This window comes from Pelophylax lessonae, assembly GCF_965119305.1.
Source record: "Pelophylax lessonae genome assembly, chromosome: 3".
Classification (NCBI taxonomy): domain Eukaryota; kingdom Metazoa; phylum Chordata; class Amphibia; order Anura; family Ranidae; genus Pelophylax; species Pelophylax lessonae.
In genome coordinates this window covers 186,781,459-186,925,637 of record NC_138770.1, presented here as the reverse complement: position 1 = coordinate 186,925,637, position 144,179 = coordinate 186,781,459, and the positions used below count along the sequence as shown (strand labels likewise).

The window sequence follows — 144,179 nt, the reverse complement described above, 5'->3', positions numbered from 1 at the left end:
TATCTGGAGTTCTGCGTGGAGAGGTAATGAAGTATGCTTTGCAGGCAGTGAGAACGCCTTGGTGGAGGGCGAAATGCGTCAACGCAATTTCCGGCTTATGCTTGAAGCACACACCACTTCCGGTCACGGTGGAACGCAAACCGGGACCAGCACAGCCCATGGGAACACCGCTAGCCCGGAAGCTTCTCTCTATCTAGGAGATCGTTGTTTACAAGGCATTTTTATTACATCTAAAATGTGAGTGTTATTTTATCTTGATTTAATAAATATTTAAAAACGGGATTACACTATTCAGAGTCCTTCCTTCCTATGGTCTTACGCATACTGGCCCACCAAGGAAAGACTGACCACTGAAGTTTGAAAAACCAGCACCACAAGAGAGATCCCATTCCACACCGGACTAAAGCCTCGTACACACGCACCGATTGTTGGCCGACCGATCGGCCGTCTTTTGTCCAGTGTTGTTGTGTTGGTTGAAATGTGCTCTAGACTGCACACAAATTTTATCGGCCAACAAAAACCCACTTCAGAAGTGATGCCATGTGCTGGTTTACTTTCCGTGTGTTTTTTCTTCTCTGAGCATGCCCAGTCTTGCTCATCTGATTTTTGTCTGCTGAAATCTGTACTGACTGACGAACAATCGGCCGTTCTGTTGACGGCCAACAAAAATTTTATAGCATGCACACCAGATTTTGTTCGGCCGAAAAGTCGCAGTCGGTTGTCGGAAGCATCATACTAACAAGCCAATAATCGGCCGATCGGACGGTGGCCGAAAATTCACGGCCAACAATCGTTGCGTGTGTACGAGGCTTTAGTGTGTTTGACCCACATGCAGTATTGCTAAGGGGTCCAATCAGTCTGGTAAGTGGAAGCACTTCTGGGGAGTGAATCCTTGCACTATTGCACCTTATTTTTTGGCACGGACTGTCACTTTAATGGAATATAGAGCACCCAAGCACAGTGCACTTTTCACTGTCCACTTGCTTAAAGGACTATATATTTTGCTTGGGACTTATAAATATATTTATTAATTGCATTTTTTCACTAGCAACTTGCTTGAAATATATGGAATAAGGAGCACCTAAGCACATTGCACCTTTCACTGGCAACTTGTTTTACGGATTATATTTTGTTTGTGAATGTTTATATATATTTATTATTTATTTATTTCACTGGCAACTTGCTTGTTGCATTGAATCATTTGGGATGTATTTATTTATTTAAGGAAATACATATATGCACTACTTGGAGGTTCATTAATTGCAATCATGCACTATTACATTTGTTTTTGAAGCATCTTATGTTCATCACATATTTATGGTGGCAACTTATTGCAATTTTGCACTATTGCACTTATTTATTTATCCATTTATTTATATACACAATTTCCAGCACTAATTATTACAATATCGCTTTGAGATATTTTCTGATACACCCCTACTTGCGCTGTGCACTCTCTCTTTTACCCTAAAAAATACTAGTATTTTTTTGAACAGCAGCATTTAGGATTGATTATTTACATCCATAGCGCAGTACCGTATTTTTTGCCGTATAAGACGCACTTTTTCTTCCCCAAAACTGGGGGGGAAAAGTTGGTGCGTCTTATACGGCAAATACACATTTTGCCTGCTGCCTGTGCTGAGTCCTGACGTCCAATGGGGGCGGTGCCGGTGCGTGCGTCAGTCACGCACCGTCACCGCCCGATCTCCTTCCCGCCGGACCGAGAGAGCCGCCGTCAAAGAAGACAGAAGTGGACGCAGCGCCGGGGACGGTTCCCGGAATCCCGCCGCCGTCAGAAGAAGAGGACGAGAGGAGCAGCGTCGTGGACGTCTCGCAGGCAGCCCAGGAGAGCAGGTAAGTGAGCCGACCTGTGCCATGCCTAAAGCACCACCTGTGCCATGATTAAAGCACCACCTGTGCCATGCCTAAAGCACCCCCTGTGCTATGCCTAAAGCACCAACTGTGCCATGCCTAAAGCACCACCTGTGCCATGATTAAAGCACCACCTGTGCCATGCCTAAAGCACCACCTGTGCCATGCCTAAAGCACCAACTGTGCCATGCCTAAAGCACCCCCTGTGCCATGCCTAAAGCACCCCCTGTGCTATGCCTAAAGCACCAACTGTGCCATGCCTAAAGCACCACCTGTGCCATGCCTGTACCCTCACCTGTGCCATGCCTGTACCCTCACCTGTGCCATGCCTGTACCCTCACCTGTGCCATGCCTATACCCTCACCTGTGCCATGCCTATACCCTCACCTGTTGATATAAAATATTTTACTGCAGTATTTGGTTCAGAATCTTTTTTTTCTAGATTTTCCTCCTTTAAAATTGGGTGCGTCTTATATGCCGGTGCGTCTTATACGGCGAAAAATACGGTATATATTACCATTTAGATTTAGCAATTACCATTGCAATTTAGTCCATAAACTCCTGGACAACTGCAATGACATTTCTCCTAGGCTAAAACTGAGGAGAGGATAGAGCCTAGGGGGACTACATGGACTCAGGCAAGAGACATCTTTCCAGGCTGTGTCAAGTCCTTGAGAGGAAAAATTGCAGGCCACCCCAGAACTGTTAGTAGATTGAAAGATGGAGAGAACCAGTTCTGCTCAACTTATGTTTGTCATCTGACATGTTGCACCAAAAACTGTAATAAATATAGTAGCTCCCAATGTTCCGCCTACAGAGCCTACTCATAAATGAATCTTCAGAGACTGGGTCACACCAAAGGCTTTGCTATGAACCTGAAAAGCACCACAAGTGGAATGCACTGCCCAAAGGTCACATTCCAGGCAGGCCCTGCAATTGTCCAGTCCAGGGGGGTCCCAGTTCAGCCTCCAAAACTGTTGCTGAGGATAAGATGATTCAGATAACTGCAGAAGGACCAGACCAGGCAGTGTGTAGATCAAACCTTGAATGTAGAACAAAGAATGTTCAAGAAAAAAATCACCGGTGAAACAGTGGGAGGGGTTATATCAGGCTGGTCACTGATTTTTTTTTTTTTTTTCTCCAGTATTCAAATACTCTTGGTATCAGTATAACCCCAATGTCTCTGAATCCTGTATTCTTCAATGAACGAAAAAGAAACGGATATCATTACATTGACCCACATTCAGGTCCAAGTAAATCTTTAAGAGATAAAAAAATTCCAGGAGAACATCTCCACATCCCTCAGATGTTCCTGGAACAAAGAAACAAGTAATGTCAGTGTACTGTAAGTGTGCATATACAGTATGGGCTGTGTAAAAGGAATACAACTGGGCAAGCACATAGACCAGCCTATCTCAACCTTTTCAACACAGAGGAACCCTTGAAATAACTTTTCAGTCTCAGGAAACCCTTGCTAAAAACTACTATATCTACAACTCATGGTACATTGGTGTGATGGTCAGTGGGAAGAATGCTCCTTACACGCGTGGTCATTGGGAAGAATTACCCCCTTACAGATAGCTAAAAAAATCAGTGGTGTCAATGGGAACTTATCTGAGAGGCAGAAATTGCTCATTGCTCAAGGAACACCTAGCAATCTCTGGAGGAACCCCTAGGGTTCCGTGGAAACCCTGACATAGACCAATATCGCACTGAAGATGTGTAGCGGGTACAGATATGCACTCCTTAGCATTTTTGTTGCTAGAAAATAATTAATTGTTTTTAACCACTTGCCGACCGCCGCACGACTATTTACTGCGGCGGTCAGCCCCGTACAGGAAAAGTGACGTAGGATTATGTCACTAGCCTGTGAGCCTCTAGGGGGCGAGCGGGCGCCTCCGGAGGCGCACTCCCGCCCCCACTCTTTCCCTAACAAGCCCACGTGTGTGACCGGCGAACCCGATGTCCGCCGACCACTCGCAAACTCCCTGTGGAGAGGGAGAAAGGCAGACGGCTGATGTCATTCTCCCTGGTGTAAGAACAGAGATCATACGGTCCTGCTATATAGGATCATATGTCTCTGTGCTTACATCACTAGCCACACCCCTTTACAGTTAGAAGCACGCCCCTAGGGACACACTTAACCCCTGCATCACCAATAAAGTTAACCCCTTCCCTGCCAGTGTCATTTTTACAGTAACAGTGCATATGTATAGCACTGATTACTGTAGTAATGTCACTGGTACCCCAAAAGTGTCAAAAAATGTGAGTCAAGGGTCCGATCTGTCCGCCGCAATGTCGCAGTACCGCAAAAAAAAAATCGCAGATCGCCGCCATTACTCGTTAAAAAAAAAACAACAAAAATGACAAAAATCTTTCCCTTAGTTAGTAAACTAAATAACTTTTGTGCAGACCAATCAAAATACACTTTTTGCGATTTTTTTTTACCAAACATATGTAGCAGAAAACAAATTGGCCTGAAATGTTAAAAAATTTTGATTTTTACATTTTTTTTTGGGAATTTCATATAAAAAAATGTGAAAAATATTGTTACTTTTGCAAAATTGTCGCTCTTTTTTTGTTTATAGCACATGATCAAATACCACCAAAAGAAAGCTTGTGGGAATAAAAGGACGTCAATTTCATTTGGGTACAGCGTCGCACAACCGGGCAATTGTACGTTAAAGTCACGCAGTGCCGAATCGCGAAATAGGGCCTGGTCAGGAAGGGGGTAAAATCTTCCGGGGCTTAAGTGGTTAAAGTCTCTGGGCACGGGTCGGATAGAAATTGCCCTGATGTAGTAAAGGAACTTTTTCTAAAGTCAGAGCGACTTCAGTAGGGATAGGACAGCTTGAGACAACTCTCATTGACTAACATGGGATTTTACATGTCTTGCGACTTGGGTTCTTACAAGTCAGATCCCAAGTCGCAGCAGTGTGAACCAAGCCTTGAAGTAAAAGGAAAAAACAATTTGTAGTTGCTACAGAGTTTTGCTAGTGTAAAGATAATGATGTGAGAGATATGCTCAATCTTGCAACATGGCAAAAGTGAGTATAATGGCAAGATGGTTATTAACCACTTGCCGACCGCCGCACGACTATCTACGTCGGCGGTCAGCCCCTCACAGGCAAACTAACGTAGGGCTACGTTGCTTGCTTGTGAGGGTCTAGGGAGCGAGCGCGCGCCCCCCGGGGCGCGCTCCCGCTCCCGCGTGGTCACGGACCCCCCCGCGCGTGTGACCAGCGGACCCGATGTCCGCCGGTCACTCGGCGATCGGCGGGGGAGAGGGAGAATGTCAGGCAGCTTGTGTAAACAAACTGCCTGTCATTCTCCTCGCTGCAAAGACACTGATCTGGTATGTAGATCCGTTGATCAGTGTCCTTACAGCTAGAGCCACAGCCAATCACAGTAGAAACCACGCCCCTAGGGACACACACAGCCCCTCCCTTCCAAATAAAGTTAACCCCTTCACTACCAGTGTATTTTTACAGTAACAGTGCATATGTATAGCACTGATTACTGTAGAAATGTCACTGGTAACCCCAAAAGTGTCAAAAATGTCAGTCAAGGGTCCGATCTGTCCGCCGCAATGTCGCAGTACCGCAAAAAAAATCGCAGATCGCCGCCATTACGCGTTAAAAAAAAAAACAACAAAAATGACAAAAATCTTTCCCTTTGTTAGTAAACGCGATAACTTTTGCGCAAACCAATCAAAATACGCTTTTTGCGATTTTTTTTACCAAACATAGGTAGCATAAAATAAATTGGCCGAAAATTTTTAAAAATTTTGATTTTTACATTTTTTTTTGGGGGAATTTCATATAAAAAAATGTGAAAAATATTGCTATTTTTGCAAAATTGACGCTCTTTTTTTGTTTATAGCGCGTGATCAAAAAATCGCACAGGTGATCAAATACCACCAAAAGAAAGCTCTGTTTGTGGGAAAAAAAGGACGTCAAATTTGTTTAGGTACAGCGTCGCACGACCGCGCAATTGTGCGTTAAATTCACGCAGTGCCGAATCGCAAAATACCCCCTGGTCGGAATGGGGGTAAAATCTTCCGGGGCTTAAGTGGTTAAAGCTATCTCCCATGCAGAAATTCAGACATTTTCAGAGGCGATATCCAAGCTCTTCTAGGTCATCCTCTTTGATTTTTGGAGAGATGCAATGCCGATTATCATGGCTGGCAAACATGTTAACAGGGAGGTTTTTCTGCTTTGCAAAGTTGACAGGGTTGCTTTACCCACTTGCCGACCAGCCGCCGTAGTTTTACTGCGACAGGTCGGCTCTGTCCTGCGAAACGACGTACCTGTACCTTGCTTCACGGGACATCTAGCAGCCACAGGGGCACCCGCGGTCACTACCCTTGGAGAGAGAACGGCGGTCTGCTGTTGTAAACACGGCAGACCACTGTTATCTCAATAATGAATACAGGGATCCTGTGTTCCTCTTATTTTGGAACACAGGTCTCTGTGTTCATGCAGCAAGCCCACCTCCCCCCTCCACAGTTACAAAACACCCCCTAGGCATACATTTAACCCTTTGATCGCCCCTGGTCCCTGCCAGTGTCATTAGTACAGTAACAGTGCATCTTTTTTTAGCACTGATTACTGTAGTAATGTCACTGGTCCCCCCAAAAGTGTCAAAAATGTCAGTTAGGTGTCTGATCTGCCTGCCGCAATGTCACCTGTATAAATAGCTGATCTCCGCCAATAATCATAAAAAAACAACAAATAAAAATGACATAAATCTTTCCCCTAGTTTGTAGACACCATAACTTTTGCGCAAACCAATCAATATACACTCTTTGGGATTTTTATTACCAAAAATATGTAGCAGAATACATATTGGCCTAAAATGATGAAAAAAAAATCAGATTTTTAATTTTTTTTTTTTATTGGGAATGTTATATAGCAGAAAGTAAAAAATATTTTTTTTTTCAGAATTGTCGCTCTTTTTTTGTTTATAGCGCAAAAAAATAAAATCGCAGAGGTGATCAAATACCACCAAATGAAAGCTCTATTTATGGGGGGAAAAAAAGACATCAATTTTATTTAGGTACAGCGTCGCACGACCGCGCAATTGTCAGTTAAAGTAATGCAGTGCCGTATTGCAAAAAATGGCCTGGTCATTAAGGTGGTAAATCCTTCCGGTCCAGGATTGGTTAAAGTATATCCAATCTTTGTCTTTGACAGAGTGTGAAAAGACTAAAACTCCGGTCAATTTTTTTATTGTACATTTCTGCACTGGAAAACATCATGCTGTTTGTGCTGGTGGGCACTGTCAATGGAGCAGAAAGTAATGGAAAATCAGAAATTTTAGTTGTCACCTGACTAAGAATAATGGGGAAATCATCCAATGGGGACACCTGACCTGTCTCCAGGACCTTCATCAACAAAACCAGAAAATGTCAGGTTTTCACTAACTTAACTGTAAGGCCCCTTTCACACATGCCGCTCCGTCGGCGGACTCAGTTTTTCTCAGCAGGGGATCGATCCGCTGATCCCCCACTGAGCAGGCGGATGGCAGCTCCGTCTCCGCTCTGTGTGTGGAGACGGAGGTGTCAGATCCCCTCTGTCCACTATGGGGGAATCGGATGAGAACGGACCGCCTGTCCGTTCTCATCCGATCCGCCAGACAGATGGAAAATAGGGTTTCCATCCGTCCGGATTTGACGGATCGGATTGGATGTCAGCGGACATGTCTCCGCTGACATCCGATGCCCCATAGAGATGCATGGGGCATCCGTTCAGATCCGCCTGAAAAACTGACAGGTGGATCTGAACAGTCCGCAAGTGTGAAAGGGGCCTAAAATGTTACCATGAGATATTAAAGGCAGGTTTACCATAATGAAATAGAGACTTTTTTAAATGTTTTACGTCTGTCATAGGTTTATTTTTTTGTGTCTCTTCACTTTTTTTAACCACTTGCCGACTGCCACACGACTATTTACGTCGGCAGTCAGCCCCTCACAGGCAGAGTGACGTAGATCTACGTCGCTAGCCTGTGAGGGTCTAGGGAGCGAGTGCGCGCCCCCGGAGGTGTGGTCACGGACCCCCCCGCGCGTGTGACCGGCGGACCCGATGTCCGCCGGTCACTCAGCGATCGTCGCTGCAGAGGGAGAAAGGCAGGTGGCTGATGTAAACAAAGCCGCCTGTCATTCTCCCCTGTGTAGAAACAGTGATCATACGGTTCTACTATGTAGGACTGTTGATCACTGTTCCTACAGCTCAAGGCACAGCCAATCACAGTTAGAATCACGCCCCTAGGGACACATACCACCCCTCCCTCTCAAAAAAAGTTAACCCCTTCACTGCCAGTGTAATTTTACAGTAACAGTGCATATGTATAGCACTGATTACTGTAGAAATGTCACTGGTAACCCCAAAAGTGTCAAAAATGTCAGTCAAGGGTCCGATCTGTCCGCCGCAATGTCGCAGTCCCGCAAAAAAAAAAATCACAGATCGCCGCCATTGCGCGTTAAATAAAAACAAACAAAAGTGACAAAAATCTTTCCCTTTGTTAGTAAACGCGATAACTTTTGCGCAAACCAATCAAATACGCTTTTTGCGAATTTTTTTTTACCAAACATATGTAGCATAAAACAAATTGGCCGAAAATGTTAAAAATTTTGATTTTTACATTTTTTTTTAGGAATTTCATTTAAAAAAATGTGAAAAATATTGCTATTTTTGCAAAATTGACGCTCTTTTTTTGTTTATAGCACATGATCAAAAAATGGCACAGGTGATCAAATACCACCAAAAGAAAGCTCTGTTTGTGGGAAAAAAGCACGTCAAATTTGTTTAGGTACAGCGTCGCACAACCGCGCAATTGTCCGTTAAAGTCACGCAGTGCCGAATCGCAAAATAGGCCCTGGTCAAGAAGGGGGTAAAATCTTCCGGGGCTTAAGTGGTTAAAGAACTATTGTATTCCATAATAAACAGATGGGTTACTGAACCAGCTCATTACCAGCTTGGCTTTTCCAACTTTAGGGGTTAAAAAGAACTGTATAAAAGAACAGGAAAGAAAGAATAGACCGCAAAACAAAGAACAATTTCCTTCATCTGTATTCACTGACCTTGATGCCAGATTGCCATTGTCTGAGACAGTAAATACACTTCCCTGTTGGAAGAAACCTGACATTCCCCATATTCAGTACTGCTGACAGGGTTAATTGTAACTTTGTTTATATAGTGATATATACTGTACATATATACAGTGTACACACACATATTTATTATATCTCTATCTCATCACAATAGGTAATGAGATAGAGAGCACTTGGTGTAAAGTCTTCTGATGCTTGTCAATTCAGGAGCAGTGCAATGGTCTGATATCTACTAAATCCACAACGAGGATTGCGACACTACTGTGAAACTTATTTAAGATTTGTGATCCAGAAGCTGAACAAACAAGAATTCTGGAGATGATAGATTTTACTTATTTGCAGTAAATGCGCCCTTAATCCTTAAAGGGTAACTCCACTTTTGAGGAGGAAAAAAATAGCAAATAAAGAAAAACAATATAGCGTATACAATTGCTACACAAATCAGCTTGTAATTGAATGTTATTAAAAATTACCTTTCCTTTCAATCTGCAGCTGCTGTAATTTTCTGAAAATGCAATGCAATATGGCTACCCAGAGTTGTTCTGTACACAGAATGTGTACTGACCACACCCCAGAAACATCATTTCCTGCTTCTGTGATTGGCTCACCAATTTTCCCAGAAGTCTGCCTAAGATACAAGTCAGATTTCTGGCATCCCCTGCAACAAAAATGTCATCTTTGGTGAGATACTCCTAATAGGAACACATCTAAAGGGATCCAGGCCCAGCAGCTTCCCTCATTAGTGCTCTGCAGCTGCTACAGCTGATAGATAATTATGAAACCACTCCCATTTAACTCACTAAGCACAGAGGCACAGATGAACAAACAATAATTTCTTCAGAATAACAAAAGATAGGAATCTAAAACAAAGTTTGTTAAAATCCTTGCAATGTACATAGATCATCCAGGGGGGAATGTTTTTGTCTCAACAAAAGTGGAGTTACGCTTTAATGTAATTTGCATTGTATTATGGCAGCCTATTCAAAGTGAATGGGCTGGCAACGCATTCTAATGTGTTTAAATTTGTATGACCTTTTCCTATGCACTAGCATACGTTGTTGTGTGCTACACACCAGGTGTGTCATCTGGTGTGTTGAGGTGTCAATCAAAACATTGAATATTGCAGAGATTTAAACCGTTATTGCAACACAGAGGTGTTACATAGTTAGTGAGGTTGAAAAAAGACATCAGTCCATCCAGTTCAACCTATGATGTGTGTGTGTGTTTGCTGTTAACCATACATTGTATACCCCTGTATGTTGTGGTCTCTAAGGTGCCCATCTAATAGTTTTTTTAAACTATCAATGCTCCCTGCTGATACCACTGTTTGCAGAAGAGAATTCCACATCCTTACTGCTCTTACAGTGAAGAACCCCCTGCGTATTTTAAGGTTAAACCGCCTTTCCTCTAGTTTTAGTGAGTGGCCACGTGTCTTGTTGTATCTCCTTTCTCTGAATAGTTTGTTCCTTATGCTAGGGTCGCCAGTACAGTATTTGTACTTTGATATCATATCCCCCCTCAATCGTCTCTTCTCCAGAGAGAATAAGTTCAGTGCTTGTAGTCTTTCCTCATAGCTGATGTCCTCCATTCCCCTAATTATTTTTGTTGCCCTTCTCTGGAATCTTTCCAGTTCCAGCACATCCTTCCTGAGGACCGGTGCCCAGAACTGGACAGCATACTCCAGATGTGGCCGGACCAGAGTCTTGTAAAGTGGGAGAATAATCTCTTTATTTCTGGAGTGAATCCCCTTTTTTATACATCCCAGTATTCTGTTGGCCTTGCTTGGAGGATCGATACTGCAGCTGGGGTGATCAGTGAGTATTTCTAATTACTCACTGATCACAGGGGGGGTCTGTGCTGGTAATCAGATGATTGATTACCAGTGCAGCCCTGGGGGGAGGGGGTGCCACTAGAGCCACCAGGGATGCCCACCCATGACCACCAGGGATGCCCACCATGGCCACCAGGGATGGCAAACAGGGCTCAGAGAGCTTGCCAGTGGTGCCCCCCTGTTAGTGCTGCCCACCAATGCCATCTATCAGTGCTGCCCACCAGTGCCCGTTATTGCCATCTATCAGTGCCGCCCACCAGTGCCCATTATTGCCCACCAGTGCTGCCCATCAGTGCCCCCCATCAGTGCCGATCAGTGCCGCCCATCAGTGCCACCTATAAGTGCCCATCAGTGCCGCCTATCAGTGCCCATTAGTGCCCATCAGTGCCGCCGATCAGTGCCCATCAGTGCTGCCTATCAGTGCCCATCAGCACTGCCTATCAGTGCCCACCAATGCTGCATATCAGTGCTATCTATCAGTGCCACATATCAGTGCCCATCAGTGCTGCATATCAGTGCTACCTATCAGTGCCCATCAGTGCTGCATATCAGTGCCACCCCATCAGTGCCACTCCATCAGTGTCTCCTCATCAGTGCCTGTCAGTGCGGCGTCATCAGTGCTCATCAGTGCAGGAAAAAACATATCTATTTACAAAATTTTATAACCTAAACAAAAAAACTTTTTTTTTTTTTTTCAAACTTTTCGGTCTTTTTTTATTTGTGCACCAAAAAAGAAAAAACCTGGTGGTGATCAAATACCACCAAAAGAAAGCTCTATTTGTGGGGGTAAAAATGACACAAATTTGGCTTAGGTACAGTGTTGCATGACCGCGCAATTGTCATTCAAAATGCAACAGCGCTAAAAGCTGAAAATTGGTCTGGGAAGGAAGGGGGTTTAAGTGCCCAGTATTGAGGTGGTTAAAGATCAAGAATAATGGTCTGGCAATCACCTGGCTAAGCTCTTTAAGAACCCTCGGGTGCAAACCATCCGGTCCCGGTGATTTATTTGTTAAGTTTCTCTAGTTTAGTTCTAAGTCTATCTTCTGTTAGCCATGGCGGTATTTCCTGAGGTGTGTTGTTTAGTTCTGCCTTACAAGCTGGGTTAGTGTAGCACCCCCAATTCTTTTGTGAAGACTGAAGAGAAGAAATTATTTAACACTACCGCCTTTTCCCTGTCCTCTGTGGCCATATTTCCTTTGTCGTCTTTTATGGGGCCAATGTGTCCTGGCCTCGCTTTCTTACTGTTTATATACTTAAAGAATTTCTTGGGGTTCTTTTTACTCTCTTCCGCTATATGTCTCTCGTGTTCTATTTTAGCCGCCTTGATTTCGTCTTTACATTTCTTATTACACTCTTTGTAATGCTTGAATGCTGCCAATGACCCCTCAGCCTTGTATTTTTTGAAGGCCCTTTCTTTAGCATTAATATGCATTTTTATGTTGGAGTTTAGCCACCCAGGATTTAGTTTTGCTCTTTTAAATTTATTTCCCTTTGGAATGCACTGGTAAATCCCTTTGTTAAGTATGCTTTTGAAGCACTCCCATTTTTCCTCTGTGTTCTTTGTTCCCAGGGTTCTATTCCATTTGATAATTTCTAGCAGAGAGCGCAGTTTTGGGAAATTGGCTGTTTTGAAATTCAGTGTTCTTATATTACCCTTATGTTTCCTATTACTATGATTAATACTGAAACTAATTGACCTATGGTCACTGTTTCCAAAGTTGCCCCGTATTTCTATATCCGTGAGCAGGTCTGTATTGTTGGTAATCAGTAGGTCAAGTACCGCATTGTTTCTTGACTGTGCCTTCACCATCTGACCCATGAAATTGTCCTGAAAAACATTTAGAAACTGCCGAGCCTTGGCTGAAAGCCCGGTTCCTTCTTCCCAGTCTATATTTGGATAATTAAAGTCTCCCATTATAATGACATTTCCCATTGTTGCTGTCAATCCTATCTGTAAAAGGAGGTCCGCCTCCCTCTCCTCCCTCTGGTTGGGGGGCCTATAGCATATGCCCAATATTACCTTCCCCACAGTGCCTCCCCTTTGAAGTTCTACCCATAGGGATTCTACCTCGTCCATAGCTCCATTATTAATGAATAATCTGTGAATCTGGCTAGAAAGTTACCTGGGTGATATGATCAATAAAGACAAAAACAGACAAAAAATGAGATAACAGGATAGACAAGACAAAGTGAAGATGAGAAAATGGGATTTTTGACTTACCTATAAAATCTATTTATTGGAGCACAGTACAGGACACAGGCAAAGGATTGGACACTGGCAAGAAAAACCTGTGATGACCTCATATAACATCCTCCATTCCCAGCAAGCCTCCGTTGTTTAGAAAGCAATATGAGGACCACAAAGGGGAGGGAGGGCCTGTGTCCTACTTCATAAAAATGGATTTTACAGGTGAGTCAAAAATCTCACATTTCATGTTCATACAGTACAGGACACAGGTAGATTCAGAGACTATGGCAGCGTTACTTTAACAGACAATTGCGCGGTCATGCAACGCTGTACCCAAATAAAATTGATGTCCTTTTTTTCCCACAAATAGAGCTTTCTTTTGGTGGTATTTGATCACCTGTGCAATTTTTACTTTTTGCACTATAAACAAAAAAATAGCGACAATTTTGAAAAAAAACCCCAATATTTTTCACATTCTTCTATATGACATTCCCCCCAAAAATTTATAAAATCAAAGTTTTTTAACATTTTAGGCCAATTTGTTTTCTGCTACATATTTTTGGTATAAAAAAAAAAAAATTGCAATAAGCGTATTTTGATTGGTTTGCGCAAAAGTTATTGTGTCTACTAACTACGGGAAAGATTTGTCATATTTGTTTTTTTTTTTTATAATAGTAATGGCGGCGATCTGCAATTTTTTGTGGGACTGCGACATTGCGGCAGACAGATCGAACCCCTAACTGACATTTTTGACACTTTTGGGGGTACCAGTGATATTACTACAGTAATCAGTGCTAAAAATATGCACTGTTACTGTAATAATGCCATTAGCAGGGAAGGTGTTAACCCTGTGGGTGATCAAGGGGTTTAATGTAAGCCTAGGGGAGTGATTCTAACTGTGGGGGGGTTGGGCTTGTGAAATGATTAGAGACATGCGATCCTACATAGAAGGATCACATGGTCTCTGTGATCATTGCAGGCAGAAGGACGGTCAGCTGTGTTTAAATCAGCTGCCCGTCCTTCTCTCTCAGCGGGGAGAGATCGCTGGTGTCAGACGGCAATCGTAGCTGCCTGACACACACACCGGCTTCCCCGCTGACGTTCGGGGGTGGGAGCGCACTTGCCCCCTAGCTCCTCCCAGGCAAATTACGTACCGATACGTGGTTTTGCCTGGGAGAGCCACTCTGCTGACATATATATATAGTGTATACGGTTGGCAAGTGGTTAATTGTTAACGGCATCCGAAAAGCACAAGCAAACACAAACATTTTACCACTTGAAAAAAACGAGTGACAAATGCAACAAAACGCATATTAAACGTGCAAACCACAACACGCCAAAATGTCCCATGAGCTACTTTGCCACAGGTAGGGCCGCACATTAAAACCAATGAGCTGTGCTAAGCGTGTCAGCGGAAAAATGAGTAAAAAAAATATTCAACAATAAAATAGGTGGGAATTGGGCCTGAAAGTGGTGTTTTCACAAGAACAATGAGGCTCCATTGACATCTGTGCGTTTCCAAATGCATAGCAAACCGCAGAGAAAATGTGTGCTTTGCTATGCATTACAGAAACGCTGCAAATGTGCATCATACTTGTGTGCATCGAGCTTGTGTTGTCATTACAAGTCTGGCAAGCGCAGCAAAAACTACGGTCAAACTACACCATGCTCCACTTCAAGAAAAAGTTCTAGAGCTTCTCTGTGAACGGGCTTGGCCAATGCGTGAGGAGTGAAAACGCCCCCCCCCCCCCCAAGAAAAAAAAAAACACATGCAGGAATGCGAGTTTGTGTTACGTAGAGATATGAACTGGGCCTGACAACTGAGCGTCTCTGTCCACTCCCTCCTATGTACTTGTATAATGATGGCCATGCACTATGCAATCTAATTGTACAATCTCTGTAAAATTTCAGTTAGATTTACCAGAACTATGGAACAATCCATTCAATTTGTATCAAAACAGACAAGGCCCTTGCACTACATAGCTGATGGTAGATGTAAAGGAAATTGTACAATCAGATTGCACAGAAAGTAGGTGGAAGGTGGTATTGTAATATGGGAGGTGTGGTCCAGAGTGGTAAACACACCCTATCACGCCCTCTTCTGTGACGCAACAAGGAAGTGAAGGCTGCTGGGAGATGATCTAAAGGAAACGATTTAAAAATTCCAAAGTAGACAAGATTTCAAAACTCTCTATAAACGAGGTAAGTGAAAGGAAAGCACATTGGGACAGCTGGGTAAGAGACGTCATTGGAAAACACTGTTATTACGGAAAGTGAAATTCTGCCTGCAAAGGTGAACTTATCCTTTAAGTGATGACAATGCACATATTGTTATACAGTGGGGATGTGTTAATTGTCCATGTTTTTGAACTAACCAGATGGGGAGATTGTGAGTGAAAACTCAAAAAGAAGTAGAATGGATTAATCATTATCATTCAGCCTAAAGGTCTTTAAGTGATAAAGGTTCAAAACTATTTTTTTAATAACAAACATGTCATACTTTCCTGCTCTTGTAATGGTTTTACACAGAGCAGCCCCAATCTGACTCTTCTTGGGTCCCCCGCCAGCACTCTGGGCTCCTCCTCCCTGATGCGTGCGCCCAAAGCAAGCCAGTTGCTATGGGCGGCACTTGTGTGTGCTCGCTCCCGAGCCCTGCTCCATGTGTCCATACACACAGAGCAGGGCTCGGCTCCGACCACCGCTCCTTCCTCACTGGCTGCTGTCTCTGAGCCAATGAGGAGGCAGAGAGCTGAAACAGCAGCTCCTGTCATGCCCATCACTGGATCGAGATCAGGCTAAGGTAAATATAAGGGGTCGGCTGGGGGAATTTATGAGTGCATGAGGAAAGTTGCATCGTATTAGAGATGTCTTTACTAGCTTGAGAAAGAACAAGACGTTCGAGACTGTTGTCATTAAAGTTTCACATTGCTGCAATCCAATCCAAGAGTCTCCCAATTTAGAGAGAAGGATTTATTAAGTAATGAACACATCACCACTTTTCAAGGTAAATATATTTCTAAATGTGCTATTGACATTCATTCATTGATATCCACCCTAAAATTATACTTACCTCCATCTTCTTGCTCCGGGTCACCTGAAAAACAAATGGATAATCGCAATTTTTTTTTTTTAAACTTACTTTGTTTAGAAGAAAATATACTTACCTTACTTCCTCTTCCTCCCCTCGGCAGCCACGGCGATTCGTCACTTCCTGGCTTGCAATGATTCCTGGGAGCTGAACGACATCGCTCCCAGGAATCACTGAGCCTGCACCGGTGCAGGCGCCTTCATACCTTGCAAAACAGCTTCTGGGCATGCCCAGAAGCTGTGCAGGGATGATGCTGCGGCACCGGAAGTGACGGCGGGGCCGGTGCAGTGCATCGTGGGACCGAAGAAGACGGAAGAGGACACAGAAGAGGATCGCGCTGGCTTCAAGCTGCCCACACCCGAGATGGCAACGCTGGACAATACATTTTCAAGGTAAGTATTTCTTCTAAAAGGTAAGTGCAACCCGGGACAGATCAGAGGCTAGCCATTGTGGAATGCACTACTAGCCCTGACTGTCCCGGGGGTATTTTTATTAAAAAAAACTTTCCCAGGGTGGAACTCCGCTTTAACTTTTCACCACAACGATAACAACCCATACAATCCATACATACAAAGAAACCAAAACAAATAAGTTCAGAAATGAAGTCACAGTGCATTGAAAAAGTATTCATACTCATTGAAATTTTCCATACTTTGTCATGTTAAATCCAAAACTGTAAATGTGTTTTATTGGGTTTTTGTGTGATAGACCAACACAAAGTGGCACATAATTGTGAAGTGGAAAAGAAATGATAAATGGTTTTCAAAATTTTTTACAAATAAATATCTGAAAAGTGTGACGTACATTTGTATTCAGCCCCCTTTACTCTGATACCCCTAACTCAAATCTAGTGGAACCAATTGCCCTCAGAAGTCACCTAATTAGTAAATAAAGTCCACCTGTGTGTAGTTTTATTTCAGTATGAATACAGCTTTTCTGTAAAGCCTTCAGAGGTTTGTTAGAGAATCTTAGGGAACAAACAGCATCATAAAGGCCAAGGAACACACCAGACAGGTCAGGAATAAATGTGTGGAGAAGTTTAAAGCAGGGTTAGGTTATAAAAAAAATATCCCAAGCTTTGAACATCTCACGGAGCGCTGTTCAATCCATCATCCAAAAATGTAAAGAGTATGGCACAACTGCAAACCTACCAAGACATGGCCGTCCACCTAATCTGACAGGCCGGGCAAGGAGAACATTAATCAGAGAAGCAGCCAAGAGGCCCATAGTATTTCTGAAGGAGCTGTAGAGATCCACAGCTCAGATGAGAGAATCTGTCCACAGGACAACTATTGGCTTATGTAAGAGTGGCAAGAAGAAAGCCATATGAAGTCCCATTTGCAGGTTGCGAGAAGCCATGTAGGAGACCAAGTAAACATGTAGAAGAAGGTGCTTTGGTCAGATGAGACCAAACTTGAACTTTTTGGCCTAAAAGCAAAATGCTATGTGTGGCGGAAAACTAACAATGCACATCACCCTCCATGAAACATGGTGGTGGCAGTATCATATTGTGTCATCAAAGTACTAGTGGTTACACTCTGCCTGTGCCACATCCCTCATGAACTATACAAAATTGTTTCCCCTGAATACTGGGACTTTAAGGCACTTTTATGTTTGATCATACAAATGAAAAAATGTTTATAAAAAATTATATATTTTCTTAATACATGTTTATAAATTGGTTATTACATATTCAAAAAATACATGACATGGTTCACATGATACAATATATACATATTACAATTAGGGTTGAGCGAACCCGAACTGTAAAGTTCGGGTTCGTACCGGACTTTAGGGTTTTTGGTACCCGGACCCGAACATCTTACTGTATGTTTGTTATCATGTTCGGTGTTCGGCAATTTAATGGCGAGTTAAAAAAAGATGCAGGGCAGCCAATCCACAAGCGTTTTAACTGGTGTGCCCTTAGAAGCCATCACAGCAATGCCTACTAATGGCATGGCTTTGATTGGCCAGTGCAGCATGTGACCCAGCCTCTATATAAGCTGGAGTCACATAGCACCGCACGTCACTCTCCTCTATCTAGTGTAGGGCAAAGGCTGCGGGTGCTGCTTTGAGGGAGAGAATAGGAGGAGGACAGAATCTTTCATCAGAACTCACAGCGATCTACATAGATTTTGTTGTGTGGGTGCAGTACACACAATCTTTTTACCCTGCCCTGATCCCAGTGACAGAGAAAAAATGCTTTTATCCATCTGTTAGTTAGGTGGGCGGCGGGGCATTTTATGCAAGCTCAGTGCACCAGCATATTCAGTGTGCATTTTAGGATATATATAACTATAATTTTCTGGGTTTTTAAAAACACTCTTTTTGGGCTAAAATCCACAATTTTATAGCCCTTGCTTGCTGCATCTGTACGAGCCCTTGCTTGCTTCATGTGTGAAAAAACAAGCTTGAAATACTGCAATAATTTTCAGAGTTTGAAAAAAACACCCATTTCTGGCAATACCCTCCATCTTGGGGCTCTGACACATTATTCAGTGCACATTTTAAGCTATATATAGCTATAATTTTCTGGATTTTAAAAACACCCTTTTTGGGCTAAAATACACAATTTTATAGCCCTTGCTTGCTGCATCTGTACGTGTAGAATTCAAGCTGCTGTCATATTGTGTTAGTAAAAAAACACCCTTTTTGAGCAAAATACAAAACATATTGTTGTTCTATTCTGCTATTCAAAAAAACACCCATTTAGGGCAAAAAAAATAATTTTGCAGTGTTTGCTGCATATGTTACTGTGAGATACACCCTTTAGATAATGTTGTTCTATTTTGCTACTCAAAAAAACACCCATTTAGGGCAAGATCCTAAATTTGAGAAATATGAGGAGAACGTCAAATAAGGGACATGGCCCCGGTCGTGGTGCTGCTGGTGGAGCTCCTGTTGCAAGGAGAGGACGTGGTCAATCTGTGCCAGCTACACACACAAGTGAAACACCTTCAGGTGCGAGCAGGTGACAGAACTAGCAGCAGTTTTTGGTCGGGCCTAATGCGGCTCTACGAATGTTGAGGCCAGAACAAGTGCAGGCGATAGTAGATTGGGTTGCTGACAGTGCCTCCAGTGCCCTCACATTGTCTCCCTCCCAGTCTCCTGCTGAAAGATCAGAGTTGGCACCTGCAGCTGATGTCCATCAGTCTTTCACCTCAGCCCCTTGCAAAACAGCCAAGCAGTCTGAGCCCCAAGTCATGCAGCAGTCTAAACTGCTTTTTGATGACTCTGTTAGCATGGTTTTCCAGGGCCATCCACCTAGCCCTGCCCCAGAAGTGGAAGAGATTGAGTGCACCGATGCCCCACCACTTATGTTTGAAGATGAGTACATGGGAGGACCATCGCAGCACGTCTCGGATGATGACAAAACACAGGTGCTAACTGCTGCGGCTTTCAGAATTGTGCAGACCGACAAGGGTTGCAGGGGTGAAGACTGGGTGGAAGATGATGTGGAGGACGATGAGGTCCTCGACCCCACATGGAATCAACATCATGCAGGTGACCTGTGTAGTTCGGAGGAAGAGGCGGTGGTCGCACAGAGCCACCAGCACAGCAGAAGAGGGAGCACGTTGCAAAAGCGGAGCGTCTGTCCCCTAGACAGTACGCCTGCTACTGTCCAACGTAGCAAGGGAACCGAGCACACCAAAGCCAGCTCCAAGGAGTTCCCCAGCGTGGCAGTTCTTTAAACAATGTGCTGTTGAAGACACGAGTGGTTTGCACGCTGTGCAATCAGAGCCTGAAGCAAGGCGTAAACATTCTCAACCTGAGCACAACCTGCATGACCAGGCATCTAAGTGCAAAGCACGAGCTGCAGTTGAGTAGACACCTCAAAAACCAAGAAAGATCTCTGGCTCCTCCTGCTTCCTCTTCTGCTGTAGTCTCTGCTCTTCATCCACCTCTGTAGTGATAGTGGCACCTGCCACCCCGCAAACAGAGGGTCAGCCAGCAACACCACCACCTGGGTCACCAATCATCTCCACAATGTCCCATGGAAGCGTTCAGCTCTCTATCTCCCAAACACTGGAGCGGAAGAGGAAGTACCCCCCTACCCACCCGCGATCCCTGGCCCTGAATGCAAGCATTTCAAAATTCCTGGCCTTTGAAATGCTGTCATTCCGTCTGGTGAAGACGCAGAGTTTCAAAAGCCTTATGGTGGTGGCTGCCCCACAGTACTTCGTGCCCAGCCGCCACTACTTTTCCAGGCGAGCCATCCCTTCCCTGCACAACCAAGTGGGGGACAAAATCAGGTGTGCACTGTGCAACGCCATTTGTGGCAAGGTCCACCTAACTAAGGATACGTGGACCAGTAAGCAGAGTCAGGGGTATATCTGCCTAACAGCACACTGGGTAAATGCAGTGGCGGCTGGGCCTGAGGCGGATAGCAGTTTGGCGCATGTCCTTCCACCACCGAGGATTGCAGGGCGCTTCAGTTTGCCTCCTGTTGCTAACTCCTACTCCGCTTCCTCATCCTCTACCGCCTCCTCATCCGGTCAGCGTAACACCTTCACCACCAACTTCAGTACTGCCAGGGGTAAACGACAGCAGGCAGTTTTAAAACTTGCCTGTTTGGGAGGAAAAATCCCACACCATGCAGGAGTTGTGGAGGGGCATTGAACAACAGACCGATGAGTGGTTGGTTCCAGTGAGCCTCATGCCCGGCCTGATGGTGTGCGATAATGGGCGAAATCTCGTAGCAGCTCTGGGCATAGCCGGTTTGACACACATCTCTTGCCTGGCGCATGTGCTGAATTTGGTGGTGCAGCGGTTCCTTAAAAACTACCCCGATATGTCAGAGCTGCTGCAGAAAATGCGGGCCGTCTGTGCGCCCTTTTTCTGCGTTCTCACCCTGCTTCTCACCTGTCAGCGCTGCAGCGTAACTTCAGCCTTCCCGCTCACCGCCTCATATGTGATGTGCCCACAAGGTGGAACTCCACCTTGCACATGCTGGCCAGACTGTGCAAGCAGCAGCAGGCGATAGTGGAGTTTCAGCTGCAGCACGCACGTGTGAGCCACTCTGCGGAACAGCACCACTTCACCACCAATAACTGGGCCTCCATGCGAGACCTGTGTGCCTTGTTGCGCTGTTTTGAGTACTCCACCAACCTGGCCAGTGCTGATGACGCCGTTCTCAGTGTTACTATCCCACTTCTGTGCCTCCTTGAAAAAACGATTTGGGCGATGATGGAAGAGGATGTGGCACAGGAGGAGGAAGAGGGATAATTTCCAAGGCTTTCAGGGCAGTCATTCACAAGTGGCTCCGAGGTTCGGTTCCTGCACCCACAAATGCCAGGTACACAATTGTCCAGCAAGGGCACAGTTATGGAGGATGCCGAGGTGGAGGATGAGGTGGAGGAGATGGAGGAGGAGGAACCATGTTCACAGCAGGGTGGCACCCAGACCAGCTCATGGCCATCACTGGTGCGTGGCTGGGGGGATACAGAGGACACAGACGATACACCTCCCACAGAGGATAGCTTTTTGTTGCCTCTGGGCAGCCTGGCACACATGAGCGTTTACATGCTGCAGTGTCTCCGCAACAACCGCCGAGTTTCCCACATTATAACTTGTGCTAATTACTGGGTGGCCACGCTGCTGGATCCCCGTTACAAGGAGAAAGTACCGTCCTTAATTCCCTCACTGGAGCGCGATCGTAAGATGCGTGAGTACAAGCGCACGCTGGTAGATACGCTGCTGGTGGCATTCCCACCTGACAGCGGGGGTACAGTGGAAGCACAAGGCGAAGGCAGAGGAGGGGGAAGAGGTAGCCAATGCAGCAACAGGACCTCAGAAGGCAGGGTTAGCATGGCCGAAATGTGGAAAAGCTTTGTCAACACGCCGCAACAACCAGCACCATCAGCTGATATGGAACGTCTTAGCAGGAGGCAGCATTTCACCAACATGGTGGAGCAGTATGTGTGCACACGCCTAGACGTACTGAATGACGGGTCTGCCCCCTTCAACTTCTGGGTCTCCAAATTGGGCATATGGCCTGAGCTTGCCCTTTACGCCTTGGAGGTGCTGGCCTACCCTGCAGCCAGTGTATTATCTGAACGTGTATTTATCACGGATGGGGGCGTTATCACAGACAAGCGCAGCCGCCTGTCCAGAGCCAATGTGGACAAGCTCATGTTCATTAAAATGAACCAGGCATGGATCCCACAGGACTTGTCCATACCTTGTGCAGAATAGACATGTATACTGGCCTTACCCAGCCATTGTTTTATTTTTGATCCTTCTCACGCTTCCACCTACACCGCCACATCGACCTCCTATTCCATATGGACCTACATCAAGTTTATTATTTTTATTTTATGTATTTTATGTTATTTTAAGTTATTTCCCAATCCACATTTGTTTGCAGAGCACTTGCCATGCTCTTAACAACATTTTGCTGCCATTTGCAGCCCTCTAGCCCTTTCCATTACTTTTTTAGAGCCATTTTTAGTGCTCAAAAGTTTGGGTCCCCATTGACTTCAATGGGGTTCAGGGTCAAGTTCGGGTTAAGTTTGGATGCCGAACTCAAACTTTTTTTGTGAAGTTCGGCTGAACCCGTACATCCAGGTGTCCACTCAACTCTAATTACAATAGACTGTGAATACACCAACTGTGAAGGATGCGATGATGAAGTTGTAACTTCCTCTGTGTGCATCCAACCGATGACCTTACTACACACCATTTTATTTCCAGGGAATTCAATACTTGAATCCAACCTGAGCACATTCATTATAGTCTTGGAGTCTGTGGCTGTTTTACCACAAAAAAATCAAAAATTACAACTCCCGCCATTGTTTTCCTATGAACAAGTCTCATATAGGGTGTCAAAATATGGGTGGACAAGCAGAAGCTCCAGATTCTGTTTTTAAGAAGATACATGTAACATCTACGTGCTTGACAAACATCCATGTGATTGACTTTAACCACTTGCCAACCCGGCCATAGCCGAATGACGGCTACAGCGCGGTCAGGTAATTCTGGGAGGGCGTACAATGAAGTCCTCCCAGAATCGCGCTTCCCGCGCACTCCCGGGGGCACGCACACGGAATTGTCCGTGCTCATCACCAATCGTGGTAAAGGGCCAATGACAGCAGCCCTTTACCATGCGATTGCTCCGTCCAATGACAGAGCGATCACTTGTCAACAAACTGGCGCATGTCCGGTTCATTTCTCTCCTCTCCTCGCAAACTGTACACAACGATCGGTAGTGTGCGAGGAGAGAAACTGCAGCTGCACCCATCCTCTGCCTCCTCTATATACCTCAACTATGCCCATCCATGCCAACTCAGTGCTCATCCGTGGCTCATCCATGCCACATCAGTGCCCTACAGTGCCTCACAAAATTGTAATGGGAAGTCAGGAAATGACGGAGCTCCTTGCATGCTGGACCTCTGTATGTGATTAGGCTGTGTAAAAGTCTCACATGTGGTATCGCCATACTCAGGAGTAGCAGAATGTATTTTGGGGTGTCATTTTTGCTATGTACATGCTAGGTTTTAGAAATATCCTATAAATGGACAACTTTGTGTAAAAACAAAAAATGCGTTTTCATTTTCTAAATATGTTCAAAAGACACATTATGCATCCTAGAATATGGGTTTGGGTGTTTGCTTTCCAAAATGGGGCCATTTTGTGGGGGTTTCCATTATCCTGGTGCTTCAGGGCCTTCAGAAGTGTGATAGGTTGTCAGGAAATTATATGTGTAATTTTTGCTCCTAGAACACCTAGAGGTGCTACTTGGATGTTGGGCCTCTGTATGTGGCCAGGCTGTGGAAAAGCCTCACACATTTGGTATCGCCATACTCAGGAGGAGTAGCAGAATGTATTTTGGGGTGTAGTTGCAAGTTTGCCTATACAGTGTGTGAGAAACAACTTTGTAATATGAACATTTTATGAACAAAAAAATAAAAATCTTCATTTTGCAAAGAATTGTGGCAAAAAATTAGAACTTCAAAAAACTCTCCATGCCTCTTACTAAATACTTTGGAATGTCTACTTTCCAAAAAAGGGGCATTTGTACTTTACTGGCTTGTTAGGGTCTCAAGAAATGAGATAGGCCGTCAGTACATCAGGAGTGATCAATTTTCAATGATGGGCACCATAGCTTTTAGACTCTATAACCTTCACAAAAACCAAAAAATGTATACTTATTTGAGTTATTTTTACTAAAGATATGTAGCAGTAAAAATTTTATGCAAAATTTATGAAGAAAAACTACTACATTTTAAAACCGAAACGAATAATTTTTTTTTTCATTTATAGAGCAAAAAATAAAAAACCCAATGATGATTAAATACTACCAGAAGAAGGCTCTGTTTGTGTGAAAAAAAGGACGAAAATTTAATGTGGGTACAGTGTTGCATGACTGAGTAATTGTCCTTCAAAAGGTGAGAGTACTGAAAGCTGAAAATTGGTCTGGTTAGAAAGGGGGTTTAAGTGCCCATTGGGTAAGTGGTTAAGTGACACCTCCCATACCCCTGATGGAGAGTTTTTGCTCTCTGAAACGCGTCAGATGGAGGAAGTTACAACTTCATTGCATCCTTCACAGTTGGTGTATTCGCAGTCCATCGTAATATGTATTATAACTAGAAGAGAAATTTCCACGCTAGATGTGACAGAAAACCAAATGATTGAGAACAATAGTGAGCAGCTGGCACAAAATCAACTAACAGTGATTCAAAAAATACAATAAAAACCAAAAAGTGCAGCGCTGAAATCAGTATACAATTATATAGCTGAAAAGCTCATATAAAGAAAACAAAAAAGGAGAGGGGATAATGTCCAAATGAATAGTCCCAATATTAAGTGCAGAGATGTGAATCCACGTGCAAAATAACTTTCTTCCAGTGACACCAGGGAAAAGTGTAGGAAGGGGACACCCTTGTGCTCAGGTATAACAAGCAGCTTACCAAAATTCCGTGGCTGCTCAATTTAATGAGACAGTCTCTCCCAGCTAGTAGTAAACCAGTAGGTCAACCGATATCAAGCTCAGGTGCTTCGAAAGACTCCAAAAGCCGAAAGCCGTTTCCGGTGTGTTGTTAAACCGATCACATTAATATGTGGCACACTTGGAACTTCTCATATACTCCATTGAACGTAAAGCCATATGTAGAAAGAAACAGAGGCCCATAGCGTAATCCCGTAAACCAATAGGTAAATTAATTAAAAAAACTACTTACAATTTAAAAGACAAAAACAGGCATGTAGTATGTGCCGGTCATGGATCTAACCGCGGCGTCCCGCAAGTCTCCAGATCAGCATATGAATAAACAGCCGGCTTCGTTGGGGGGCGTGTGGACGTTTATGTCTGGGATCGCCAACGTTTCGTCATAAGAAAGACTTCTTCTGGGCGTCTTTCGAAGCACCTGAGCTTGATATCGGTTGACCTACTGGTTTACTACTAGCTGGGAGAGGCTGTCTCATTAAATTGAGCAGCCACGGAATTTTGGTAAGCTGCTTGTTATACCTGAGCACAAGGGTGTCCCCTTCCTACACTTTTCCCTGGTGTCACTGGAAGAAAGTTATTTTGCACGTGGATTCACATCTCTGCACTTAATATTGGGACTATTCATTTGGACATTATCCCCTCTCCTTCATCGTAATATGTATACATTGTGTTGTGTGAACATTGTCATGTATTTTTTTGTATATGTAATAACCGATTTTTAAACATGTATTAAGAAGATATACAATTTTTAAAAACATTTTTTCATTTGTACAGTCAAACATTATAATGCTTAAAAAGTCCCAATATTCAGGGGAAACAATTTTGTACAGTATCTTATTGTGGGGATGCTTTTCTTCAGTAGGGACAGGGAAGCTGGTCAGAGTTGATTGGAAGATGGATGACGTCAAATACATGGAAATCTTAGAAGAAAACCTGTTAAAGAGTCTGCAAAAGACTTGAGACTGGGGCGGAGGTTCCAGCAGGACAATGATCCTAAACATACAGCCAGAGCTACAATGGAATGGCTTCGATCAAAGAATATTCATGTGGCTTAGATCAAAGAATATTCATGTGTTAGAATGGCCCAGTTAAAGTCCAGACTAGGGCTGCAACGACGCGTCGACGTAATCGATTACGTCGACTACGGAAATTCGTTGACATGCGTGAAAGGCGTTGACGCATCAACACGTGACGTCACACCCATCTCGCGTGCGTTGCATGTAAATTGCGGTAATGGCGACTACTGCTCCTGGGGGAGAAAGTTCCAGCAGCAGTCTACCACAAAAAGCGAGAGCACGATCATCAAGGGTATGGGAATTCTTTCAACAGAGGCCAGATAAAATGGTCCTTTGTTCCCTTTGCAAAACTGAAATGGCGTACCACGGCAGCACAACTGCTATGCAGAAGCACCTCCGAAGAAAACATCCTGAGGAACTCCGACCTCAAAAGGACGAGCCATCTTTGTAAGTAGTACTAATTTATTACAACAATATAATTACAATTAATATATATGCTAGCTGCTAGGTAATTACGGATATATGCTGATTGCTCAGGCCGGGCCAGGGCTTTAGGCTTTGTAGTGGCCAGCTCACGTTTTTTTAATGTACAAGGCACTTTGCAGCCCTCAGTGTCTGTCTTGCTGATCTGGGGATCCCTCAGGGCATGATTGACAAGTGCAATGATCTGACCAGCACACCTGAGATGCCATGCTTTTCTTCCAAAATATGCAGAGAGCAACAACATTTGCACTGACTGCAGCATTATGCAATTACAACATTGGCCACATGGATATCTCAAACTTCTGCTTTTTCTACTAGAAAAAATACAATATTGTAATCAAAGTAATCATTAAACATAATTTATCACATTCCTTCAGTTAATTTAAAATATGCAGATTTACTACCCTCTTTGAAATACAGTACAACATTATTGTTAGCATTGAGGCTGAGCATTCATAGATGTGTAAATTGGTAATGTTATTAATTATTATTATTTATTATTGTGTTTGTTGTTTTTCTCAGGAAGAGGCAAAGATGTGTACAAGATTTTTTCTTTCATAAAAAGGATGTCACTGTTTGCACACCCCAAGTGGCCATTACACTTACCAATAGCATACTCAACATGATTGTAAAAGATATGAGACCTCTTTCTATTGTAGACGGTCAAGGATTTCGTGAGATGATCAGCACATTTTACCCAGGATACACACTTCCCTCCAGGTCCCATTTCACTAAGCTGATGGAGAAGAAATATGAGGAGAATTTTTAAAGATTGAAAGCGTCAATCAAAGATGTGAAATCCAAAATAGCTCTCACCACAGAAGCATGGACCAGTATTGCCACAGAGGCATACTTGGGTGTCACATGCCACTTCATTAATGAAGACTGGAAGCTTACATCCTACAATCTGACCACTATGCCACTTGAAGATTGCCACACAGCTGAAAACATTGCTAACTGGGTGGAAAAAGCAGCTGAGAAGTTTGAGATATCCATGGCCAATGTAATTGCAGTTGTTCATGATAATGCTGCAAATGTTGTCGCTGCTCTGCGTATTTTGGAAGAAAAGCATCCTGGCATCTCTTCTCTCAGGTGTGCTGGTCATACATTGCAGTTAGTTGTCAACCATGCCCTGAGGGATCCCCAGATCAGCAAGACACCGAGGGCTGCGAAGTGCCTTGTGGAACATTTTAAAAGAAGTGAGCTGGCCACTACAAAGCTTAAAGCAAAGCAACAACAAATGGGTACCCCTGATCATGCACTAATAAATGATGTATCCGTAAGATGGAACAGTACTTTACACATGATCAGTCGCCTGCTTGAACAGAGGTGGCCTGTCACTGCAACACTTTCCGATCCTGATGTCACACCACGAGGGAAGCGCTTCCTAGATTTAAAACATGATCAGTGGAGCTTACTTGAGGAAGTGGAACAAGTCTTGAAGCCTTTTGAGTGTGCTACTGTTTTCTTGAGTAGAGAGTCCTATGTGACTGGTTCCGCTCTACCTCCTCTGGTAAAAGGCCTCCAGAAATCCATACAGAGCACAATTTGCGAGACAGTGGCAGTCAAGGCTTTCCAAAATGTTGCTGCACAGGAGATGACCTCAAGATGGGTGCGGGAAACTAAATTCAGAGATGATGGTGGAGAAAATATATGTCTTATTGCAGCAGCCCTGGACCCCAGATTCCGCAAACTAAAATTCCTGGCAGCAGAGGATAGTTTAAAAGTTCACCTCAAGGTCCAAGCTCTTGCTCTTGAAGAGAAAAGAAGATATGAGGAAGAGCAAACACATCAATGTGAGGAACAGTCAGCCAGCGCAGACATGAAACTTTCAGAAAAGAGGCAAGTGTCTATGTTGGGACTCTGCTTGGTTCAGTCAGATTCAGATGAACACCACAGTAATGGTGAGGATGACACTGGTCACATCCAAGATCAAGAAATTCACAGTGAAGTTGTGAGGAATGAGATACACATGTACTTTAGTGAGCAGGCCATTCCAAAGGAAGAAAATCCACTGAAACGGTGGAAGGAAAATGAAGGGAGGTTTCCCATCTTGGCCATGCTGGCAAAAGAGTTACTTGTCTGTGCCTGCAACATCAACCCCATCTGAAAGGCTTTTCTCAGTTGCTGGCAACATTGTGACTAAGAAAAAAGAGCAAGCCTAACTTCAGAGCATGTCGATATGCTAACCTTCCTCCATTGCAATGCTAGATTATAGATACAGGCCCCAACCTGTACCTGTTGCACTCTTGGGTTGCATAATGTTGGACTTCTTTAAACTACAAGATGGCTGCCTTCAGGTAATCATTCCTCACTATTGGCCATTATAATTTGCAGTGTTGAGCGGTGCTTTTTGTTGGACTTGGCTCCTTTAAAACTATGTTAGTTTTTAGGTATGTTTTACATTTACATCATAGTGCACTGTTTTTGTTGACCATTATTATGTGGTTTAAAGTAGTAAGGTTTATTCCTTTAAAGACCACATAATGCAAATGCATTGCCTTCAGAATGCATCTTTTGCAAAGTGTTAAGCAGAATTTATTTTGATGGCATAATTATTCATGCCTGATGATGCCATAAAGTGTTTTGTACAAGTAACACACCAAAAAAAACTGGTCAACAATAACACAGTATATGTAAATGTAAAACATACCTAAAAAGTAACCTAGTTTTAAAGGAGCCAAGTCCAACAAAAGCACTGCTCAACACTGTGCAAAAGTAATGGCCAAAAATAATGGTCAATACAGCAAAAGATTACCTGAAGGAAGAGAGCTGACTTGTAGTTTAAAGAAGTTAAAGTGTTAGGCAGATATGGCATTTTCATGCCTGATGCCCTAAAGGGTTTGGCACTTTATGTGTCTCTCTTGTATTTTTGCACACACAGTGTTGAGCAGTGCTTTATTTATATGGCATTTTGAATGCTTTTCAGAATTAATGGCATTATTCGTGCCTGATGCTAAAGTGTTGTTTACGTTTAATTTTTTCCACTTCATTTTTGTACACTGTAAAAACTTCAAAACCACACTGAAGTATTTTTTGGAAAAAATTTAATAAAAGTTTAAATATTATATTAGAAGTTGTACGTATCATTTTTTGTAAAGTTATTCAAAGGATTATTTAACTAATCAAAGAAAGAACACTAGATTAAGCAAAAAAATAATCGTTAGATTAGTCGACAGACAAATTAATCGTTAGTTGCAGCCCTAGTCCAGACCTAAATCCAATTTAGAATCTGTGGCAAGACTTGGAAAAGTTCATAGACGCTCTCCATCCAATCTGACAGACTTGAGCTATTTTGCAAAGAATGTGCAAAAATGTCACTCTGTAGATGTGCAAAGCTGGTAGAGACATATCCAAAAATACATGAAGCTGTAATTGCAGCAAAAGTTGGCTCTACAAAGTATTGACTCGGGGGGTGAATACAAATGCACACCACACTTTTAGGATATTTATTTGTAAAAAAAATTTGAAAACCATTTATCATTTTAATTCCACTTCGCAATGTGCCACTTTGTGTTGGTCTAGCACATAAAATCCCAATAAAATACATTTAAGATTTTGGTTATAACGTGACAAAATGTGGAAAATTTCAAGGGGTGTGAATACTTTTTCAAGGCACTGTATGTGTAATAAAATGGAAAAAGGGAAAAAGTATTTGGCGTGCTATCTGAAGTGTACTTCATACAAAATCCTTTGTTGGTTATGACAGCTTCCTGTATGAAGAAACTAGTGGCATGCATTGCTCAGGTGTGATTTTGACCCATTCTTCAAACCTTGAAGGTTTTGTGGGCCTCTTCTATGAACTCTGATCTTCAGTTCTTTCTATAGATTTTCTATTGCATTAAAGTCAGGTGATTGGTTGGGCCATTCTAGCAGCTTTATTTTCTTTCTTTGAAACCAATTGAGAGGCTCCTTTGTGTTTGGGATCATGGTCTTGCTGAAATGTCCACCCTCGTTTCATCTTCATCATCTAGGTAGATGGCAGCAGATTTTTATCAAGAATGTTTTGGTACATTTTTCCATTCATCCTTTCTGTGACATGAAGTTTGCCAGTACTGTATGCTGAAAACTACCCAACACCAAGATGTTCTCACCTCCAAACTTCACTGTTGGTATGGTGTTTTTGGGCTGATGTGCAGTGCCATTTGACCTCCAAACATGGTGTGTATCATTGCATTCAAAGAGTTCATATTTGGTCTCATCTGAACAGATTATATTCTCCCAGTATTTCACAAGCTTATCTAAATGTTGTGCAGCAAATTTTAAACGAGCTTCAATATGCTTTTTCTGCAGCAATGGAGTCTTGTGCATTGAGCCTGCATACAGGCCATGCCCACTGAGTGCATTTCCTATTATTTTCTTTGAAACAATTGTACCCAATTCCAGGTCCTTCTGAAGGTCCTTGGCTCTTGGACAACTCTTCTGATAATTTGCTTTACTCCTCTGTCAGAAATCTTGCAAGAAGCACCTGGTCGTGGGTGGTTTATGGTTAAATTATGTTCTTTTCACTTCCGAATTATGGCCCCAACAGTGCTCACTGGAACATTCAGAAGTTTAGAAATCCTACTTTAACCAATGCCACCAGTATGTTTTGCAGCAATAAGGTTGCAAAGGTCTTGAGAGATCTCTTTGCTCTTACCCATCATGAGATGTTTCTTGTGTGACACCATGGTAATGAGACACCTTTTTACAGTCCATCAGTTGGGACTGAATCAGCTGATAATAATTTGCCCTGACAAGGGGCAGGATTGTTTTTAATTATAGATAGATTTCATGTCCTGGCTGTCCATGCCTTTTTGCACCTCCCTTTCTTCATGTGTTCAATACTTTTTCCCTGTGTCATGCCATTTTATTACACATAACTTTATACCTGAACGTATTTGTTTTGGTTTGGTTTGGTTTCTTTGCATGTATGGATTTTGCATGGGTAGTTACCAACATAGTGAAAATTCCACGTCAATAGCACCTTTGGAAATATATTTACCTAGAAAAATGGTAATGTGTTCAATACTTATTTTATCCACTGTGTTTTTAAACTGAGCATCAGAATGGGGAAGAAAGAGGATTTAGGGACTTCGACCAACTTGTCTGGCACCAGCAACCATGCCTTGTTCAGAGTATTTCAAAAATTGCTGATCTACTGGGATTTTTACGCTACAATTCGCACAGGCTCACCAAAACTGGACAGTAGACGATTGGAAAAACATTGCCTGGGCTGAGGAGTCTCAAATTCAGCTGCAACATTCAGATGGTAGGGTCAGAATTTGGCGTAAACATCATGAAAGCATGGATCTATCCTGCCTTGTATCAATGGTTCAGGATGGTGGTGTAATGGTGTGGGGGATATTTTCTTGGCACACTTTGATACCAATTGAGCATCGTTTAACCACCTAACGACATATATATATATATATATATATATATATATATATATATATATATATATATATCTCATTAGTATAAAGCTAAATACCAGTGTTATCACCATGGGATAACCCCTCCGGAACGCTTACCGGGCCCACCAGCAGCGGGGAAAATGATCCGGTCCCGGATCCTCTTAGACAGGAAGTCGAGTGAGGGCAAGATGGTTGGTGCTCAGGAACTGGGGAGTCAAATAATACTTCTATACAAGTTAGGGATGTTGGTACCACAGTATTAAACCTTACTTACATTGAGTTTATCTCAGACACACCTTAAACTTATTTAATTTCATATGTAGGTTGAAACACTCATTAAAACAGAAAAAGCTGTGTAGTAGGCTTAAAGGTGGCTGAGAAACAGCCAAACTCTGCTACTACAGTGAGCTTGTGAAAGAGTTTCATGTCACAGGTAATACATCATGGTATGATGGAGAACAGCAACAATACACAAGGTAGTTATACTCCATCAGCAAGGTCTCTGCCAGGCAAAGATTTTAAAGCAGACTGGGGTGATGATTCAAGATGTGCTGCTCAAGCTCTTTTGAAGAAGCATAAAGAAACCGGAACTATTGAGGACCATAGACCCAGTGGTTGGTGCTCAGGAACTGGGGAGTCAAATAATAAAATAATTGGCTGAAGCAGGAGGCAGTTTGTTCACGATGAGCTGGAAAGTGGTACATTGAGTGTCTGCAGGCAAGAGAGAAGCATGGTGGAGGTTCCTTGCAAATTTGGAGCTGCATTTGTGCAAAATGGAGTTGGAGCTTTGGTCAGGATCAACGGTGTCCTCAATGCTGAGAAATACAGGCAGATATTTATCCATCATGCCATTCCATTAGGGAGGTGTGAGATTGACCAAGATGTTTGGAACAACCCTACCTGCCGCGTTACTTCAAAAATTGTGTGAAAGTATACCTATAAGAATTGATGCGGTTTTAAAAGCTTTTTTTTTTTATTAAAGTAAACATTTATACTTACCTTTTCTGTGCAATGGTTTTGCACTGAGCAGCCCTGATCCTCCTCTTCTGGGGTCCCCTGCCAGCACTCTTGGCTCCACCTCCCTGACAAGTGCTCCCATTGGGGCACTCGTGCATGCTCACTCCCGAGGCCTGCCTGTCCATAAAAAAGACACACAGAGCAGGGGAATCGGCCCTGCTCCCTCATCACTGGCTCTGATTAACAGCAGCTAGAGTCAATGGTTGCTGCTGCTGCATCTGAGCCAATGAGACGCGAGAGCGCTCTCGTGCACATTGCTGGACCAAGATCAGGGTCCAGCATGTATTTAGGGTGGGCTGTGGGGGGGGGGGGGGGGGAGGGGGTGGAAGCTGCATGTAAAACAAACCTTCTGCCTTTACAACCACTTTAAAGCATTTTCCACATCTGCCTAAAAATGTTAGTGTGCATGTCATGTGTTGAAGAAACACTTTTTAATCAGAGTATAGCATCAAGTCAATTAGACTCCTGGGATACTGATCTGGTCAGTTAAGTAGCAGAGGGGGTTGTTAATCAGTTGTAGCTGCTTTGGAGTTAATTAAACAGGTGCACTAGATGGGCCTCCAAAACAGGAATGGTTTTACAGGTGGGGGCAACTGACATTTTTTTTCCCCTACTCATCTTTTCTGTCTGTTTTTTACTAGTTTTGGACTCGACTAGGGTCAGTGTCACTACTGGTAGCATGAGGTGATACTTGGACCCTATAGAGGTTTCATAGGCAGTCCAACTCCTCCAGGATGGCACATCAATATGTGCCATTGCAAGGTTTGCAGTGTCTCCTAGCACAGTGCCAAGAGCATGGAGGAGATTCCAGGAGACCGGCAGTTGCTCTAGGAGAGCTGGACAGGGCCGTAGAAGGTCCTTAACCCATCAGCAGGACTGGCATCTGCTCATTTGTGCAAGGAGGAACAGGATCAGCACTGCCAGAACCCTACAAAAATGACCTCCAGCAGGCCACTGGTGCAAAGGTCTCTGACCAAACAATCAGACTTCATGAGGGCGGCCTGAGGCCCCGCCAACCTCTAGTGGGCCCTGTGCTCACTGCCCAGCACCATGGAGCTTGATTGGCATTTACCATTAAACACCAGAATTAGCAGGTCAGCAACTGGTACCCTGTGCTTTGTACAGATGAGAGCAGGTTCACCCTGAGCATGTGACAGACGTGAAAGGGTCTGGAGAAGGCGGGGAGAACATTATGCTGCCTGTAACACCGTTCAGCATGACCGGCTTGGTGGTGGGTCAGTGATGGTCTGGGGAGGCATATCCATGGAGGGACGCACAGACCTCTACGGGCTAGACAATGGCACCCTGACTGCCATTGGGTATCTGGATGAAATCCTTGGACCCATTGTCAGACCCTATGCTGGTGCAGTGGATCCTGGGTATCTCCAGGTGCACGACAATGCCCGGCCTTATGTGGCGAGAGTATGAAGAAATTGATACCATTGAATGGCCCCCACGCTTGCCTGAGCTAAATCCAATAGAACACCTCTGGGACATTATGTTTCGGTCCATAAGACGCAGCCAGGTTGCACTTCAGTCTGTTCAGGAGATCAGTGATGCCCTAGTCCAGATCTGGGAGGAAATACCCCAGGACACTATATGTCGTCTCATTAGGAGCATTCCCCTACTTTATCAGGCATGCATACAAGCACGTGGGGGCCATACAAACTACTGAATACAATTTTGAGTTGCTGCAATGAAATTTCAGCAAAATGGACTAGCCTACTGCATCATTTTTTCACTTTGATTTTCAGAGTGTCTTTGAATTCAGCTCTCTGTAGTTTGACGATTTTCATCAAACAATGTGGCATCCTTCCCTTACCCAGTCCATACAGTATAGATATCAAGCATGATATTTTTCACCATTGAGATCTAATGTGTTTTCAAAGTGTTCCTTTAATTTTTTTGAGCAGTATATGTATATGTGTGTATAAAATTCTTGCCTCTTTGGTCACCAATTCTTCAGAAAAAGAGTAGAATCGCTGACTGAAGTCTGCTAGGAAACCAACACTTCTGGAAGGGTCTATTTCCTCTGAACAGCGGAGTGCTCTGTAGTTCTTCCTGCTGCCTCTAAATCACTACAGGATGTGGTAAAGATGTGGAGGTTGACAGGAGGAACCACTGAGTGCACCAGAGGACATAGGGGTTCGATACTCCCGGAAGTATTGGTTACGGTATAGACTTGTACTGGCAATTCCTCTCGATTAGAAAAGTGGCAAATATTTACTTCTTTACAGTGAAAGTTTTTACTTGAACTTTGGGATTGTAGAACGGGTCACCTTTTACCTAGTGCTGGGTTTACACTGAAGACAGACTCCTATTTTTTGAGTGATAACCCCAACTGGAGTCTCCACTAAAGTCTTATGTGACAGAGTGATAAAGCAATAAAAAGGAGGTGTCTGAACAAGGATCTTAATCACCAATTACCAAAACTCAACAAGCCTCCTGGCACATCAGCCAATTACCCGGATAGCCATAAGGATCAGTGCAGTCACACGCACGGTGTGGGAATGCAGTTGATAGGAAGTCAATATAAGAATTACCTGTAATGGCATTCAAAAACAATTCCCAAACCAAGGAAATCAGATGCTGGCATGCAATTTGAACCATCTTTTCAAAGGTTTGAAGTGCAAATAAATCCAATGTTGCCAATTCCCACCTTTAAAATCCACTTTATTTAGCTTTTTTTCATACAGAACTTAAGGCATCTGCACAAGACACACAACTCTTGCAGAGGTTATAAAATCTTTCCTTTTTTTTTTGTGTTTTTTTTTTTTTTTTAATCATTTTTAATTCCTTATATTTGTTTGTACATGTTGGTCAGGTACCATTCACTTGTTTGTCATTTTTGTTCCCTAAAACTGTGTAGGCGTTTGAGATATGACCGTTAAACCAGTGTTAAATCAATTAAATATTTACATAGCACAACACATTAAGCTTTGTAACACTCACAGAGGGGGCTTTGGGTGAGGGGGAAGAGGAGGGATAAAATCACATCAAAAATATGACGAACACCACCAGTATAATGTTCAGAATCAGCTATTTACAGGTCCCCTAATATGAAACGATAATTTATTTCTTTTAAATGGTTTGTAAACTGGCCCCACACAGGGCCTTAGAGATGCGTTTAAGGGAAGATTTAACCACTTGCGAGCTGGGGATACAGGAAGAATAAATTCCATCTATATCTCAGCACAGAAGAAGATAAATCATCAGGACTGGAAGCACACTTGTTATGCTACCCTGGATCATGTGCCATTTACATTGGTTTCCCAGATGGTTTCAAATCCTACAAAAGCAGGTATGGCTAATTAAAAAAACAAAAAATAATATTAAAAAAAAAAAATAATATTAAAAAAAAAAAAAACAACAACAAAAACAAAAAAAAAAAAACAATGTATTTCAATTGGACACTGTTTAGCTGCCTAGTTTTGTTCCTTAATTAGGACTCTGAAATTGACTCGGCCAAGAAACTTGTCTCTGTCGTCTTCGTTCTTCAGGTTAGGAGAGCCATGAATCTTGCACTCTAGCACTATCTCTGATGTACCGGTAGTATTGGAAGGTATGATCTTCACTGCAACCAAAGGCTGCACATATTGCAACTGCAGAGAGGGAGAAAGTAACAGAAAGTGTAATCGGAAGAGCAGTAATTTCAGAACTGTAACGGCACACCAATTACAGATTAAGAGGGCAGCACCAGCTTATAGGATGTGGTTTTCAAACAGACGGGAAAAAAAAAAAAAAAAAAAAGGGTTGCCCATGTAAAGATGAGATCTTCTACTTACCTGTCCTAACACCTGTGCTATGGTGCTCATAAAATCCACTTCATTGACCCACTTCTGAAACTGTCAGATCCATTGTTACCCCAGCAAGCAATGCGTTTCCTTCCAGCAATCCCTACTATACCCTCACTTTCATGGTCACCATTGTGAGTGGGAAAGAAAGTGATGGGAAATGCTATATGTGATCTTGTGATAACCAAGAGGTTATTAATATCCACTCTCTGTTTTGTCTCCGAATCTTAAATTAAAGCGATTTTTTTTACTTTTACCTACAGGTAAGCCTATAATAAGGCTTACCTGTAGGTACAATTAATATCTCCTAAACCTGCACAGTTTAGGAGATATTTGCACTGCATGCAGCCGCTGACGCTAGCGGCGCATGCGCTCTGAAGGTCCAGTGGAAAATGCCGGAAAGTTAATCCCCAGTGCGCATGCGCAGGAGTGACGTCTCGCGGCTCCGGCCACTCACAGCGCCGGAGCCACGAACCCGGAAGAGACGCCGAGGGATCATGTCAGCTTCCACAGCGGTGTCCGGGGTCCGTGTCAGGGCTTCGTTTTTAGGTAAGTTTTTCATAATGAGCTAGTATGCGATGCATACTAGCTCATTATGTCTTTGTCTTGCAGGGGTTTTTTTTTTTTCCAGTATACTACCGCTTTAAAACACCAGGTGAGGTCTTCACCATTTCGTACTATTGTTTTGGTTATCTTTAAACAGTACAACTTCCCCTTCAGTGAATGTGTTTTAATAAATCCCCTACAACAGGTTCAGGCCAGAGTCTTCATTCTGTGCATGCTCACTATTCCCAGTTATTCTTTTAAAGGGAGCTGTACTTCTGACATCCTTCCGCGGTTGTTCAGAGTATGGCTCTCCCTACAATGAAGAGGCACTGGCTGGAAATGAACACGCCTTGAATGTAACGGTTTTGGGAAAACATAAATCAATGGGTTTAGTTTCACTTTGCTGAGATAGGCAGCCTCACTGGCAAGGCTCACCTTTAAACGGGAAAGTCAAAGAGGAACTTCACTCTCCCCATCTAAAACTAAAAAATTCCCGCTATTCAAAATTAAACCTTGTATTTAAAAAAAAAAAAAAGCACAGAAAAACCCAGAACAGACTTACTAGTTCATATAGTTTAGTGCTGTCCCCCTTGCAGCTGAATTTTACTTTGCTCCCACGCTACCATTTACCAGGGTAAAGATGGCAAAATGCCAACCCCCCCCCCCCCCCCCGGGGTATAAAGAAAAAGTCAGTGTAATTTCAAAACCAATATTTCCCATAGATGCCAATGTTAAAAACAAGGAGCAGTGCCATGTCAAGCTGACCAAGATTTCCTATAGACACCAATGTTAGACAGGGAGCAGTGCCATGTCAAGCTGACTGAGATTTCCCATAGACACCAATATTAAAAACCGGAAGCAGTGCTATGCCAAGCTGACCAAGCTGTGCCCGTACTCGTGAGCAGTGCCGGTCCTAGCAAGCAAGAGGGTCATCAAGGCGGGTGGGGAGAGAGGAGGCGGGCAGGGAATTCGGAGAACTGAAGGCAGCCCGACAGGAATCTTCACTGAGTGAAGCACAATGCCGGACGTTGATCCGGCACTGACTTCATCCCCAGGAGCCTCTCATGGGGCCCCCCACTGGTCCCGGGCACTCAGATGGGTCAGTCCGCCCCTGGTATGAACTAACACACCAGGTGGGCGGGTGAGCGGCTGCTAATGGCTGCCTGTAACGAAGTTAGCCCTTCACTTCCCTGTCAGTGGAGATACCCGCCTGACAGGGAAGTGAAGGTTTCACTTCGTTACAGCTATTAGCGGCTGCTCGCCTGCACGCTCGGTGTGTTAGTAGTCACACACGCCCCCCCTTGTATCAGCTCTGGTGTCATGTATGTACATGCACAGTGGGATCCTGCACAGGCAAGCCACGGGTCTAAGCCAGGTCCAAAATACTCAGGAGAGACTGTCCTGTGCATGAACAGAATCTTGCAGTGCATGCACCACTCATTGAAATGCTGCCTCTTAGGATGTGTGACATGGAAAATCCTGAAGACAGTGGGTAAGCCCTACATCATCCTCGCCTAGGTAAGAAACCTGACAGTGATCGGCCACACCACTAAAATTTTAACGCATGTTTTAAAGCAATATTAACATTGCAATGTATTGCTGTGCCATTCATCCTCAATAGCACCAAAATGCACTTACTTTAAGAAGAGCAATGCAAACATGTGAACCTTTAGATGGTTGAAGGAAACTGCCAAAGGTTTTTTTTTACCCCCCCCCCCCCCCCCTCAAATACTTGCATAAGCCCGTCCTTAATTCAACGCTGTGCCTGAGAGCAGTAGCGCTGCTCTCGCTCTCTCCTCACAGGACTCAGAGAAAGCCTGCTGCTGTCAGTCAAAACAGGAGGGGGGAATCGGGGAGCAGAGCCAAGCTGCACTCTGTGTGTCAATAGACACACCACATGGCTCAAGTTAAGAGCCCAAACGAGTGCCGTCCATAGCAAGCAGCATGCTTGAACTCAGCACTTGGCAGGGAGGAGGAGCTGAGAGCACCAGGGGGGGACCCCAAAAGAGGGAGGTTCGGGCCTGCTCTGTGCACAATTACAGTAAGCATAAGATGTTTATTAAAAAATAAAACCTTTACAACCACTTAAACTCCCTGAAAATGAATTTTAGAGGAGTATTGCACGTAAATATTGATGATGTTTTTTGGGAGTGACCAATTTTCCTCTGCCTAATGAACAGAAGGCCCCTTATGTTTTTATCTCACTAAACAGTTATGCCTTTTCTTCTTTTGTATCTGACACATCAGACTTTTAGTCTAGGTTTCATAAACTGATCATTTTTTTGGGGGAAGACAACATTTTTCCCCTCTCCCTAGGACATCAAGTTTCCCTAAATCAAAACCTTAATGATATGGCAATGCACAAATGAGAGGGACGAAAGAAGATGAAATTAAAAAGAAAAGCTTGAGTTGTACATCTTCAAAACCAATCATTGGTAAACCCATCTCTAGAGAGGTCACTTACATGGGTTTTCTTTCCATAATACGGATAATACATCAAGTCTATCTTCCCGTATTCAGGGTAATACTGCAGGCTGACGTTTTCTACCTGCAAAAGGTAGAGATTGCTTGTTAGAAACATTCCATCATGTGTGTTAAAAACATTATAGCATATTTATTAATTATACTTCTTAAAGAGACAGCGTCACTTTTTACCATTCAGTGCAAGTGACCCTGTCTGAGAAAAGGCGGCTCCCTCCTTCCAACCCACCAATACCTTTCCAGCCATCACCTGCTATTTCTTCCTCTACACCTCTGCCCTTGTTACAGTGCTCAGGTCTAGTGGCCAATAGATACATCCAAGCACTATCATATGATGGGTAAGAAGGTCCTTTTAAAAGCCACTGCATTAAATGGCAGTGAGACAATTATAATGCACTTTACTGAAGTAAAACCAGTAAAAGAAAACTCCAATCGGTTGCTATTATACAAATTAAAAACATCTTGGAATAAATGGTCAGGCACTGCCAATTGTCCGGCACAGTCCCTTCGTCAGATACATCAATAAGAATAAGATCAATATTAAGGATTACACTGCATCAGTGGCTGCACCACTATGAACAGTGAATGAGGGGTGATACTGAACTACACCCTAAAAAGCATGAAGCATTACCCTGCAGAAGAGGCAGTACAGGGGAAAAGATTTATGAACATTTGTTCCATAGCTTGGGAGGACGATTGTGGATTTGTGTATTCAGCTGCTCTCGCAAACTGAGTTAACTGAGCGCAGCTACAGCTGCCTGAAGAAAAACAAAACACGTGGGGCAATGAGTAAGGGTGTGACTGTGTGACAGGGGGTAAAAGGTGCTGGCTTACAGCCTGTTACACAGGAACAGACCCTGCTGTGTTCTGTACACCCCAGCAGTGCGCTGTGGCATTGTGGGAATTCTCTACATACTCTTGTAAGAAAAGTATCAGCACCACAATCTCATCTGATCACCCACAGGGAGAGCACTCACAGACTTATTTATCAAAGGCTTCGAGGAGAACTCTTCTGACCGCACAAAGCCACCAGCCAGGTTAATTCCTTTCACTCACTGCACTAAAAAAAGAGTAAAAGCCTCTTCGAAAGAAGCCGGTTGGTTTTAAGTTTACCTTTCTCAAAAAAAAAAAAAAAAAAAAGAAGAAGAAGAGGGGGGGGGGGGCGGGGATTTTGACTTACTGTAAAATCCATTTCTCTGATATTCATTGACGGACACCGCTCCTGTCATTCTTGACCATTAGGTTATACTGCCCCCTGCCCCTGCAGGAGGACAATACGCAGAAAAAAAACTTCTGGCTACACCCATGGGCACTCCCAGGGGGTATACTCCCTCTCCTTGCTATAGTCACTCAGTTTTGTTACAAGCAGTGTCAGGAGAATTATAACTCCACAGAGGGGTGGGTGCTGTGTCCGTCAATGATCATCAGCGAAATGGATTTTACGGTAAGAAAAAAAAAAAAAAAACATCTCATTCATTCATCACAGCTTCTGTCATTCTTGACCATTGGAACGTCCCAAAGCAATGTTAAACATAAGGGGTTGGGAAACAGCAAAAAATTCCCAAGGCTAAACATTAGCCAATCAGGCAACAGGGGCTCAACCAAAACAACTGGAGCCCATCTGAAGAAAATAATACACCCTCAAAAGAGAACCAGATCCTCTTAAACTGCAGCCTGCAAAACCTTGTGGCCAAATGAAGCATTGGCAGATGCCAACACATCTACTTTAAAAAAACTTTGTAAAAGTGTGCACTGACGACCAGGTGGCCGCCTTACAAACCTGTGTCACTGACACTTGAGGACGGAAGACCCAGGAGGCACTAAGCGCCCTAGTAGAGTGCACCTTGACAGTGAAAGGAGGAACCTGACCCCTGATGGAATAGGCCTGAACCCCAGTCTGATCCATCTGGAAATGGTCACAGGAAGCGGGCAACCCTTTGCAAGGTCCAGCAGTGATCACAAATAGAGTTTGACTTTCTAAAAGACTCAGTAGCTACCAGGTACACCCTAATGGCTGGGACCACATCCAAGGCAAGCAAGGCAAATTCCTTCGGGTGTTTAGGCCTGGGACACAGGGAAGGCAAGTAGGCAACACAATGTCTTCATTCAAATGAAAGTCAGAGACCACCTTAGGAAGGAATAACGGACAGGGGTGAAGAACCACCTTATCCTTGTGAATCATCAGATAAAGGTGAACGACAGAAAAATGCTGCCAGTTCCCATACCCTGGTCGCAGAGGTGATCGCCACCAAAAAGGCCACCTTCTGGGACAGCGAAAGCAGGGAAATCTCCAGAATATTTTCAAAGGGAGGCTTCTGTAGAGCTGAAAGCACCGAGTAAAGATCCCAAGGTCGCAATGGAGCCCGCACTGGAGGAATCAAATGTTGGACAACCTGTAGAAAAAGTACACACCAGAGTGTGTGTGGCCAAAGGTCGTTGGAAAAAGACTGCCAAGGCTGATACCTGGCCCTTGATGGTACTCAAGGCCAATTTCTGTTCAACCCCCCGTTAAAAGGAAGTAGTGATCGACCGACATCGTTTTTTTTTTACCGCCGATACCGATATTTTTGTCATCAGATATTGGTATCGGCCGATATCTGCCGATACTTTCGGGCATTACATTTTTTTTTTTTATGTCTACAGGTGCTGTGGTGGAGGGATCTGGGGGTCTAAAAGACCCCAAACCCCTCCTCTGCACTTAAAAGCATTCAAAATGCCAAGTTTGGCTGTTTTGAATGCTGTAAGTATTTTAAATTCGGCGCCGCCAGTACCCAGAAGTGATGGGATGTCCCCTCCCGCTCCTTGGAATGACAGCCGAGCGGCTTCTCAGCCGCATCGGTTGTCATTACAAGACAGCCGACCGTCGGCTATGGATACCGGTACATGGGTGATGCCTCTAGCTGCAGGCATCACCCCGGTACAAGCACTTTCCCTGAAATATCAGCAAATCAAAAGCAGATTCCGATATATCGGGGAAAGTGCAGATCGGCTGCCGATAATCGGTCGATCTCTAAAAGGAAGGTTAAGATCCGAGCCCCTGAGAAGGAGCGAGGATGAACCCCAAGAGACTTCACACCATGCAATATACATCTTCCACGTACGATGGTAGATCTTCCTAGAAGTAGATTTCCTAGCTTTTAACAGTGTAGGAATCACCGACTCAGATAAACCTGTATCCTTTAGCACCTGGCATTCAACAGCTAAGCCGTCAAAACCAGCGACTGTAAAGTAGGATGGAAGATCAGTCCTTGAGACAGCAGATCCTCCTTGAGAGGAAGCTTCCAAGGAACGTCAGTGACCAGCCCATCAGATCGGCGTACCAAGACCGGAATCCCTTCTGCCTGGATCCTGCGTAGAAGTCTTGGCAGAAGCTTGAGAGGAGGGAAAGTGTAAATCAGATGATACTGACCCAACAGGCCCATCAGCACATCTGTGGCATCCGCCAGAGGATCCCTTAACCGAGCCACAAACCTCTGCACTTGAGCCGAGACAACAACAGCTCCACCTCGGGGGTACCCCATCGGAGACACAGCTGATGAAACCTCTTCGGATGAAGGGACCACTCCCCTTGGTCCAAAGCCTGTAAACTGGGGGAATCCACCTGCTAATTTTCCAGCCCGGGAATGAGAGGGCATTGTCCGATTGAACGTGCACAGGGCATCCCCGAAGACCAGAGATGTATAGTAACGAAGTAGAACTACTTAAGTACTGTACTTAATTACCGAAATGCGGTATCTGTACTTTCCTAGAGTAGAATTTTTTTCTCCTACTTCTACTTCACTACATTTTTTCGATGATTTCAATACTTCTACTCAAGTATTTTTTTTTTGTGCTGCATAGTTACTCGTTACTTTTAAAAAAATTACCACTGCCAGAACAGTAGATGGCAGGTTGCATAAAGCTCAAAAAAATGTGTATAATGTCATTTGTAAATCAGCGCATACGAAAATAAAGGCTGTGTATAATAAAAGCTGCTATACCAAATCTTTCCAATGAAAAGAAAATATGAAACAAACAAATAAATGGTGCTACAGTGCTTAAAGTGCATCAAGAAACTACTAACAAACACAGGTTAATCATTTGAATGAATCATTTGAAATAATAAAAAACAATATGATGTTCAAACTTTTGACTTCTTTCTTTAATAACTAGATAACACAGTACTTGTACTTCTACTTTCAGTACTTGAGTAGAATTTTTTTTTCAAAACTACTGGTACTTTTTACTTTTAGTACTTAAGTAGCAAATTTTTTGAAAAAACTACTTGCAATACTTAAGTAAAAAAAATGTTGAATACTTTAGTACTTCTACTTAAGTAACTTTTTCTGCGAGCACTTCCACTTCTACTCAAGTCACTTTTTGATTGAGCACTTGTACTTTTACTCAAGTAGAAATTTTGAGTACTTTATACAAGTCTGCCGAAGACAATACGTCCAAAGATCCAGGCAGTCTGATTGCTTGGAGTTCCAGGACATGGACCGGTAGTCTGGACTCTTCCAGCATCCAGATCCCCCCCGAGTAGAATGCTTGCCAAGGACATCTCCCCAGCCGGACTGGCTGGCATCAGTGGTGACCACTTTCCAATACAAGGGGAGGAAGGATTTTCCCAGCCGAAGCGCCAGGGATTGAAGCTACCATATCAGTGACTACTTTCTCCCCCCCCCCCCGACTCAGCAGGATCCGATTTTCCAGAGATTTCAGTCTTGTCCCATTTGATCGCTTCGAAGGTAGATACCATCAGGCCCGGTACCCGCATGCAAGTCCGGAGGGATGACCATTTGTTGGACAGCAGGAGACAAAATGCAGCCGGTAATATCTGAAGTTTTTCCAGTGGAAGGAGCACTCTGGCTACGACCGAGTCCAGAGTCAGACCCAAATAGTCCAGCTTTGTGGACGGAACCAGGGCAGACTTCGGAAAATTCGGAATCCAGCTAAACTTCCGTAGATTTCGTATTGTGATCTCCAGTTTCTCCAACAAAGCAAATTGAGACTCCGTTCGCAGAAGGGGGATCGTCCAAGTAGCCCAGTACCGCGATCTTCTGTTGGCGTAGCAAAGCTAGCACCGGAGCCAACACTTTTGTGAAGACCCGAGGAGCGGAGCAGAGACCAAAGGGTAATGCCACAAACTGATAATGCTCCTCTCCCACAGCAAATCGGAGAAAATGCTGGCGACTGGCAGATATTGGTATATAGGGTTAAGGTAAGCACCCTTGATGACGCTTGAGGCAAAAAAAAAAAAAAAATCACCCTGACGCAGGGATGCCACCACTGTTAAAATGGACTACATTCTGAACTTCTATATCCACACAAAGCAGTTTAGCGCCTTCAGGTCCAGGATTGGATGCAGTTTGCCTTCTTTCCTGGGGACTGTGAACAGGTTTGCGTAAAAACCCTGAAAACGTTCTGAAGTCGGAACCAGAACAATTACCCCAGGTCTTGTACCACCCCAAACAGACCCTGTAACCGGTCTGTGGGTAGGCGCAGGTTGGAAGGAAAAAACCTTGCCGGGGACAAGAGTGAAACTTGATCTTGTAACCGGACCGAAAAACATAGTGGACCTACTTGTCTTGCACCAGGGAAGTCCACGGGTCCGGAAACCAACGAAAACTTCCCCCCACCCTCCTTTATGCCGAAGGAGCCTTGTCTGTGGGTCTGGAGAAGCCTGCTCTTGGCTTGCCAGACCAGGTTTGTTTGGAGCTGCCAGAGGAGCCTCTGAAATGTTTCAAGCCCTTGTCAGTCGACCCTGAGGGATGAAAAAACTTCTTAGGAGCCGAGAAGGAACGTCCACGTCTACGGCGAGGTTCCTTACTCTTAGTAGCCTGTGAAAGGAAAGGTACTCCCCCCCCCCCCCCGTGAGGCTAATGATGTCATCCAGGGTAGCTCCAAACACACGATCCCCTTGAAAGGGAAGATCAGTCAAGGCCTTCTTAGAAGTCTGGTGCGCAGACCAGCATTTAAGCCAAAAGACACGCCGAAGGACCACCGCCAAAACAGAGGCGAGACATCTGGGGAGCCGCATCCAAGGAGGCATCACAGATAAAACTGCAACCCCTGGACCAGCTGGTCCGACAGCTCAGCAAAGGCATGAGGAAGTTGTTCACCATCCAGGTCACGGCATAGGAGCACCACTCGGCCAGAGTTTGCGAAACATAGGGCAATGGTAAATACCAGCCTCACTGCCAAACCCGCTAATGTGTACATAATGTGAGCCACAGCCTCTGCCTTCCGGTCAGCCTGATCCTTAAAGGCCGGGGACTCTTCCACTGGAATCATGGTTGCCTTGTTTAACCTGGGTTACCTTGTTTAACCTGGAAACGAAAGGGTCCACAACCGGTGGCACAGTCAACTTCTTAAGAGGGGACTCCTCATAGGGGTAACGCCTAAAAAAAGTGCTTGGGAAAGCTTTGGTCGTCCCCACTCTAGCGACAATTCTGTTAAAATAGGCGGGGAAAGGAAATACCTTTGCCGCTCTGGATGGCTTGTAAGTGCCAAAGGGTACCTGCTCCTCCGTTGCAGCTTCAGTTGCGTCCTTCATCTTTAGGGTGTCACACACAGATACAGTCAGTGCATCCACCAACGCCTTCTCGTGGGCGGTCACAGACATGGAGGAATCATCCTCATTATAAGAGGATTCCGGGATCCGATGAGGCAGAATAGGCAGGGGAAGGCCAGGGGGGTTTTTGCTAGCCCATCGCCCGCAAGCTGCCTCCACCCGGGACACAAGGGAATCCAGGACTGCCGTCAGTTCATGGATGGATGGTTGGGACCCGGAGGGGCCCGCAGCCTCAGAGAGGGGATCAGGTGGGGAAACGTGCTCCAAGGACTACATGAGTCACTAGGTGGACTCCACAAAAAGTGTAACACACTGCTAAGGGACAACCCCCACCGTGCTGGCAACACCAACCGGTCGCCAAGCACAAGGCACAGAGCGATCCTCAGCAGAGAGGGAGAGGACCCCACCATGCTCACCACCCGCCGACATAGGCACCTGCAAGCATCCAGAAATTCTGCACTACACATTCGACAATCAGGAAGCTAAATGATCCAGGAGTAAGCACCAGGGGATAAGAAGGGGCTCCCACCGCAGAAACCGCTGCCCAGAGGCCTTCACTGTCATGGCCGCCGCTATTTGCAATGGTAAACCAGAAGAAAATGGCCACCATGTATAGGAATACACAGGCTACAACAAAATGGCGGTACCACAAGGCTTACAGTGACCCAGAATGGGGGGGACTAGGCCTCAGGACAGATCAAGGCAGGAGGGAGGGGCCCTGGCAGGAGCCCCCACCAGGCAAACCACCCCCTACACAATCGATCCCTGGGCACCATCGCCATTAGCTCCCAAGCGTCCAAAGGAGGGCCCCCCAAGTCCACCCCAAAAGCCTCCAGGGGTAGAGGGGGGACAGATACTACTATACCAGGAACCAGGTCGGCACCGCTCCAGGCAGATCCTCCTTTCCATCGAAATGGAGGGGCTGCCGGCCAAGAAGAACACTGCTACTCAGGTTAAGGCCAAGTCTTTTGTGAACTTGCAAGACGTTTACCTGCAGGGCCAGCCCCCATCCTGCGGGGCTATGTCGAAGCCAACCTAGCGTGGAGCGGAGGCCTGCATGCACTCACTGGCTAGACTGGGGTTACCACTGGATCTAGATTATCCAGTCCATTGCCCAGTCCGGCAGTTGATAGTAGATCTCACAGGAAACATCCAGGAGGGAAAAATTTTGCCAGGACCAGATCCCAGCAAGGAACTAGGTCCTTACTCCTGACTAGGCAGAAAAAAAACTGAGTGACTATAGCAGGGAGAGGGGGTATACCCCCTGGGGTTGCCCATAGGTGTAGCCAGAAGTTATTTCTGCTTCGTGTCCTACTCCTGCAGGGGGCAGTATAATCCAATGGTCAAGAAAGACAGGAGCTGTGTCCGTTAATGAACAATCAAGAAAAAATGCATTTTTTTTCTTAGGGGTCTTAAAACCATTGTACCCACGATCAGCTGTTTGTTGGTGCAATCTCAGGCTCCTGCAGACTTGTCAGTGTATCTGTCTGCGCTCACGGGCAGAAAGTTACACAATGACAGGAAGACTCAATGAACTACCTAGAGTGCTCAACAGTGCCCTTGTAGTTCATTGAAAATTACAAGCCATCAGCTGCAAAGGCCGTCTGTACTTGTAGTTCATTCATTCACAGGAAATGGTGAATAAATAATGACGCCGTGTGGTTGGAGCCTCACGCTTTTCAAATTAGGACAGCGAATGTGGGGAGAAGATCCCCTGCCTCCTGTCACACGTAAGAGGCTGCTCCCAAAGGTGAACCTATCCTTTAAACCCTGCAGCATCAATCTGAATGAAATATCACTTTTGGGTGAAGCCTTTAAAATGTGTTATGATCTGAAAATGCTGCCACTATTCATGATTTCCTGAATAATCAATTTTACTTACCCTAGAAGTACAGTTTATTTTAGGATTTCCTAGGGGTTTTAGTCCAATTATCTATTAAATAAAAACAAAAACAATACATTACGGTCATAAAATGTGAATTCACAACATTAAACAACATTTGATGATCAATAAAAAAAAATCTTGTAAGAATGTGGAAACAGGAATGTGGATACAGGAAAAACAAATGTGGGGGGAAAAAACCTCTCCCCAATTACCCTAATATTCTGACCAAAGCATAAAAGCTGTAGTCCATAAAAAGCAGATTGGTCAGAACATCAGGTTTTTCTTAAGCGGTCTCAGTTCTGCACAGAAGATTTCCCTTCCTGTGACAGATTTTAGACACCTTAATGCCTCGTACACACGATCAGATAATCAGACGACTTATCGCTTGCATTTTGTTGCAGGATACTAGTATCGAATTCAACAATGCGTACTAAACGTATTAATTTGTTCGTATGATTCTGGAAAAGCTTCCTGGTTGCGTAGCTACGCATCGGATAGTGCAAAACAAAAACATTGGCAGCCAGGCTTTTTCCAGGTAATTGTTGTGTTTCTGATCATGCATGGTCTTTGTCTATCGATTTTTAGCAGATGCATACTGTACTGATTAAATGATTGTCGTTTGCTAGGCTAATGTATGACAAAAGTTTTCGTGTTTGTCCCTTCATATTTTGTTGGACGAAATGTCGAGATGAGCTGTCGAAAACTGTACTAACGATCAGATTATCGTGCGATCAATTAGAAAGTGACTTTTTCGTACGATTATCTGATCGGGTGTACGAGGCATTAGACAGAATTAAGCAGAACAGGTGTCTCCATTAAGGTTACCCACATATACAGTCTGAAGAAGCAGGCAACTTCAAGTTGAAGACTTGTTTGTCCAGGAAGGACTGCTCATGCAAAAGACCTTTGATAGACAATCAGACAAATTGAACTGTACAGATAGATTTGTTTAAAGATTTTTTAAGAAATCTTATTAGAAAAGGTTTTTATACTTACTGCAGTATGAATTTCCTGTGCCTGTATGCATTGTTTTTATAAGTTCAGTCATTATAAATTGTATTTTTGAAACGATTTCCTTCTCAGTAGAGAAAATCAATACAATCAATTCTGAATGAAGGCAAATACTAACAATGGGAACTCTGTGACATGTACCAATTCGCATCTGTCAACCTACCTGTTGAATACCTGACTGCTGAATAATATAGAGCTATAGAAGCCCGTCTGTCTCTTTCAATGCATAGGGAAGACTAAGTTAGGCAAATAACATGACTTCTATAACCAAACACAGCTGTATTTAAACCCATTAGGCACAACTGGTCTCTTTAATCCCCTCTGAGATATGATCCGATTAGAATGCTCTTTTTAACAAAATATTGATACTACAAAATTATACAAATGGATCAGAACACTGGCAAAGGTTTCATTTATCATCAATTCATAATCATATCAAGTTATGAGGCACCATCTAGGCTTCAGCTTGCTCCAGACCCACTGAAAATAGCAGACCTTGCACTGCATGTTAAGTGGTTCTGACATCTTAAAAGCTGCCTAATTGCACCAATTGGTCCATGTAAAAGGAACCTCATACCACTTCGGCCAATCCTAGCATTCAGGCATATGAAACGTTCTGCAGACCGTGCACAGACATTAGACAGCGTACCCTGTTCATCTTGACGATCACGCAGGGGTTTCCTTCATTGTACCCAAAGAACTCATTTCCTTCCAGCCCGGCGCAGGGGCCCAGGGAGGACCTGTTAAACTGGCAGGACTGTTTTTTGTCCTCTCCTTCCTGTTCGAAATAGCGGCCTGGCGAGCATTCCACATTTGAGGCTTGTAGGCTGTCATTGTATGCTGGAAAACACAACAGAAACAAGAATGGCGTGAAAAAAATGGCTAAACACTTTGGGGGGTAACTGGCGATCATGGAAGATCCACATGTAGCACCCTAGGTTCAGCAGCTTTTCCTTCTTGAAGGATAGCCATTGGTTTATCTCTAGAAAGCTGTACTGTCATAAAAGAGATATGATTATTTACATTGGTTCGTAATTATAACCTCATAATACCATTGTTATAAATTATGCGTTCCTGCTCAATTCATGTGTGATTCAGTGTGGTGAGATCTGAGCTCAATTTTAATCGGCTCAAATTGCACTTCAACATGCATGCACGACTTTTGGAAACACACTGCAACCAGATCGTATGGTACATTTATACCATGCAATTTGGTGCAGGCAAACACACTGCATTTGTGACCTTCCTATGGCATATAGTCAACACAGACACAAATTGCAGATTGCAACTGCAGTGCATTTTGAACACAGTGCGGGAGACATACACAGATTGGGTTTTCCGCACCATGTTCTAGTGTGAACCGAGTCTTAGCACCTGTCACAAACAATTCTGCGCTTTCAAAGTCTAAGTGTATTGTGACACAAACCATGAAGAAAAAAAATTAAAATCTTACAACGTGCATAAGTATCTTTGCTATGAAACCCCTAAAAAAGATTTGGTCAAACCAATTAATTTCAGAAGTCCTATAAATAGTTGATTGCATAAGGGCAACCTGTGTGCAAAGTGTCATAAGGTCAGAATAAGGCCCCCCGAATCTACAACACCACTAAGCAACATGAAGACCAAGACGCTCTCTAAAAAAGGTCAGAGACAAAAGTAGTAAAAGTATAGATCAGAGTTGAGTTATAAAGAAAAATCACAACCCTTGAACAACCCATAGAGCACCAATAAATCTACAGTAGATCTGTCCCAAAAACATTTTAGGTCATACACTCCAACAGAGAGGAGCTTCATGGAAGAGTGGCCAAAGAAAGACATTGCTAAAAAAAAAAATAATATTACATATGAAGTTTGCCAAATGGCAGTGGCAGGCTTCTCAAAGATATGGAAGATGGTTCTCTGCTCACAGGAGACTAAAATGTAACATTTTAGTCATCATGGAAAATGCAGTGTGGCAAACCCAATACTTTCTATTACCCTAAGAGCATCATCCCCACAGTGAAGCATGGTGGGGACAGAGTCCTGCTGTGGAACTTTAATTAGCAAGGACTGGAAAACTGGTCAGCATTGAGGCAAAGATGGATGGCAATAAATACAGGGCACATTTCTAAAGAAAACCAGTTTTGGTCTGCCCCATATTTGAGATTGAGATGGATGTTCACCTTCCAGAAGGACCCTAAACATACTGATAAAATTACACTTCAGTAGTTTAAAAGGAACATTTAAATGTTCTGGAACAGTCAAGTCAACATCCAGATCTTAATCCAGTTGAGAATCTGTGGAATGACTTGAAGATTGCTGTACACCAAAGCCAGCATCTTGAAGGAGCTGGTTTAGTTTTGCCTTAAAGAATGGGCAAAAACCCCAGTGGCTAGATGTGCAAAGCTAATAGAGACATACATCAAGAGAGCAGCAGCAAATGTTGGCTCCAAAAGTATTGGCTTTGGGAGGGGGATACTTCACACTTGAGATTTTTTTTTTTTTCGTGTACATCACATGGTGCAAAGCCCCCAAAAATAGATTTTAATTCTAGGTTGTAATGCAACAACCATCGGGCTGAATACTGCCACAAGGCACTTTGTAATGACTTGTTTTCCTTTAAAAGGCATCTACAGGCAGTGCTTCATCTGCACTTTTTCTGTTACTGCAACCCATTAAGCAGGGACTAGGAAAATTATTTAGCTCCAAGTCAAAGTCTGGTTTAACACACAAAAATGGCCTTGTCTACAGTATGGGTGACAGGTACTCTTTAAAAATATTTTTGTTAACACAAAGAAACATGTTGCTATCAATACGAGAGGTACAATGTTGGAAACAGCAATCTTTGCAGATATTTTTCTGCCTCAATTCTACGGGACAGAAGGTCATTTCAGCCCTGCTGGGAAGTGAACAAGTGACCTTCTGATCACAGCACGTCTAAGAAAGGCACATGTAACCATTTCATCACTGGACAACTTCACCATAAACACAGCTAAAGCCTTGTGAAATCTTTTAATAACCTGCTTCAGTTCAGCTCCTCCAGCACTAGAAAGCACTGGTGCTGTAAAACCCGTCTCCATAACACCAGAGAAGTTGTAATCTGACAGACAGAAAACCTAGAGCAGAATTAAATTCTAGTTTTAGGGCCAGTCCAAACACTACGAATCGCACAGGAATGCTCTGCACATTCATGTGCAATTCCCATGCAGTTTAGTGGGGTGCGATTTGAGCCCATTCATTTTAAATGGCCTCAATTCACACCAAAAGTAGTGCATGCACTAGTATTGGAAAAATGCAAAAAATACCACGCTGATCTCTTAAAGAGGAAGTAAACCTTCCTCTGCAACTTGTACCTATAGGTAAGCCTATAAGATTTACCTATAGGTAGTGTAAATATCTCCTAAACATGCACCGTTTAGGAGATATTTACTTTGCATGCAGCCAGTGACATCATTGGTGCATGCGCTCTGAAGGAACGGCCGCTCCTGCCGTTTTCAGAGCCCTATGCCGTGAACGTCGGCAGTGACGTCCTCGCGGCTCTAGCCAGTCAGATGGCCGGATGCCGCAAGCCCGGAAGAAAGGCGGAACAATATGTGCAGCGCTAATATTGGTGTTTGAAACAGTGAATCTTAAAGGATGCATATGAATGACTCCTATATCACAAAATAAAGTCATAAAATGAATAAATAACTTGGTGCATGCATTCAATTAGATAAACAAAACATTGTAATGGTACGTATAAATGACAATAAATAATAATCCGTGAAATGAAAAAAGTCCATAGAGTCGAAAAAAGTCCAAATCTGTCTAAACCGTGACAAACATAGATCTTCAAGATGTAATCCAAGTGGGTATTGTGAAAAATTATAAGCGAGCCGACCAACACCCACATAATGGAGGCTTACAGGAACAAATGGTTCAAATTAGCGTACGCCAAATGGGTCAACAGTAGCAGTGGTATATATACCCTCAACTGGAAAGGGGACGAGGGTAGTTGAAATCTCACACCACGTTCCACTCTTATAGTGTAAACAACTCAATAGGGGTTCCATGGATTCACAATGAAGTATGAAAAAAATCTTCTCTAATTAGATGCAGTGTGTGAATAACCGAAGACAAAAAAAAAAACAAAAGGCCTCCACAATAAAACAATAAACAGGTTTATTCAATATTAAGAACACTTACAGTTGGGTAGATAGGAAAGTGCTTTCAGTACATATAGTGGACAGTAAAATACACAATGGCACAAAATGGAGCTTGACCCGATGTGTTTAGTCTACCAAGACATCTGGAATCACAGATTCAGACCAACCCCTATCCTTCAGTACTTGAGAGTTCAACAGCCAAGCCTTCAAAGCCAGCAACTGTAATGCACTGTAAAGCATCGTGGAAGAATGGGCCTTGGGACAGCAGATCTTCCCTAAGAGGAAGCTTCCAAGGAACGTTGGAGACCAGCTTCACCAGATTGGCATATCAAGCCTGGTGGGGCCAGTATAGGGCCACTACGATGACCAGAATCCCTCCTGCCTCGATCCTGCATAGAAGTCTTGGCAGAAGCTTGAGATGAAGGAAGGTGTAAAATCAGATGATACCGACCCCAGGGGGCCACCAGCGCGTCTGTGGCATCCATCAGAGGACTCCCGACCGTGCCACGAACCTCTGCACCTTTCCGTTGAGTTGTGACGCCAACAGATCCACCTTGGGGGTGCCCCACACAACTGATGAAACACCTCCGGATGAAGAGACCATTCCCCCTGGTCCAACGTCTGCCGACTGAGGTAATCCGCCTGCCAGTTTTCCACTCTGGGAATGTGTATGGTGGAAATGGCTGGAACGAACGGTCTGCCCACCTGAGAATGCCGGCTACCTCCAGAGCTGCTAGGACACTTCTTGTGTCCCCCTGGCGATTGACATGAGCCACGGCTGTGGCATTGTCTGATTGAATACGCACTGGACATCCTTGGAGATGATCTGTCTTAAATGTTTCAGCCACAGTCTGAGTGCTCGGAGCTCCAGGATATTGATCGGTAGGTCTGGACTCTTCCAGGGTTCAGACCCCCTGAGCAGAATTTCTGTCAAGAACGCCTCTTCACACAGACAGGTTGGCATCCGTGGTGACCACCGTCCAATACAAGGGGAGGAATGATTTGCCCTGCCGGAGCTCGAGAGAACAAAGCCACCAGATCAGGGACCCTTTTGCTCCCGGCTCAGCTGGATTTGGTTATCCAGAGACTGCGGAGTCTTGTCCCATTTGATCAGAATCTCCCTTGCAGGGACCTCATATGGTACCGTGCAAAGGGGACTGCCTTGAAAGTAGACACCATGAGGCCCAGCACTCTCACGCAAGTCCAGAGTAATGACCATCTGCTGGACAGCAGGAGGGGAATTGCAGCATGCAGTTTCTGGAGTTTGTCCAGAGGAAGGAGTACTCTGGCTAAGGTTGAGTCCAGAGTCAGACCCAGATAGTCTAGTTTCGTGGAAGGAACCAAGGCAGACTTCTGAAGAGTCAGAATCCATATTGGAAAATGAAGGTAAGCATCCTTGATGTTGGAGGAAAGAAAATCCCCCTGATGCAGGGAAGCCACCACCATGCGAACAGACTCCATTCTCAACTTCTGCACCTGCACAAGCAGTTCAGCACCTTGAGGTCCAGGATTGGATGCACTTTGCCTTCCTTTCTGGGGACTGTAAACAGGTTTGAGTAAAACCCTGAAAACATTACGAAGTTGGAACCGGGACAATCACCGCTTGAAGTAAAAAGTTTTGCATCGCCCCAAAGAGAACCTGTAAGCGGATCGGGGACAGTCGCACATTGAGAGGAAAGAACCTTTCCGGAGGATAAGAACGAAACTTGATCTTGTAGCCAGACCGTATGACTTTGGGGACCCACTTGTCTCGTACCGGGGAAGTCTACGTGTCCGGGAACCAGCGAAAACATCCCCCCACCCCCAGATACGGGTGAGGGCGTACCTTTTTAAGCTGAAGGAGTCCTTGTCCTCCAGTCTGGAGAAGCCCACTCTTGACTTGCCAGACAAAGTTCACTTGGATCCTGCACAGGAGGCCCTGAAGGGCTTTGATATCTTGTCAGTTGACCCTGAGGGACGAAAAAACTTCTTATGAGCCGAGAAGGAGGGCCCGCATCTACGGTTAGGGTCCTTGCCCTTAGTAGCCTGTGGAAGAAGGGTTCCCTTCTCCCCTGTGAGACCTTTAAATGATGTCATCCAGGGTAGCACCAAACAGGCAATCTCCTTAAATGGGAAGATCAGTCAAGGCTTTTTTAGAAGTCTGATCCACAGATCAGCATTTGAGCCAAAAGACACACAGAAGGACCACTGTCGAAACAGCCGAAATACTGGGGGAGCCGTTTCCAATCTGGAAACCGGAGGGACCACCACCGGTGGAACAGTCCACTTCTTAAGAAGGGACTCCTTTATAGGGGTATCGCCTAGCAAAGCGCTTAGGGATCCCCAAGGGGACAATTCTGTCAAAATAGGAGGGGAATCTGAGGATTCAGGGCGTATGGTCGCAGACCCATGCAGGGTGACCCACGTCCGCGGGGGCCGAATCAGATTCAGGATCGGAGGGACAGATGAGGCAGGGAAGGCTTTTTTACTTTTGCCAGCCCGTCCCCCAAAAGCCAACTCCACCCGGGACACAAAGGACTCCGGGACCGCTGTCAGTGCGTCGATAGATGGTTGGGCCCCGCAGCCTCAGAGAGGGGATCAGGTGGGGAGATGTGCTCTAAAAGACTCCATGAGTCACCAGGGGGACCCCACAAAAAAAAAAAGTGTAAAACACTACTAAGGGACACGCCCAAAGCTCTGGCAGCACAACTGTTGCCAGTCACAGAGCCCCAATCAATCCTCAGCAGAGAGGGAGAGGACCCCACAAGGCTCACAATCCCGCAGAAACCAGGCACCACAGCCACTAGGAGAATCTGCACTGCACGTTCGGCGATCAGAAAAAGAAAGGATCCAGGAGTCAGCACCAGGGGAGGAGGAGGGGCTCCCACCACCGAAATCGCTGCCCACTGGGCTCCACTGTCATGGCCCCTGCTTTATAGCAAACCACCACAAAATGGCCACCGTGCATTGCAGCACAAAGGCTACAAGAAAATGGCTGCCCCGCCAGGCTCCCAGGAGGGATCCCTAGGCCTCAGGACAGGCAGGATGGGGGCCAGGCAGGAGCCACCACCAGGTACAACCCCCCCCGCACAGCTGATCATCTGGTCGCCAGGGGCGCACCCCCCCTGCCCCCACTTGGGAGGTGTACCAGACCACCCACAAAGCCCCAGCATTAGTGGAGGGGGGGGGGGAAGACAGGTGAGGGGGTGCCTAATGAGAAAGAGAGGAACCTGGGGGTCCGACTGTCCCATGGATGAGCTAGCCACTCACCATACCAGGAACCACACGGGCACCGCTCCAGACAGAACCCCTCGCCATCAAAACGGGGGGGCTGTCGGTCAGGAGGAATGCTGCGACTCAGGCCGAGACCCGGTCGTATGTGACCTTGTGAGGCATTTAATTCGCAGGCCAGACTGGGGTGACCACTGGATCTAGATTATCGAGCCTGTCACCCAGTCTGGCAGTTGATTGTAGATATCACAGGAGAAAAAAAAAAATCTATCTAAAAGAAAAAATGTTGCCAGGACCAGAGATCCCAGCAAGGAACTAGGTCCTTACTCCTGACTAGGCAGAAAAAAACCTATACTACCTATAGCAGAGAGAGAGAGGGAGTATACCCCTGGGACTGCCCATAGATGTAGCCAGACTTTTTTTTTCTCCTGTGGGGGGGCAGTATAACCCAAAAGGTTAAGAATATCAGGAGCTGTGTCCTTCAATTAACAAAAGAGAAAGGTATTTAGCAGTTTATATTTAATAAAATGATTGCATTTCCATGTTCTGTGGGAAACCAGATATTGTGAGTGCAGGGTCCTGGGTTTAGTAACACTATACCATAAATAATGACATATTAAAAAATGTAAAATGTTTACTGCATGAGTAAAAAATGGAGTTTGGAAATTCGAGAAATGCTTAAATAATGCATTACAATTTAACTAAACCCATTACATTTTGGACAGCCAAAATGTACTGGAGATTTTGGTCAAATAAAAAAGGATTAAAACAATTCAGATGACTAAAATACAACTAAAATGGCATTTTAGTCAAAAGACTGACTAAAACAAAATTTGACCTCAAAATTAACGCTGGCAAACACCTTGAAAATATAACTTAATGCTGTGCAAATCTGTGTTGCTTTAACTTTACCCTTTTTACATTATCCTCTTCCCATCTTGCCGTCTGTTCCTCCCATTAGTGGGAGACCGTGTAGTCATTCTCTCGCAGGACGTTTAATGTGGGACCCCATTCATTCTTTTTGCTAGATGTTGGGCGTGTAATAGGGCAGTTTCATTTCCACTTTCATCTCCCACCACCTGTTATTTTATCAGTCACTTGTTTTAATAAATGAAGTGGTCAATTAAGTAAGAAGAGAACACTGGGCGGGACTGAGGGAGCCACATGTTTTAGTGCACTGGATGTGTACTTCGCCCTCCTTGTGAAAATGTCAGAGTAAAATTATATATGTAGAATTATGGGTGGGTAAGACTTGAATGTTCTGGACAGTCCACATTTAAAAATAACCACCAGCAATGGGACTGTTGTTCATGAAGATCACTGCCCTAGCGACAGTTTGACCCTACTGCATATGCAAGGAAAGAGAAAAAAATCACTCAAAAGTGGCAGAGACTTTACCGTTTGCAAAAATAAAAGGACCTTTCAAATACTGCTGCCGAGAACGGTTATGCCTAGTACACACTAGTAGTTTTTGTTCAACCCAGCAGGACTGAAATATAAAAAAAAAAAAAAACCTGACAGCTCAGGAGGAGCTGCTGTACTAAACAGTCAGATGTTAGTACAGCTATCTCCACTGCCGTTTGTATTGTGTTCCGACAGGGGCATGGACCTCCTGTCAGTACACACTGGTTAGCGCTCAGCCATTGGCGCGGATCGGATGCCGATCGGCAGATCTTTTTCGTTCATGCCCCAATGACAGAAGCCCGCCGAACAGCCAACCTCTGTCAGATCGACTGTAGTACACATGCAGGCCGAATGTCAACCAGTGTCTATTGAAACCGGCCGATGCTGGCCAACACTAGGCCCGTGTGTACTAGGTTTTAGCTTTTCTATACACAGGAGAAGTCATCTAGGCGGTATACACAACTTTCACACCTTCCAAATCACTTTTCCCTGTGTTTAGAAGTTCATGCTTAGCAGTTTTAGGCACATTTAGAGAATCAAATTTAATTCTGGACGTGCATAATTTTTTCTAACAAAGGTAAAAACGCACAATGTGAATGGCTCCATAGAAAAACCATTACCTACTTTTTGTTTTTTGTTTTTGAGTTTAAAAATGTCTTGTACACACAGGTTTGACAATGCCACTGTGAATGAGGCCCAAGTTCAATTGTTTTGCCATAGTAATGCAGAGCTAAGCTCTTATGTCAAAACCATAATGAGAAAGCACATATTTAGAAAGAAATTAGTTACCGTTATGCTTGCCTAAACATCATTTTATAAGGGACAACCCTATTCTACTCATTTGCTGTTCCATACTTTCATGGCTATTTTATATACAGAATTCGACTCCAAGACCATATGCAGCAGTGCAATTAGCACTATACAGAACTAGAGAGAAAAAAAAAAAAGCCACAGCAATGGACTTCTAAAGATGCTCACTTGTTGGTAACCAGGCCTTTACTATAGGAGTAGCAGAGATAAGAAATTTCATTATTTTCTGACTTGCATTTATTCCAAGCTGGTTCAGGTCTTACATTTGAAGAACCAGCCAGTTATCTTTAAGATGTAAGCAATTGCAGCAAATTTACACATACAAATATACATTGACCAACCATACCTTTATGACCACTTAGATTAAGTGAAACACATTGATTATCTCGTTACAGTGGCATCTGAAATTCAGTGGGATATACTAGGTAGCAAGTCCACATGTTTCCCCTGAAATGGATGTGCTGAAAGCAGAACAAATGGGCATCGCAGTTTGTGTATGGTGGTACGTGGTGCCCACGCTAACCCATGTCCACAGCCAAAAGTGCCAGTAATGGGCACGTGCGTCAGAACTGGACCACGGAGCAATGGGAAAAGGTGACCTGGTCTGATGAATATAATTTTCTTTTACATCACGTTGGACGGGTGCATGCCTAGAGAAGAGATGGCGCCAAGATGCAGTATTGCAAAGAAGGCAAGGCAGCAGAGGCAGGGTGATGCTTTGGACAACGTTCTGCTGGAAACCTTGGGTCCTGTCATTTATGTGGATGTTATTTGACACCTGTACACATTTGACCACCTACCTAGACATCGTTGCTGACCAAGTACACTCGTTTATGGAAATTATATTCCCTGATAGCAGTGGCCTCTTTCAGCAAGATAATGCTCCCTGGTATACTACAAAATGGTTCAGGAATGATTTGAGGAACATGAGTTCAAGGTGTTGACTTGGCCTCCAAATTCGTTAAGTCTTAATCCAATTGAGCATCTCTGAGATATGCTGGAAAAACAAGTCCGATTCATGAAAGCCCACCTCGCAACTTACAGGTGTAAAGGATCTGCTACTGACAGCCTGATGCAGATACCATAGCATACCATGAAGGTCTAGTGGTGTCCATGCCTTAACAGGTCAGGGTTGCTTTGGTGGCAACAGGGGTTGTTCTAGCTGCAAAAAAGGGGCCTTTTCAATTTTAGGTGGGTGGTCAAAGTGTTGTAGGTCTAAAAAGACTACAGAATGACTGAACAGCAACCTCTGTGTAAACTACAACGTTCAGTCCAATTAGACAGCCTCTAAACAAATTCCAATAGTAATATATAAATGGTGAGGTTATACTTACGTGTTAGGAAACCATGAAGAGCTTTCACATAGGCTTCATATGAACTCCTTTCGTTTTTATTAAAGGTGAGTTCCAATCCAGCTGATTTAGGGGAAATCATAAGACCTGGAATTATAGGAGAAACCTTTGAATTCTGCTGGCAATCAGATATTACACTTCATTTATTGAAGGCATGAACATTAAATTGCAGTGATCACACCATGATTACATTAAACCCATCTCCCAATTTGTAAAGACGTTAATTCTCATCAATTTCATTCACGGAAAGATAAAATACAGGAGAGAGGCCAATTGATTTTTAAACAGAATAAAACCAAGGTTTACTTTAACACAATCTGCAATAAGTAGTGCCAAATCAGACACAAAAGAGACATGGAAAAAAGAAATAAGAAAATTGTACACAAGTTGCGTGCAATCGGTGACAGTGCCAGCAGGAGGTGGAGACCTGGGGAGACAGGGCTTACAAAGCTGTGTGTGTCAGGCCGCCACACTGACAGTGTAATGTGGAATTCCACTATGAAAAGCTTTTTTTCCCAGCATGGGGGAAGGTGTGGACTGACGCACAGGGCACACTGGGCCTGTTGTCAGGAGGTTTTCACTAAAACTAAGGTTGGAAAACAGGTAAAAAGGAAGTTTATAAACTCAATCACGTGGACTACAGAGATTACAGCGGAGCCATCAGCTGGCACATCTATTTTTAAAGACAAAATCCCGGTATTCATCTCTTACAGGGTAATTCAATTTATTCAACCTAAAGGGTTTACGGATCAGTGAAGGGAAAAACACATGGAGCACATGGCATTAAAGACTGCACACATGGTCACATTAGGTCAGGCTGAAGACCCATGGTCAGTTAAATATGACAAGAAGACAGTGAAGGATGAGAAGCAGCTATGTTCCTTTGTATTCCTGGGTCACATCTTGTCTACTGGTCCTATCACTGCAAGCAATGTCAGCAACCTGCAGCATAGAACATACTACTGAGGCACAGGGTTCAATGGTGTTTATGAATTACGGTTAACTGTGTACCAAGCCAGGGCTCCCAAATCCGCTTTCCGTTCCACTGGGATCACATGCATAAAGTGATATTAAAAAGGTTCTTTTTTTTTTTTTAAACAAAAATGCTATACCTTCCATGCTCTGTGCAGTGGTTTTGCACAGAGCAGCCCTGAATCCTCTTCTTCTGGGGTCCCCTGCTGTTGCTCCCAGCTCCCCCAATTGAAGGCCACTTCCAGGGGGCACTCGTGCAAGTTCGCTCCCGAGCTGCCTTGTCTGCGTCCATTGACACAAAACAGGCGAATCGGCCCCGCCATGCGTTCCTCATTTCAACATTTAAATGACAGCAGCATCTTCTGAGAGAGGAGGGACAGTGCCAGGAGCCTTGGCTCCCATGCACAGCCCTTGATCGTGAATGGGCTCAGAAAAGTATAAGGTGGGGCGGGTTTACCATAATATGCATTATAGCGTTTGTTACACCCCCCCCCCCCCAAAAAAAAAAAAAAGGATCCTGTTCCTTTAAAGCATGTTATACAGCACAGTGCTTCTTGAGCAGTGTAATTTGGGCCACTATCACCTGAAATACCTGGCTGATCCTGCCTGGTAAACTGACCAATGTTTATCATGGCCGCTGAGCCCTGACCCCGTGGTCGGTTTAAGTGACTCCGTCATCTGCAGTTCTCCTGTCTGCTCTACCCTGTCCTCTCCCCCCTCCCTGCCTGTCAGCTAGTGACAGTGTCCATCCCTCTCCTCCTGCGGCTAAAATAACATTTACATTTTTATATAATATAATCCTCTCTGTTTCCTAATCCTGTGTGCGCGTTTTTTTTTTTTTAAATGCCATCTATACCTGTCAGAGCGCCGCTCACGTGACTGGCCGCCTCTCTCCTCCTCCCCTCTTGACTGATGTCAGCGGGGGATTCTCAGCCCTTGCCGCTGCAGCTGTCAGATGGAGAGAGGGGAGAAAAGCAGCCGGTCATGTGAGCACTGAGAAGTGCGCTCTAAAATCAGGTATAGACGGCATTTTTTTTAATGAAATGCACACACACAGGGGCACACAGGATTAGGAAACAGAGAAGACTATATAAAAAAAAAAGTATATAGTGGCTTCACAACCATATTAAAAGGTAAAAAAAAACCAACAGAAACCTTAGGCTTTAGAACCACTTTAACGTATGCAGAGTAAGGTGATCCATTTTTCAGCATCTCATTCAGATACCAATTTCTAAATGTCGTGAGAACATATTGGTATAGTATTGATCAGAATGGTATTTTTACCAGTTACACCTCTGTGATGTTTTAGTTCACCAAAGATCCCAATACATGGAAAAAAACAAAAATGCATGTTTCTTAATGAAGCCTTCTTGCATATGTTCACTAGATCATTGCTGACAAATTTGATCCCATTTGGATTGGTTCCCAACCAAGTGATCATATATACACCTAAATACTGGTGTAATGTATCATGGAGCCTTTAAATTGCTGTGTCTTGGCTTCTGCTTTCACTAGGTACAAAGCTGCATTGCTCAGGTCCACTCCACTAATGTTACATGAACAGAGCTGGATTTTAGGAGCCCCTTCTTTAACCTATAAAAACACAGTTTTGCACACCAGCTTGATCTTACCATGACCAGAATAAACTTGGAAGTTTAGTTGGCTTTGACATTTTCCTACAGAGCCTAACCAATCCCCCCTTCCATAAAACTGGATATGTGAACTTTATTTTATAATGCCTAACAAATTCATTTTGGCCTGTAAAATGCTAAACCTCAGTTCAGCTATAGCTGGGATAAGAAGGTGAGTGTCAGAATTTCAACTAATGAAGGAAAGCAGGAATAGAGGATGAGAGCCAAGTAAAGGGTAGCAAACCAAGATGAGCAGAAGGACAAAACATGAATATTCCCCATTGAGATACAGAAAATCTAATCTGGAGGACAGAGTATATCATATACACATTATGTATCACATTCCATGTATCAAAGAAAAAAAAAATTTCACACATCAAGGGACATTAATCAACGCAGGAGCAAACAGAACTAAACAAAAAAAAAATCGATCATATAGAATGGAGTCAATCATTGGGAAAAACCCTGTTCCTGCAATTTGTGCTCCTTGTTAATTTGCACCTTCAAGCAAGGTTAGCTAAAGAACACCTGATTGGATGTGGTCATTTCTGGCCCCATTCTGGTTGCCCGACTGCATCTTTCTTCAACATGCCTTAGTCACAGGCCTGGAAATGCAGTAAATAAACGTGAGAAAAACCATTTCATATTTCCTTAAGGCGGAAGTATACTCACCTTTAAGGTCCCCTCCCAGAACGCCCTGTTGGCTGCTGACATCTTCGGGTAGTTGACTTGCAGATTTCGATCACAGGCTGCGGTCATTGGCCTGACCGATAGGACGTCACTCCTGCCTTCTGTCAGCTTCGGCATTGCCGAATTTGTGCATTAAGCTGCGTCTTCACAGCTTACTGTACAGGGGGGGGGGGGGGACAGGCAGGTAAGTAGCTTTAATGCAGAAGAGACAAAGCAAGTCTCTTTTGCATTAAAAATCCTGCCCATTTTAATTTCCTAGCCTAAAAGTTCCCCTTTAATTCTGTACTTGTTCTAAGCCAGTAACTCAAACTATTAATACTATTGTCAAAGCATTATCAAGTTGCAATTGAAGTTGCTAAACAAATGTCATCCTAGGTATTTTCTCATGAATTTCCTCTAAATGAAAATTGTTCTACCAAGAACAAAGACCTCCCAACTACACTACCATACACATAGGTAGATGAAAATCTATGTACCTCTAGGTCTGCCACTATAACTTTCTCATGGCAATTTCTTCTTCTTCTTAGGTTTGTGTCTGTCCAAGTTCTGTCTATGGTGTATCTATAGAAAAACCGGCTGGCACAACAGCAAAAAAGAGCTAGGGATCTTCATAACAAAAGTAACCAAGGCTAGTATAACAGGGTATAAAGCCCAGCACTCTCCCTGTGCCAAGCTCAAACCCTCTCCAGTGATTTCACAGCCCAATGCCAAACCATCACTGTACAGTAGTGGCTTAGGTGTTCTAAATGCCAAATGGAGAAGCAGAATATAGTGCCGATTTATCTGAAAGTTGAGGTTCTGTGTACAGGGTCCCCTGTAAAAACCACTGAAATTGATATTAAACCCTAGCTCTACATTTCATTTTGATAGATAAAATATAATATTCAGTGCTGAACCTTAAATTAATTGAATACGGACTAGCAGCTGGACACTCAGGGGCAATCGCATAGAACCTCCTGTAGACATATGTATTATAGTGCAGCGCAATCCTAAATACACATTATACAGTAATGAATGCATACATTATGTTACAATACCTCACATATATAAGTGCAAGGAAAAACTCTGAATAGTAAGATGCAAAAAAAGAGTCCTTTCATACACTCCAGGAAGATGTAAATTTGTTAGGTGCTCATGCTTTCCCACCACCAGGCATTCTCTGCCTCTCACCTGGAGTGTATGCCAGCTGGTTTTCTCTGTTACCATCCATAAGAAAGGACTCTTCTCTTTTACTCCCATTTTTTTGTACTTTATTATTCAGAGTTTTTCCTTGCACTTATATATGGGACGTATTGCAACATATAATGTATGCATTCATTACTGAGTAATGTGTATTTAGGATTGCCCTGAACTAATATATATACATATATATACACACACACACACACACACACACACACACACACACACACACACACACACACACACACACACACACACACACACACACACACACACACACACACACACACACACACACACACACACACACACACACACACACACACACACACACACACACACACACACACACACACACACACACACACACACACACACACACACACACACACACACACACACACACACACACACACTTTTTATTTTATTTACTGCACTTTTTTTTATTTAATTTTATTTACTGGGTGCACTGTATTAATCGTATGTGGGCCTCAGCTACATAGAGTATACAGTGGTGTGTTCCAACAGTGGCATGCAGACTTACCATCCCACTCCCAGAACAAAATAGAATCAGGACGCAGTGCTACTCAGCCATTCACAGGAAGCTTTTTATTGGCAAGTGACAGGTTGATAATGTTAAATAACTCCACTTCAGCCAACCAGGAGGTGGCTTTGTATTTATTCATAGAATACAAAGCTCTCTGTGAATATTTTGTTTCAGGAGTGGGATAGGAAGGTTTCATTCCACTGCCAAAACACAGCGTTGTATACTATATGTAGCTGGGGCTACAAACAGTGAATATAGCACGCTCAGCAAGAGCACCAGTTAGAGCAGTAAATCGTTGGTTTGGGCCAGCTTGGCCCAAACTATTTAAAGTGGTTGTTACCCCACTGAGTCTTCTTTCTACAATCCCCTCTGTTACATTAACTGATGTTCCCCAGTGTACATGTCTTTTAAAAATAAGCCACCACATACCGTATTTTATAGCGCACGTGACTGGCCGCCCCTCTCAATCTGACAGCTACAGCGGGAGGGACCGAGAAACCTCCGCTGACATCAGCCAGGAAGGAGGAGGAGAAAGAAAGGAGAGAGGTGGCCGGTCACATGAGCGGCACTATAAAATAAGGTATATGTTCGCTTATTTAAAAAATAACACATACACAGAGGGGACTGTAGAAAGAAGACTCCGTTATTTTACCAGCAGGAGGAGATGGCCCGGGGAGATGATCAGAGCCGACAGGCAGGGAGGATGACAGAGGAGAGCAGCGGATGAATGAGGCACGTAAACTGACTACGATGTCAGGGCTCAGCCATTAAAAAAATTGTGATTAGTTTACAGGGGCAGAACCAGGCAGGATCAACCAGGAATTTTAGATGCTACAAGGGGCCAAATGACACCGCACAAGCACTGTGCTGCTGTTCAAGCGTTAAAGAATCAGGAACAGTTTTCTTTTTTTTTTTTGTTAGGGTTACATACACTTTAAAGAGGGTCAATAAATGTGGAGTTAGGCTTTAAGATCAAAGCAGATACATTCAGGCACCTTAGCAGTACTGTTAGATATATGGACACCTGAAGGAAGCCTACTGGAAATTATAAAATCTCCCAATTTTTTTTTATTCCTTTTTTGTCTTAGGACTTTTCTTTAATTCCACAATTTTGGCAGCTTTGCAGGTTGCAATCAGACTATTTGCAGTAAAATTACCAAATGTTAAGTTATCTTTGCTACGTTGATAAATGTCCCAAGACCAATCAAACCCTATCAGATTAAGAATTGAAGGTGATCTAACAAGTGCGCACATACAACGGTCTGTGTAGAACTAATGCGCAGTTATACTGAGAAACTCAAATCCATGGGTTCTGCAAGCAAGAGCTCAGCACTGTGGAGAGAAAATAGTTTACATAACAGGTTAAGAACATTAGAATGGTCAATTATTGGCTTGGCAAATAGATAAAACCTCCCATTAAGCTCAGTCATGCAGCTAAAGCAGGAATTTCTCCAGCCTTTTCATAAAATAATAGAGAGTGGTTTTGCTTTCCGATAAGCAGTGCAGCCTTGTCTAGAACATACAATAACGGAAAATATAGCAGCTGCCCTTAGAAACCAATAAGGAGTAATATTCTACTATCAACCCAGAATAAGTAAAAAAGGACAGCTGAAATCTGGTTAGATGTATTTGTACAACAACCATACAGACAGAAGAATATGTACAGAGATATTAAACACACAGTGGATTAAATATGTATATGGAACATGACCATATTTTGTCCCAACAAGATAAATATCCATCTTTGGTTCCACCTTTTAACACCCCTACTCAGATTGCAACCCAGGTCTTCTGCAATTCAGTTTCTGGGAACCACAATTTCGGAGTTGCAGCTCCCTCAGGTAAAACACGAGAAAGGTATAATTACTACAACTCCAAACCATCTCGAGAGGTAAGGTGTGAGATAGCAACTATATCCGAACATGAAACCTGGAACTAAACGCTGTGTCAGTCATTACTAATTTAATCTATCGAAACATTTCTCATCTAAGGTGGTTAGAGGACACAGGCTTGTAAATTGTGTTATACAAACCTCTGAAATATTTGGGGAAGGGGAATCATTGAAGTCTATTCAGCGGTTTTACAACCACCTCCATGTTTTAGAAGCCTTGCTAACACATTGGCTTATGCATATTAAACACATTACTAATGACACTTACCTAAGAACTCTCACTAGCATTCCAAAATGAAATAAAAGGTCCACACATTCATGTCTAAATACCTGAAAAACTCTTCTACAATAAAACAGCATTGGAATGTAAAGAAAAACTCCTCTTTCCAGCTTCTCTGCTTTTCCCATGACAGAAGCATCATTTGTTGGGGTTGCTACTGCCCCCTGTTCAGTGAGTGCGCCTGGGGGAGTCTGTCAGCTAGAGAGCTCCCACCCAGTTTAACCCCATCTTTTAATTATTTGTTCCTGGTGCCTAGAATCTTTTATTGCCAGGATGCAGGCATCATTGGTTGTTATAGTGGAGACATCCTCCTGAGTCCTAGCAACCTGTGTGACAGTGACAACCTGCATCCTAGCAATCAATAAAAAGGCAGAGAGAGTGTAGAACAGGGGTACCGATATGTCCCCCTCGCCCTGAATACCTTGTGACAATGCTTGTTTTGGAGCCAAGCACTGTCCATCATAGTTAATGAAATATTTATCTCTTTGCTAAATGCATGGTCAGGATTCGGTGGAATGGAGGCAAGAGGGAATTCTGCAATTTCAGCACTGAGACTTGGTCCACACTAGCGCGACTTGTCAGCCTGACAAGTCGCGCTCCCTCGTGGTCCATTGACCGCTACAGGACCCGTTCTAATAGCAGCAACACAAGTCGCTCCGACTTAGAAAAAGGGTCCTGTACTACTTCAGGGCGACCTCGGAGCGACATGCATAGACTTCCATTATGTGAAGTCCATGCAAGTAGCCCCCGAAGTAGTACAGAGTCGTGCCGCCCCAGTGTGAACCGACTCTGAGACAAACTATAAACATGGAAGAAAGTGCAACACAGTATGTACCAAGGGGGGGGGGATGTAAATATATGCATTCCATTTATTTTTATGGCCATTTCACTAGATTTCTATTTAAAGGCGGTTTAAAACAAAAAAAATAAAATAAAAATGGGCGAGGAGGTAAGCTTTTCATTCAACTGAGCTAGCAGTTCTATGTACAGTCTTTTTCAATAGTTTACAGAGCAATCTAAGGAAAGGAAAAGTTCTTCCAGTCCAAAAGTACACAATTCTTAAACACCATTCTGTAATACAGAATAGGCAGTCATGCTCTTGTCGTAAGTACTTTCAAATATCCAGTGTTTATATAGTACCAACATATTACGCTTTGCAGGGTACATTAGGCTGTCGTCAATCATTAGTGTTGACATATGTATACACATGATTTGGTTTTACAAACACTTTACTTATCTCTTCATGGGCAATAAAGGACAAATATAGGAAATCCAACTATTTGCAACTCAGCTAATCATTTGTTGTCTGCTGTTCCAAGGCTCTACCACAATTGTTTGTAGAGATTACCCTATCTGATCTGAGTTTGTGAGATCCAAACACACTAACATTAGACACAGAATATCAATAAGAATACATACAGATGTATAATGTCAGTGTAAAATTACAGCCTTACCTGGAGAGGAAACCCGATCGCGATATTTAGGAACAGAGTCATCCAGTGTCTGCAGCATCACCCACATAGTCAGGGTGAAGAGTCCGGCCAGGAAGCCATAGAACACCAGGTAAAAGAGCAGGATCAGAGCTGGGGATAACAAACAGAATGCATTAGTTAAATTATTTAATTATGTATCACACATTGCTGCCAGAATTCTACTGATATAAGAGGGGAAGGAAAGGACAAAGAGCTCAAATGGTAAAGTGGCACGAGTCAGCTACATCTACTATGTGATCATGAAAGGAGTTTTGCATTCTGCATACAGAATGTCTGTTACCTAGGCTGAGCACAGAAGACCGTCACATAAGAAAGTGTGTATATTCATTTATGGGTCTGACTTTACCGGCTTCAAACTGCTGTTTTTTATTTTGCAAAAAGTATAAAATAATTTTTTTTCCCCAATGGAAAATTTACTTCCAATTGAAAGGTAGGCTTGGCTCCGCCATGTATCTACTGGTGCCTGTCATTTGTCAAATGCTGCAGGACCCTCTGAGAAGCTGAAAAGCCTGAACGACGCTGCAGCATTCAATTTTGCCAATAATTTCACTCAGAAGCACACTGCATCCTTATCTCAAGAGAAGTTGAGGTTTTTTGTTTTTTTTTTTGAGCCCTGTCGGCTCTATGATTGAGAACCCGAGCGATCAAACACTGCTGATCACTCAGTCCTCACTGAGCAGAGAGCTGGCGACTGTCAGTCACTGGCTCTCTGCCCCCCGTGCTCACTGAAGGGCTGTGGCTGTGGAGGGGGCAGAAGTGGCTGGCTCAGGCTCTCACTGAGAGGCTAAGTCGGGTGCCAGTCAAGGCATCTGGGTGAATTCTGACCATATGGTGGTGACCTTTCCCCAGCCTGGACCAGCGCTGTGACGTAAGCCAACAGCAGGCTTCAGCCCACTGTCTGCTGGAAACCAGTCACAGGAGTGAAAAATAAACTGCACTCCTGTGATCCTTAGGAGAAGTACAGCCAAACAAGCTTTGGCTGCACTTCTCCTTTAAAGCAATGCACTGTACTTCTCCTTTAAAGCAATGCAATGTTGAGTCCTCAGGCATCCATTGCGAACTGTAGAGGGGTGTGCCCTAAAACTGGAAAGTGGCATACTGCAAGAGCCTGGGTTTTAGGACGGTCAAGGCATACTATACTTATAGTATAGAAATAGTACAAAAAGCACTAACTGGCACCTCCTAATCCAAGGGTAGGCGACCTTTTTCAGTAAAGCTACAAATCCAACCCAAGTCTAATCATGTTTCTGCCTCTGGATGTCATGCCTGTGGCTGTTTTAATCTTGCAATGCCCCAAAGGAACTTTTAGTTCTACAGCTGATGGAGTGCAAAGGTAGCAAACCCCTGTCCTAGTCCGTCATTCAAAAATGAGTTTCCTTTATCAGGGCTGGGGATCGTTTTGCTTTAAAACTATGGAAGATTGCATGCTGGAGGTATACCTACATCTAGTTATTTCCAATGATTTCTCTGCATAACACGAATACACCAACTTTTATTTAGGTGGTCAAATAACGGAATGATTGTATGAGGTTATTAGTCAATTATTGCTGCCAAGTCCTAGGTTGCCCAGCTGTTTGGCTGCCAGGGCATATGAATGCACAGCCTAAAACAAATGCAGCCAGAGCAAACAAGCGTATTGTCTGTTTATAATGAAAGGGCAGACATTTTCTAGCTAGAGTTTTTCAGTAGTGGCCAAGCTCATCTAGAATGTAGGAGTTAATGGTAGCAAAATTGGAGCCAGAAGGTATTTTAAAGAAACCAGGAAAAAAGTGCTTCCAGAAGCATAAAAAGGCAGATAAACTGGGAAAAGCTTTCATTTAGCAGATCTTTGCTTGAATCTAAACAATGTTTAAGCAACACCAACTCTTAGGCCCCTTTCACACTGGCGGAGTCCACCGGTAGATCCGCTTGCTCAGCAGGGGATGTCTCCGCTGATCATATGGATTACAGGTCCATGTCCGCTCCGCTGATGCAGAGTGGACATGAACACAGCCCACTGTCCTATATGGGCTGCTGGATTGAAATGGACCGCCTGTCCGTTTCCATCCATTCCGATCTTCCAGATAGGATCGGATGTTGGCGGGTGCCAACGGGCACGTCTTATTCAGTTTAAAACAGAAATAAAAAAACATTAATGGGGAAAAATGAATACCTTAATTTTTTTGAAAAATGATCACATAATCTCTGTTCTAAGGGGGCCTTAGAGAGGCGGGGGTGGAGAAACAGCAATACACTGAACTTCCGTGTGTGTGTGTGTGTGTGTGGGGGGGGGGGGGGGGGGCGGGGGGTATACAGCCAGAAAACTGACCACACTGGACGGATGTGCTCCTACGCCTAGTGTGATGGATTAGAAATAAGAAAGCAGGTGGGATTGTCAGGAACATTAGGAATTTCACACAAAATGGAGCAATACAAAGACAACAGGATATTTTTTAACACAAGCACATGGTAAGGTAAGAGTAGTTGGCGAGAAAGAAAAAAAAAAATTAAAATTAAAAGAGACCAGAGTGTGAAGCCATTTCTATGTATGAATGGGCTTTCTTTGGAAACCAGCACATGGACATACAACAGATTTAGGCTCCATGTACACGGGATGTTGTAAATGGCCGTTTAGGAGCAGTTGGGCGTTTTTTTTCAGAAGCCCCTGAACCCACCTACATGTTATCTTATCTGTCCATGTACACATGGTCGTTTACAGTCATTTGCAGGCAGTTGTGTTCAGAGACTTTTTTAGAACGCAATTATTTGCGTTCGAACGTGTGTTTCCCGGCGTTTCAAACGCAAAAGCGTGACCGAACGCGATGACCCGCGTTTAGCGTTTGCGTTTTTCCATTTTAAAAGGGGAATATTTTTTTGACCTCTAGGAACGGTTCTAAACGCAAACGCCCGCTAAACGTGGGTACAAACGCGACCAAACGGACGTTTCAAACGTCCTAAAAATTCCAGCATTCAAAGGGACTTTTAACAACGTCCCGTGTACATGGAGGAGCCTTAAAAGTAGAACTTTGGATATTTTGAACAGAGCAAGGGGAAGGTTATAACCCATTACAGATTATTTTTTCGCCATCTGCGTCCCATTGTGGAGATTTCATTTCATTTCCTGTCCCAAAGCCCAAACAGAATGTGAGAGGGAATCCCTGCAAATTAAGAGAATACCTTGGGGACCCCCAGGTCACCAGAACTAGTGTCCCCATTGGAAGATTTCCCCTTTATTACTTTTCTGAGGACAACCAAATTTGGGATTTTCTTTCCTTTACTTTTAATAATGGTAAACAGGACAAGAGGGGGTAAATCTCCTCAACGGGGACACAGATCGCAATAAAAACTGACAAGTGTTCTAATCCCTCTGCACTCTATCCAAAACTAAAAGAAAAGTTTTGCCTTTAGTTCTACTTTAAAATGAGGAGAAAAGGGGAATGGGTAATGAAAATTACTGAGCAATCTAATGTCATAAAAAACCCCCCAGAAAAGACTGGAAATATTTTAAAGATCCACTAAGCTATGTTCAGCACACTCATCCAAATCCCACCACTTGGGTCTGGAAGGGCCTACAAAAACCCAATGAAACAATAAACCCCCTCACATGGACAAGTCCTAAACACAACATTCAGCTGCAAAAACAAGCTACACAGCTTATCATAACAGAAACGGAAAATTCCTACATGGGCATTGGAAGTTCAGGCTGTTTGCTACTAATGATCACACAATCAAAAGATCCTACGCATGGCCACGTTTTTATTGGTCGATGGCTACAGAGCGCATCACAAAAAACGGGACTTCTTTCAGATGAGTTTATTAGCTGTAGTAAATCCCCATGCACGCACGTCATCATTTGAATGAGTGGAACTTGCTCATGTCCAAATTAGAGAAATGTGAGGTGTCAAAACACGCACGTAGATAGGTGCTAGTAACGTATGAAAGTGAGAAAAGTGGAGCCTGGAGAGACTTTACAGAAAACAAAAAAAAACGTTTTCAAGAATGAAGCTGGAGAAAGATATGGGATGATCAGATTCACCCACAATAAGAGACAATCCATATCTGTACCAGTACTAGCAGACTGCACAAGACCTCCCTGGCCCACTCGTCTATGGGGAAACAATGCTTGGCTATGCCGCTAATGTATTGCCTGAGATAAGCTGGTACTGTGAAGTGTCCGGGCACGCGCCACCATCTCCATAAGCACATCAAAGCACAAGAACACTCAAGTATAGAGTAAATGGTTAACCCCTGGCAGATCATCATCATTTCCCTTCGGTGTTCCAATGGGGACATTTCCATTCACTTGTCCTATAGAGACAACATGTAACAGCCAGTACCACATTATTATTATATACTATACAAGAGTAATAAAAGTGAACTGCAGTCTGCGTGGGATTTTTTTACCTACACACAGGAAAGTATTCAGTTTAATGTAATGATCACCAGTTTGTGTTCTGAAAGTTTTTTTTTTTTTTTTTTTTTTTTTGTATTAAATGAATTGATATTAAAAAAGGCTGGTTTTTCTTTGTTAAATAATAACCAGCATGTCATACTTCCCTCCTCTGTGCAGTGGTTTTGCACAGGGCAGCCCCGATCCTCCTCTTCTTGGGTCCCTCTTTGCTGCTCCTGGCCCCTCCCTCCTGACGAGCGCCCCCACAGCAAGCAGCTCGCTATGGGGGCACCCAAACCGAGTCCTGCTCTGTGTCCATTCAGACACAGAGCCGCAGCTGGGCCCCGCCCCCTTTCTCTCCTCATTGGCTCACTGACTTAGACAGCAGCTAGAGCCAATGGCTACCCTGCTGCTGTCTCAGCCAATAAGGAGGAGAGTCCTGGACAGCCGTGGCTCTCATGCAACATCGCTGTATCGGGATGGGCTCAATCATTAGGGGGGCTGCTGCACACACCAGGATTTTTTTTAATCTTAAAGCATAGAATGCATTACAACCACTTCAACCAGTTGCCATTGGGCTGTCACGGAATCTAAATTCGTAATGGTCTACATATACAGGGGAAATTATAGTGCCTTCCTCTATACGTTACTGATCCTCTAATCTCATTACAGTCAGGTTTTGTCTGACTGTCATATTTAATGATGGGTAGCAAAAGACCACATTTTCTAGGATGCAAAAAGCTGGGAACCTGGAAGATTTATTTTTTTGTTTTAACAGCAAGCAAGGCATGCTTTAGTCAAATGGTACAATTTGGTAAGGCTAACATATTCCAGGTCCCCTTTAAAGACCACTGAACCCAAGAAGAGTTGGTGTACAACTGCCCATATGCTAATAAACTTGTGGTCTGAGGGGTCCTTAAAAGAATTACTATAGGGGCCTCCAAATTGTGCCCCGGGGGCTGGATGCAGTCCTTTGCCTGGTTTTACCTAGCCCCTGGGGCATTCTCCCCACTGTCAGCAACAGTGGTACAAGGTTCCCACCCCAACAATAAGGCACTACTCCTCCCACTGACCCGATGATGGGGCAACTATTCCTCCCACTGACACCAACGATGGGGCAACTATTCCTCCCACTGACACCAACGATGGGGCAACTATTCCTCCCACTGGCACCAACGATGGGGCCACTGTTCCTCCCACTGGCACCAACGATGGGGCCACTGTTCCTCCCACTGGCACCAACGATGGGGCCACTGTTCCTCCCACTGGCACCAACGATGGGGCCATTATTCCTCCCACTGGCACCAACGATGGGGCCATTATTCCTCCCACTGGCACCAACGATGGGGCCATTATTCCTCCCACTGGCACCAACGATGGGGCCATTATTCCTCCCACTGGCACCAACGATGGGGCCATTATTCCTCCCACTGGCACCAACGATGGGGCCATTATTCCTCCCACTGGCACCAACGATGGGGCCATTATTCCTCCCACTGGCACCAACGATGGGGCCATTATTCCTCCCACTGGCACCAACGATGGGGCCATTATTCCTCCCACTGGCACCAACGATGGGGCCATTATTCCTCCCACTGGCACCAACGATGGGGCCATTATTCCTCCCACTGGCACCAACGATGGGGCCATTATTCCTCCCACTGGCACCAACGATGGGGCCATTATTTCTCCCACTGACACCAATGATGGGGCCATTATTCCTCCCACTGACACCAATGATTGTGCCCACAGCCTTCCACTGACACCAATGATGGGGAACTATTTATTTCACTGACACCAATGATGGTGTACGATTACTGACACTAATGATAGGGAACTATTCCACTCATTGACACCAATGATGGGGGCACTATATCTCCCACTGATACCAATAATAGGGCACTATTACTCCCCCGAATACCAATGATGGGGCATTGTTTATTCCCACTGATGCCAAGAAATTTCCTTCTTCCACTGGCCACAGTACAACCCCTTTGATAAAAACCCAATAGCCATTAGCAACTAGTCTCAGCTACTTTTTATATAGTTTGCTGCCCATGATTTTTTTTCTTGACTAGCCCTTGAAAAGCTTTGGACAAACCTGGGAAGAAGACATATTTCGGTTAAAAGATAAGTCCAGTCAAAACCCAACGCTAAACCTGTTCTTTGCCACATTCTAAGACCATTTTATTTAATCCTGTAAAGCAAAAAAAAAAAAATCGTACTTCCCTTTTCTACACCCAATCCGGTCTTTAGCCACGGAAGTGGTGTGCAGGAGAGGACCGACAATGGCTGTGAAATGAATGGGAAGTGATGTCACTTAGAGTTACAATGGGGCTTCTCTTGTCGAGTGCCTCTCCGGCACCCGCCACTACGCTAAAGTCACCACTGACAGCGGATCGGGTGCAGAAAAGGTAAATGCAGTGATTTTTGCTTTACAGGGTAAGATAGAATAGTCTTTGAATGTGGCACAGAGCAGGTTTAGCTGTAGTTAGGTTTTGACTGGACTTCTCCTTTAAGTGTTTTTTCTGTGAACCAGTAAGACCAAAAATTATGGGTTCAGTTGTCACTGGAACAGGAGGATAGATCATAATAAGCTGACTGAGGTTTAAACCTCATCCATTCTGAAAAGACTTTTGTTGTACCCAGTGACCGACAATTGTAGGGGGAATCTCTCTCCAGTGGTGGCAGACGGCATTAAAAACTCAATAGCGGTTCTATCCCTTCCCTTCTCCACCTTTTTCCCTTTGCCACAATTATTCAGGACAAGCTTTTGAGGTATGCCCCCCTTCTTCATGGTCCTTAAAGAAGGGGACGTACCCTGAAAGCTTGTCTTAAATTGTATGTTAGTGCAAATCATGCAAAAAGTATCAGAGACAGTACTCAATTATTTCTGCTGCGAGTGCACGAATAGGGCTACAAATCACCTCAAGTAATATTCAAATTAAAAGCCACATGCTTTATTTTGTTGAGAAAACATCCCCTAGCGTTTCTAGCTGTGGCCATCTTGAGCAAGGGCAGAGGATTCATAAAGCATTTACTTCCTGGAATCAATCGGCCCTTAACTCAGGCATGCAAGCAGGAGGGTGCGCTTAGCTGAGAAAGCCCCCTCCTCCTCTCCTGAAGCCTCATGGGATGTATAACAACATTTTTTAATAGGCCACAAACCAAGAAGCAACTGAAGAAAAAAAAAAAAAAAAAAAAAGTAAAATCGAATATACCCTTCTACATGTTAACGAATGCTAGCAGGGTAGGGACTGAAAATAATTAACGTTAATTGAGAGAGCGAAGTTCCGCTTTACCCTCATGGCAAAAAAAGATATATGTGCCAAGTGTGCAATCCAATTACAGCCAATCAGCTTTAAATTTACACTAGTAATTTCAGTGCAACAGGACATCTTATTGGTTGCTGTTGGTTACTGCAGGCTGCACTTTGCATTACCTAATGAGAATGGGAGAGGACGGCCATACTGGGAACCCTCATATACCAGTAGACAGCCAAAATGAGGTATGTATGTACAAGCACAAATACCTTGTATATATTATACAGACTCACACATGCTTTAAGTGAGTGATTTGCAGCACCATGTGTAGTGTACCCTTTTCTCAGTCTTGTATTGCACTGAAGCCTATCAAATGATCTTTTGGCTGAATGACACATCCCCTTGTTATAGCCTATCAATCACTTGTCTGCTGGAGAGCTGTGCAGGGAATTGTGAAGTGGCTTATCTCTCACCCTCTATACCGATTAAAAAATTCCATTTCAGGAAACGCATCAACCAGGGCCATCACACCAATTGCCGGGAAGCCCAATCTACACAAGAATTTACATGAAATAAATAAACTTTCTACACTACACTGCACTATAATAATCTGCTAGGCCTGATTTGTGATGGATTTATTGTGAAAGCTGCCTTCAGGGGCCGATTACATGTAATCCTGATTACACGCTTGTTAAGAAAAGCAGAAAGTTGTCATATGCCATACTTGATCCTGTTCGACAGCAATACAGGCAACCTAGTAAACACCACATGTCCCAGCGTTCCATCACAGCGTCTACTGAAACAGAGGCCTATTTATAGAAAAAAAATACTAAACATGTACTACATCAGAAGGGTTGGTGCTACCCAGTTGCCTATAAAGACAAAAAGGGTCAGTCTCTACAATCACCTACAGACTAGGCTTGTGACGGTATCAGATTTTCATGCTGCGATTAATTGATTAAGGTTTTGCCACGGTATACGGTATTATCACGGTATTCTATTATTACATTTCCACCTCACTTCAATTTCATTGCTGAATTTAGGGGCTTTGGTTCACTTATGCACATTATTATATAGTCAGTCAGTACAGACTCTGTGAACCAGGCCTAAAATAGGTCATTAAGCAGTGTCTGGCCTAACTGGTGATAACTGGTCCTGGCGCTCGGCTCCGATCCGATGGCCTGGTCATTAAGAGGGCAAATCCTTGTGGTCAAGAAGTGGTTAAACCTGAAGGAGGTGTTGTTTATAAATTACTTTACTATTGCTTTAGGCCTGGTTCACATGTATGCGGGTTGGTGGTTCACATGTATGCGGGTTGGCGGTTCACATGTATGCGGGTTGGCGGCCCACATTTGCACAGGCATAGCAGCCCATTGATTTGAACGGGCTGCTATGCCCTCATTTTCCGCAGAAAAAAGGTGCATGCAGCATTTTTTTAAAATTCAGTGGCCTTGAAATCCATCCTGCTTTTGCACCATGCGACTAACCTGCAGTTCCTGCTCTGGCAAGCTTTCTGCATTTTTTGTATACGTGGGCACGGCATTTAAAAACAGTTTGCGTGTGCAGCAACGGCAGGTAAGTCGCATGGTGCAAAAGAAGGATGGATTTCATGGCCACTGCATTTTTTTAAATTCTGCATGCACCTTTTTTCAGCTGAAAACGCAGGCATAGCAGCTCAAGCCCATTCACATCAATGGGCTGCTATGCCTGTGCAAATGTGGGCCCCCAACCCGCATACATGTGAACCAGGCCTAAAGCAATAGTAAAGTCATTAATTGGTTAAACCTGCAGGAGGACCGGTGTTTTTATCTATTAATGACTTTACTATTGCTTTAGGCCTGGTTCACATGTATGCGGGTTGGGGGCCCACATTTGCACAGGCATAGCAGCCCATTGATGTGAATGGGCTTGAGCTGCTATGCCTGCGTTTTCAGCTGAAAAAAGGTGCATGCAGAATTTAAAAAAATGCAGTGGCCATGAAATCCATCCTTCTTTTGCACCATGCGACTTACCTGCCGTTGCTGCACACGCAAACTGTTTTTAAATGCCGTGCCCACGTATACAAAAAATGCAGAAAGCTTGCCAGAGCAGGAACTGCAGGTTAGTCGCATGGTGCAAAAGCAGGATGGATTTCAAGGCCACTGAATTTAAAAAAAATGCTGCATGCACCTTTTTTCTGCGGAAAATGAGGGCATAGCAGCCCCTTCAAATCAATGGGCTGCTATGCCTGTGCAAATGTGGGCCGCCAACCCGCATACATGTGAACCGCCAACCCGCATACATGTGAACCACCAACCCGCATACATGTGAACCAGGCCTAAAGCAATAGTAAAGTCATTAATAGATAAAAACACCGGTCCTCCTGCAGGTTTAACCACTTCTGGATCGCAAGGATTTGCCCCTTTAAAGACCAGGCCATCGGATCAGAGCGTCAGGACCAGTCATCACCAGGTAGGCCAGACACTGCTTGATGGCTATATAATAATGTAATGTGGGCTGGTGTGTGTGTGTGTGTGTGTGTGTGTGTGTGTGTGTGTGTGTGTGTGTATATATATATATATATATATATATATATATATATATATATATATATATTAGAGCTGCACGATTCTGGCCAAAATGAAAATCACGATTTTTTAGTTTGGAATAAAGATCACGATTCTCTCACGATTCTCTGTGTAACAAAAAAAAAAATTGGGATAACTTTACTGTTATGTTTTTTTTTTTTTTTTTTATTCATTAAAGTCTAATCATTGCGTTTGAAAGACTGCTGCGCAAATACAGTGTGACATAAAATATTACAACAATCGCCATTTTATTTTGTAGGGTCTCTGCTAAAAAAATATATAAAATGTTTAGGGGTTCTAAGTACTTTTCTAGCAAAAAAAAAACTGATTTTAACTTGCATGCAACAAGTGTCAGAAAAAGATCCAGTCTTTAAGAGGTTAAACTTCCTTTCTCCCTGGCAGAGGGAAGGGAAAAGATACAAATGTAATCATTTTTGTTTATAGTTAGGAGACTTAATGCTGAAAGGTGTTAGCTGAGTGAGTGAATGAGTCATCCAGCTCACTGAAATGTATCAATTCACAAGTCAGGCAGACTTGACAGAGAAACTCGGTATTTTAAAAATGCCACAATAACAATACCGTGGCTATGCAATACCGCGATATATCGAATTACCGAAAACCGGCATATGTCTACTACAGACATTAGATGTTGGCTGGATGTGCAGAAAATGATCATGCCATTTAAACATCTCAACGATGATCTTTCCACAACATGCGTGCTAAAATTGTCCAACCATGGAAGGTTGGGTCTAGAGAGGATGGAGAGGGAGCACTTGGCAAAGTTCCAGTCTATGTGGAAAACCACAATGACCAGAACAAGTAATCAATTTTTCCTCCATGTCGTCTCAATCCATAGAGTTTTGTCAAGGTAAAGTGGTGCATACACTTATGATCATCGCCCCACTCAGCAAGTTAGAGTTCTTATGTCTGTAGGCACTCTAACCCCTTCCCACTGTACATATATAGCCAGGCAGGACAAGTGGCATTGTGGAGGATGTAGAGGTACGTCCTTCCAGAAGTGCACCCCTGGGGACATGATCTGTGATCGCTGTGTTCACCAGACACAGTAAATCACTGACCGGTGTAACAGGCCACTGTGTTTCTCCCTGGTACCATGTGAACACTGTGACCAATCACAGGGATTACATGCCCATTCATGACACCACTGCTTACTACTGGGATCTGACTGGTCACAGGGCCAATCACAATGCACCTGTTCCATTTGACAGATGTGGCCAATCACAACTATCACAATAGTAAACAATGGCATTATGAATGGATCCCAAACACCATGTAAATGATTGCTTATTACAGTGATAATCATTGTATAAGCAATCCGTTTTACAAAAAAAAAAAAACCCAATCACGTCCCCAGAGTAGTACAGTGTCACTATGGTAATGCTGCACTATTCTGGTGACCAAAAAAAAAAAAAAAAAGTAAAACAATAAATTATATACAATTTAAGAAAAATTACATACTGTCACTAGAATAGGGGTCTCCAAACATTCTATACAAGGACATTTTTTTGCACTTCAGACCCCAGAAGACACGGTTTGGGGTGAAGTGTTAGAGGGGAACCCATGTTGTCGTGTAGGAATTGTACTACGTGTTGCCAATAGCCTTGTAGAATGGGGGCACTGCCACAGTAAATGGTAAAATGTTCCTAGCCCATGGGAGCACATGCAGCAAAGAGTGTTCTGGTCCCTTTTATACCTGGCTAATCTAGAAGGAGTCAAGTATGAACGATGGAGTATGTATAGCTGTGTAAGGCAATCAGATAAATTTAGGTGGCACTTCCCTGCATGTGTCCAAAGATTCACTCTTCATCCTCCAGGGCGCCAACATCCCTCTCCCACCTTGGTTTGAGCTCATTATCTAGGTTAGATGAGGAGGGGGTATGAAGCAGAGTACAAAAGACGGAGATCAATTTATTGGGATCGGAGCTCTTGATTACCTCCATGACAGGAATGGGGTCGAGTTGGGGAGGGGAACTAGGTCTGGAGCGCATGTCAGACTTGTAGATATCTGAAAGATGAGCACGCACTGCCAAACCATATATTTTTCAAAGTGTTGAATGGTTTGAGACGTCCATTCGCCAAGAGATGGGATAGATAACAACTCTGGTGCTCCATTTTGTTGAGTCTGGAATGGAGCATAGTTCCGGGAGTGTGGTGTAAATTCATGGAAGTCCAGTCTCTCCAATACTACGTCCCATATATGTCTATAGTGGTAAAGGAGGGATCGACGATCCCCCCAGAATCTCAGCTTCCCTGATTCCACTCAATATAGCACAGAGGTTTGCAGATGACTGACCATTTAGGACATAGGAAGGTGAGAAATCTAGGCCCGTCGATTTTATCAATGTGAAAGAGCTGAGATAGCGGAGCTGCTAGGTAGTATAGATTGAAATCTGGGAGGGCTGCGCCACCCAGGTCAGTTGGGTTTTTTAGCTTCCTCCAAGGTAGTTTGGGTCCGCTAGCGCCCCCTTAACAAATGGCTTGAGCAAAGACTCCATAGTTTTAAAGTATTTGAGAGGTAAGTATACTGGTGAGTGCTAAAGGATATACAGTATCTTATGCAGAAGTAACATTTTTTATAAGGCCCATAACTCCTATGGGTAGTCGGACCCATACTTGGATTCTGGTCTTTATCAATTCGAAGAGTGGTTGTATGTTGTTGAGAATATAGTCTGCTGGGGAGTTAGGGACTGTAACCCATAAAACATTTTTACTGTAAAAGTGGAATTGACGCATGCAAGCACAGAGGGCCACAGATGTTGTAGAACACATGTACACTGCTGCCTTTCTGTACTAACAGAACTATAAGCTGTATATAGCTCTGCCACAACCTTCTATGCGGTTTCTGAGCTAGCATTAAAAATATTTTATAAATTTTAATGGTAACCAGTTACCCTTAGGCATCTGCGATAATCTGAATCGCAGCTCTTAAATGATTACAATAGTGAAGCCCTACCTCTCTCAGGACTACTTGATTTTTGATTATTTACTAGTATTTTCTCCCTGCCAGAGCTGAAGTGCAGGCTTGAGTGTTTGGCTGTTGTATCTCCTGCCTGAGCTCAGTGCTGATAACAGACACTCAAACTGTCAGATAACAAGCATGATGTAAGGATCATATGAAAGAAAACAGAGGTTTTTGTAACGGACAGTTTTTCCTTTCTTGAAAAGCCTGGAACAAGTGTGATCCCCCAGGCTAAGGCTAACATAAATGGGCTTTACTCCAGTGGGGCCCGTAAGCCAGCCATATACTGTTACAATCTCAGCCGGATCTGCAAAGACAGGCCGAGATTTGAACCATCCATGGGCAGGCTGATTGTACCCAAGTTCGATTGACCAAATTGGGTAGAACCAGCCTATCAGATGTTTTGTGCGATTATTGTCAGCAGCTTTAGCCAATAGCAATAATCACTCTGTGTTCTCCCAGCAGAGACTGCTGCCCTCCCCAGTATAAAAATGGAAATAAACCATTAGCTTTTCTATTTTTGGCCGATGATTTTTGGCGGCACTTTTTTTTTTTCTATCGTCAAAACGTTGATAACCCTATTTTCAGCAGCCGATATATCGCTGCATCCCCACTGACAACTGAAGTAGTACACTAATTCAGAGCCGTTCTATAGAGAATATAACCCTGTACCACACTGGCCATAGACTAAGCAGAATTCAATAATCACACTACATTGCTTTTATTACTCCGATTAGCAGTGGGTTCTGATTTAAACCACACATGCAAATTTGTTCCTGTAATGTGCTTAACCACATTGGACACAGCGGGAGCCAATCAGAGGGTCCAGCGGCCGCAATGGCTGTCGGCCACCCGCGATCGTTCAGGAAAAAGACAGAAAGGTGGTCTGCCTATGTAATCAAGACAGACTGCCGTTCTGTCAGCCAGGAAGATAGAGATCTGTGTTCCTACTAATCAGGAAAACAGATCTCTCTGCCTGCAGTCAGTCCATTCCCCCTACATTTAGAAAGCATTCCCTAGGAGCACACTTAACCCTTTGATTGCCCCTGGTGTTAACCCCTTCCCTCCCAGTGTCATTTATACAGTAACAGTGCTTTTTTTTTTTTTTTTTTTAGCACTGATCACTGCATTGGTGTCCTGGTCCCCAAAAGGTGTCAGTTTCAGGTATGTCCGCTGAAATGTCACAGTCCCGCTAAAAATCGCAGATCGCCACCATACTAATAAAAAAAAAAGTCCGTAAATCTTTGTCATAGTTTGTAGACGCTATAACTTTTGCCCAAACCAATCAATATACACTTTTTGGGATTTTTTTTTTTTTACCAAAAATTTGTAGCAGAATACAAATAGGCCTAAAGTGATAAAGAAATGTGATTTTAAATGTTTTTTTTTTTTTTTTTATCCGATACGTTTTATAGCAGAAAGTAAAAAATATTGCTTTTTTTTCCCAAAATGGCCCTTCTTTTTTTGTTTATAGCGCAAAAAAGAAAAAAAAAAATTCGCGCAGGTGATCAAATCCCACCAAACGACATTTCTATTTGTGGGAGAAAAAGGACATCAATTTTATTTGGGTACAGCGTCGCACGACTGTGCAATTGTCAGTTAAAGCAATGCAGTGGCAGATCGCAAAAACTGGCCTGGTCATTAAGGGGGTAAACCCTTCCAGAGCTGAAGTGGTTAACCAGCATGCCTGAAAATTCATGGACAGAGATGACAATTCTGTAAAACCTGGTGCCTGTGCAGTACTCTATATGTTCTGAGATGTATGTACGTATGTTGTGTCACATAGTTCTGCCCCTCATAGTGTGACATGCTACAAAATTACAATACAGCCTGATCCCCGAGAAGGGTCTCCTGCATGCACCAGCCTGACGCTCCCCCCGACACATTCACTTGCCTGAACCTCAAGGCCATTTTTTGATGCTACAACTGTATATTTTGACAATATGATAGGAATTTATTTATGTGGAAGCATTTATTGCATTCACTAAAAAGTATACGATTTCTAGATTGCACTATGACTTGAAATATAGGATAACCACCACCCTTCACAACACAACACATGGAAATAATGCTTATGGGGTAAAGGAAAAGGTGCATCTATATAATACTGACCCAAGTCAGTATTATATAGTCAGCCAATAAACTCCCCAGCATGTTATCCTATGTGTCCATGCACACTTAGGCTGTTATCAGCATTTTGTGGCAGGGGCGTTTTCTGGCTGGAAAAAAAACCCAGAACTAGTAGGTTTTAGGCTCTTTTCACACGTGTGCAACTTGTCCTGCGACTTGGGACTGCAAAGTCACATGACAAGTCGTACTCCATGATTTCCAATGGGTACTTTACATATATGTGTGACTTCAAGTTGCAACGACTTCAAAGTAGTCCCTGCACTACTTTGGTGCAACTTTGCTTTTTGAGGTCTATAGACCTGAAGATTACACAGGCATTGCTTCAAGTCCAGTCAAAATCGCGGCAAAATCTTGCAACTTTTAGGTCGCACAAGAGTGAAAGGAGCCTTAAAAGAGATTGTAAAGTTTTTTTTTTTAAATAACAAGCATGTTCTAGTTATCTGCTCTGTGCAAAGGTTTTGCACAGAGCAGCCCCGATATTCCTCTTCTGGGGTGCCCCAGCGTCACTTTTGGCTCCTCCTCTTCATCGGGTGCACTCGACGAGTCCTGCTGCTGCCTCTATTGACACAGACAGCAGGACTCGGCCCTGCCCCCCGTGTCCCTGGATTTGATTGACAGCAGTGAGAGCCAATGGCTCCTGCTGCTGTCCATCTATCCAACGAGAACCTGACACAGTGGCTGGAGCTGCTGGGATCGTGCTCGTCGCTGGAGCGTTCGAGTTCAGGTAAGAATAAACGGGGGTCTGGGGCAAACAAGAAGGTTTTTCACCTAAAAGCATAGAATGCATTAAGGTGAAAAATCTTAAGACTTTACAACTCCTTTAAAGCGGAGTTCCACCCATTTTTAATAGGTTGGAATACATAGATCTATGTAATCCTCTTTAAAACGGCTTTTACCAATGGAAACTTTTTTTTTTTTTTTGCTAGTAAATACCTTAATTTCGGCTTTATTCCTCCTCTCCTCACTTCCTGGTCCGATCAGCGATGACGTCATTCGGCGATCCGCAGTGTCTGCTGGGATGTATTCTATTCCAGAAATCTCGCAGTAGCTGTATCTGTACTGAGCTGTGCCTGCCCCGCCTCCGCCCCGCCTCCTCTCATTGAGTTGCATTGTATGAATGTATTAAGGCTGTTCTCTGCCCCGCCTCCTCTCATTGAGTTGTATTGCAATACAACTCAATGAGAGGAGGCGGGGCAGAGAACAGCCTTAATACATTCATACAATGCAACTCAATGAGAGGAGGCGGGGTGGAGGCGGGGCAGAGAACAGCCCTAATACATTCATACAATGCAACTCAATGAGAGGAGGCGGGGCGGAGGCGGGGCAGGCACGGCTCAGTACAGATACAGCTACTGCGAGATTTCTGGAATAGAATACATCCCAGCAGACACTGCGGATCGCCGAATGACGTCATCGCCGATCGGACCAGGAAGTGAGGAGAGGAGGAATAAAGCCGAAATTAAGGTATTTACTAGCAAAAAAAAAAGTTTCCATAGGTAAAAGCCATTTTAAAAGGGGATTACATAGATCTAAAGTTCCAAAAATGGGTGGAACTCCACTTTAAGATAAGTTTTTCAGCTGTAAAAATGTTCCAACTCTGATAAAAGCTTAAAAAAGCCAAAAAAGGCAGCTATGCGGCGTTACATACTACCTGTCTGTTGATTGAGTTAGAAACTATTACTAGTGTCCTGACACCAGATATCCATCCACCTGATTGTTCCAGGACTGTAACTTCCCAAACACAGAAGAAGCAGTATGACAGCCCTGGAATCTGCTATCTTATATCAGCAGTGGCTTTTCCTGAGGCCTCACTGCTCTGGTTAGTAATCAGGCTCCAGGTTACACAAACCTAATAAGACATGGTGGACACAATGATGTGGAATTTAGGAGCATTCCAATCCAATCTTGAAACCAACCAGCTACTTTTAGCCATGAGCTTCCAATGACATCAAAGGAACTGAACTTGTTAAACTCAAAATAGAATGGTTCAAAACCTTTACGTTTTGGACTCCAGCATTAACATCTAGTGCATAGCTAAAATCTGGAAACCAACTGCATGTTCTAGGCTCCACATATATTTGGCTTAAAGTGATATCAAAGTCAGTTTTTTTTTTTAAACAAAAAAACAACACATGTCATACTTACCTGCTCTGTGCAGTGGTTTTGCACAGAGCACCCCAGATCCTCCTCCTCCTCTTGGGTCCCTCACCAGCGCTTGCTATGGCCGCCCCCTCTCCTCATTGGCTCACTGACAGCAGTGGGAGCTAATGGCACCTGCTACTGTGTCTCAGCCAATCAGAAGGGAGAGTTCCGGACAGCCGAATCTCTTGTGCAACATTGCTGGTTCAAGAAGTGGCTCAGGTAGGTATTCGGGGGGCTGCTGCACACAGGTTTTTTTTAATCTTAATGCAAAAATCTTCTGCCTTTAGTGCCGGTTCACACTTCCGCGTGTGCAGCGATCGCATGTAATATCGGAGCGCACTGCTCCTTCATTACATGCAATCGGATGTGCGGTGCGAATTCAGCCATACACTTTGTATGGCTAAATTCGTACTGCACCCGCACAAAAGTCACACATGAGGCATTTTTTCAGCCGCATCAGGATCGGATCGCACAGTGGTTCACACTTGTGCGATCCGATTCTGTGCGAACTGTCAGATCGCACTGCGATATGCGATCAAACTGGGGGTGTCGTTAACATTTCATTGACACCCCCAGCGTATCGCATATGGCAGTGTGAACTGCCAGGGGTGCGTTTGCGATGCGGGAACAGGCTGCAAATTCGCACAAGTGTGACCCGGCACTTAGAACCACTTCAATTGCTCCTATTGTTTATAAACGCCAGTGAACTGAGTGAGCAGTTTCCTTTCCAAAGAGACGACAATTTGGCTCGATTAACACTTGTGCGATGCAGGAACCAGCGCGATTCTCACTCGCAGACAGTTCACACTGCCCTCTGCGAACCCCTACGAGTGTCCAGATAAAGTTATTGACACCCCCAAATCAGTTCACTGTGCGAACTGTGAAATCGGACCGGCGTCCAGATTCCAGTGTGGAAAAAGAAAAAAAAAAAACTAAGGCTGAATATGCATCGCACAGACATTGCATGTGATGTACACAGCAATCCCAGTGTGCACCTAGTCTAAAGCAGAACTAAGAAGGCAAATCTTTTAGTATTTTTTTTTAACAAATCTGTTCAATTGGGAAGATTTCCTTCAGACAAAAACAGAAAGTGAGGAAATCCCTCCAAAGTGAGGGAATCCCTGGTTGTCACCAGATCTAGTGTCTCCATTGGAAGATTTTTCCTCTATTCCTGTCCTGGTGATAACCCAAAATACATTTTTTTTTTCACTTTCAGTGTTGATAACAGTCGCCAGGACAAATAAGGAAGATAAAACCCCCCTTTTTGAGCCTGTAAAGCATTGCACCTGTGATCAGCAGATCATGGGTGCCATGCAGGTCTGCTGCAGACCTGCAAGTGTATCTCTGAGTCCAAACATCCCATGTAGGCACGCAGATACCCTGACAGGAAGAACTAATGAACTACCACGACGCTTCACAGTGGGAAATTGGCCGGCGGCTGCAGCATTGGGAACATGCTACACCCTAAAAACAGGTGGAACATGTAACTTGTTCCCAAAGGTGAACTTATCCTTTAATGAAGCCTCTCAAAAGAGACATGGGCAGCCCCGGCTTCTGAAGACGCCCTGTGGGAGGGGGCGAAACGCGCAAGGCGAGGTCTATACCGGTGACGTCCTAGCATACACATGAAGCACACGCTACTTCAGTGGTATTTATATATTGTCTGTAACAAGATATTTTAAAACTGAGTGCAATCTGTTTTTAAATTATGATTTTAATAAAGTGGATGGTGAGTCAGTATACATATGAAGATACTTCATACTTAAGGCACATCTGACTGGCATGCTTATGCATGGGGTCCATACCTTCTGGTGAGTGTGGGCACAAGAAGGGAGAACGTTAGAGGATGCACAGCATCCAGAAGAAACAGCCAGCTCCCCATTAAATCAGATGGGAAGAGGATAGCGTGGAACCCAGCAAGCAGGAAGAGGGGCAGAGCACAGCAGAACAACGCTGAATCCACGGGGGGTGCAAGTATGTGAATTGAGGTTAACAAAAGAAATAAAAAATAAAAAAAAGATGTCAGATCATGAGGGAGGTAGTAAAGTTCCTCTGTAGGGTGACGTGGCCACAAGCAGATGGAATCATGGCACACAGCTGATTCTAATACCCTCTTAATATCAAGGCTTGTAAACTGTACACTTTGGCAAATGAAAAGATCAGTGTGTGCTGATAACTGGAGGAATCTCAATACAATTACTTTGACAGATGGTACACTAACACTGTTTGTCTATGCTTTATGTCACTTCAGTTTTTAGGGATGACATTGTGTACTCAAAGTCATATTTGAATTAGTTTCCAGGGCAGGAAGCAGATTTAATCCACCAAACAATGATTGTCAGCACCAGCCGTCAGGACAGGTCTGTGAATAAACTGTAATTTGGCCTTCATTACTGAGCAAAATTAGGTAAACATAACATATCCGGTTTAAAAGAACAACTCCACAGAAACCTGTCTCTGGGAATGCTTAGTCAGCTGTTACACTGCACTACAGCCAAGCCACATGCTGCTGCCACAGATATAAAGCAGAACAAGAAGTTTTGTGTGCCGCACATTAGATTGTACCCCAAAAAAAAAAAAAAAAAAAAAAAAAAAAAGACGGCAAGGATTACATGATCATGATAAAGGTGAGGAATCAGCCCAGAACTACACCGGGGAATCTCGTCAATGAGCTCAAGGCAGCTAGGACCATCGTCACCAAGAAAACTGTTGGTAACGCTATGCCATGAAGAACTGAAATCCTTAAGCGCCCGCAAGGTCCCCCTACCCAAGAAAACACATGTACAGGCCCGTTTGAAGTTTGCTAATGAACATCTGAATGATTCACAGGAGAACTGGGTGAAAGTGTTGTGGTCAGATGAGACCAAATTCAAGCTTTTTGGCATCAACTCAACTCGCCATGTTGAGGGGGAGGAGGAGGAAAGCTGCCTATGACCCCCAAGAACACCATCCCCACTGTCAAACAAAGGTGGAAACATTATGCTTTGGGGGTGTTTTTTTTGCTGCTGAGGGGACAGGACAACTTCACCGCATCAAAGGTACGATGGACAGGGGCCATGTACCATTAAATCTTGGGTGTGAACCTCCTTCCCTCAGTCAGGGCATTGAAAGAAAATAGGTCGTGCATAGGTCTTCCAGCATGACAATGACCCAAAACACATGGCCAAGGCAACAAAGGAGTAGCTCAAGAAGTGGCCTAGCCAGGCAGTCTCCAGATATTTTCCCATTGAAAATATCTGGAGGGAGCTGAAGGTTCGAGTTACCAAAACGTCAGCCTCGAAACCTTAAGGCCCCTTTCACACTTGCGGACCGTTCAGATCCACCGGTCAGTTTTTCAGGCGGATCTGAACGGATGCCCCATGCATCTCTATGGGGCATCGGATGTCAGCGGAGACATGTCCGCTGACATCCAATCCGATCCGGTCCCTCAAATCTGGTTGGATGGAAACCCTATTTTCTGGAGGATCGGATGAGAACGGACAGGCGGTCCATTCTCATACGATTCCCCCATAGAAAAGAGCGGGGACCTGACAGCACACAGCGCGGAGACAGAGCTGCCATCCACCTGCTCAGCAGGGGAGTGGGGGGGAATCGATCCCCCGCTGAGAAAAACAAGTCCGTCGATGGAGCGGCATTTGTGAAAGGGGCCTTAAAGTGGAGCCCCAGCCGTTTGTGTTTATAAAAATCAGCAGCTACAATAAACACACTCACCTGTCCCACAATCCATAGATGTGGCCGCCTGAAGTCTCGATTCTCTTCCTCTCCTTATTCCGGCATCACTAGTGTGGGAAACCGGCTGTGAGAGCCCGCGGCTTCACAGGCGAGTGTGAACTGTGCGAGTTGCGCTGCACGTCCTGAATGGCCAAGCAATCAGGGGGTCAGGAGTCCTTAAGGTAGAACTTCCGCTTTTGGGGGAAACTCCACTTTAAAGACTTGGAGAGTATCTGCAAAGAGGAGTGGGACAAAATCTCTCCTGAGATGTGTGCAAACCTGATGGCCAACTACAAGAAATGTCTGATCTCCGATTGCCAACAAGGGTTTTGCCACCAAGTCAGGATTTGCGAAGGGGTCAAGTACTTATTTCACTCATTAAAATGCAAATCAATTTAGAACATTTTTGAAATGTGTTTTTCTGGATTTTCTTGTTTTTATTCTGTTTCTCACTGTCGATTTAAACTTACAATTAAAATTATAGACTAATCGTTACATTGTCAGTGGGCAAAATTTACAAAATCAGCAGGGGATCAAATACTTTTTCCCTTACTGTATTTCTATTACGGCTGTTAGATCACTGAAGCTGACTTTCATTTGGGACTCTTTGGATCACTTATTCTGTTTTTCTATGGACTATTGTTAAACAATTGTTTTTATTATAAACTAATACATTTGAAAAGCAGACTTGGGCTCGGTTCACACTAGGGCGACCTGTGAGGCGATCTGGTCACCTCACAGGTCGCCTCCCATAGGGAAGCTGCGGACCCGTTCTAATAGGAGCGACACAAGTCGCTCCGACCTAGAAAAAGGGTCTGGAGCTTCTTTGGGGCGACCCAGAGGCGACCGCCATAGACTTCAATGTTATGAAGTCCATGGTGGCCGCTCCGAGGTCGCGGCGCGCTGCTCGCACCGCGACCTCGGAGGTCGCCACCCGAAGTAGCGTTGCGGTAGTGTGAACCGGCACTTAGACCCCTTTCACACGGGCTTTCCGATCAGGTCCACCTGTCAGTTTTTCAGGAGGACCCTATTAGATGCCCCATGCAGTCCTATGGAGCAGTGGATATCGGAGGTGACATGTCCGCTGACACCCCCTGCTATCTGACCTGATTCTGTCCGTAAAATCCAGTTGGATGGAAACCCTATTTTCCATCCATCTGGAGGACCGAATCGAATGGGATCGGATGAAAACAGACAGGCGGTCCGTTTTCATCCAATCTCCCATAGAGGAGAGCGTGCTCCGACAGCAAAGTAAACGGAGACGGAGCGGTCATCCACCTGCTCAGTGGGGATCGGCGGAGCAAAAACGGAGTTCGTCGGGCGCAACACCCGTGTGAAAGGACCCTTAGGCTGGCCAAACACAATTCATTTTCTTTCATTCAACCAGTGGTTCAAAGTGCACTGGGGAATCCCCCCTGCAGAGCTACTGTGTTCTGGCAGGGGGGAGGTTTCCCTGCTGTCAGAATACACTCATCAGCACCGCCGGCTAAAGCCAGTGGCACCAATTGAGCAAGAATTTTCCAACATGCTGGTTGCACAGAAGTTGGTCAAAATATTGATTCCTGGCTGATCGAAGAAAAATGATCCATGTATGGCCAAGTTGAAGGCCTGGTTCACACCTATGCAAGTTGTACTTGCATTTTTCAGGTGCATTTTGCCTTTCTTTCAATACACATTTTTGATCCATTGAAGTCTATGGAACCAAAAACACACCCTGCTGGTCCCTGGCCCTTTTTTAGTTTGGGATTCAATGGAGAGGAATTTGAAGTTGGGTTTTACAGCTATCCATGCCCCCCCCCCCCCCCAAATCCTATCCGGATGACGCAGATTTTTTTTTTTCATCCTCAGTCTGAGGAAACCTTTGACAGGAAATCCCAGTTAATTTGTGTTGCTGTGGGAGAGTTTCCCTCACTTTCCGTTTGGTAAAACATCAGCAGGACGGCAAGGGAGAGGGAATCTCTCTAATGGAGCCCTAGATACCAGTAAAATCCTAACCCTCACCCTCTCTATCCAAAATGAAGAAACAGTTTCTGGGACATGAATAGTTTTATTTTCTGTACTGCAGTGTGTGTAAAGGGATGAGACACGAGGAAACATTCATGTATTGCAGAGACGTACGTTTTTAATCTTGCATTGACAATTGGTTCCATCAACTAATCAGTATATTACCTTTTTTGTTCTACTCACATAAAGGCTTTATTCCCGAGGATTTACACAAGTATTAGGAACTTTATTTTCCACCATTTCAATCACATGGGACTGAAAATAACTGTCACTGAACAGAGGGATCCTTATCATGGTGTGTTACCTTTGTCAGCTGATCGTGGTTTAAAGGCAAAGTAGAAGGGTTTTTATTTTTTATCTTAGTTTTCTTTGTATTCCACATTTACAAGCTTATAAAATAAAGTTATCTAGAAACATGTTTCCTCAGCAAACTGGAAACATACACAAACACTCTGTATATATCAGTAAAGATACGGGGGCCAACCACTGGATCCACCTACACTAACAAGTCCATAGGTATCTGGCAGCTGAATCAGCAACTCTACACCCATACCAGCTGTACAACAAAGACGTCCCTCCGATAAGCAAATACACTTATCAGACAGGATATAAAGCCTTAAAGGAGAGCTCCGGCAATTTATTTTGCTTGCAAGTCATTTAAACGCAATAAAAATCACTATATAGTATCAAAGAGCACATACTGCTACACTACAGAACATGATGGGGAGGATTCTCAACTGCATGATAGGTAGTGGCTAGTTCACAGCCCAAAGTAGCAAGGCGTGATCAAAAATCAGATTCTTAACCAGTTACTGGGCAAAAAAAGATGGATCACCGAAAAAAAAAAAAAAAAAAAAAAAAAAAAGGAATTCAGAAATTTGGAAGAAGCAGAGACAAATAGAAGTCATTTTACTGAGTTTAAGGCCTCTTTCACACCAGATGACCAGAGGGGGTCTGTCTGTTTTTCAGGCAGACCCAATTGGACCACCCATTGTTCTCTATGGAGCGGCGGATGTCAGCGGACATGTGTCCGCTATCATCTACCAGCATCCGAGCTAGTCCGCTAAAAATAGATGGATGGGGATGCGTTTGCCATCCATATAGCATATTGAATGAAAAAAAAAAAAAAAAAAAAAATATCTGGTAGAAAAACGTACACGCAATCCGTTTTCATTCGACCACTCCATAGAGAACAGCAGGGCTGTGTCCATGTCTGCTTTGCATAGTGGAGCAGACACGGACCTGTCATCCGCCTGCTCAGCAGGGATCTGCAGAGCAAGCGGATCCACTTGGACGGATTCCACCCCGTGTGAAAGGGGCCTATGTGTATCTGTGGTAAAAAAAAACTGAAAATCATACCTTCATTTTTGCATTGCATTCCAACTATTTCTAGCCTACTCTTATATTGCGAATGATCTTGGAGGTTTGTAAACTTACTTTGTGAAGATCCTCACATATTTGCTTCCATTAATATAGGAATGTCAGTAAACCACTAAAACAATGTATACCTTCTCTTCTCTAGAATGCCATGAACTCTGTGACATGTAGTCACTATGCCCTATGAGCAGGTACTGTGTCATATATTTCACAGAGCTACAGTCGAGCTTCTGAACTACAGAGGTGCTGAGCGCAAGAGTTTCAGGAGGCGGAGTCAGTAATGAAATCATGCTTGCAGGCAACAGGGTACCATGGGATATGTAGTCCTTAGCAACTGAAAATAAACAGCAGAGGAGAAATTGCAAAGCATGCAAGGAGTCCAGGAAATTGTGGAAAGGGACAGCCAGCAGACAGGCATAACTCACATGAAAGGAGATTTTTCAAGTTAGCTTATTTTGGACTAATAGAAGTGTTTGTATTTGTGGTGTGGGGTGCGCTAAACAACAAATAAATAATGAATATATAACATATATCTATGTGTGAACCAAATCAACAAAAGTAAATATATATAACATATATCAATCTGTGAAGCCAATTAATAATGCAAATCAATTGGTGCATAAACATAAAAGTTCATAAGTGTCCATAAATATTTTGCAGGTGAGTAGAATTGTATTCTATCCGAATAATACGTGTATCCACCACCGAGTGAAATTCATCCTTACCAAACGGAAATAAATAAGGTGTGAAGTGTTTGTATTGCCATTACAATGCTGAGGTTCTAAAATAATTATTCTAAATAAAAGTGTATGCAGTGACCAAAGATTTTCTTTAGGAATACATATGCACAATTTTTTTAAAATCAGATTTTAGTGTAACTTTGAAGGCGGCAAGTAAAACTAATAAAACAGATTGCCAGAAGGACTAATCATCAAAATGGCCGCAACTACATTGGTCCCAATGAGTGGTCCCAATTGGGCCACCCATTGTTCTCTATGGGGCGGCAGATGTCTGCTGACATCCGCAGTCTATAGAGAACAATGGGTGGTCCAATTGGGTCTGCCTCAAAACCCGACAGACGAACCCGATTGGTTCATTTTTCGTAGCTAGCTGCAATACCTGGCTGTATCTACTACAGCAGAAATGTGCTGATCTGTGCAGTGCAGAGTTCATGAAAGCCCATGTGAACGAGATCATAAACTGAAGAGGTTGTTCTAAGAGAACAATAGAGACAGCCCATGCTGAACATTCTACTTTCCAGGCTGTCATGCTGATGCTTTGTTATAAATTTTGTCGGAGTCTGTGATTCGGAGCAAGCACAGAAATAAGGACACTCCTTTACAGCAGGTCTGCTCTGGGTCTCTGACTCAAAGTACTAAAATCAGACACAGCCAGGCAATTAGCATTTTCAGACGGAGGCCAGCAATGGCAGCTCCCATACTCCTCATGACTGAACCACAAATTCAGGGAACAGCATGTGACCCATGAAACACCAGTTTGACATTCAAGAAGAAATTCCAGCAGGTGTAAAGAACTGAGACTTGATTCTCCCATCCACACACAATGAAGCCTCGTACAAACGCATCGATAGTTGGCCGTGAATTTTTGGCCAACGTCCGATCAGCCGATTTTCGGCTTGTTAGTATGATGCTTCCGACAACCGACTCCGACTTTTCGGCCGAACAAAATCTGGTGTGCATGCTATAAAATTGTTGTTGGCCGTCAACAGAACGGCCGATTGTTCCTCAGTCAGTACAGATTTCGGCAGACAAAAATCTGATGAGCAAGACTGGGCATGCTCAGAGAAGAAAAAACACACGGAAAGTCAACCAGCACATGAGATCACTTCTGAAGTTGGTTTTTGTTGGCCGAGAAAATTCATGTGCAGTCTAGAGCACATTTCAACCAACACAACAACACTGGACAAAAGACGGCCGATCGGTCGGCCAACAATCGGTGCGTGTGTACGAGGCATTAGAATGGGGGTATCCTCCCCACTGAGCTATTGTATTCTGACAGTGGGAAGGCTATAACCTGCAGCACTGATCGAGCAGGGAAATATCTACTGAGGTTGATCTGTACAACGTCCAAGTCCATACATTGAAATTTGTCCAGTCCCTGCTGAACCAGACATTTCAATCCATGTATGGCAGGCTATACAGATATACGGTCAGTAAAACGGTGTCTCAACAGGCTGCTTTTACCCCCAACGCCCAAATAAACACCTGTAAAAAAACGCCTAGATGTGAACGTAGCCTTAGAGAATTACGGTGGCCATACGCACTTCAATAAATCATTTCTTTCCCAGTCAACCTCTTCCGAAAGAAATAATTGATCAATTGGCAACAACCCATTCCATCGATATGCCACATGAGAATAGGAATTTTAATAGTTAACTTAGGATTGTATGTTATGATCGTATCTTCTCGATCGCACCTGCTTCTCCCATAACCTCCTAATCTGAGCGTTCCAAATTCGATAGTTTTCAGAAACAAAAGCATCTCAGTATTGCCAACTGATACAAAACAATCAATAATATTTCGCCCTGGCAGACTGACTTAGCATGATCGAATATGATTAAAGCAGATCAGAACGAAAAGTAAGGCTATTAGATTGTTTGCAGATTTGAAGGAATCGCAGTGTGTATGACAACCATAAGCCAGTGGGTCTCCTTGACATAGTAGCTGATGCTATGTACTCTGAGGCGCAACTCCACTTGCTGCATTCTGTCTAATACCATTTCTGTGATGGTGGGAACAAAAATGCAGCAATTACCAGATTTCCGAGTCAATTTACCCTTATCCAAGAAAAAAAAAAAAAAAAAGGGTTAACGACTTCAAAATACCAATCCAAAGGAGGTATGCAACAAATTTCGGGACCCCCAATCGCAGCCACTTTACATGGCATTAATTAGAAAAGTGTACCTCAAAAAACCACACGACTGCTTATCTATCAAGGTACTAGGTAGTAATCCCGGTTCCCAGGAAGCCAGCATTGCTCTGCAGAGAAATGTTGCAGCCTCTTGAGAACCAGTGGAAGCCTTCAGTTCCACTTCACCTAATTAATACTGCATGAATAGAGGCTGTTTTCTGAGCAAAGGGGGGCAGGGAAAGGCAAGAGCGGCACCAGAGCCAAGAATCGGCCACAGGACCGCGCACTGCAGTACAACAATTTCTACCTGCACTCAGCAATAACTCTGCAATGCATTCATTAGAGAGCACCATCTGCACTGCACAACACATACACCTGCATTTCTGGAAGAGGAAAAAACCCATCCAATAATGAGCAATGGCCTGCAAACAAAAAGGTCAAAGAATGGCTTTATAAATGATCTTGTCAACCAAGTCAAGCTGTATTTCATTAAAACATGGCTACCAATTAACACAACACTAGCGTTTTTAAGACATGGGGTCACTGCAGAGGGCTACAAATACAATACAGGCCCTTATGAAGATCTAAACACACACATTATATATATATATATATATATATATATATATATATATATATATATATATATATATATATATATATATATTAGATATTATATACACACACACACATATATATGTATGTGAGTGTACATGTGAGAGTGTATGTGTAATTATATATATATATATATATATATATAATGTGCGAGTGTGTATATAATGTGTAAGTGTGTGAATATATTTATTTATATATATATATATATATATATATATATATATATATATATATATATATATATATATATTGTAGTGTTGTGTGTGTATGTATATATAATGTGCAATGTGTGTGTGTATAATGTATATAATGTGTAATGTGTGTGTGTATATAATGTGTGTGTGTGTGAGTGTGATATAAATATATATATATATGCGCGAGTGTACATGTGAGAGTGTAAGTGTGTGTGTGTGTGTTATATATATATATATACATACGTGTGTGTGTGTGTGTGTGTGTGTGTGTGTGTGTGTGTGTGTGTGTGTGTGTGTGTGTGTGTGTGTGTGTGTGTGTGTATATATATATATATATATATATATATATATATATATATATATATATATATATATATATATATATATATATATATATATATATATATATATATATATAATGTGTGTGTATTTATTTATTTTTATATAGTAATCTTATAGCACCTATGCTATAATACGCTGCTCTGTGTATTATTGTGCTGCATAATAAAGAAACTATTTTCCGTGCACTGCATTAAAGTGTCCATTAGGGGGAAACCCCTGCTGGGTCAGACCAGGCAGTGTATTTAGACTCTGGTCTCTCATAGGCACACAAGAACTATGAGCCATTACTCATACATGTAATAAAGGTTATATATTCAATATTTTCAAGTTTTCTTTTACAAAAACACACCTTACTATAAAATGTTTGATACAAGATACAGAAGATTGATTCGGTCTGATTGAATCTTCTGCCAAGGCTGACCACCCTTTTTACAATGCAGCCAATTTCTGGAGAACACAATCGTTAGATTGAAACAATGGTATTGTTGAAGTGAGAAGTTCATAATCTATCACTAAAAATCAAAAAGCAGACAAGTGTATGTGAATTCACAGAGCATATAAGAGACTATTGTGTTTTACTGGGATTCTTAATCATTGAAGCTTTCATATTTAAATAATGAAACCATAAAAGAATGTTCCAATATAAAGCACAGCAATCCGAACCATCCCCCGATAGAAGTAGAGCAGCCTGTGCTGTATAAGGAGGGCCCCCGGCAAACAGCAGGTTAACCCAGAAGTGACGCAGGACAAGTGCGAAAAAGAAAAAAAAAAAGCCGACAAATTCATGCGGGTGCTGTAACGGTTACTGTGACACTCACCTATTCATTCGACCTACGCACAGAATGAATAAAAGGGGGGAGGCAGAGAAAGTGCTGATTGGGTTCTGAAATCACAAGACGAGCAGCAGCGGGAGTGGAAATTTCCCTTCCTTTTTCAGTGAGTGGCATTACCAGGGTCTTATTTCCATTTCAATTGTAGGGAGGCGGCACATCACAAAAGCAGCCTGGAACATTCAAAAGGAAGCCACAGCCCCCCCCCCCCCCTTCTTAAAGCACCCGTTCTGGCCAGTGGCAGCTCTGGCCCCTAGAAGAACCCCCCGGTTCAGACGTCTCTGCTCAGCGTACAAGAATGATAATACTGCCCATAGCTGTGGCATTGTTGGGAATGTGACATTTGCAGGCAATATCACACAGCAGGCACGCTTGTATCCTATTGCACACAGATACAAAAATAAACCATCAAGTATGTTGGGGCGTAAGGCTATACCCCAGAAGGTTGGGATCACCTGTAGTACAGGTCAAACCTTTTCAAAGTCAGAACTGCTGAGGGTAAAAATGGTTCAGAACAACAACATGATTCAATTTTACAGATCAAATGGAGGTAGATGCTACATGTGCTGTATAACTATTCCCTACACTCTGTGGAGCAAGGTATAAATGCTGGTATCATCTCTGGAAACAGGTCCAGTCTCCCCCTAAAGTCAGCACATACTGCTGACTTAATAGAAGGACACTTACCTGTCCCTGCGATGTCCTCATCCCACCTGATTCATCAATCGGGTGCAGGTGCCAGCATTTCCACTAAGGGAAACCAGCTGTGAAGCCGCTGCGCACATGCGAATTGTGCTGTGCTTTCTGATTGGTCCCGCATTCTTCTGGGATCTGTGATGTGTTCCAGAAGACTGCGGGGGAAGGTAGAATTTCCACTCAGAAGTTGGGGAGTAGGTACCGATCAAAAGTCAGGTACTCGCTCCCTCAAAAACCAAAAATGTGTCAAATGTAAAGGAGGAAGAGCGGAACTTTCCCCTTTGGGGTGAAGTTTCGCTTTAAAAAAAAAAAAGAGCTACGAATTATAGAAGTTAGCCTCATTCCCCAGGTTCATGGAACTTTTTTTTCTCTTTGTTGCTGTGATTTGACTTCCTATTAGAGAGGCTACATTCATTCTCCATGATCACACAGTATGTAAGAATGTAGCCAGCCTTTCTTGCTCACTCCCAAGACGGACTATGAGATTTGTAGAGTGCATAGGGCAGTGTACATACACACTGCTCATTCCAAACAAGGGCACATACCTTACAGCGCATGGAAACTCATACCATGCATTGAGGTGCGCTGTTTTTTTTGGGGGGGGGGGGGGTGCATCAATTTTTAAATTAAAGGGAAACTCCAGTCAAAAATTAAATTGTTCCTATTAATAGTATGTTATATATCTTTATCTTTGATATTATTCAATTTCTGGCTAGCTGCTTGTGTAGCTTAGAAAGTCTTATCTAACCTGGACAATCCGTTTCTTCCTATTCTTCACCGACAACGCTATCTCCCTTTATCTGAATTTGCCAAGCTGTCTTTCACGTCCTGGAAAAGTTGTCAGTCTTTCTTAGACATGCATGCCTAGACCTGTCCAGTCCCACTCCCATCCCCACGTGCTTGGTGCATTATATGAAAGAAATAAGGCACAAAAGGAACATTTTTGAAAGTTTAGAAAGATACAGATTGGTTTCTATTGCTCATTGCATGTGAGTAATGAGTTTTAGGCTCCATTACCACCAGTGGACACAGTCGCATGACAAGTAACAGCCAATTGATTTCAATGGCACCCATTCCCATCAATGCCACTTTGAAAATCAGCAACTTTGAAAAGGTGCCTGCACTAGTTTGATGTGACTTTGATCCAGAGAGTGTAAAGCTGGATCAAAGGTGCACTCAAAGTCGCACTCTAAATCGCACAACTAAACAGTCGCACTAGTGGAAAAGTAGCCACTAGGCTAGAGTGTGACTCTGCAGTGCAAGTTTGAGTGCTGCTTGATCCAACTTTACACTCTTTGGATCAAAGTCGCATTAAAAGTTGCATCAAAGTAGTGCAGGGACCTTTTCAAGGTCGCTGATTTTCAAAGCCCCATAAGATGGGAATGGGTGCCATTGAAATCAATTGGCTGTGACTTGTCTCAGGACTTTGTGTCCAAAGTCGCATGACAAAGTCACACTAGTGGAAAAGAAGCTTAAGTCTAAATTCCCACCGTTGCGATTTCGAGTGCGACTTTGATCCAACTTTACACTCTCTGGATGAAAGTTGCGTCCAGCTTCCTTCTCCTACAGTAGTCTTCATTCAATACCCAGCACAGCTTTACTGTATATATGTATACACTATGTCCTGTGTGGATGAGTTTTTTTTATTTCTTAATTTTCTCATGGATTAGCATATACAATGCACCCTTATTGATGAGAGAACACTGGGCGGAAACATATAATCAGCTCCTCCCATTCTGTATATGCCCACTGGCTACACAGGAACCGTGTCCCTCCCTGGAAGTGATGTCACCAGCTTTCAGTAACCACACCCACTTGCTTCTCTTGGACTCGAAAGGAAGAGGAATTGAAGTCATGTGACAGTACCGAAAACTGCAAAAAATACAGGTAGAAAAACTGGAATTTTTTTCATTTTGACACAGAAGGCTCCGCTCACATTAATGATTGCATGGGAGAATTTATGGTATTAGGCTGGACTTCAACTTTAATTCTTGTGCCCTGGCAGTCTATTCATTTGCATGACCTGCCTAACACAGTGATTGTGAAGGTTTGGTTTTTATGTTTAAAAACAACACAACTTGTCATGCTTACCTGCTCTGTGAAATGGTTCTGCACAGAGCATCCCCAGATCCTCCTGTTCTGGGATCCTCGCCAGTGCTTCTGGCCCCTTCCCCTTGCCAAGTGCCCCCATAGGAAGCAGCTTCCTTTGGTGGCCCTCGTACATGCTCCTTTCCGAGCCAGGCTGTGTGCGTCTATTCAGACACACAGCCCAAATATTTAAATCACAGGCAGTTCACACTGCCATATGCAAATTGCTGTGGGTATCAATACACAGTTAACAACACCCCCAGATCAGTTTGCATATCGCAGTGCGAACTGACAGTTCGGACATGAATCGGATTGAATTGGTGTGGACCACCATGTGTTCCGATTCTGCTGCGGACCCAAAAAAAGGTCCTGTGCGTGTTCTGACGGAACCTGATGCAAATTTGCATCGCACAGACATCGCATGTGATTTGCGGAGCAGTGCGCTCCGAATCACATGCGATGTCTGTCATCACAATAGTGTAAACCGGGACTAAGAGTATCTGGCAGGCTGGTTGTACCCAAGTTGAGCATTTAACTTGGTACATTTAGCTTGCCAATACACGGCTGAAATCAGGAAATCAGTCGAGATTCGAACAGGGTATGGCCGGCCTCAATGTCTGTGGGCATATTTAGACCAGTTTTAAAAGCCGGGCTGAGTGGTCGTAAAAAATAGCCTACTCCAGCTTGTATAATGAAATCTACCTCTCCTGCAAGACAAAGGACTTGAAGTAATCAAGAATTGTTAAACTAACAAATTAAAAACACTCATCTGCTTAAGACCCATCTGGGGGGGGTAACAGACAATGACCGGGGACTGCAATCCTGGATCTCACCTTCAGAGCTGCTATTAGTCACATCCTGTACCATGCTGTAATCATATATAAATGAACAAGAACTCCTGCGCTGCAACAAATTAAACCCATCTTTCAAAATTCATGCTCAAACAATCTGCTGCAAACACTTTAAACGTGTTCCCATAGCAAGTGAACATCAAAAAATAATAATGTTGCGCTGCTTCAAATCGTGCTCACAGAATAAAACACACAGTGATAAAATTAGTGTTGCACTAATTACCACAAACAGTGCTATTATGACAAGTCAAACCGTAATAAGATACCAAATTCTAATAAATTACATTAAAGAGGTTGTAAACTCACCTTAAAGTCTTTAACCTATAGGTAAGCCTATATTAAGGCTTAACCTATAGGTGCTATAAATATCTCCTAAACTTGCACCATTTAGGAGATATTTACATTGCATGCAGCCGATGACGTCATCGGCGCATGCGCTCTGAAGAAACGGCCACCCCTGCCGTTCCTTCAGAGCCCTATGCTGTGAACGGCGGCATGCGCGAGAGTGATGTAATCGCGCCCCCCGGCCAATCAGATGGCCGGAGGACGCGAACGAGGAAGCAGGGCGGTCGGACATGTCAGCCGTCCTGTCGCAGTGTGGGCGGCACTGCGGGGGCTTCGTTTTAAGGTAAATATTTCCTTACAGGTTTTTTTTGTCCTCATTTTTTTTTATGAGGGTTTACTTCCTCTTTAAAAGTCCTTCTGAACATGTGAAAAATATATCCAGGTTTGTGATCCCACAACTCTAAGTAAAGCAACACACGTGCTCCACCTATGCACTCACCTTGAAGATGGGACCTATATTAAAAAATACAGGTCACATGTGCTTATTCCCAAGCCAAAGGATCATCAGTACACTTGAGGTCTCTTTACCAGATTAAAAATATACCACTCCAAAACAACAGGTCTGTTCACCTTTAAGAGATAAACACTCCACTTTGCAGCTATAAATGTGCTAAAAATATACAGAGAATCACCATGGTGCATTATTTATCAGATATTTTTTTCACTTACATGGTTATAGGTTTTCCAGAACAGAAAAAAAGTACTGGTACACTAGAGAACTCTCTACATACCGCAATTCCAGTATAAGTAATGATGTCACCCAGCTCTTCAACGCATTTCGTCATCAAATCACCAATTCATGTGATTTGATGGCGTCCACATGGTAAATTTATTTGGGCCCCATTTAGGCTGAACAGTAAATAAAAAAAAAAAAAAAAAAAAAAAAAAAAAAAAGGATGTACAACAGCAGTAGGCAGATTTCATAACCTGTTAACAAAAGTACACCCTACTCCTATTAATACAGTCAAGCAATAAGATCTCACTATATTTCAGATCTAAGACTACTACATGGTGGCTGGATTCACACATGGGCGTTACAGTAATATGTGGCAAAATCTGCAAGGTAATGCACCATATATGTGAATTTTTAGAGCAGTTTCATGATCTCAGACATTTAGGCATGCTGATGGGTTGCCCTACTACTTATCTAAAGAAAAAACATGTAATATATTGAAAGTTACTAGTCATTAAATGTGCTTTTCTCCTCTATTTTTACCTGCTGATCCTGACAGTAACTCCCTTCCTGCTCTAGGGTGACTACACTGACACTGTAATGTATTTATGAAGTAGCATCGTTGTCTCCCTAGGCTACTCACCTGATTTGAAATCTACCACTTCCTCCTCTCCATAACATAAGGGGGAGATATTCTGTAGTCCAAAGATGAGAACCAGGAAGGCAAATAACACTGAGATTTCAGTTCAGTGCAAAGGAATTTACAAGATCGCTGGATTTCAGGCAGGATCAGCAAGCACTTTTCTGTATTTTAACAATACACACAAATGCTTAACCACTAATCTGGTGCAAGACTAAGCAATGACCAAGAAATAGCCCAAGGCAGGGCTTGACAAATTTGCTTAGAATCTAGGAGCCAGCAAAAAAAGTTAGGAGCCAGTTTTTTTAAAATCCGCTGCCCAGCGCCCAGAACTGCATGCCTGGGGTGTCAGGCAATAAGAATTGCTCACGCCTGGTGCCAAGTAATAAAGAAAATTGAAAAAAAAAAAAAAAACACCAACGAGGCTGCGCTGACTGGCAATGAGGTGGCATTGGCAGGCGACACTGATGAGGCTGTGCTGATAAGCACTGATAGGTGGCACTCCCTGTCCACTCAGCTCCAGTAAGGAAAGGGCGACTGATCAACCTGGGAAGATGATGCTGGAGGTGGACAGGCAGTGAGAGCAAGTCGGGCTCATCACAGCACCGTCCACCAGAGGGCGCTTGTTTTCACATAGGAGCGTGTATCCTGCTCCAGCAGGCTGCAAAGCCACGGCCTCAATTATCGGCCAGCCCGACACTAGTTTGCACACCCATAGGTGGGCCACATGGGAGGAGCTCGACCACTGCTGCGGTGTAACCCAATTTCCAGTCGCCATTGCGATGTTCCCATTCATATAATGGAAATGCAGGTTACCTCTCCTTCCTCTCCCTGTGTAATATCCTTCTGAATAAATGTACAGCTGCAACCACTTCTGTTCCTAGGGAAGATCTACAGAAATTATATTATTGCAAGGCAAGCTGATAACCTTTTTATGTTTATCTTTTTTTTCACGTCTCACATTAACAGACTCCAGAATCTAAGGCGCCTGAATTTAAGTGATTGTAAACGATCTCCTTGTAAAACAACCCATTCAGTTTAAAACCGAAATGAAAAGCAAAACATTTGTATAATTATAAAACAAACATTCTAAATACCTTCCCCCTCACCCCTTTTTTTTTTTTTAATAAAAGAGATCACGTTCCCTCTGTTCTCAGCTGCATACGAGCTGGGGGTAGACGCAGCAGCAGCACAGAGCTTCCCAGTGAATGGCTGTACAGCGGGGTGTGTGTGTCAGGACAGGTCTGATCATTGGAAGAGGAGCAGGCCGAGTTCTCAGCATTACTAGAGAACTGACCACAGTGTGTTCCCCTGCTTAGTGTGGTCAGTTTGTAATAGGAAAGCAGAGGGACTAGCAGGAACACCAGGGATTTCACACAAAGGAAGCAACACAAAGAGAACAGGATACTTTTTCAAACAAGTAGATGGTACAGCATGCACATATCAGGAATATGAAATGTTAGGGTAACAAACACTATAAATGCACCAAATCCCACAAACTGTGCAATGGGATAGAATAACCAAATAGAGCCAAACACTTAGGGGTTGATTTACTAAAACTGGAGTGTGGTGCAGCTCTGCATGGTAGCCAATCAGCTTCTAACTTAAGTTATTTCAAATAAGCTTCGACAAAAAAAATGGAAACTGATGGGTTTCTATCAAGCGCTGCACCAGATTTTGCACTCTCCAATTTTAGTAAATCTCCCTCTTAGAGAGCAACTATTCTAACAACCCATAGAAATAAAAAAAAAAAGGCCCTAACCAGTTCTGGGCCACCCCACACAGATATAATGCAGCAGGGCAGCACTCCTGCGCGAAATAACGCACATGTATGTGATTTTGTGCACTGGATCCGGGGCATGCAACGCCGGCGACCCGCTCCCGCTGTGATTGGACAACCAGCAATCATTCATGAAAGAGGCAGAATGGCGATCTGCCTATTTAAACAAGGCAGACCGCTGTTCTGTGAGAAGGGAAGATGTTTATCTTGTGTTCCTGCTAAGCAGGAAAGCAGATCTCCATCTTCCCCCGGTCAAAGCATTCCCCCACACCATTAGAAAGCACTCCCAGGGAACACATTTAACCCTTTGATCGCCCCTGAGATTGACCTCTTCCCTGCCAATGTCATTAGTACAGTAATGGTGCATTTTTTTCTTTTTAGTACTGATCACTGTATTAGGGTCACTGGTACCAAAAAAGTGTCACTTAAGTGTCAGATTTGTCTGCCGCAATCCCGCTAAAAATCGCTGATTGCTGCCACTACTAGTAAAAAAAAAAAAAAAAAAAAAAAAAAAAAATCCATAAATCTATCCCACAGCTTGTAGATGCAATAACTTTTGTGCAAACCAATTTCGCTTATTAGGATTTTTTTTACCAAAAACATGAAGCAGAATACATATTGGCCTAAATTGATGAAGAATTCTATTTTTTACATTTTTTTATTGGAATAGTAAAAATTATTTTATATATTATATATATATATATATATATATATATATATATATATATATATATATATATATATATATATATATATATATATATATATATATATATATATATATATATATATATATATGTCTTTTTTGGTTTATAGCGCAAAAAAAAAAAAAAAAAAAAAGTTGCAGGAGGTGATAAAATACCTCCAAAAGAAAGCTCTATTTGTAGAGGGGGAAAAAAAAAGGACATCCAATTTTTTAGTGTCGCACGACTGCACAATTGTCAGTCAGGGGTAAACCTTCCGGGGCTGAAGTGGTTAGGTGTTTGTTTATTGGAGGTCTTTATTGTGAACGGCCTGGCTAGCCAGTCATCTACTACAAATAACATTACTGTTTGTTTTCTAGGAAACCATTATCCATGATTTTAGATTTTCTTCTACAACTGTGTTGATCACTGTTAAATCAATTAAAAAGAGGTTTACCGCCTTAAGGCCCTACAATAGTTTAGTATTGGTATGGCTACCACTATACCCTCTGATAAGCAAAAAGATTCCTGCAGTTGAGCTGTCCTACTGGGAAAGAACCAAACAACTCAGCATGATGTTATACTCGGCAATAATTGTGGCCAACACAAAGTGGGCTGAAGATAAACATTTTTAACAATTATAGGATTTCAAAAACATCAGTAAACACCCCAAAATCCAGTATATAGCCAGTTTTAGCTGGCCAAACCTGTAAGCTCCCGATTGCATGATCTACAACATATACATACTGGTGTTTCCCCCATTTGCTAACATTTCCCATTTAGTGGTTTGGAATTCCAGCTTTTATTTACAGGCCCTCTAAATAGGTGGCAACCCATACAACGGTCAATTACTAGTAGGGGGCCCAAAACAACCTTGGTCATTGATATGCCTGCATATCATCAATTTAAGGCCCAGACATGCCACAGATTCTAATCAATACCTACGTGTAGCATACACTCTAAATCAGGGGTCTTCAAACTATGGCCCTCAAGTTGTTCAGGCACTACAATTCCCATCATGCCTAGTCATGTATGTGAATGTCAAAGCTGATGGGCTGTAGTTTAAAGATCCCTGCTCTAAATGGACAATTGCTGAGGTTGCTTGGTATACGCATTCTGCATTCATCTTTTTTTAAACAAAGTCATGCAACCCTACCCTAGAAGATAGACATCCTCATCTAGGTTCTGATTTCATCCCGTGATATTGCCCTCTCTACAGAACCCTTCAGAGATAGGTATCTCAAAAGTAGGCCACAGCGGTGACCATCAACCAGTAGACCTCCCAACTGCCATGGAAATACAAGTTTCAAAAATTACAAGTTTGTTTTGCCAAAATGGTTAGCTGAACCTAAACACTCTAAGGGGCTACCAGTGGATTTCCAGCTGGCATTCTGAACCTAAATGGCCTGCAAGAATGAGCAATAAACACAACTCAGAGACGGTTCACACTGAGGCGACACGACTCCTTACTACTTCGGGGGGCGACTTGTGCATTACATTGCACCACGACTTTGGAGCGACTTGTAGGGACTTCACATAATGGAAGTCTATGCAAGTCGCTCCGAGGTCGCCCTGAAGTAGTACAGGACCCTTTTTCTAAGTCGGAGCGACTTGTGTCACTCCTATTAGAACGGGTCCTGTAGCGGTCAATGGACCGCGATTTGTCTGGCTGACAAGTCACGCTAGTGTGAACCGACTCTAAAAGCATAACAGGGAAGTTTTCTTTCATTAAATGAGATGTACAGCCAAAGCTTGTTTGGCTGTAGATCTCCTATGGATCACAGGAGTACAGTTCGTTCTGCACTCCGTCTCTGTTGACGTCACAGAAGTCGGTCCAGGCACCACGTCATCACGACCACGGAGTTGGGATCTGCCAGGTGCCTGGACCGACACCCGGCTCAGCCTCTCAGCGAGCCGCCCCTCCACAGCTCAGCGCTCCAGTGAGGGAGGAGAGGGCAGAGCAGAGAGCTACTGAGTGACAGCTCTCTGCTCAAGCATCTTCTTCTGCATGTCCTGAGACATTTCATTTAAGAATGTTGCTATATATACTATATTGTCAAAAGTATTGGGACGCCTGCCTTTACATGAACTTTAATGTCAGTCTTAGTCCGAAGGGTTGAATATTGAGTTGGCCCACCCTTTGCAGCTATAACAGCTTCAACTCTTCTAGTAAGGCTGTCCACAAGGTTTAGAAGGTGTGGGAAACATGGGAATGCGTGACCATTCTTCCAGAAGCGTAAATTTGTGAGGTCAGGTGCTGATGTTGTACAAGGTTTGGCTTGCAGTCTGCGCTCTAAATCATCCCAAAGGTGTTCTATCGGGTTGAGGTCAGGACTGCAGGTGAAGGCCAGTCAAGTTTCTTCACCCCAAACTCGATTATCCATGTTTTTTTGGACCTTGCTTTGTGCATTTGCAAAAATCATTTGGTGGAGGGGTGATTATGGTGTGGGGTTGTTTTTCAGGGGTTTGGCTTCGCCACTTCGTTAAGGGAACTCTTAAGGCACCATCAGCATACCAAGATATTTTGGACTTTGGGATTGCCCATTCCTGTTCCAACATGACTGTGCACCAGTGCACAAAGCAAGGTCCATAAAGACATAGAAGAGAGTTTGGGGTGAAGGAACTTGACTGGACTGCACAGAGTCCTCACCTCAACCCGATAGAACACCTTTGGTATGAATTAGAGTGGAGACTGTGAGCCAGGCCTTCTCGTCCACATCAGCACCTGACCTCACAAATGCACTTCTGGAAGAATGGTCAAATATTTCCATAGAAACACTCCTAAACCTTGTGAACAGCCTTCCCAGAAGAGTTGAAGCTGTTATAGCTGCAAAGGGTGGGCCAACTCAATATTAAACCCAACAGGCTAAGACGGAGATGCCATTAAAGTTCATGGGCGTGTAAAAGCAGGTGTCCCAATACTTTTGACAATATAGTGTAGATATAAAAGTGTAAGGTCTGTAAGCTGCTGGGTATGGATAACCTAAGAATGAGAAACAACATGATACAAAACAAACAAGCAGCAAGCTATGACAACCCAACATCTTCATGATGGCCGAGCTGTCCAGACACCAGCATGTCCCAGTTCAGTGAAGTTCAATGATGGCTAGCTACTTAAAGAGCTCAGTAAACCCTCTCTTATAACTTGTACCTACGGGTAAGCCTTTAATAAGGCTTACCTATGGGTACTGTAAATATCTCCTAAACTTGCCCAGTTTAGGAGATATTTACTTTTAATGCAGCGGATGATGTAATCGGTGCATGCGCTCTGAAGGAACAGCCACCTGTGCCGTGAATGGCGGCTCCGGCGCGCATGCGCGGGAGTGATGTCAAGCGCCTCTGGCCAATCAGATGGCCAGAGGACACGAACCAGGAAGCAGGATGGCTGGATATGTCGGCCATGTCCCTGCTGAGCAGGTGGCACTGAGGGGGCTTCGTTGTAAGGTATTTCATAATGAGCCAGTATGCATTTGCCAGTATGCATTTGTCTTACAGGGTGTTTTTTTTTTTTTTTTTTTTTTTCGGGCTTACAACCTCTTTAAAGAGGTTGTAAACCCATATTACTTTTTTTGCAACCTTTAGTACTTCTTTAGTGGAAAAGCAAACCTATACCGTACCGAACCGTTCTGACCCTATACCATGCGGTACCACAGTGGAAAAGCAAACCGGGCCAAGCAGGGCCGAGTAGAGCCGAGCCGGTACTTGCAGTGGAAAAGTGCCATTACAGTACCTATAGGTAAGCCTTATCATAGGCTTATCTATAAGTAAAAGTGTCAGAGGAGGGTTTACTTCCTCTTTAAATCCATTACCAGATTGCAGTAAAGGAAAACTACTACCTATATATCAGAGCAGGAGAAAACTTGTACGTGATTAGTATTAAATCAAGAATGACTTACCAAAGCCAGTCCTAGAGGGATTTAATGCTGTCTTGATGCTCTCCCAAACACTAGATCTCTGCTAGTTAAAACACTATCCACCACGCCACAAAATAATGAAGGGGTTAAAACCACAAACAGGCCATATTTGCTTGGTGAACTCCTTAATTCTATGTATTTAGTGTTGCTGAATACATTCACACAACATTTACCTGGCTACAGCAGGGGCAGCAAATGTCTTAACATTATAGAAAACCGCGCAGACCAAAAATGGGAGTTTATTTAGCCAATGCTACAAAGATCCCACATGATTGGCTTATTTTTTTTTCTCTAAAATGAGAAGGTGTTGGAGGTGCTCAGTCCCACTTCTCCACCTACTGGAAGACATTGGTGAATAGTACTAATGGCGTCGGATAATCTCTGTGTATGGATTTCAAATGACTTTATTAAACGATCTGTGGAAATTGGAAAGGTCCCTTTTACTCTACATGTTTTTAAAGGTAACAAAAAGCTAAAATTAACCCACCTTAAAAATTAAGTGTAGAAAAAGAAAACCTGTTCTGAGAAAAATAGAGGGGCCACCATTTCTGACCTCCTCCTGAAATGCCTGGCAGTCATACAGACCCCAAAATGTCTAATTTGGCTCTTTGTCCCAGAGCAAGCGTGCAGCAAGTGAAGTCTAAATTCCCGATCTGCATACTTACTCCACGTCAGGTGCTATGGTAACTAAAGCAGCAGGCAAGTTTATATTTTCAGGAGGTGATTAATGATTCATTCATTCATAATATGCTGAGCACAGGTTTGCCAAAAGGAATAAATAAAAATCTTGTTTTTTTTTTTTGGTTAAAAATAACAAACATGTTATACTTCCCTGCTCTGAGCAGTTGGTTTTGCACAGAGCAGCCCAGATCCCCCACTTCTCAGGTCCTTCAGGCGGCGCTCCTGGCCCCAGCCGAGTGCCCCCACTGCAAGCAGCTTGCTATGGGGCCACCCGAGCCGAGACTCTTGTGTCCATTCAATCAGGGAATTGTAGCTCAGCCCCGGGCCTCTCTCTCCCTATTGGCTTCTGCCAATCAGGAGGGAGAATCCTGGACAGCTGAGGCTCTCATGCAACATCATTGGATCGAGACGGAGCTCAGGTAAGTATTAGGGGGGTGGCTGCACACAGACAGTTTTTTAACTTAAAGTGGTTGTAAAGGCAGAAGGTTTTTTTTTTCTTAATGCATTCTATGCATTCTATGCATTAACGTAGAAGTCCACCCTAACACTAAAATCCCTGCATCTATAGACCATCACAATCTAACCCTAACCTATCTAGCCCTGTAAATAAGGAATCGGTATACATGCCTGTATTGAAGCCAATCTGACCCGATACCACACTGAGCTGTCAGCCGCAGCTTCGTTGTGGAGGCGGGTGCAGAGGACACATCTGACAACGGAAGCCCCATAGTAAGTCTATGGGTGGGGTCACTCCCCATTCATTTCACAGCCGTTGTCAGCTTCTGCTACTGGAGACCGGATCGGCTTCAAAAAAAGTAAGTATACTGATTTCTTCTTTATAGGGCTAGATAGGTTAGTGTTAGATTGTGGAGGTCTATAGTCCCAGGGATTTTAGTTTAAGTGCCTGGTTCACATATATGCAATGCGGGAACCCTGCGAAACCACTGCGGGTTCCCACATCGCATTCAAATCGCAGGCAGTTCACACAAAAAAAAAAAAAAAAAAAAAAAAAAAAAATCGCTTGATTCCCCCATCAACACTGACTGAATCTTTCCCGCTGAGCCATTGTGTTCTCTCCGGAGGGGGGGGGGCGCGGAAAGCCATGCCTGCCACCAGGAGAACACACAGCAGCTATCGCCCCTGGCAATAAAATCACATAAAAACCCGACAGGCTGGTTGTACCCAAGCTGAGAGATCAACCAACTTGCATACAATCAGACTGCCCATACATGGTTCGAATCTTGGCGGGTCCCTGCTGAACAGGCCAAGATGCAAACCCTCTATGTCCGGCTTAAGACTGTACAGAAATTACAATTAGCTGATGCCTTCTCCTTAGGAAACATCTATAAAAAAAAAAAAAAAAAAAAAAAAAAAGATTTTTTTTTTTTTTCTTAGGTATGCTGTGTTAATAGGAAGACATTCAACATACAGTGGGGGGGGGGGGGGGGGGTTCTCAAATTTGACTACATAAGAATACTGTTTAAGGGCTCTTCCACACCAAAATATGGTTCAGGAAACCTGCATTCCATGCGCAATTCCAGCACCACATTCAAAAACGCACTGGGTACGCAAGCTGATGTGGGTGTCAATGTATTTCTAACGACACCCCAGATCACAAACACAATGCATTTGCCTTCACCAGATCCTGTAGTACCCACAGTATAGTACAGTACCCACAGTATAGTACCCACAGTATAGTACAGTACCCACAGTATAGTACAGTACCCACAGTATAGTACAGTACCGTACCCACAGTATAGTATAGTACAGTACCCACAGTATAGTACAGTACCCACAGTATAGTACAGTACCCACAGTATAGTACCCACAGTATAGTACCCACAGTATAGTACCCACAGTATAGTACCCACAGTATAGTACCCACAGTATAGTACAGTACCCACAGTATAGTATAGTACCCACAGTATAGTATAGTACCCACAGTACTATGTGACCCAGTTGCTGTGCATTTTTAAAAGTAGTGGGATACCGCGCAATTTCAGGCTATTCAAAGGAATGGGCGGAAAAGCTGACCATAAAAAAGGAATGCGGTCCAGTGTGATTCAGGTGTGAACAGCGCTAAGGGCATCACCTAAAATCCAAACAGTCTCCTGTTCGGCACTTTAACGCCAAACGGTCTACTTCTTTGGATAAATGACATGTCCCCCCTAACCTAAAGGCCCACAGTTGGCACTGAAAACCTGGAACCCCTTGAACCAATGAGGATCTACACTATCCAGCATTCCCTTCCACATTACGTTGTTCAGAGACAGCTGCAAGAACACACATACTACACTAAGCAGATTCACAGAGGTGCAATATTACTGCAAACAAATCCATGGGGCCAAATGGCATCGAACACAGAGAACACCATTTGATGTAGTACAGGAACATGAGTAGATCAACTGTATAATCTAAATTCCTATACCACAAGCTTGTGCACTAAGGCATATATATATATATATAATCCATCTTGGAGGCAAAGGCATTCCATAGAGACAACAAATTACATTTACAAGTTGTGAGTGTATGAAAGAAGCCATACAAAACAAGTGCTGGCTCTGATTGGCTTGTCTCTTCACTTACAAACCATCATCTAAGCACCGCAGAGAATAGATTTCTGCACATAATGGGTTAAGAAATCCTCCAGAAGCTGCAAAGACAGTGCCCATACATTTACAGAAAACGTTTCTGCCAGTGTGTGGTTAACATTTGGCGCCACATAAATGTTACGCCTGTACGAGAGAAAGGAAATAACACACAAAGCTGAGAATCTGTACAGAAAATAGGCAGGAAGATGTCATCTATAAAGGGATTGTTGGCCATCAAGATACAAAAGGGTTAATGGATTGTGTTCTTGCAGTTGTGACTATGACAGACCATCCCCCACCCCATCCCCTCTGAGAGGCTGAACGATTCATTCAAACAAGGAGATGGGAGATGGAGGAATCAGGACAATCTCACCTAACATTAAGAATCCCCCCCAATTAGGTCATCAGCCTCAGCAGACCTGATCTAACTGAGCCCACCTTCCTTCCTAAACAGGTGGGGGGGTTTTGTAAAATGAAAAGACTAGGGATGTGGTGATGGTGGGATTTTCTGCCAGGATAGAAGATGGCAGCCCCCCTCAATGTCTCCCATCCACAGTCACAGAGAGCTATTTTTAGCATCCAATGAGCCTGACTTCAGAAGCGCCCCCCACCTCCTCCCAGATACCAAGAAAATGTGTCACACCACCGATACAGAGCCTTCTTCACCATTTCTGCCCAATGTAACCCCCTGCTACCAAAAGGGTTATTGCAAATTACTCCTCTAGAATAATGGTGTACACAAGTCTGACCATCCCTGAGATCATTACTACACATCCAGCACACCATCCGCCTCACAAGCTCCATTCACTGACCCATTTTATCATAAGAATTCCACTGCAGCAATCCAGCACAATGCAGCAATAAGCCAGGCACAGACATGTCATCGGAATGCCACCAACCTGACATCTGCCACCAACATTCATGGGGGAAAATACTGCAACACAAAATACCAATCCATTCCCTAGGCTTCATAATTACTCCCGGTATACCAGACACCCACATACCTAACTGAACCCATTTAACAATTGCCTGTGCTGAGGAGCGGATATCTCTCCTGATATAGTCATTCTAATGGAAGAGATACTCCATCACTGGGAATCCTCGCCATTACACAAGACTCCATTAGCCAGAATTTATTTCAGCTCTCGTCCACCAGGGGTCACCAATTTATGGAAGTTATCACTTCATTGATACCCCCCTCTTCATCTCAACCATTCCAGTTATGAAGACAGAATTAGAAGGAGGTTATGTGTTTTATACATGCAAGGGTTCAATCATTAAAATAAACTCCAGAACCTACAGTCCTACAGTAAAAATATACAAATGTCAATGAGAAAAACACTACCACCACATCCTCTGATCACCTACACCCAACAACCATTAATACTGCATCCTCCAATTCACCTACTAGCATTAATTCTACATTCTCTGATCCCCTACACCCAACCGGCATTAATACTATTACTACAGCCTCTGATCACTGACACCCAACCGGCATTAATACTACATCCTCTGATCCCCTACACCCAACAACCATTAATACTGCATCCTCCAATTCACCTACTAGCATTAATACTACAGCCTCTGATCACTGACACCCAACCGGCATTAATACTACATCCTCTGATCACTGACTCCCAACCGGCATCAATATTACACCCCCTAATACACGACACCAAACCTCCATTATTACTACATCCTCTGATCCCCGACACCCAACGAGCATTAATACTACATCTTCTGATCCCCAACCAGATTACATACTACATCCTCTGATCCCTGACACGCAACCGGCATGAATACTACTTCCTTTGATCCGACATCCAACAGCATTAATACTACATTCTCTGATCCCTGACACCAAACCGGCATCAATATTACATCCCCCTGATCCCCGACACCCAACCAGCATTAATACTACATCTTCTGATCCCCAACCAGAATACATACTACATCCTCTGATCCCCACCCGCATTAATAACACACCCTCTGATCTGATCCCTGACACGCAACCGGCATGAATACTACTTCCTTTGATCCGACACCCAACAGCATTAATACTACATTCTCTGATCCCTGACACCAAACCGGCATCAATACTACATCCCCTGATCCCCGACACCCAACCAGCATTAATACATCATCTGATCCCAGACACCCAACCAGATCTATTACTACATCCTCTGATCCCCACACAGCATTAATACTACATCTTCTGATTCCCTGACACCCAACCGGCATTAATACTATATCCTTTGATCCCAAACACCCAACCACATTACTACTACATCCTCTGATCCTTGACACCCAACTGGCATCAATATTACATCCCCTGATCCAACACCCAACCGTCATTAATACTACATACTCTGATCCCTGACACCCAACCAGCATTAATACTACATCCTCTGATCCCCAACCAGAATACTACATCCTTTGATCCCCACCCACTATGAATACTAACCGAAATTAATGCTGCATCTTCCGATCTCCGACACTCAACTGACATTAATACTTCATCTGATTCCCAACATCCAACTGGTATTAATAATAAATTTTTTCATCCCCAACACCCAACCAACATTAATACTACGTCTTCGGATCCCCAACACCCAACCAACATTAATACTACACCTTTTGATCCCAAACACCCGACAATAATACTACATCCTTTGATCCACTACACCCAACCAGCATTACCACTACATCCTCTGATCCCCTACACCCAAAAGTCATGAATACTACATCCTTTCAACCACTACACCCAACCGGCATTATTACTACATCCTCTGATCCCCTACACCCAACAGGCATTAATACTACATCCTTTGGATCCATACACCCAACAGGCATTAATACTACATCTTTTGATACCCTACAAAAGTTAATGTTTCTTTCAATCACCTATACCCACCCAGTATTTAACGCTACAGCCTCTGATCACATATACCCAACAAACTCAATGCTACATCCTTTAATCGTACATCCTCCAAACAATACCCAACCAGTAAGAATGCTACATCTCCAATCACCTCTAACCAACCAGTATGAATGCTTTATCTTCCAATCAACCAAACTAGTTTGAATGCTGCATCCTCTGACCACCTATACCCAAGCAGTATGAATGCTAAAACCTCCAATTACCTATAGCCAACCAGTATGAATGCTTTATCTTCCAATCACCTATACCTAACCAGTATGAATGCTGCATCCTCTGATCATCTATGCACAACCAGTATGAATGCTGCATCCTCTGATCACCTATACCCAACTAGTATGAATGCAGAATCTTCCAATCACCTATACCCAACCAGGGTGAATGGGACATCCTCCAATTACCTATAGCCAATCAATATGAATGCTTCATCTTCCAATCCCCTATACCCAACCAGTATTAATGCTACATCCTCTGATCACCCATACCCAACTAGTATAAATGGTGCATCTTCCAATCACCTATATCCAACCAGTATAAATGCTGCCGCATTCTCTGATCACCTATATCCAACCAGTATAAATGCTGCCGCATTCTCTGATCACCTATATCCAACCAGTATAAATGCTGCCGCATTCTCTGATCACCTATATCCAACCAGTATAAATGCTGCCGCATTCTCTGATCACCTATATCCAACCAGTATAAATGCTGCCGCATTCTCTGATCACCTATATCCAACCAGTATAAATGCTGCCGCATTCTCTGATCACCTATATCCAACCAGTATAAATGCTGCCGCATTCTCTGATCACCTATACCCAACCAGTATGAATGCTGCATCCTCTGATCACCTATACCCAACCAGCTTGAATGCTGCATCATCTCTTCACCTATCTATACCCAACCAGTATGAATGCTGCATCATCTCTTCACCTATCTATACCCAACCAGTATGAATGCTGCATCTTCCAATCACCTATTCCCAACCAGTATGAATGCTGCAGCATCCTCTGATCATCTATACACAACCAGTATGAATGCTGCAGCATCCTCTGATCATCTATACACAACCAGTATGAATGCTGCAGCATCCTCTGATCATCTATACACAACCAGTATGAATGCTGCATCTGCAGATCACCTATACCCAACCAGTATGAATGTTGCATCTTCAAATCACCTATACCCAACCAGTATGAATACTGCAACCACTGATCACCTATGCCCAACCAGTATGAATGCTGCATCATCTGATCACCTATGCCCAACTAGTATGAATGCTGCATTCTCTGATCACCTATACCCAACAAATATGAATGCTGCAACCTCCGATCACCCATACCCAACCAGTATGAATGCTTCATCTTCAAGTCACCTATACCCAGCCAGTATTAATGCTTCATCTTCCAGTCACCTATACCCAGCCAGTATTAATGCTTCATCTTCCAGTCACCTATACCCAACCAGTATTAATGCCAATTCCTCCAATCATCTACACCCAACCAGAGTAAATTCTACATCCTCTGATCCCGTACACCAAACAAGCGTTCCTGCTGCATCACTGCCCCCACCACTGTCCTATAGGATAACCTCTAAGACTGGATGCTCAGCTCAAGGCTATAGTGACAACACTGGCATCTGCATTACTACACCTCACTAATCACTGTCAGCAAACAGAGATGGTGCAGATCTACATAGGAGAAAAGGGGGCCTAATACTGGTCCTCCGCCAGGGTGCCAACAAAATGCATCAACTGAAAAAACACTAATCAGAATGATAATATTAATATTTAGGAACACCTCCAATGTGGAGGACATTGTAGACAGATCATAGCATAGCCTGATGACGAATGAATGAAACTGTCAGAAGGCAATCACCATACACATTAGCGGGCGGCGATCTGGCAGCTTGCAGACATTTTAGTTGTGGGAAAATGAGTGTCCTTGTAGGGGCAGACCACAATAGTGGCCCAGGTCACCCATCAGCATTTCCTATTCCTCTAGGACTCGTTATATGGAATCACACTCCTGCTGCATTGGCCCCAATTTGTAAAATCTAATGGGGACACGAAGATTGGGGGAGGGGGGGGGGTGTAGAGATTTGTCTGTGACATGTATGAAGATGGTGGAGGTGATTGGGAACTGTCATCAGATTTGGGAGGACAGACCCTTTAAGGAGCAATGTGATAGGTGGAGTGAGAGGATGAGTGATCAGGGCACAGCTCTGCTCCTATGACTGGCACAGTACAGTGGGTGAGGGATGGAGGATGTACCCGGGTCTCTCCTATCCAATGATAGCCGTAGTCTGCTTACCCCAGCTGCTGGCCGTGCGGCCCAGGATCTCCCCACTCCGAGGGTTGTAGATGAACTGCTTCCATTCAGAGCCGGACTGCTCCGTGCTCTTGTTCTCCTCCTTGGCCATGCTGATGCTGGAGATAGCAGGGTGTGTGAGGGGGATAATAAGGCAATGGAGTTCCGGCGCTTCGGTGCACTCTGTAGCGAGAAAGCACAACCTGATCCACTCTACGTCCCCGCCGGCCGCTCTCCAATCTGAAGCTGCTGCGGCACCAGCACACAATTCCCCGGCACAGCAAAATTTGGGCGTGACCGCGCGCAGCCAGTCAGGAGCTTCGATGAGTAGAAGGGGCGGCGACGATAGCGGTTCCAAAGCCTATCCTTTTAGGAGGAAGGCGTGGTCTACGAGCGCGGTCAAGACTAGTGGAGGGGAGTCCTGCGCAGGAGGGCGGAGCTGTATACGCAGAGTCCAATCTTTGCTATTGCTGCAGAGACTAGAGCGCGCCTGGCCAGATAGCGGCCGTCTTGCGCTGCGGGGGCTGGAACGCGCCTTCTACAATAAAGTGAGCGTGTTCCCGTGTGTGCGCGTTCACGCATGCACTGATGGGAGCTGGAGTCTCTTCAGCACAACAGCCGCAGCCTGGTCACGTGCATTGCTATAGCAGCTTAGCAAGTGAATGTAGATATGCACAAATAAAATGGGGTCACAGTACATGAGGGGGGTACACATCCTCTGAGTACTGCTGCCAGCCATTATCTCTATTTTTATTCATCTACCAGAGGACTGCTCAAACTTTTTACTGACATGTCATAAACTCCTTTCTGGAACTTAAAGTTACTAACATGTTATTACCCACTTGCCCTCCGGAAGATTTACCCCCATGACCAGGCCACTTTGACAATTATGCGGTTATGCAATGCTGTACAAAAATGAATGCAATTTATATCCCCTTTTCCCACAAATAAAGCTTTCCTTTGGTGGTATTTGATCACTTCTGCGTTTTCCATTTTTTAGCGCTGTAAACAAAAAAAAAAAAGACTGACAATTTAAAAAAGAACAAAAACATTTTTACGTTCTTCTATAAAACTTAGCCAATAAAAAATGTAAAAAATCTAATTTCTCTATCAGTTTAGGCCAATATGTATTCTGCTACATATTTTGGGTAAAAAAAAAATCCCAATAAGCGTTATATTGATTGGTTTGCACAAAAAGTTAACGCATCTACAAACTATGCCGATCAGTGACTTATAGGGTTACTGTGATATTGCGGCGGACATTCTGACACTAAGTGACACTTTTTGGGGACCAGTGACACTAATGCCCCATACACACGTGCAGATTATCTGCAGACTTTTGTCTGCAGACTTACCTTTTCTATGTAGTGCAAGGGCCTGCCGGATTGCATACAAATTGAAAGTGTTTAGGTTTGACCTCATATTATATGGTTTTGGTAAGTCTGCAGACAAAAGTCTGCAGATAATCTGCACGTGTGTATGGGGCATAATACAGTGATCAGTGCTAAAAAAAATATGCACTGTCACTGTACTAATGACACTGGCTGGGAAGGGGTTAACATCAGGGACGATCAAAGGGTTAACTGTGTTCCTATCAATAGAAAAAACAAGGTGCTACTACCCCAGATTATGTAAAGATCCTCCTGAGGTGTCGGGTGCAGGATGTGGAGTCGCTCAGATGCCAATGAAGTAAATGGGTAGAAGACAATCCACGGCTCCATACATGCTCTTCAATAAGTCCAAATTTAGTGCCGGTTCACATTATTGCGGCTTGCGAGATCGCATGTAATTCGGGGTGCACTGCTCCTTCATTACATGCGATCTCCTGTGCGGATGCAAATTCAAACTGGGGGTGTTCGGTGTTGTTAACATTTAATTGACACCCCCTGCGTATCGCATATGGCAGTGTGAACTGCCAGATGTGCGGATGCGATACGGGAACAGGCTGCATATTCGCAGCGTTCCCGCATCGCACAAGTGTGAACCAAGCCTTATTGTAACTCCATTAAAGATAAATACATACAGCAGATGTTAATGCGTTTCAGCCATAATGGCCTTGTTCACATGACTGAAATGCGTTAACATTGAGGGTGATTAAAGGGTAAACTGTGTGCCTATCAATAGAAAAAAAACAAGGTGCTACTACCCCAAGTTATGTAAAGATCCTCCTGAGGTGTCACAGGTGCAGGATTTGCAATCGCTCAGCTGTCAATGAAGTAAATGGGTAGAAGACAATCCACAGCTCCATACATGCTCTTCAATAAGTCCAAATTTATTGTAACTCCATTAAAGATAAATACATACAGCAGATGTTAACGCGTTTCAGGCATAATGGCCTAGCTCACAATGACTGAAATGCGTTAACATCTGCTGTATGTATTTATGTTTTATGGAGTTACAATAAATTTGGACTGATTGAAGAGCATGTATGGAGTTGCGGATTGTCTTCTACCCATTTAGGCCTCATGCACACCGGACATTATCAAAACGTCAGTAGACAGCTGTAGTTGTAGAAGGAGTTTTTCAGGTTTTTTGCAGTAGCGTTTTTTAGCGTTTTTCAGCTGTTGCATTTTTTAGATTTTTTTTTTTTTTTAACAAAACTATACTCTCACAAAAACTCATGGCTCATAAACACTGATAAATGCCAAATAGCCAGGTTTTCGAGCTTTTATTAGAGTTAGAGTGTTTTTACAGTTGGAAAACTCCTCTCAAACCCCGCTAGTTATGGGGGGGGTTTTTTTCCAGCCAGAAAACGCCCCTGCCAAAAACTGCTGATAACAGCCTGTGTGTGTATGGACACATAGGATAACATGCTGGGGAGGTAATTGGCTGCAAATATAACGTCTTACACCAAAAACAACAAGTGTAAAAACATCCAGTGTACATGAGGCCTAAGTGTGTGCCTAAGCCTATGTTTCTGTGTACTGTGGGAGGTGCTTTTACTAAGGGAAGGCATGGATCCATGTCCCTGCTTTGTAGGAATGCCTTCCTTCTTGACAGAACAGCAATCTGCCTTGTTTTACATTGGCAGACCACCGTTCTGCCTCTGTACTGAAGGTTCGTTGGGTGCCAGCGGACATCGAGTTCCGCGGTACCCAACGATCAGCTTTCACTGTGTATAATGGGTGGTAGTGAGCCAGCCATGGCATGCATTCGTGCCCATTACCCGGAAGAGCCGTATCACATATATATACGTGATTCGGCGCAGAGGGGCTGTCCTGTAGCAGTAAAACTGCTATAAGGTGGACCTTAAGTTGGTAATCATAGTATTCATTATTATGATATTGTCTATCACAGATGCCATGTTGCAGGCAATTAGCGCCATGCCGATGTGGGAGCTTTAAATGTGGCCTATACAGGCCTCATCACCACCTATATTGTCCGACACATGAACCCGACATAAAACATTGCGGCCGACTGAATCCAGGAACAAAATTCAAACTAGTTAGGTTCTACTCACATTGACATTAAAAGAAAGTATCAAGGGGGGCGTGACCGGATGTAGAGCGGACCAGACGTGCCTGCCTGGAGCTCCGGGGACCCTGACTAATCCTTCGTTTCACACATCCTTCACCCCGCTTCTGCCTGCCGTTACCGGACCTGTGGAGGGTCGGGACACCCGTGGGCTACGTCCGACATGCCCGGGAAGGGCAAATCTGAGGCCGCCGCTGCGAAACAGAAGCCGGCCTCCCCGCCGGGGGTGCCTCCGGACGCCATCTTGGAAGGCCTGCGTGCTCTACTTACCAACATGGAGCTCCCGGCGGAATCTGTTGCTGCTCCATCTGCATCCATCCCGGTCCAGGCAAGTGACACTGTCATGATTTTATCTGCCATTGAGCAGAGTAAGACTTCCTTATTGGCCAGGATCGATTATTTGGCGGAGGAGTGCAATCTTATCCGGGCTGACTTGGACAAGATTAGGGGGAGGCTTACGGACACTGAACAGCGTATCTCCTCGGCTGAGGACCTCACTACCCAGCACTCTGCCTCCCTTTCCTCCCTTCAGCACACAGTTCAGATGCTATTAGCTAAGGCGGATGATGCCGAAAACCGCCAGCGGCGGAATAATGTGCGGGTGCTGGGACTGCCTGAAGGGGCTGAGGGGGATAGGCCTGCTGATTTTGCCGAACGTTTTTTCAAGGACCTCCTGCACCTTACTGACCTGGCTCCCACCTACGTCGTTGAGAGGGCACATAGAGTCCCTACAGGCCGTGTGATCCCTGGGGCCCCCCCTCGCCCCTTCTTGGTCCGCTTCCTGAACTATCGTGACAGGGACCGTATACTGAGTGAGGCCCGCAAACATGACACTTTGCCTTACGAAAACGCTGCAGTTCATCTATACCCTGATTTCTCTGCAGAGCTTCAGAAAAAGAGGAAGACCTTTAATGATGTGCGGCGGAGGCTCCGTGAAAAAGAAATCAAGTATTCCATGCTCTATCCCAGCCGACTCCGTGTGCAACATGCTGGCTCTGTCAAGTTTTTTGATTCTCCTGATGACGCGGACGCTTGGTTGCTCAGCCTGCGGTGAGCTCCCTTGTCCCTACTCTGTTGGCCTTGCTGGCTAGTCTCCCTGTTCCCCCCTCCGTCCCCCCTTTTTGAGTTGTCTTGTTGGACTGTAACTGGAGGGGACCCCCTCTCCCCGGATGATCTCTGACTCTCCACATCAATGCCCCTGAGTAGTTTTATTTTTTGCCCTTATTTTTTGCTATTTTCCCCCTTTCTACATATGTGTCCCTGGAGCTTGGGCTGGTGACGGCCTCTATTAGACTTTTCCCACAAGATTGCTGTTCCTGGTCCTTGGGACTGTTGGGACCGTCGGCCGGCCTTGCCTCTGGTTAGCCCTCCGGCTACTCCCCTCCTGGCCTAGTGCCAGATGACTATTGGCTGGGCATTTTCCTAGTCGATAGTGTGTTGTTTTTTTCTTCTAGGTTTTTGGGATGAAGTTGGCCTGTAGCACTGTTGCTCTCTGGCTGACAGGGGTTTATATGTGTTCTTGTTTATTGTCTTTTCTTTTTTTTCTTTTTTGGTTTTTGGCTGCATACCCGTACTGTGTTTTACTATTCATTGTGCAATGTGCTATTTCACTGTGTGTCGCTGACTCCTTGTGGGTCGCAGTCCGAGCTGCTTGCTTCCCTGCACTAGATACTGAGGGGTGGCGTGGTTGGTCTCTCATCTGGCCCCTGGCTCCCCCGCCGCTGTTCCTCTTTCTCCTGCCCCATTTTCTCTCCCAATGTTATGGCTGACCGCATTAAGGTGCTATCTTGGAACGTGCTGGGCCTTAATAGCAAGTTCAAGCGTGCTTTGCTATTCAAATATCTCCAATCCTCTAAACCACATGTGGTCTTCCTCCAGGAGACTCACCTGACGGGGAGTGCTGTATTGGCACTGCGCAGGCGCTGGGTGAGTCATACCTTCCACGCCACCTACTCCACTTACGCCAGGGGGACCTCCGTTTTGGTACATAGGGCCCTGCCCTGTCGTGTTGAGAGGGTTATAACGGACCCCAAGGGTCAATATGTTATCCTAGCTCTTGAGATTGCGGGTAAACTGTTTATTTTTGTCAACGTGTATGTCCCCCCACCTTTTTCTAGTGCTGTGTTGTACCACATTTATGATCGCTTGGCCGAATTCTCGACCCAGCGCATCTTTGTGGCTGGGGATTTTAACAGCATCCTGGATGGTGACTTGGACACCTCGAATGCGAATCGTCAATCCTGCTCTGAGCTGTGCACCTGGGCCTCGACCTTGCAGCTCACAGAACTGTGGAGGTGGAAACACCCGCAGGATCGGTTCTATTCTCACGTGTCCTCGTCACACCACTCCGGCTCCCGTATAGATCTTGCATTCTGCTCTCCCTCAGTCCTGCCATTTGTGCTGTCGGCCGGCTACCTGCCCGCCGGTCTCTCGGATCACTCCCCGCTTGAGATTCAGCTGCGGCTGGGTGATCCGGGGGAGCGGGGTGGCTGGAGGCTGGGCTGTGGGTGGCTTCAGAATTAACGGGTGGTGGAGGGGGTGTCTGGTAAGATCGCCCAGTACTGGGAGGTTAATGACCTCACCACATCCGCCTTGGTGTGTTGGGATGCTTTCAAGGCCACTATTCGTGGTAACTATATCTCCGCTATTAAGGCTGCGCGGGTGGAGTGCGCCTCGGCGAGGACGGATTTGGAGGCAGTGGTTAAGGAGTCCGAGGCTGCGTTTGCCTTGGATCCCTCCCCTGAGGCGTACTCCTCCCTGGCCCAGGCTCGGAGGGCGTTGCACCTACATGTGTCATCTGCCGCTGAGGCGGAGGTGGGGTCGCTGCGGGCCAGGATATTCGAGTCCGGGGACAAGAATGGCAGGCTTTTGGCTAACTTGTCCGCGGACTCTAGGTTCCAGACGGTGGTTCCAGTCATACAATCTGCGGATGGCAGTGTCCTTCGGGATCCTGCCGATATTCTCCTGGAATTTCGTAATTTCTATGAACGTGTGTACCGGGCGGACCCCCCCCCGCCGGGGGGTCGGGACTTGGGGTCTCTCGGGGAGTTGGCGCTGCCCACTCTGGCCCCGGAGGACGTGGCTCTCCTGGAGGCGGACTTCACGTTGGAGGAGGTCGAGCTGGCTATTCGCTCCCTCCCCCCTGGGAAGACCCCTGGTCCCGATGGCCTGCCGGGGGATTGGTACAAGATGTATATCTCTGAACTAGCTCCTAGGCTCTTGAAGACCTATGCATCTTGCCTTGACTTGGGAGCTCTCCCGGAGTCCATGTCTTTGGCGCACATAGTCTTAATTCATAAACCGGGGAAGGATCCTACTTTGTGCTCGGCCTACAGGCCCATTTCTCTTTTGAATTATGACCTGAAGATACTTACCAAACTGCTTGCTAACAGATTGATGAAGGTCCTTCCCTACTTGGTCAACATGGACCAGACTGGCTTCATGCCAGGCAAATCCTCTGATATTAACATACGCAGAGTGTTCACTCATTTGCAGGTCCCAGCGGAGGCTCAGAGTACACGTGTGATGGTGGCGTTTGATTTAGAAAAGGCATTTGATTCGGTGGACTGGTCCTATATGATGTTAGTTCTGGAAAGATTTGGTTTTGGCCCTGTTTTTTGTAAATGGGTTGCCATGCTTTATGCTCACCCCAGTGCTCAGATTAAGTTGGGGGGGAGGCTGTCTTGTCCCTTTTCGATCGCGCGGGGCACTCGCCAGGGGTGCCCTCTCTCGCCTGCCTTGTTCTCCTTGGCTGTTGAGCCTCTGGCGGCGGCTGTTCGTGGTTCCGGGGCGGTCGGGGGGATCCGGGTGGGGTCCTTGGAGGAAAAGTTGGCGCTTTATGCTGACGATATTATCCTTTTCCTCCGGGACCCCGGCCGGTCGCTCCGTTCGGCCCTGGATCTGTTGGCAGTCTTCACCACCTTGTCTGGTCTGCGAGTGAACTGGGACAAGTCGCTTATCCTTCCGGTGGACGCGGGGGCCCGTGCCCACGCGGACCCGTCCTTGCCCCTGTGTTGGACTGACAGGCTCAAATATCTGGGCATAGTGATATCCCCTGACATTCGAGACTTTTGTGCTCTTAATTTATCTCCCTTGTTGTTGAAATTCGGGACCAAGCTGCGCTCCTGGGCTAATCTCCCCTTGACCCTGATTGGCCGCATTAACCTAGTCAAAATGAAGCTGTTGCCCCCTCTCCTATATGTGCTTCGTCACTCCCCAGTCTGGATACCGAAGGCCGTTTTTCGTCGGCTCCACTCTCGCATCCTTACTTTTATCTGGAATTCTCGCCCTCCTAGGCTTCGACTGACGATCCTACAGCGACCCTGGACTCGGGGGGGACTGGCGTGTCCGGATTTTTTCCGTTACTTCGTGGCGGGACTTTTGACGCATGCACACAACTGGCTGATCTCGGATGCCTCCAATGCTGCGGTGGCCCTGGAGGCGGGCCTGCTGGGCTCCTATGAGGCTTTACGTAACTTGTTGCTGCGTGGACCGAGGGCCCCGTACCCTGTCACTGTCTCGATGTTGGCAGTGATTAGGGCATGGAAGTTGCAATCGCCCTACATTCGGTTGGGACCTGGTCGGCGTTCCCCGAATTCCCCCCTATGGATGAATCCGGAGTTACCGGAGTTTTTCTCCATCCCGGATCCCTCCGTGTGGGCCTCCAAGGGCATTCTGTCTCTCTCTCACATCTGTCGGGGGGAAGAGCTTGCGTCGTTCGACCAACTGAAGGCCGATTTCTCCCTACCCAATTCCCACTTTTTCAGGTACCTGCAGCTCCGCCATGCCTTCCACAAACAGTTCGGTAATTTTTCTTGCGACTTCACGCTAGCTGACTTAGAGGCCATTCTCCGAAACGAGACTTTAAAAAACCGCTCTCCACTATCTATAGTACCCTGCTCCCCAGTGTGCACTCGGGGCTGGAGGTCCTGCAGGCCTTCTGGGTGGCAGAGGCTCCCGGCCTTGATGCGGAGGACTGGGAGGACGTCTGGGATTACCCGTTCCGTCACCTGGTGGCCGCCAGGGACCGCCTTGTGCAGTTTAAAATCCTTCATCGGTTTCATCTAACCCCGACCCGACTGCACAGGGCCTTCCCTGATACGCCTGCGGTCTGCTGGCGCTGCGGAGCGCCGGACGCCGCGTATACACACATGGTTTGGCATTGCCCACCCCTGGTGGAGTACTGGACCCGGATTCTGGACTTTGTTGCTCGAGTGACCACCATCCGCGTGCCTCTAAAGCTGGAGTATTGTATTCTGGGGCTTGTGAATGATCTGGCCCACTCTGTGGCGTCTCGCACTCTTTTAGGACTTCTGTTGTTCTACGCTAGGAAAATGGTGGTTCTCCACTGGCGGAAGCCTGCTGCACCCACCGTTTCCTCGTGGAAATCTCTTGTGAACTCAGTAATCCCACTTTACAAAGCAACCTATGCTAATAGGGGTTGCCCGCAAAAATTCTCAAAGGTGTGGGACATTTGGTTGGAGTCTGATGATACTACCAATGATGCGGGGGGCCCTGCTGTGTCGACTTAGGACCCTTAATTGTATTTGTTATTGCTAATTATTTCCCCTACATGCAGTGGACTCTGTTCAGATCTTCTTCTCCATTGAACTGATGGACCTTCACGCAGTGAACGGATTGCTCCTGTCACCGGGATCCTTGTGCGTTGAACACCCTTATGAAGTAGCAGTTGGGTGCAGCCTTGTCTGGGGTTGTTTTTGCCTTTTGTTGCTGTGTATTTTATTTTATTTTATTTTGTTCTTTTTTGTCTTGTTGTTGAGCCAGGGAATGCCCAATGGCTATGTTTTTGTATGTTGTTCTTTTTGAAACAAATAAAAAGAATTTTCAAAAAAAAAAAAAGAAAGTATCAAAAAGCTTGTGAAGATAGCACTAGTGAGCGATTTTTGTCATATTTCAAATGCACTCCAGAGATGTTTGTAAGGTGCTGTCTGAACCTTTTAGAACTCCTGGTAAAACATGGAAATTCATTAAAAGCTTCCCAAATTTCCCATAAATGAATAAAGGCATAGTTCACCTTTACCAAATAGTGATGGTGGAGGTGAACAGTAACAGCTAGGCCTCTCTTAGCAACCTCCTAGCAACAAGGCAGGATGGGATGATGCAATTTCTGGGAGTATTTCAGTCAGACTTCATGAGGTATGTAAATAGTTACACCTAAAGCAGGAGCATTATCCAACTTTGGTCAGAGCTGTACAGTTTGTTTTTATCTACAGACACCTCTTATCTGCAGTTAGTTTAGGCGGGAAGTATCTGAGGCGTTTGGGCGGGAAATTTGCGGTCATTCAGGCGGGAAAGTCAAGTGGCGGCTGGGCGGGAAATACGTGAGCTGCGTGCGGCTACGTCACATGCATAGGCCGCGGCTTCAGTCTCCTCAGTGTCTCGGAGCGGCTTGGCGAGCTCCCCATCCCCCCTCCCTGTCGTGGCACTATTATGTGGTTCGTCACCCTTGTATCAAGGGGGGACTTGTTTGAGAGAATTTATTGGTCATCAATCGAGTTCTATGACTGAGTGATATTTGGTTTGCTGGATTGAAATTTATTATTTATTATATATTTATATTTATACTTATTTATTCTTATTGATGTTTAATAAAGATTGTTTACATTATTTAAAACCAATAAAGGTGCCGCGGCCATTTTTCTCCATCCTAGAGTGGCGTATTTATTTTGTTTAATTATTTATTTATATAATCTTAACCGCTTGCCGACCGCCGCCGCACGACTATTTACTGCGGCGGTCAGCCCCTCACAGGCAAAGTGACGTAGGACTACGACGCTAGCCTGTGAGGCTCTAGGGGGCGAGCGCGCGCCGCCGGAGGCGCGCTCCCGCCCCCGCTCGCTCCTGCACATCCCCCCGATGTCCGCCGGTCACTCACGATCGTCCGGTGCAGAGGGAGAAAGGCAGGCGTCTGATGTAAACAAAGCCTCCTGTCATTCTCCTCTGTGTAAGAACAGAAATCATACGGTCCTGTCTCTGTTGTTACACCACTAGCCATGCCCCTTTACAGTTAGAACACGCCCCTAGGGACACACTTAACCCCTGCATAACCAATACTGTTAACCCCTTCCCTGCCAGTGTCATTTTTACTGTAACAGTGCCTATGTATAGCACTGATTAATGTAGTAATGTCACTGGTACCCCCAAAAGTGTCAAAAATGTCAGCCAAGGGTTCGATCTGTCCGCCGCAATGTCACAGTCCCGCAAAAAAAATCACAGATCACCAACATTACTCGTTAAAAAAAAAAAAACAACAAAAATGACAAAAATCTTTCCCTTAGTTAGTAAACGCAATAACTTTTGCGCAAACCAATCAAAATACGCTTATTGCAATTTTTTTTACCAAACACATGTAGCAGAAAACAAATTGGCCTAAAATGTTAAAAAATTTTGATTTTTACATTTTTTTGGGGGGAATGTCATATAAAAAAATTTGAAAAATATTGTTATTTTTGCAAAATTTACGCTCTTTTTTTGTTTATAGCGCAAAAAGTAAAAATTGCACAGGTGATCGATCAAATACCACCAAAAAAAAGCTCTGTTTGTGGGAAAAAAAGGACGTCAATTTTGTTTAGGTATAGCATTGCACGACCGCGCAATTGTCCATTAAAATCACGCAGTGCCGAATCGCAAAATAGGGCCTGGTCAGGAAGGGGGTAAAATCTTCCGGGGCTTAAGTGGTTAAAGTATATATTTAATTAAATGCAGTCTACAGTCCCAAGTGTTTGGAGGTTTTCTTGATGTCAATCATCAACTAGCAATGCTAACCGTTCCTTCAGAATTACTGACAATTTACATCATATGCTTCTCATATGCCAACGACAAGCCAACCTTAAACGGACCCTGGCAGCCATTTTAAACAATTACAAGTCCTGCTAAGAGCACATACCCACAAGATGTTTATTATTAACTTCATTAGCCACAGAACACTCATCAAAGTGCCTGTCTGAAACTCATTTCAGATTGTTATGGGGTCCTGACTGCCTTGACTTCTGAACAAACCCCTGTTAATTGCTATTCCCCTTTCCAGTGAGCGTGTCATTACTGGGAGTGCGGAAGCTAATGGAGGTTAGGCCTCAACTCAGGCTCCTTATAACAAAGTGGGACCTAGCGAGATAATAGCAGGTATCCTTTACATTTTACTGTTTAAAATGATTCAGGGGATTGCTTCAGGTTTTGTGTAGTCACTCACTGAAATTGCAACCTGTGAATGAAGCAGTCTGAGCCCTATGGGCAATAAACCCTCCACTACCTACTTCCACCAGCCCCAATCTGAAAGCACAATGTACACACTTCCCATAGGATAACCTCACTTGCAAGACGATTCCACCTTCCAGCGCTGCCGCTTGATACCTAGCCGACAGAGTGCTGTGGCGTGACGTTAGGCGTTACCAGGGTGACCGCGTGCTCACGCCCTTACGCGTTTCATCATCAAGGACTTCTACGGAGGAAGCACTCTGCCGGCTAGGTACCGAGCGGCAGCATTGGAAGGTGGAATCATCTTGCAAGTGAGGTTACCATATCTTACAGTACATTATGCCTTATGTTAGTTTATCAAATGTGAGTTGTATTCTAAGAGTTTGGGGGATTCGTTTGTAATAAACATGTATGAGTTACGCTATGAGTCCCTACTCCTTTGTTCTACTTGCATGATAATTACCTGGAATGAGTTTCCTATCTGGCCAAGCATAACTGCACGCTGATTAATTGTGGACAAGGGAGGATCCTGACCTGGTGAGCAGCGGGAAAGAGTTCCGTTTTTGGAGACACAAGCGGCTTGATCAAAGCGCAAGGAAAGTTATTTCTGGTAAGTGTCCATTACCTCAGGGACTTCAAAGTGGTGCGGTGGAGGTGCATTGTAGATCGTGGAAGCACGGTGATTTTGGGACTTTCATACCTGATTTTTTCACCGATCTTTTAACATCTTGGGAGTGCAAGCTGCAAAGTGACAGTACCTTCACTATTATTGTGGACTCTTCACATTTATATATATCTTATATATATTATATATTTTATGTAGCACTGCTAGTGTGATCTTGTTCTTTCATATTGAGTTTGAGCAATTTTTGCACCTACGTGATTACCATTAACCACTTAAGCCCCGGAAGATTTTACCCCCTTCCTGACCAGGGCCTATTTTGCGATTCGGCACCGCGTGAATTTAACGGACAATTGCGCGGTCATGCAACGCTGTACCCAAATTAAATTGACGTCCTTTTTTTCCCACAAATAGAGCTTTCTTTTGGTGATATTTGATCACCTGTGCGATTTTTTGATCATGCGCTATAAACAAAAAAATAGCGGCAATTTTGCAAAAATAACAATATTTTTCACATTTTTTTATATGAAATTCCCCCAAAAAAATGTAAAAATCAAAATTTTTTAACATTTTAGGCCAATTTGTTTTGTGCTACATATGTTTGGTAAAATAAAAATCGCAAAAAGCGTATTTTGATTGGTTTGCGCAAAAGTTATTGCGTTTACTAACTAAGGGAAAGATTTTTGTCATTTTTATTGTTTTTTTTTTTTAACGAGTAATGGCGGCGATCTGCGATTTTTTTTTGCGGGACTGCGACATTGCGGCGGACAGATCGGACCCTTGACTGACATTTTTGACACTTTTGGGGGTACCAGTGACATTACTACAGTAATCAGTGCTATACATATGCACTGTTACTGTAAAAATGACACTGGGAGGGAGGGGGTTAACTTTATTGGAGAGGGAGGGGTTAAGTGTGTCCCTAGGGGCGTGCTTCTAACTGTGATTGGATGTGGCTGTGTGTGTAACAGCACTGATCAACGGTCCTACATAGCAGGACCGTATGATCTGTGCTTTTACACAGGGGAGAATGACAGGTGGCTTTGTTTACATTAGCCGCCTGCCTTTCTCCCTCTCCACCCAACGATCCCGAGTGAGCGGCGGACCCCATGTCACATGCGCGGGCTTCTTAGGGTACGAGCGGGGGCGGGAGCGCGCCTCCGGCGGCACGCGCTCGCCCCCTATTGGCTCCCAGGCTAGTGATGTACCGGGGCGTATAGCCAGGCGGCGGTCGGCAAGTGGTTAAATTAGAGTAGTTTTCATAGCCACTGCAAAATATCTTATACAAGTCTATTCATTTTTTTAAGATATGTTGCAACTGAAATCACACATTTTTGTTAGGATGTTTGTATTGTATATTTTTAGGCACATTTCCAGTGCAATAGTTTTTTTATAAAGTTTTTAATAGGATGTATAAGTTTTGTCTGGTTACAATATATGTCAGTAAACAAAGCACAATTCACATTTATACAAACCATGTGTTGCCTTTCTGAAGACAGTCATACAAGTGCTATACATCATTTGAAACCCTGATACAAAAAAGCACTTGTTCCTGCATTTTTGGAACTTTGGTATTGATCTGTTACGCGTTACCATGGTGCCACTACAAATCATCGTGATGTCTCGCCTTCTGCAGTTCTGCCTGATAAAAATAGTCACAAATAATTTAGACCGACACAGCCATTGACTTTTTTGGTAAGGATTGGTTGAGCAATTCATTTTAATAACGGTAGTAGGATTTATCCAATAGTATATTCAGTCATGTGCACCATGGAAGATCTTCTCTGTGCTTCCTCCAGCGCCTGCAGTCAAAATGTGACCTTCACTCCAAAGACCTCATGACCCAACTGACCTCCTAAATAAAGAATGGAATGCATTTATTGTCTCTTGTTATGCAATGAACTCTGCAGTATGAAAAAAAGACTAGTCTCTGCAAAGGTAACACTAACAATGAATTGTTCAGAACAAGCAGTATTGTGAACTCTGTTGTGGACCAATTTTACGTCTTACGCAGCTGATGCTATAATTTATTGCAGTGAAATTAGCTATTTTGTTTAACATGTACAGGCATTTTAGGCATCCGTTTTGTCCTGTGAATAATATTTGAATGTTTGAACCTTGCATGGGCAGCACAGAACAATAAATAAAATAAATTGTCAGGGGAAAAGTCTGGGGTGCAAAGGGACTTGCCTTTAGAGAAGAAGATCCCAGGTCATGATTGGTAAGTATGCAAAAAAAAGGGTAAAGTAGACTAAAGGCAAAAACTTTTTTTTTTTTTTTTCATTTTGAATGGGAAATGAGGGTTATATAACCCATCTTCTGATTACTAATACTAATACTTTATTGTCATTGTATACCAGCAATTAAATTTCTTTACGTACTCTTTACAATAGAAAAATAATAATAATAATAACACGAACAATAAGGAGTGATAAATATATGAAAATTACAATCCTATAAATACACTCACCCTGCGCTAAAATAAATAAGAAGGCACAAGAATAAAATCAATAGTACCGACTTGACGTCAAAGCAGCTGCTATAAAAGAAATGATCAACTGCAAAAAGGTGTCCGATAATATTAAGAGGCAAAATAATATATTCAAACACTAGCAGCGCTAAATAAACAAACTGAAGAATAAAATCCAAAGTCCTTAAATTGGTATTTCCAGGTCATGTGGTAGGTTGGTTAGACACAATCCTTTATCCCAGGGAGGGTGTGAGGGGTCCTGGCCGTAGCACCTGATTTATAGAGCTAATAGAGGAAAAGTGGTCCAGTGTCCAATGCTGTAATCTAGTGGTGGAATTCCTTGAAGGATCTTGATTCACCATCCTCTGGTGAGTTTTAAGAATAGGGGGGGGAGCACAAAGTGGTGGTGGAAATCAGGTGCTACGGCCAGGACCCCTCACACCCTCCCTGGGATAAAGGATTGTGTCTAACCAACCTACCACATGACCTGGAAATACCAATTTAAGGACTTTGGATTTTATTCTTCAGTTTGTTTATTTAGCGCTGCTAGTGTTTGAATATATTATTTTGCCTCTTAATATTATCGGACACCTTTTTGCAGTTAATAATAATAACACGCATGCATAATTCCTAACACAGCCCCCCATATCCTTCCTTAACCACTTTACCACCGGAGGATTTTGCTGTCTTACGTCTGGGCCACTTTATGCGATTCTGCGCTGTGCGATTTTAACTGACAATTGCGGGGTCGTGCGACGCCGTACCCAAACGAAATTTACGTCCTTTTTTTCCCACAAACAGAGCTTTCTTTTGGTGGTATTTGATCACCTGTGCGATTTTTACTTTTTGCGCTATAAACAAAAAGAGAGCGTTTATTTTGAAAAAAATAACAATATTTTTAACATTTTTTTATATGAAATTCCCCCCCCCCCCAAAAAAAAAATGTAAAAATCAAAATTTTTTAAATTTTTTGTCCAATTTGTTTTCTGCTACCTATGTTTGGTAAAAAAAAATCACAATAAGCATATTTTGATTGGTTTGCGCAAAAGTTATTGCGTTTACTAACTAAGGGAAAGATTTCTGTCATTTTTGGTGTTTTTTTTTTTAACGAGTAATGGCGGCGATCTACGATTTTTTTTTGTGGGACTGCGACATTGCAGTGGACAGATCGGACCCTTGACTGACATTTTTGACACTTTTGGGGGTACCAGTGACATTTCTACAGTAATCAGTGCTATAAATATGCACTGTTACTGTAAAAATGACACTGGCAGGGAAGGGGTTAATTTTATTGGAGAGGGAGGGGTTAATGTATGCCTGGCGCTTAATAACGTGTGTCGGGGGAGGTGACTGAGTGACACAGGGACAGATCGCATGTTCAGCTATGCTGAACCCTGCAATCTGTCACTGTTTGTCACTTAGGAGATCCGCCCACTCTGTTTACACAAGCGGGCGGATCTCCAAACTCGATTCCCCGACGATCGGGGAAGAGCAGCGGCGATCGCCGCCGCTCCTCCCCTGGCCCGACTCCCGTTGTGACTGAAAACAGCGGGAGCGCGCCTCCGGCGGCGCGCGAGCGCCACCTACATGGGGAGGAGTCCAGCGACGTAGGTCTACGTCGCTGGACGGAATGGAGCCACTTTGCCGCAGTACAGTCAACGTGACTGGTCGGCAAGTGGTTAAATATAGCAAACATTAAAAAAAAAAAAAAACATTTCACATAGAATTTCTAAGGTTCCGTTCACATGTAGGCGTTTTGGGGCGTTTTTCTGCTCTAGGATCAGCTCTCAAAACGCCCAACAAGACAAATCCTATTCATTTCAATGGCCTCTGTTCACATCTGAGCGTTTTGACGTCAAAAAAGTACATGAGCTTCTTTTTGGGCAGATTACAGGCGTTTTCCATTGGTCTCTAGTCAATCTAAAAGCGCCTGCACAAAAAACGCCTGTAAAAACGCCTGTAAAACGCCTGCAAAAACGTCCATAAAAACGCCTGAAAAAACGCCCATAAAAACGCCTGTAATAACAACGCCAAGATGTGAACGTAGCCTAAAACTCAGTAAAACTAGCTGCAGTTAGTACTCACTCCAACTAACTGCAGTTAGTACAGTTAGTATGTGTTTTAAGTCTTCTCTATCTTTTCCTGGATGGTAAAGGACAAACATAGAGTAACCTGGATTGGTTGGATCACTACTATTAGCTTTTTGCCTGCTTTGTTGATTGGTTGGCATATCTTGTATCCAAATTCAGCAGATTTGTACCTATGATCCGCTGTGGTATTTTTACCACACGAGACAGACACTTCTTATTCTCTGCTCTGCATCTGGCACACCACATTACAGTACAGTGGGGAAGAATATTCTCTGTGGTGCAATGATAAAAATTGACCAGAACTCATAAGGGCAATATGGCCTTTTTTTTGTTCCCCTAAAGTGACAGAAACAATCTCTGGGTCAATATTGAGACGACGTCTCATAGAACGAAACGCATCCGGTGGAGCTACAAAAGTGACGTTATCATGCCCGCTGAGGCACCGATCAAGTATTAATGTTACTGAAATGGCATTACACCTTTTATGTTTGTGAGTATATTTCTTATTTTATTTCAAGTTTTTTTTCATACTACACCATGAGAGATCTTTTTCCTCTTGCTTGTTATCGACATAATTACGAGCTGGTGTGCTGGCATGGTGGATTGCTGCTGTTGGTGAGGTGAATTCCATTTTGACATACTGGGAAGCCATCACCCATCCATTATTCGATTTGTATTTGTTCCTTTACTGCGTAGTCAGACCTTTTGAGATCTGAGGATCTGGTAAGCAGTTTTCTGCTGTGGGTGCTCACAAGCGGTGAAGAAATTATCCATCTGTGGGATTTTCTGGGTCACTGTATTTGCACAGGTTTTTCCTTGGTTATGGATTTTTTAAGTTTTTTTAAAAACACATATGAATTCTGTTGATCCTTAATGAATTTTGTTTTTTTTATTATTTATACTATTTTTGTTATGCACTTGCACTTTTCATTTGCTGGCGGAACAACACATATAGGTTATTGGCTTTTTATATTTTGTGTGTGGATATTTAGTGAGTGCAGCAGACTTTGAGTTATTCAGATTTTTATATATTGCATTGCTGACACTTTTAGTGCAATTACTTTTGGTTTATCAGATTGCAAGAATGTTATTGGTGGTATTGCTAGACTGGGCACCTGGGGCACATGTACCACGTGCAAAAATAACTTGTTATAGCCAGTGTACTATATGTACACACAAATAGCCAGCTAGAGAGTGTCCACATTTGTCTCATGTCTATAGGTAATCCCAGTGGTCTATTTTGGTTTTGTGCTGCCCTAGGCAAGACTAAAATTGGGCGCCCCCCCCCCCCCCCCCCTATGTGAATTTGCCCCACTCCTTTTTTAACGGATGTGACTCCCTCCAAAATTGAAGGTCTACAAGTCCCAGCATGAACCCCTGAGATCTCACTAGGGGAGGGGTGAGTGGAAGTGGGTAAGAGAGAGAGGGGGGGATCAAAGAGTGAGAGAGAGAAGGGAGATGATAGAGAGAGGGGGGATGAGAGAGAGGGGGGTGAGAGAGAAAGAGAAAGGGGGTGGAAGAGAGGAGGAGGGGTGAGAGAGAGGGGGTGAGTGAGAGGGGGGTGAGAGAGGCGGCTCTAGCAACCAGTGGCCAATAGAGTCTCAGGTGGAGGGGGGCGGCTTTTTTGCTGCCCCCCTGCAAAGTGCCGCCCTAGGCCTGGGCCTTGTTGGCCTAGGCCAAAATACAGCACTGGGTAATCCCCCAGACCCCCTGGCTAGCTTTTGTCTGGTGGAATCAGAGGGGGGGGGGGGGGTGTTGATCAGAAACCTGTTGCTACCGTAATTTTTCCCCACTAATAAGCCAGCACCAGAAGCCTGTTCTGCTATTCTTCCCACTCTTCACCACTGACTCCTGTCTTCAAAGAAGTAAACCAATTAGTGTGACAGAGTTGAGTTAAATTTGTAGGCCAGTGTGGCACTCTTTAGGTGTGCTGTGGCCCCTTTATGTTCCTTTCATTGCACACCTTCCTCCGATATTGTTCATGAAATTGGTGTATTGTGCTAGCGAATTATGTATCAGAATGGTAGTAACTACTCACTACCTTCAACTTAGACAACTGTATATACCATTCTTCGTGGCATACCTTCAGCACTCTGAATTGCAAACATATTAGCTATAATTGTAGAAGGGCAAAAAAAAACAAGGAGAAGAGAACCCAACAACCTTATAATTAAACTGGCTGCTTCTAATATTCCTATGGGCATGATGCCCTGTAAGTGAGCTAGATGCCACCTCATTCACTTCTAGCATTAACACCTCTGCCTTCTTTAGGGGATGTAATTTCATTCATGGCAAACTTGCCAATTTGTATCTATCCCGAAATCACTATGTACTGTGTTCTTCTGACACCTTCATGTCAGTGTGCCAGTCGCTGTATAAACAAACCACAAGTATACAGAGTTCAATCCTCTGCATGCAAAGCATATTATGGCACTACTAGGAGTGTAGTACTAGGATATTTGAAACATTGGACATGAAGAACAAAAACTTATAACAGCCTTTAAATATAGTCACAAAAAAAAAAAAAAAAAGAGGTATGCTCCAACTGATGTAACAGTTCTCTTTTCTAGATTGTAAGCTCTAACGAGCAGGGCCCTCTAGTTCCTCCCGTTTTGATGTGTATTGTAACTGTATTGTCTTTCCTCACATTGTAAAGCGCTGCGCAAACTGTTGGCGCTATATAAATCCTGTATAATAATAATAATAATTTAGTGTAGATATGTATTTTAAGTACACTATATTGTCAAAAGTATTGGGACACCGGCCTTTACACGCACATGCAATTTATTGGCATCCCAGTCTCAGTCCATAGTGTCCAATATTGAGTTGGCCCACCCTTTGCAGCTAAAACAGATTCAACTCTTCTGGGAAGGCTTTCCACATGGTTTAGGAGTGCGTATATGGCAGCCTTTTTCAACCAGGGGGCCCAAGCATCCTGGGTGTCTTGAGGTTTCTTCAGAGGTGCCTTGGTAAATGCCTAAAAATTGCCCAAAAATTGTATACAAACCAGCATGTGGATGAAGCCTGCCTTTTAGTTACACAAAGCCACAGGTTTTCATTGAGGACCATTACAACCTTCTAGCTTCTGGCGTCCTAACAACCATTGGCACAATCAGTTGATAAGGGAGATGTCAGTCGTCTGCATAACATCCTTGTTTGACCCTCTCCTGCCCCTCTCCCTCAGCGTTGGGGTCACATTAGAGTGATGGAGAAAAACTGAGAGAAGAGAAACACTGGAATACTGGTCAGTACCAGTTTGCAAAAGTTTATTTGCTTTGGAAGAATAAATCACCTCTAACGTTGGGCATTCTATGTGTGGATGTTGCTGCACTATGTAAAACTATTAGAATCGTTTTTACGTTTTAGAATGGGAAGCCTCAAGACTGTCTATCATTTTTAAAAGGTGCTTTGACTGAAAAAATGTTGAGAAACCCTGGTCTATGGGAATGTTTGACCATTCTTCCAGAAGCCCATTTATGAGGTCAGGCACTGATGTGGATGAGAAGGCCTGGCTCACAGTCTCCGCTCAAATTCATCCCAAAGGTGTTCTATCGGGTTGAGGTCAAGACTGTACAGGCCAGCCAAGTTCCTCCACCTCAAACTCACTCATCCATGTCTTTATGGACCTTGCTTTTCATTAAGCACTGGTTTAAATTGTTTTCCATCCTTTTCTGTTTCTCTTTGCTTCTGATCTCCCACAGCATTTTTTGGCCATTTTCTGTCTACATGCTCTCATTCTTTTATCGGCTTAACATCATTGCTCTGGACCAGAATCCTGAAAAAGCTCATTCACACGGCTGCAGGGAGCAAAGTGTTCTCTGATTGGATGAGGTGGAGAGGCGGGTCGATGAGATTATGCTCTCCATCTCACCCAATCAGAGAACGCCTTGCATACTTTCAGAAAAATTCATCCATTGCTGAATATTGCCCATCCCCACATCCCCTGTGTTTAAAATCTAGCAGGGCAGCCACGGGACCCAGATAGCAAGCATTTGTGCTGCAAGCTTAAAAATGACTTGGTAAGCTTTTGCTAGACTTGCCAGACTTCACAAGTTTGTTGCACAATTGCAGCAAATCCACATTGCATGACTCCAGATCAACTTTCTTTGCAAACATTCTGTAAGTCTGCTGCAAGTTCTGGTTCAGTTATGTTGTACAATAGTCATCCCACCACAGGGGTCACTGTTTTCACTTAAAAAGAACAAACATGTTATACTTACCTGCTCTGTGTAGTGGTTTTGCACAGGGCAGCCCGCATCCTCCTCTTCGCGGGTCCCTCTTCCGCACTCCTGGCCCCTCCCTCCTGATGAGTGCCCCCACAGAAAGCAGCTTGTTATGGGTACACCCAAGTCGAGCCACAGCTCCGTGTGTCCATTCAGACAGGAAGCTGTGGCTAGGCCCTGCTCATTCTCTCTCCTCATTGGCTCATTGACTTTGATTGACAGCAGTGGGAGCCAATGGCGTTTCATTGCTGTCCCAGCCAATGAGGAGGGAGAGGCAGCCGAGTCTCTCCTGCAACATTACTGGATAGCGTTGGGGCTCAGGTAAGTATTGGGGGGGGGGGTGGCTGCTGCACACAGAAGGTTTTTTATCTTAATGCATGGAATACATTAAGATAAAAATCCTTCTTCCTTTAGAACCACTTTAAAATCCGGCCTATCCAGCCTAGTTGGCAACCATGGATCCATCCATAGATACAGTGGAGGAAAGAGCACAGCCACCCTGGAACAGGAAGTGTGATATTCACAGAAATACTGGTGAAAAAAAAAGGTAAGAAAGGCTGGAAAAAAAAGGAAATTAATGCAACCACTATATTTAAGGACTAAGTTGCGTTCGATTACATTTTGTTTTTACAGGTTGGATGCACGCGGCTGCGCACTGAGCAGAACACCTGTCATTTCCCAGATGCATAACCATGACCTTCTGCATGGAGGTATGGGCCTGTGCGCCTTTGTGAATGAAACCTAAGTCATCTGCTGAAAAATAGCTATAACCTAAGGCCACAGTTTTCATTGATGTACATGCAGAGTGAAAGGAGAATCATTCAGTAGTTTGCCTTGTATCTAATCACTATATATACTATATGGCCGTTTTTAGAAGCAGTGAATAGTGTGTTTTTAAATGAATGGTAGACCCTAACTAACCTTTAGCTTTCAAAGCAACAATTGCCATGTTTTCATAAAATGCTTGCTTTCTCCTTTTTTGATCCTTTGTTGCATCTCAGTGATGCTGATACCCTACTGTCTCTTTGCAGCCATTTCCTATCTCAGAAAATGGCTTCATGATATTTCTCAGGGCCGTATGTATTTTGTGTTTAATATTCCATCAGAGGATCACCAGGTATTATTAAAGTGAACAAGAAAAGAGAGGGGGGGGCGACACTAAGTGCAGTATTAAAAAAAGTACATTTATTACAGGTGGTTAAAAACACTTACAAGAGTATAAACTTCATAGGCACATCTGAAGATTTAAGGTCTGGTTGTTCTACTGTGTTTCTGGGGACTGGATCGCCCCAAACGCCACTGGAGATGGAAGGCTGGCTCACCTGTATGGTGCTTCCACATTGGGCCAGTGTTCCGTGAAAAAAACCTACCCGTGAAGATTTCATACCCTCGTCACTTCCGGTGCACCTACGTCAGCACTTCCCTGATGTCGGCTACTAAATGTAAAAGCGGATCACGGAGCCGAGATCTCCGTGATTTACATTTCATACACCCGCCGCCGCTTTTACATTTACTAGCCAAGATCAGGGAAGTGACAATGGTAGGAGCGGAGATGACTCATGTTGCGGCCGAGCTGTTTTAATGTAACCGCCGCAACAGCTCATGCCGTGTAACGTTACACACACTACCGTCAAAATGTCATACCCTCCGAGCATGCGCACTTGTCAGCTCCTCAGCTGTTCAATTACGTCGCTGGGGCTGTGAGCATGCGCACTGCTACACTGCTCAGCTGTTCCTGACAGGAAGTGACGTGGGTATGCATTTCTCATGGGGTAGGTTTTTCTAACATTACACCAGCATGGAACGCGGAGGTGGAAGTGACGTAACTGGTACGGGGTGGGGAGTCCAGAACACACAGTGAGACAGGAAAGGCTACGCGCTCAGAGCTTACGACTCCTTCTAAAGGCCGCCAGGCTCTGAGCGTGTAGCCTTTCCTGTCTCACTGAGTGTTCTGGGCTCCCCACCGCGTACTGGTGACGTTACTTCCGCCTCCGCGTTCCACGCTGGCCCAATGTGGAAGCACCATACAGGTGAGCCAGCCTTCCATTTCCAGTGGCATTTGGGGGGATCCAGTCCCCAGGAACACAGTAGAACAGCCAGACCCTAAATCTTCAGATGTGCCTATGAAGTTTACACTTTTGTAAGTGTTTTTAACCACCTGTAATAAATGTACCTTTTTTAATACTGCACTTAGTGGCGCCTCCCTCCTCTCTTTTCTTGTATACATTGCAGAGCATGTGCACTCTCTGAAGCCCCGTACACACGCACCGATTGTTGACCGACTGATCGGCCGTCTTTTGTCCAGTGTTGTTTTGTTGGTTGAAATGTACTCTAGACTGCACACAAATTTTGTCGGCCAACAACAACCAACTTCAGAAGTGATGTCATGTTCTGGTCTACTTTTCGTGTGTTTTTTCTTCTCTGAGCATGCCCAGTCTTGCTCATCTGGCTTTTGTCGGCTGAAATCTGTACTGACTGACGAACAATCGGCCGTTCTTTGTTGGCCAACAAAAATTTTATAGCCTGCACACCAGATTTTGTTCGGCCGAAAAGTCGCAGTCGGTTGTCGGAAGCATCATACTAACAAGCCGACCATCAGCCGATCGGACGTTGGCCGAATATTTACATCCGACAATCGGTACGTGTGTACGGGCCTTTAGAATGGCTGCCTGTACTATAGTGTATTGTGCTTGCGCAGACAGCAGATCCACCCTACGCCCCATATTAACAGTCCAGTTGACTCTTTAACATTTGACATTGTGGAGGGCCAGACTCCCATTTTTTATTATTTTTAAAGTGAAAGCTGCAGATTAAACATTTTGAAAAAGATTTTTTGAAATTCCATTAACGTGATAGCTTTTATGAGGTTTTAGTAATTCATTTTACAAATAAGTAGTGTCATCAGAGGTAGCACTCAATAAAAGCAACACTACATGTAAAAGGATCATCTCCGTCTTGCAGTCCCACAGCCGTTCATGAACTCCGTACAACCTGCCTGAATAATTCCAAAGCTGACCCAGCAAAATGGACCGTAATACACAGGGACCATACAACTGGAGCAGAAAAAGAGATGTATTAAATTTAGCATCAAACCTTTTACTTTATCTTTTGGGATCCAAATTCTGGACAAAGATGGCACATGATACAGTAGAAACAAAACAAATACACATCATCCTTTAACATAACACAGATGCTAATAGCACACTGATGAATGCTAATTGTTACATTGTTTGGTGTCCAGTTGTCTTAAAATAAAACAATGAAGAGGACAATGCACTGCAAATAGATTGAATAAACAACAGCTGTTTATAAGTCTATTATCTTCACCAGAAACTTAGTACTACGATCCTCACATCTCCTTCTTTTCAGCTCCTATCTCACTTGATGAACATATAATAATACATATTTACTAAGTTTATTTTGTTTCTTCTAATCCTACACAATGAAAGGCTGACGTCTCTTAGCTGTCAAAGTGAACATCACCTTTCTTAATCAATTTACACAAGCAAACTCTCCCATATCCCTTTGTGATCACATCTTATTTGTTTATTCCACCCAGACACCCATTGTTGAGTTGGTCCCTTCAAAGACATTGGTACACAAGATCAAAGTTTGGGTAATTATCTGTCTGTCTTAGATAACGTACAAGTAAACATGATCACACTGCTGTATAGTGGTGGCAAGATTTTCACTTCACATACTGTATATGTTTTTATAAATACATTTTTCGAAATCAGGCTGCTTTCATTTAGAGCATTTTAAGGAATTCTTCCATCCATGCCATCTATCCATTTTATTTTGACAGGCGGCGGTGCTCAGTCAAAAAATTTCCAGGAGGCTCCCTCACAAAAGTCAGTCAGATAAATAACTTTTGTAAAGCCAAGCTTGGTTGGCAGTGCCACCCACTTAGTGAATTTCATACAGTTTATCTGATATTCTCCCAGTATATACCCAGCTTTATGCACAAAAAGGAACAGGCTTGACTTTGAGAGTCAAAGGCTATACCATGACTCCTTTCAGGGATGGATTTTCATACTGAGGCCTATAGGCACATAACCTTTGGTGTCCAGTAACTGTGTAAAAATATGATCATACCCTTGCTGATGTTGGGGGAAACACCTCTTTGCTTGTGCCACCTATAGGCACAAGCCAATTAGGCCTATTGTACAAATCAGACCTTGCCACTCCATTAGGTACAGAACTTCCTATGATTAGCAGGCATCATATCTAAAAATGCCTGCTAATCATAGGAAGTTTCTCCAGCCCAACATAGGTTTAGGACCTCCTGAGAAATGAATATGTAAATTATTGTATCTCTGCATATCTCTATTAGAATATCGTGAAATTAGTCAATGAACTCTTGTAAAAAGGTTGCTTAAGACAAAAGTGCAAGTCTAACTATAAAAAATATGCTCCCTCCCAACCATTTCTATCATTTAAGAATCAAAATGCTCATTGTAGCCATTTTTTTAAAATGGAAAAATACATTCTGAAATATCTTTTTTACCTTAGTGCAAGCACCCAGCATCCCAATAGGCTGTAAATTACATCTGTCTTCCTGTAAGCTGACATGAGTCAAAACAGGTGTCAGATATAGCCTATGGAGCTGCAAGGCACATACGCCAAATTGAAGAGGATGTCTCAGGGCTTGGGTTTTTTTTAGAAATCCAATTGCTGACTTGGCAGGGGTTGTACAG

General features: G+C 43.9%; 1 protein-coding gene across 1 annotated transcript; it reads right to left on the bottom strand.

Moving 5' to 3' along the window:
- Window positions 1-35,605: 35,605 nt before the first annotated feature.
- ATP1B3 (ATPase Na+/K+ transporting subunit beta 3) lies at window positions 35,606-118,676 on the bottom strand. The gene is made up of 7 exons (XM_082250068.1): window positions 118,393-118,676; window positions 68,767-68,895; window positions 60,102-60,206; window positions 49,869-50,059; window positions 48,206-48,256; window positions 39,754-39,837; window positions 35,606-36,551 (listed from the first exon to the last, which is right to left on the bottom strand). Exons 1-7 carry the CDS (start codon window positions 118,499-118,501, stop codon window positions 36,375-36,377), a joined length of 846 nt encoding a protein of 281 aa, XP_082106194.1. The 5' UTR covers window positions 118,502-118,676; the 3' UTR covers window positions 35,606-36,374.
- Window positions 118,677-144,179: the final 25,503 nt, after the last annotated feature.

Excerpts from the sequence above, each read along its gene's own strand:
- ATP1B3 (XM_082250068.1), bottom strand. The coding sequence starts at position 118,501 with ATGGCCAAGGAGGAGAACAAGAGCACGGAGCAGTCCGGCTCTGAATGG. Across the intron at positions 48,257-49,868 it reads TGATCGTCAAGATGAACAGG|ATAATTGGACTAAAACCCCT; the intron begins GTACGCTGTCTA and ends TTTATTTAATAG. Across the intron at positions 39,838-48,205 it reads AAATAAACTGTACTTCTAGG|GTAGAAAACGTCAGCCTGCA; the intron begins GTAAGTAAAATT and ends TACCTTTTGCAG.